Source organism: Octopus sinensis, linkage group LG1 (assembly GCF_006345805.1).
Source record: "Octopus sinensis linkage group LG1, ASM634580v1, whole genome shotgun sequence".
Classification (NCBI taxonomy): domain Eukaryota; kingdom Metazoa; phylum Mollusca; class Cephalopoda; order Octopoda; family Octopodidae; genus Octopus; species Octopus sinensis.
In genome coordinates this window covers 97,316,454-97,460,632 of record NC_042997.1, presented here as the reverse complement: position 1 = coordinate 97,460,632, position 144,179 = coordinate 97,316,454, and the positions used below count along the sequence as shown (strand labels likewise).

At 36.2% G+C, this 144,179-nt stretch overlaps 4 protein-coding genes across 6 annotated transcripts in view; 2 read left to right on the top strand and 2 right to left on the bottom strand.

Annotated features, from left to right (window-relative positions):
* Positions 1 to 26,215, top strand: part of LOC118763560 — a 42,138-nt gene extending 15,923 nt beyond the window's left edge. Inside the window, exons 8-19 of the mRNA XM_036503133.1 lie at positions 887 to 1,058; positions 5,099 to 5,171; positions 7,655 to 7,804; positions 10,201 to 10,450; positions 11,696 to 11,823; positions 13,975 to 14,059; positions 16,761 to 16,902; positions 19,588 to 19,745; positions 21,069 to 21,159; positions 23,234 to 23,333; positions 24,342 to 24,422; positions 25,974 to 26,215. Of these exons, the coding sequence (XP_036359026.1) occupies positions 887 to 1,058; positions 5,099 to 5,171; positions 7,655 to 7,804; positions 10,201 to 10,450; positions 11,696 to 11,823; positions 13,975 to 14,059; positions 16,761 to 16,902; positions 19,588 to 19,745; positions 21,069 to 21,159; positions 23,234 to 23,333; positions 24,342 to 24,422; positions 25,974 to 26,038 (1,495 nt within the window). The 3' untranslated portion in view covers positions 26,039 to 26,215. The remainder of the gene's footprint in view (positions 1 to 886; positions 1,059 to 5,098; positions 5,172 to 7,654; positions 7,805 to 10,200; positions 10,451 to 11,695; positions 11,824 to 13,974; positions 14,060 to 16,760; positions 16,903 to 19,587; positions 19,746 to 21,068; positions 21,160 to 23,233; positions 23,334 to 24,341; positions 24,423 to 25,973) is intronic.
* Positions 26,216 to 31,611: 5,396 nt separating this feature from the next.
* Positions 31,612 to 73,025, bottom strand: LOC115210265 (F-box only protein 38). 2 transcript variants are annotated; one of them, XM_029778756.2, is made up of 15 exons: positions 72,715 to 73,025; positions 62,680 to 62,993; positions 53,771 to 54,410; positions 53,024 to 53,159; positions 51,472 to 51,602; positions 51,142 to 51,315; positions 48,901 to 49,054; positions 47,454 to 48,349; positions 43,868 to 45,528; positions 41,862 to 41,964; positions 40,124 to 40,290; positions 38,312 to 38,463; positions 37,269 to 37,354; positions 36,099 to 36,191; positions 31,612 to 32,333 (listed from the first exon to the last, which is right to left on the bottom strand). In XM_029778756.2, exons 2-15 carry the CDS (start codon positions 62,959 to 62,961, stop codon positions 32,158 to 32,160), a joined length of 4,851 nt encoding a protein of 1,616 aa, XP_029634616.1. In that variant the 5' UTR covers positions 62,962 to 62,993; positions 72,715 to 73,025; the 3' UTR covers positions 31,612 to 32,157. The 2 variants fall into 2 exon arrangements, with proteins under 2 accessions (XP_029634616.1, XP_036359025.1); XM_036503132.1 differs by lacking the exon at positions 72,715 to 73,025 and adding an exon at positions 67,083 to 67,216.
* Positions 67,293 to 67,640, top strand: LOC115218327 (CENPB DNA-binding domain-containing protein 1-like). Its single transcript, XM_029788118.1, has one exon. The coding sequence runs from the start codon at positions 67,293 to 67,295 to the stop codon at positions 67,638 to 67,640; it is 348 nt and encodes a 115-aa protein (XP_029643978.1).
* Positions 73,026 to 79,235: 6,210 nt separating the features above from the next.
* On the bottom strand, positions 79,236 to 100,194 carry LOC115217049 (iron-sulfur protein NUBPL-like). 2 transcript variants are annotated; one of them, XM_029786640.2, is made up of 10 exons: positions 100,043 to 100,194; positions 97,554 to 97,704; positions 96,119 to 96,153; positions 94,093 to 94,183; positions 92,757 to 92,796; positions 91,973 to 92,063; positions 90,452 to 90,545; positions 89,181 to 89,387; positions 82,434 to 82,516; positions 79,236 to 79,629 (listed from the first exon to the last, which is right to left on the bottom strand). In XM_029786640.2, the coding sequence occupies exons 1-10, from the start codon at positions 100,145 to 100,147 to the stop codon at positions 79,570 to 79,572; spliced, it is 957 nt and encodes a 318-aa protein (XP_029642500.2). In that variant the 5' UTR covers positions 100,148 to 100,194; the 3' UTR covers positions 79,236 to 79,569. The 2 variants fall into 2 exon arrangements, with proteins under 2 accessions (XP_029642500.2, XP_036359023.1); XM_036503130.1 differs by lacking the exon at positions 100,043 to 100,194 and adding an exon at positions 98,610 to 98,630.
* Between the last annotated feature and the right edge of the window lie 43,985 nt (positions 100,195 to 144,179).

Sequence of the window (144,179 nt, the reverse complement as noted above, 5' to 3'; positions counted from 1 at the left end):
TTTGATGGGTAGTCTATTATATCAACACTGACCTACACACAGGGTTACTGCAATACCCTGCCACACACATATACATATATATATATATATATATATATATATATATATATATATATATATATATATAGATATATATATATATATATGATGATGATATGATGATATATATATATTATAATATATTAGGGAGTATATCCAAACTTACAGGGAAAAATTAGATTTAGGATTAAATCAAATTTCACAAATAAATATAAATTAATATAAATATATATATATATAAATTTAAAAATATCAATTTAAAAATTTTAAATTTTAATAATTTAAATTTTAAATTTTAATAATTTAAATTTTTAATTTTATATATATATATATTTTATATATTATATATTATATCAATCATATTTATTTTTTGTTTTTTATGTTTTGGTTCATGTCTATCACTGTTTGAGTTGCCTAATAGTGGTTTATCTCTAATTAATTTATATGTATATATATGTGTATATATATATATATATATATACATATATATATATATATATATATATATATATAAATTAATTAGAGATAAAACCACAATATATATAAAGAACTAATATATATATGTATATATATATATATATATATAATGTATATATATATATGTATTATATATGTATATATATATATATATGTATATATATATATATATATATATATATAGATATATATATATATATATATATAGTATATATATATATAATATATATATATATATATATATATATATCAAACAGTGATAGACATAAAATTCAATGAAATAAAATTGCATAAAATTCATTTTTTATTTCTATATTATCTATTTATTTGGGGTTCTTTTGTTGTTTTTTGTTTTTTGTATTTTTTCCAGGGAGTCATCTACTCAAAATAAAAGAAGACTTGTTTGGCTACTTCATTGTAAATCTTACAACTTGTGGTCAGGATTGAAAATCAAAGGAGATTGCTATGATGAAATATTTCAACAAAATATTGAAGTTCCTTCCATCTTAAAAGCAATCCAAAAGATGGACATTGATGATAATGTAATAACATTTAGTTTCTTATAAGATTGTTTATACCATGTGTATGTATTTGTGAGTGTGTATATGTGTGTGTTATTGAATAACACACGAAAAAGCAATTCCATTAGTTTTCCCACAAAACTCATAGTGTACAGGACCCTGATGACTTTGATCCTTCTGTATGAGTATGAGGGCTGGACTCTTACAGCTGACAGGGAGCAAAAAATCCAGACATTTGAGCACGTGTATCAGAAGGCTGCTACACATTTTGTACATAGAGCAGAAAATGAACAAATTTGTCAGGCACAAAGTCAACAAATGTGCTGGCAGACAGGGACCACTCCTTGCATATGTAAAAAGATGAAAGCTTACCTCATTCAGTCAGGTATCCTGCCACAATTTCTATCCAAAGCTATTCTTCAGGACACAACTGAGGGAGGGAGAAAGAGAGGCAGACAGAGAAAATCCTGGTTTGGCAATATCAATGAGTGGATAGAACACAACATAGTGAACTTGCTACACATGACAGAAAATAGAGACCAGTAGGGACAGCTGACTGTGTGTTTATTGAAAATCTTATGCTATGAGCTAGATTTAACCCTTTTGTTACTGTATTTATTTTGAGATGTTCTGTGTTTCTTTCAATTACTTTAAATATAACAAAATATTTAGTAAAATAACTTAGTTATCATTCAGCAAGTGTTAGGAACATAAATTGTGACTAAGGTTTGGTGGCAGATTTTAATTCAAAACTTATGCAAACAAGACATTTGTACTCAGAGCTAGAGCCGGTTTCAGTCGGGTTGGTAACGGAAGGGTTAAGGAAATGTTTATCTATAGCTTGGAATAACTTTTTTGCTGCACTGGAAGCAACATTTAGACTGAAAGGTGGGGTTAAACCACAAAATAATCTTATATAAATTATTTTTTCTTCCATTCTTAATATTATTTGGATTACCTATAATTGTAGTCATTCATATTATCTGATTTAAAATATTTTACCATTATTCTCATTACTTATATTTCTATTTTCTGCATTTGGATATATATATTGTGCTAATGAATCACAGCAAACATAATATTCTTTGGTCTGATAAGCAAGCTTTTTTTACCTGTGTTAATTTATAAATTATACAACTGTACTATATAATTTATATTATATACATTAATATCACGTGATCACGTGACTGACCAGGCCATCAGAGGTTGCTACACATCGCTGGTCACAATGCGCTTCACATTGTTTTAACCTTCAATGATGCCACCCCGCTGGCTAAGCGAGCAGGCCAACAGAAGAAAGAGAGAGAGAAAGTTGTGGTGAAAGAATACAGCAGGGATCGCCACCACCCCCTGCCAGAGCCTCGTGGAACTTTAGGTATTTTCATTCAATAAACACTCACAGCGCCCGGTCTGGGAATCGAAACCGCGATCCTACGACCACAAGTCCGCTGCCCTAACCACTGAGCCATTGTGCCTCCACATATATACATTGATATAGGCATGTAAAATAATTTATTATTTATTATTCACTAAAATAAATTGTTTTCCTATGATAAAGGCTGCAAAATGATTGTTGCGATATGGATGTCAACTAGTGAAATATATTCATTTTAAGCCTCTTGTCTTTCTTTATATATTATATACTTCAAATGTAATAATCATTACCAATTGGATTTATTGGATTTGGACTGTATCAGACACTACATTACATTCCCTTGCTTTGTCTAGGTTTACTATGTGGTTTGTAACCAAATTTATTAAAGGAGCTTTTTTATGAGCTTTTTAGGTGTGTATGTGTCATTAAATCCATATCTTGTGCATTAAATTTACACACACACACACAAAATTATGCATATGTGGACATGTATTTCATATTGACTATCATCATCATCATTGTTTAATCTCTTCCTTCCATGCTGGTATGGGTTGGCTGGTTTGACAGGAGCTGCACTATGATTCTGAGTCTGTTTTGGCAACATTTTATAACTGAATGCCCTTCCTAGCACCAACCACTCCACAGAATATATATATACCGTAAATCCGCAAGTATAGTCCGCCCTTGAGTATAATATGCAAGGGATTTTCAGGGGGCTGTACCTCTGAAAAACCTAAATCTTGTGTATAGTACGCATCCCTTCTCTAACTTGAGTCAAGGAGGTCTATATAACATCCTTAGTTTGTAAAAATGTATACGGTAATGTACTTTATTATCATTGTATACATAACATAATGCAAACGTGTAGCTTTTTTGTGCATTTTGTTTGCAGAAAATAAAGAAATAACAGTAATAACATTTAATAAATGTTGCTTACTGCAAGTTATGGATGATTCTTTTATGATTTCATTACTTTCAGGCTTAGCTTAAGGTATTTTCACGCCCAACATCACAAAATGCATCTGAATAAACATTGCCGGACAGCAAATAGAGACACGAACATTGCTTAGAAAATAATTTTCATTTTTAACCTCGTATATAGTACGCACTAGGGATTTTGACCTTTAAATTTTGGGAAAAAAATGCAGATTATACTCGATGATTTACGGTATATACTAGCAGTATCGCCCGGCGTTGCTCGGATTTGTAAGGGAAATAACTATATAAGCATTTTTAGAGAGTTATTTCCCTTATATAATAGCAAAAATGCATTAAAAATGGAAAAAAATTATGGTAAATTTTTTTTTAAATCGTAGACTCATCGTAGACGCGTGCTAATACCCAGAAGGGCTCGATATGAATCACGAATATAAGATACCCGCTTTTGGTTAAACTGCACTGCAAAATGTGGGAGTAGTTAGGAATCTAAATCGTAGGAGACAGACACTCACACAACTTCAGTTTTATATATATAGATATATATATATATATGTGTGTGTGTGTGTGTGTGTGTGTGTGTGTGTGTGTGTAGATTAAAGTGTTCAGCTCACAATCATTAGGTAGTGAGTTCATTTCCCAGACTGGGCTGTGTGCTGTATTCTTAAGTAAGATACTTTATTTTATGGTATTCCAGTTCACTCAGCTGTAAGAACGAGTTGTGACATCAATGGTGCCAAGCTGTATTGGCCTTTGCCTTTCTCTTGGATAACATCAAAAGCATGGAGAGGGGAGGCTGGTATGCATTGGTGACTGCTGGTCTTCCATAAACAACCTTGCCCAGACTGGTTCCTCAGAGGGTAACTTTCTAGGTGCAATACCATGGTACCATGGTCATTCATGACTGAAGCTGGTCTTTAGCCTAATATATATATATATATATATATATATATATATATATATATATATATATAAAATATTAGAAAAAAGTCACCTTTTATCAATTCAAAATGAATAATTAAATTACACCATCTAGAAAATTACATATAATAGAAAAGTTAAAATTAAAATTACAATTAAAAAGTAAAGATTAAGTAAATTACAAAAATAATATAATGTATATATTATTTTTGTAATTTATTTAATCTTTACTTTTTAATTGTTATTTTAATTTTAACTTTTCTATTATATGTAATTTTGTAGATGGTGTAATTTAATTATTCATTTTGAATTGATAAAAGGTGGTTTTTTCTAATATTTTATATATATATTATATTGTGTGGAATTTGATTTAGTATTTCTAAATTGAATTCTTTTTCCTTTTCCCTCAAATAATAATAATAATTATATATATATATATATATATATATAAATCCCAATTGATAGAGATGTCATATAAATTGGTTTGCAGCATTTATTCTGATTCTTTGTGCTTTAAGTTTAAATCTTGCTGAGGCCAACCTTGCCTTTAATTCTTTTGGTGTCAATGAATAAAATACTAGCCCTGTACTGAGGTCAATGCTGTTCTTTCTTGAACTCTTTCTGTCTATCTCTCCTTCTAGAATAAATCAATTGTGGTCAGTCCTGGAGAGGGATGGGCTCTGACATCCCAAGACAAGCTGTATGTTATGATGACACTCACTACAATGCCATTAAGGAGTTGTGGTATGGCATACATATGTATGTGTGTCGTTATTTTTTATAATTTTGTTTTTGTATAAATGTTTATTTTCTTTACAAATACTTTCAGGCAATTGAGACTAAGTTAGCAGAACAAAAGGATTCTTCTGAAAGAGTAATATCCTCACATTTTGATCGAAAATGTATGTAGTTCATTTATTTATTTTCAAATGTGTTTTTGATACTAATGTGCTCAGAATAGTTTTCCACTTCAAGAACTCTCTTATCATTATTGTAAGAATCTCTATGTAACCACATGATCTATTAACAGCTTCAAATATCATATCACAGCCTACCAGCTTTAAAAACGAAGGACATGTTAGATACTATAGCCCTACATACATCAAAGAGATAGACAGTCCCTGGTTTGAATGTCTTTATCATAAGCCTGCTTGATCAGGGTTGGCCTCAGTTTTAACATCAACAATAACAAATGTGCTGAGAATTAGAATGACACAAACATGATCTTTGAGTGTGACATTGTTTTAAATGATAGTATATTTATGTGATTGTTACTGGTTTTATGTTGAAGCTAGCCAGATCCGACTTCTCACACCTACCTTACAATGTCATTTTAGAAATAAACGGTCATGTCATCACTGTCTCAAAGCAAAGAGATAATGCATGATTAAATCAAAACAATGTCAACAACTAAGCATAACATTTCACAGAATAAGTTGAATGCTAATGGGCAATTCCTAGGCCATCTCTTATTGAGCAGATCTATAATCAAAGACATTCCAGTTATGACCATCCAACCTTTCTTCAGATATAGTGCATTTAGTATGACTGCAGCCAACATATACATTCCTGGTGAATAGGGTTGGATATGAGGGAAATGATGCTGCTCTTTCTAGCAGAAAATGTAAAAATCAATATAAATATAATGGATTTCATCTTGCCCACATTCGTCATGGTTCTCATCAAAGACTACAGGCATACCAAAATGAACTGGTTAAGAGAGGAAAATGCAATATTCCCATAATGTCACACCGCACTTTACACAATAACCTATTGTAAATTAGAGTGCAATGTACAGTTCCACTATGCAAAAACATACTGTATACCCACATAGTACTTATGGGTCACACTTAACCCTTTAGTGTTCACATTATTCTGCCAAAATTAATACTTCTTTATCCACGTTGCTTTGAACTAATCATGCATTATCTTGTAGTTTTGAGATTTTGATGTGGTAGCTGTTAATTTTTAAAACGATATTGTAGGGTTGGTGTGAGAAACCAGATCTGGCCAGTTTGAACATAAAACAGGCAGAATACTTTTGGCCCGATATGGCCAGTTTAAATGCTAAAGGGTTAAATGAAGTTGTACATTACCCAGATAAAAATGTACAATTTTTAGTTACACAGAATCATAGTGCTTAGCTGCCACTGGCAATATTTTAATTTAGATTACTTTAAAGCAGTAAATTTGTGTCAGAGAACCAGTCTCAGGTAGGTTGGTATCAAAAGGCTTAACCTGCCATCTCCATCGAATAGTAAAAGAATAAAATAAGTTGCAGTAGTGAAACCAACAGCAATAAAAGTTTTTATAATTCCTTAGACTAAACACGGGGCTCCAGCATGGCCACAGTCAAATGACTGAAACAAGTAAAAGAGGGTATACAAAAGAAAGGAGTATTTTTCAAGCAGGAATATGATATAACACTGGTGATATGATATAAACCATGAATAATCCCATCTTATGGTTAATGAGAGGTAACGTATCTAATTTATGAGCAGGAAAATCCTGGAGGGTCTTGTCCCGAATTTTGGCATTCAAAGTTAACCTAACAGCAGAATGGAGTGCCACTGCATGGTGCCAAAAATCCAAACATCACCATCAAAATACAGGACCAGATACTGCAACAGCTTGGGTTTCAGGGGACTACAGCTCTTCAATATCCTTCCTAAATGCCTGAGAGATCTGCATGGTGTTGATGTGGGTTTCTTTAAAACTAAACTGGATCTCTTCTTGTCAGGGGTTCCAGATGAACCTACCTCTCGGCAGGAAACACAGATGCAGGTAGTGGCGTCAAACTCCCTTGTTGACCAAGTGCCATGTATCAGAGGTGGTTTCACATACTAGTTTAGCTCATTCAATAGTGGTTCCCCAGCATGACTGCAGCTTTCAGGCTGAAACATTTTTTTTAAGGATTTATATAAAATATTAAATCTAGTGAACACAGTTGATAACAGTATTAAATAAAGATAGCCATCTATATACACTGTTGATAGTCAGTTACTACAGTATTCATCCTCTCTCTTTCTCTCTCTCTCTGCATGCATGTTGTGTGCATGTACGCATGTATGACTGTGTTTGTGCTTGTCCCCCATAATTGCTTGACAACTGGTGCTATTTTGTCTGTTTTCATGACTTAGCAGTTTCACCTCAGAGACCAACAGAATAAGTACCAGGCTTAAAAAATTTATTACTTGGACCAATTAATTTCTCTGAAACCCTTCAAGGCAGTGCTCCAGCATGGCTGCAGTCTAATGACTGAAACAATCAAAATAAAAAAAAAATAAAGGATGTGTAATTATTAGTGTGATCCATTAACTCTTTTAATCAACACAATAGCTTCGATTATTGTCATATCATTCTTTTATTTCTTCTTTTCTTTCAGATTCTGTTGATCATGATGAAGTAACGGAAGTTGTATTTGGCTCCAAATATTATCTCAGTAAACCATTTAAGATTACTTCACTCACTGAAGAAACCCTGCCTGATATTGAAAATTCTTCAACGTATACATTGATCGTTTTTCTCTCCAAATGTAAATATACATATATGTCATCATCATCCTCCTCCTCATCATCATCATCATCATCACCATCCTCATCCTCCTCATCATCATCGTCCTCTTCACCCCCACCCCTTCATCATCACCGCCACCATCATCATTGTCATTGCTGCTGTTGCCATCATCCTTGTTGTCGTGACGATCATCATCGTAGCCACCATCACTGCTGCTGCCATTGCCACCACCACCATCATCGTCGTCATCATTGTCGTCGTCGTTGTTGCCCTCCTCCTCCTCATCATCATCACCACCACCATCATCATCATCATCATCATCATCATCATCATCATCATCATCATCATCATCATCATCATCATCATCATCATTTAATGTCTTTTTTCCATGCTGGCATGGGTTGAATGATTTAACACATTCAAACAACCTGGAATGTTGAAAATTCATCACTCATCACAACATTTAGATTAAGAAAGATATTAATAAATTTATATGTAAACATACACACACACACACACTCACACACTCTCTCTCTCTCTCTCTCATATATATATATATATATATATATATTGGTCTGCTCGCTTAGCCAGCGGGGTGGCATCATTTGAAGGCTAAAACAATGCAAAGCGCATTGTGACCAGCGATGTGTAGCAACATTTGATAGCCTGGTCAGTCACGGTGATCACGGTGATATATATATATATATATATATATATATGTATATAATAGATAAATTAAGAAAGGAGTCAAACGCAGATGTTATTCAAATCTTTATACACACATTTTAAAATTTATCTATGTTATACTAAAACATATCACTTAACTCTGGAATTTCTGTAAAATCCTTGGCACTTATGGGAATTTTTGCTACTCTGGTAACTATATATTTATTTTTTCTGTGTTATTTGTACACATTGAAAAAATACATACATACATACATACATACATACATACATACATACATACATACATACATACATAAATGCATGCATACATACATACATACATACATACATACATTACATACATACATACATGCATGCATGCATACATACATACATACATACCATACATACATACATACATACATACATACATACATACATACAACATACATACATACATACATACATACATAAATGCATGCATACATACATACATACATACATACTACATACATACATACATACATCATACATACATACATACATACATACATGCATGCATACATACATACATACATCATACATACATACATGCATGCATGCATACATACATACATACATACATACATACATACATACATACATACATACATACATACATACATACATACTACATACATACATACATACTTACTTACTTACTTACTTTGTTTATAGCCAAGCTATAACTAGAGATTACCCAGTGATGTTCATTGCTGCAGTCAGATAGCAGACCTTTTGTTACTAGCATAAACAAGTATATTATCCACCAACAAACATTCATAACTAGAATACTGTTTTAGTTACACAAGAGTAAAATCTTTACTCAACATTGCTTGTCATAATAATAATAATAATAATAATAATAATAATGAAATTATTGTATACAGTGCTCAGGTGCACCACAACTTGTCAAAAAGTGCATATAAAGTATATGCAGTAATGTAAAAATGTCTGGAAAGCGAACAGTGTATGAATCAGATACATGCTTACATGTGTAGGGTGGGGATCAGGTGTAGTGTTGGAGAATCTCAGGAAGCATGGAAGTTTTGAAGGATGCAGTGCTCCGACAACTAACAACTGATGCTGGTAGTCTGTTCCATGCTTCAGCAACACTTAATGGAAAAAAATGTTTCCGAAAGTCATGGGAGCTGTGCTGTTTTCTGACTTTGTAAACATGTCCACGTGTGTTAGACAGGTGGGGTTTGAAAAGGTACTCAGAGTTATTGTTTGTAAGATGGTTAATAATTTTATGGGTGTCTGCTAAGTCAGCTGCCAGACATCAGAGTTTCAATGTGTCCATGCCCAGGGAAGTAAGGCGTTCAGAATATGGCAAATGCCATGTAAGAAATAAATAGATATTTATAAATGCTTTGGGAAAATATTGATTTGAATTAGAAAGCTACAATCAGTCAGTAAATTGGCAATCAATAAATTAGCATTTCATAACTGATAACCTGTACTTTATTGTATCCATGGCTAAGACATGGACAAAACCTTGTTCACCTGTGAGTGTAGTTGTCACATACAGAAGTAGTTTGCCATTTTAACCAGAAATGCTGAGTGCAACTTCAACTGTATATGTAATACATAACTGAAAAATGGATGTACAGGTTTGCTCAAGATATGTTTCATCTTCTATGTATGCATGCTGTAATTCAATATATGTGGAACTCATCAATCATATAAATCTTATGTATATTTTGACAGATGACCCAGTTGGTATAGCATTTGTACGTCTTCTGGAACAATGGCAGTCTCAGTTTGGTGAAAACTACCCCAATCTTTCTAGTGCCATGGTCGACTGCTTACACCTGGATGAGGAGTGCAATCGATACAACTTTACGCACAGTCCAACAATCAAACTGCTTGGAAAACCACCTGGCAAAGATGGTCAAGACTTGATAATTGATTATACTGGAGTTCTAAATGCCAAAAGTGCCATGAAATTTTTATACCTGTAATTTTGTTGTTTTATATCTATTTTTTTTCCATGTTAAACAATGTATTTATATTTCTCAAAATGTAAACATTTTTCATGGAGCTAGATCAAATGATTGTATAAATGGATGCAATTTCTAATCCCATGCACTCGGTTGTGCAGTAGGGATGAAACACATCAGACAGCTAGATAAGAAGAGTTGTGTACCTTGCCCAAGAAGAGTTATGTACCTTGATACCGCCAACGGTTGAATCTAACTTTATCAAAATATTGTCTTTGTGATTAATTAGCTTTAGTATTTTAGTGTCATGTATTTAAGTTTATAATCATTGTACTTTGTTTTAATAAATATGATATCCCTCCGCAAACAACATTTGTTTGCTTCCAGGACAGGAGACCTTCATCATCATCATCATCGTTTAACGTCCGTTTTCCATGCTAGCATGGGTTGGACGGTTCAACTGGGGTCTGGGAAGCCAGAAAGCTGCTCCAGGCCAAGTCTGATCTGGCAGTGTTTCTACAGCTGGATGCCCTTCCTAACGCCAACCACTCCGAGAGTGTAGTACCTTATTTATACTATTTATTTCCTCTTCCCAACAATTATTTTCTCTTCACAATTGCAAATTACTGTCTGCACCATTTATTTCTTTCTTTTTAGACTTATTCAAACTTCTAATCACATCACTTCAGCTTCCAGTGAAAGACAAATATCATTTAGTTAACCAATATTTTGTTGCAGGATTCACTTACTTTGCCAGGATTGGCAACAAGCAAGCCATTTCCTTTAAACAAATTGCCCTATTTTGTAATGCAGTGAAATTGTTTCTTTTGTTTAAATTTTTTTTTTTGGGGGGGGAGGTCATAAATCATGGTTAGGAGATAATAACGATAAAGGCAATAGCACTCCATTTATAGTGATAGAGGAAAAGAAAAGAGAATATAATGGATGAACTGTTAAGTTTCTGTCAAGCCGTCCAACCCATGCCAGCATGGAAAACAGACATTAAATGTTGATGATGATGATGATTGATGATGATATATATATGAGCATGGACATATTTGCCTTCTTTTGTGTATTGAAATTTCACATGCTTTCAACTATTCATGAAACTTGCTACTTCTAAAAAAGCTTTGGGAAGATAACTGAAGCTGAGAAGTCCAAAAAAGTCTTGTACACATATACATATAAATACGCACACATATACACACACTGCTGAAATTCAATTTTTAAAATATATATATATCCACTTATTTAAATTTCAGTCATTCTCTGGAAGATGTAATCCAAGCAACTAAAGAAGACATCAATAATATTCTAGATGGATCATTTCAAAGTGCAATCAACCTAACATCCATCTGTATCCTTGGATTGTTTCCTGAACAAAGCACTGGTAAGATGTTATAAAATATTTCTTTTTCATAATTACGTATTATACAAAATAGAATATGAATTTTATAAAACAACATGAATTCTATGAATGGATACCATATTTTCCAACATACAAGTTGAATTCATCAGACTAGAATTTACAGCTAAAAAAGTAAGGTAGTCATACACATCAAATTCTATATGAAATACAGCAGAAATTGGAAAGATAATGACAATGTTTGAATGTTTACACTACATGTTTACACTATATACTACACTGTCTTGTATACCAGAAAATACAATGTAAATTTATCATAGTCCCAAAATAATTTTGAAGTTATAACTCTTGATAACCAAAAGATTTTCCATCCAACTTAATTGGGTTTCATTTGGCTTAAAATGTTTTAGTAGAAACATACAACATGAAATTGAGAACCTACTAAAGTCAATGGGAGACAGGGATTCCTGATGCAGTATTATAAAATGCATCTTGGTTGTAATCACTTGAGGAAGAAGAAGAAATAACCACACAGTCTACAATTTATTACTAATAAAGATAGCAACTCACTAGACTTCTTATATGGTTTCCTTATTCTATCTTCTAAACAGTTATTGCAGCCAACCCCATCACTGCTTAGGTCACTTTGATAACATAATGTTTACCTAACAAGCCACCTGAACAATAGATTCATTATATGAATACCCTTGATGCTAATTACTTTGGTACAGTTAGCAAATTTTGAAGTTCTTGTTCTCAGTCTTCTATTGCTTATGGCTGAATATAAGTCCTGTATTGACTTGTTACTTCATGGCAAATAGATTTTGTGATCTCTGTTAGTACTTTCACATTTATTTTATTAACCATTAGGTATTTGAGTTTTGACCATTTTTTAACATGTGGATGTTCTTCACATCTTTGCCAGGTTCTGCAAATAGAGCCGAGTTTACAGCATACAAAGTCATTTATTCCTGGAATCAATAAACTTACATGTTATAAACTTCTCTTAAATCATCATCATTATCAATATTGTTTTAATGTCTAATATTCCATGATTGCATGGGTCAGACAGAATTTATTTAGGCAGTTTTTCTATGGCTGGATGCATATGAATGTGTGTATTGTGTGCAATTGTGTGTATGTGTGTGCATGCATGCGTGTGTTTATATATATATACATACATACACACACACACACACACATATGTGTGTGTGTGTGTGTGTGTGTGTATAGGCGCAGGCATGGCTGTGTGGTAAGCAGCTTGCTTCCCAACCACATGGTTCCAGATTCAGACCCACTGCTTGGCACCTTCGCCAAGTGTCTTCTACTATAGCCTCAGGCTAACCAAAGCCTTGTGAGTGGATTTGGTAGATGGAAACTGAAGAGGCATTTGATGTGGTGTACAAGAGAGATGACTGCATTGGTATGGTCGTGTGATGCGTATAGACAAGGACAGCTGTGTGAAGAAGTGCTGAACAATGGACAGAACCTGTGAAAGCAGTAGACTCAGAAAGACATGGGACAAGGTGTTAAAGTATGATCTTTCAATGTTGGGCCTCATGTAGGTAATGACAAGTGACTGAGACCATTGGCAATATGCCGTGCTTGAGAAGACCCATCAAGCCGAGTGTGTTCATAGTCATGGCCGATGCCAGTGTCTAGTAACTGGCATGTAAAAAGCACCCTTTTTACATATTGGGAGATATGCTGTGCTTGAGAAGACCTGTCAAGCCAAGTGAGATCGTAATCATGGCCGGTGCTAGTGTTATGTAACTGGCACCTGTGCCTGTAGCACATAAAATGCACCCACTAAACTCTTGGAGTGGTTGGCATTTGGAAGAGTATCTAGCTGTAGAAACCTTGCCAAATCAGACTGGAACCTGGTGCAGCTCCCCTACTTGGCAGTTTTCATTCAAACCGTCCAGCCCATGCTATCATGGAAAACAGACGTTAAATGACGATGGTGATGATGATGATGATGATGAATGTGTGTATTCAAAGAGATATTGTTATATTTCAGGACATTCGTTTTTTAAAAATAAATTAGTGAAGAATGAATAGTTAGTGCATGTGTTTATTTGGCAAAAAAAAAAAAAATGACCATCCCAAAATATATCAATATTTAAGTGATATTTCTCTATATTTTAATTTCTCATGTTTATATTCTATTAACAGAAATCAAGGAATTCTATAAAGTTGCCAAAGCAGAAAAAGGGACAGCATTGTTTATTCTACTCACTGGTTCTGATGCAGCTTATTTGTAAGATAAGCTACATTTTCTTTCTATGAATTAAGTCATTGAATGGTAGAATTATCAGGCCTTGGTCTCATCACTTTTATTTCTTTACTGCTGAAAGTTATTAAAACCTGTTCATTTGGAAACTCAAGAAATCTTATCATATCATTCTCTCTTCCCATGTTTATGAATTTGTTTTGTAAGATTCTTGAAGTGAAATGGTTTGTTGAAACAGATATTTTTATACATGGGGATGGTATCATTTGTCAATTTCCATTTTGTCTTTCTGTCAAAAAGACAAAATGGATATACAGGACAAAAGAAGATGTATGGGACAGAAAGTTTTTGAAGAGGTCACAGAATGTGCAACAAAAGAACTTAGACAAATAAACTAAAAACAGAAATAACAAGAGCACTCAGAGAGCGCAAACCTCCACCAACGCAACACCAATGTCCTCTCAACGAATAGCCGGAGATGATTTTTAAAATGAGAAAATCTGAAATAAACTCAACTGCTCTCACAAATGAGAATGCTAAAAATGAACCTGGCTGCTCTCAAAAATTAAGTAAAAAAACGGAAAAATAATCCAGAATCCTTGCCAAGAATCCTGGATCGATCCCAAAATCTAATCAGTTTATGCCATGCATAAGGCCAAACATCCCTGAAAGTTTCATCCTAGTCCATCCAGTGGTTATTGAGATATCTTGTCCAAGGACAAACAAACAAACAAACACAAGTGAAAACAATACCTTCAATTTGCTAAGGCAGAGGTAGTAAAGCTAAAGTGAAGACCAAATAAATAGTGTGTATGCTTAATTAAGCAAAAGATGACCATCCCCAAGCATAGCATTCTCTTTTCATCTTCCAACATATCTCTGGTTTTTGTAACAACCTCCATTTACATCATAGTTAAGTCATCCTTTGTTTTCTTAACTTAACTTGTTGCTGTGAAAAACATTGAAAACCAGCTAATGTACTCAGCCTAGCTGATATACCATTTCTTTATATTTCTTATTGTTTTAGAACTCTTTTGATACGTATTTGCCCGAGACTGCCCTTGGTTCTATGATAAAAAATACTTTTTGCTTAGAGTGATCTAAATTGATTTGTGTTCCAAACACCAGTTTAATAACAATGAAATTATTTTACTAAATCCTTCATTAATTTTCAAAATTGATTACAACAAAGGCAGCATACTTCAACAGGAATATAATAACAAAAGGGATGATACCTTAATCAGTGGTAGAAATGCAGTGTCCACACCACTTCCCAAGGCCCCTGTCATTGGCAGGAAATGAGAAAGTTATTATTGGATCAAAGACCTGTACTGAAAATTAGAAAGACTATTATTGTTATTGTTGTTATTGTTGCTGTCATTATCGTTGTCATGCCACCACCACTACCACCATCATTATCACCACCAGCACCACCACCACCACCACCACCACCACCACCACCACCATCATCACCATCATCATCATCATCATATTAAGGTGGCAAGGTGGCAGAATCATTAGCATACTGGGTAAAATGCTTTGTAGCATTTCTTTCATCGTTATGTTCTAAGTTCAAATTTTACCAAGGTTGACTTTGCCCTTCATTTTGTTGGGGGTTGGTAAAATAAGTATCCACTGAGCATTGGGGTTGATGTAATTAACTATCCCCCTCCTTCAAATTTCAGGCCTTGTGACTATAGTAGAAAGGATTATTATTATTATTATTATTATTATTATTATTAAGGTAGTGAACCAGCAGAATTTTTAGAACAGATAAAATGCTTAACAATATTTCTTCCAGCTCTTTACGTTCTGAGTTCAAATCCTACAGGTTGACTTTTCATCATTTTGGGGTCAATAAAATAAAGTACTAGTCAACTACTCAGGTCAATGTAATTCATTTTCTCCCCATCCCAGCCAAAATTACAGACCTTGTACTAAAACCTAGAAAGTATTATTGGTGGCATGTAAAAAGTACCAACCAATCGTGGCTGTTGCCAGTGGCACGTGTTGTCAGTGGAACGTAAAAAGCACCCACTACACTCACAGAGTGGTTGGTGTTAGGAAGGGCATCCAGCTGTAGAAACACTGCCAGATCAGACTAGAACCTGGTGCAGCCTCCTGGCTTCCCAGACCCCAGTCAAACTGTCAAACCCATGCTAGCATGGAAAACGGACATTAAACAATGATGATGATGATGATAATGATGAATGTTGTATAAAATATATTTTAAGCTAGCATATGATTTTTAAGTCATTGACCCAGAATGGGAAGGTCCGTAAACAGACCTCCGACTTGTTTTGGAGAATCTGTTGCAATTGCTTCCTCCAGAGTCATATCCCAATGATGACTCCCAATATTCATCACAAAAGATCGTGTAAAAAAATCCCCCAAAATAATCACTGGATTTTGCAATTAATTTTGATTATTCCCCAAATTTATTTCCAAGTTATAAAAACTGTTATCATACGAAAAAAATTTGTTGCAAAAAATTTCCAAAAACAATTGCAGTAATGAAAATTTGGGAATCCAAAATTTCAGGATTGCGAGTCTGGATTCAAATCAAAATGTTTTAGATTTATTCAAGGAGTCAGCTTGATTCCAAAATGGTATGATATGTTGGGCTATGGTCTCTAGGAGTAAAGTTGAAAAAGTGTGGACACACTGATATTTGCGCTTATTATATTAAAAGATGAAATATTTATTCCATTTACTTATATATTGGCAGTGGCCATCTACAACAAGTAGCTGTACCTTCTGTGTTGACTCTCAAGTGGACAAACCAAGATCTGTTAATCAACAAAATGGTTGACCAGTTTTCTGTACCAGCAATGACAACATTTGTGAAAAATTCTTATAAATCTCATTTTGTAAGTATTCTTTTTATTTCAGCTTCATTCTTTAACAATCGCAGTAGAATTCTACACATTATCATCTAATGATGATCATTATCCATTTATTCCAAAGATTCTTAGTGTGGGTGGTACCACCCCCAAGGGAGCACTGGATATGTCGAAGGGGGCATATTAGGCTTTAGGATGGGGTGAGGTAACATAATTAACATACTAAATTTTACCTGTCGTAGTAATTATTTTATGCATAATAAAACTAGTGATGTTATATTTTGGGAGGGTCATTTTGTTTTTCTTGCCAAATAAACACATGCACTATATATTTGTTCTTCACTCTATTATTATTCTTATCTTATCGTATGTCCAATGTCTGGAAATCTTTCATCACACATCTGTGACCTCTTCAGCAACTCTTCTATCCCACGAAACAAAATTAGTAATGGTTATAAAAATAAAAGGGTTATGAAATAAAAATATAGCCCTGGGCTAACCTGTGTGGATTTGGTTGATGGAAATTGAAAGAAGCCCATTTTGTTTTTGTGTGTGTGTATGTATAATTACATAAAAATAAAATGGTTATAAAAATAAAATTCTCACATCAGGCACAGTAAAGTTATTAACTTACAATGTATAAAGTAAATTTAAGTGGATGCTAGGCAGAATGACTACTTAAAAGGTTGGTGAAGGAGGGAAGGGCTACAAAATAAAAAAAAAAGATTAAGAACCATTGATCTATCTAAATCTTACAGTGGATCACCAGTAAGTCATGTGACCAATTACCTATTTGTTAGAGACCAGTCCAAACGGACATAATCTATGTATTATTCATCTTCTCAAGACTGACTAGAGTTTACATAACACCACACCCACCACCTATCATTCTCTCTCACTCCACCAACTTTTCTACCTTCTCTGACTATTGTTGAATTGGTTTCAGTCAGTTTCATTCTGGCTAATGTATGGCATACAGGTAGTGTAGCTGATCGAAGGCATGGATAAAATTTCAGATTCAGAGCTAGGCCTTCATATACTTTTACTATACAGGGGAGATTACTGTGTTAAGTATTTTTCAATTAAGGTTAAGTCTTATACCTTACCAAGTAATTTAGTAGCACTGCTAACACAGTAGAACATAGTATTGACTTATAAAGTGTTTAATATGTTTGCATAATGATGTCCTTACAAATCATTATCCGTTAGCTATATCTTACAATTGTATGGTTTAAATGACAACACTGCTTATCTCCACTCTCTCTTATTAACATAGGTAGCAATTCCTGTAATACAGTGTGCATGTGTGTGTGTGTGTATGCATGTATGTGTGTGTGCATTTGTGTGTGGTGTGTGTGTGTGCATGCATGTGTGTGTGCATGCATGTGTGTGTGTATTTGTGTGTGTGTGTGTGGTGTGTGTGTGGTGTGAGTGAGTGTGTGTGTATGTGTGCATGCATGTGTGTGTGTATTTGTTGTGTGTGTGTGTGTGTGTGGTGTGGTGTGTGTGTGTGTGTGAGTGAGTGTGTGTGTGTGTGCATGCATGTGTGTGTGTATTTGTGTGTGGTGTGTGTGGAGCAAGTGTGTGTATGTGTCTGTATGTGTATATGACACCTTAAGAGGTGTCTTCTACCTATAACCCTGGGCTAACCTGTGTGGATTTGGGTGATGGAAAGTAAAAGAAGTCCATTTTGTGTGTGTGTGTGTGTGGAGCAAGTGTGTGTATGTGTCTGTATGTGTATATGACACCTTAAGAGGTGTCTTCTACCTATAACCCTGGGCTAACCTGTGTGGATTTGGGTGATGGAAAGTAAAAGAAGTCCATTTTGTGTGTGTGTGTGTGTGTGTGTGTGTGTGTGTGAGTATAATTATATCCCTTTGTCTTAACATCATGTGATATTTCTAAAATAATAGTCAGAGTCATGCAAGCAGTGTCATTCATTTCCAAGTCTGGCCATGGGGAAATATTGCCTTGTTTGGAAATAGGTGAGAGTTGGTGACAGGAAGAGCATCTGGTCACAGAAAATCTGCCTCAATAAACTCCATTTGAACTCATGCATGCATGGAAAAGTGGATTATTATTATCATTATTATTATTATTATTATTATTATTGTTATTATTATTAGCTGGCCCCGTGCCATCAAAAATGACGGCTAATTGTAGTATCTTATATATAAATATGGATGGTAAATCAAATTAATACACTTGTCAATGTTATCTAGCAGTTGTCTTTTGAGATGTGACAACAATCATTATTTGTTACTGAAAGAATGCTGGTTCACTCATACAAACATTCACAAAGCATACACACACACACACACACACAGAGTTGGAACACTGATTTTTCTTTTTGGAGTTGAATGTTCACCATCCCACTTCCATTGCACACACACACACACACACACACCTCCCTTTTACATACACACTCATATACTCACACAGAGTTGAAATGCTCCCACTACCAGTTTACTATTATTATTATTATTATTATTATGACTATTATCATAATTATTATTATGAACATTAAGAAAAACTAAGTCAGTGAATTATATTAAAAAAATATGTTTCTGATGAATTTTCCAAATGTGAATTTCATAGTCTAATTCCACATTTGTCTTGCACCAAAAAATGTCTAATATATATTCAAAGCCTATTTTATATTTTGCAATTACTTTTTTGTGAATAATCATTTTTTTATCTCTTAACTTTCAGATGGAACTTTTTCCAGACATTTTGCCCAAGATCCTACAATCTGGGCAGCCACTTGTAATTCTGTTTATAAAATCTATGGAGGAAGAATCCTATTCAAATATTCAGCAGTTGTCTATGTCTAAGCTTGGTCAAGATATGATTTTCACTTGGATAAATGTGTAAGTATGCTATATTTCATCTTTTAATAACAACCACAAAACAGGCTTCATTATTGGCAGAGTGGACTTTTTAAATATATAACATTAGAAAGGGCATCCAGCTGTAGAAACCATGCCAAAACACACATGGATAATGGACGTTAAATGATGATGATGATGATCATCATCATCATCATCGTCGTCGTTGTTGTTTAACGTTCACTTTCCATGCTAGCATGGGTTGGACGATTTGACTGAGGTCTTGTGAACCAGATGGCTGCACCTGACTCCAATCTGACCTGGCATAGTTTCTACAGCTGGATGCCTTTCCTAACACCAATCACCCCGAGAGTGTAGTGGGTGCTTTTATGTGCTACCGGCACAAGAGCCAATCAAGCGGTACTGGCAATGGCCATGCTCAAATGGTGCTTTTTATGTGCCACCTGCACAGGAGCCAGTCCAGTGGTACTGGCAACGACTTCGCTTGAATGTTTTTTCATGTGCCACCAGCTAAGGCAATGCAGGTAACAATCACGCTTGAAGTAACGATCACACTTGCGGTAGAACAACATTGTAGGGTAGGTATGAGAGGCCAGTCAGAATATAAAACAGGTAGAATATTTGGGCTGGATATGGTTGGTCAGAACACAAAACAGATAGAATATTTGATTTGGATATAGCCAGTTTGAACATAAAACATGTAGAATATTGGAGCCAGATATAGCCAGTTTGAAGAGAAAATAGATACTCTATTACTTGTTTCAGTCATTTTGACTGTGGCCATGCAGGAGCACCGCCTTTAGTCGAGCAAATCGACCCCAGGACTTATTCTTAGTAAGCCTAGTACTTATTCTATCGGTCTCTTTTGCTGAACCGCTAAGTTACAGGGACGTAAACACACCAGCATCGGTTGTCAAGCGATGTTGGTGGGACAAAGACAGACACACAAACATATACACACGTATATATATATATATATATATATATTATATATATATATATATATATATATATTATATATATATATATATATATATATACATACATATACATATATACGACGGGCTTCTTTCAGTTTCCGTCTACCAAATCCACTCACAAGGCTTTGGTCGGCCCAAGGCTATAGTAGAAGAAACTTGGCCAAGGTGCCACGCAGTGGGACTGAACGCAGAACCATGTGATTGGTAAGCAAGCTATTTACCACACAGCCACTCCTACGCCTATGATAGGATATTTGGGCTGGATATACCCAGTTTAGATATTAAAGGGTTACTTCAGAATTCAGATAAAAATCCAAATCCTTGTATTTTCATCAGCCTCATTAAATTTCTCTTCTCTAATTAGAACTGCTCTCAACAATTTTGGAACTGAATTACTGGAAACATATTTTGAAAATCCATCTACACCAGCATTATCTGTTGTGTATTTTTCAGAGGTATGTAGAAATTGTTGTTTTCTTTCTGGTTTACACTCGTTTCTTCATACTACTACAGTGTTTGTATGTATTTTTAAATTCAAATTTCTATTTAAATCTGTAATGATGTAATGATGATTATGATTTGTTCCAGTCATGGGACTGTAGTCATGCTGGGACACTACCTTGAAGGCTTTTGGCCAAACAAATCACTCTAGTACTTAATTTTTAAGTTTGGTGCTTATTCTATTGGTCTGTTTTGTTAAACTAAGTTACAAGGATGAAAATGAACCAACACTAGTTGTCAAGCAGTAGGTGAGGCAGCAAACACAAACACACACACACACACACAGAGGACTGCCACACTTTCTGTCTACCAAATTCACTCACAAGGCATTGGTCAACCCAGGTCTATGTAAGAAGACATTTACTTGAGGTACCATGCAGTAGGACTGAACCTGCAACCATGTTGTTTTAAAGCAAGCTTCTTAACCACACATCTATGCCGGCACCTGTATGTTAGTATAAGTAAAATAAAAGACTCCCTTCTGTCGTGAATGACCATGGGATTGCACCTTGAAAGTTACCCTCTGAGACACAAGTCTGGGCAAGGTTGTTTTAATGGAAGACCAGTAGTCGCCCATGCATAACAGCCTCCATGCCACCAAGGTTATCTAAGGGAAAGGCAAAGGCCGATACAGCTGGGCACCAGTGATGATGCAGCTCATTTCTTCAGCTGAGTGAACTGGAGTAACACAAAATAAAGTGTCTCGCTCATAAACACAGCACACAGCCTGGTCTGGGAATTGAACTTACTGCCTCATGATTGTGAACCTGATACTGTAACCACTGAGCCATGTATCTTCACAACATTAGTATAGGTAGAATGCTTTTTATTTTTTTTTAAATTACATAAATTTGTTTGAGTTAATAATAAACACTAATCAAAAAGTAGGCACAATATGTGGATTTTTCATTTGATTACCTCAGTCCAATGAGGTAAAGAAGTCAATGATGTTTCTTCTACTTTGCGTATGTGGCTAATAACCAAATCACTCACTCTGGAGATGATCCACTATTCCATAGTCTGTTGAAGTACCACTGAAACATCATAGTAAACTGAACTGAATCTACAACAAGCTATTTTATCAGAGTCCTTATAATCTTTCCATACTGAACCTACAGGAGTTGACTGCAGAAGAGAAAACCAGAGAAACAGAATGGTTTTTTTTTTCTAACATAGCTCCTTTTCAAGTCTGAATTGTTATTAAATAACACAGATATGGTTGTGTAGTTAGGAGATTAAGTTCTTGATTACATGGTTTCAAGTTCAGTCCCACAGCATGACACTTTATGCCAAATAAAGTCTTGTGAGCAAATTTAGAAGGAAACTAAAAGAAGCTTTGCAGCATATATTTGTGCATGTGCATGTGTGTGTTTGTTCCCTTGTCTTGACACTGCTCAATAGTTGTAAATAAGTGTCACTATCATACAAGCAGTTTCCTTTATTTTTATAATCTTTTGTGGAAACATGCTTGGCCTTGGAGATATATTACCTTGCTTGGAAATGAGAGGGTGTTGATGGCAAGAAGGGTATCAATTTATAGAAAATCTGCCTCAAAGAATTTCACTTGATTCATGTAAGCATTGAAAAATGGACATTAAAATGACAGGACAGGACAGGTGGAGGGAATCATTGAGAAATTAGATGTCTTAACTATTCTCAAAGGAATGATAGTGATAGACAAAGAGCAATGAAACATTTGGCTCCACTTACAATATTAGCCCAGCTACCCATATTATCTACCTATTCTATGCCAAATCAATGAGAAAGGCTATACATCATGGCTTGATCTACTAGAAACAGCAGCAAAACGCTATCAAATAACTTTTTGCCATCTTAAAAATAAATGGTCATATTAATTTGAATGCATAGTTTTGAATACATTGTCTGGAAAAAACGATGGAATGGTCATGGCTAAAATGCCTATAACTATAGACCTGTTTGATTAGATCTGACCTGGGGTTATAAATAACTGATATATGAATGTAATCAACTGATATATGCAAATTTTAAAGAAAAATAATTTTATAGAATATGGTTTATAATTATGAAGACCGTTACATAACAGTGGATTCTGTAAGAAAATGGTTTGATGAACTGAGAAACCAAAGACATTCCATGCAACCTTCTTGTAAGTATGAACAAGTAAATGTTTATTTTTTTACTTAGATACAAGACTATAAAACATATAGAGATGTATGAAGTTAAGTTACATTCATGTCTTTCTCAAGAGCATTTATGACGTAACTGCTTTGTCCTCTATCAGAAATCAGAACTGCGTTGGGACTTCCACAAGCTATCTTATTCTATTGTACTTGTTAGTGAGACAAATAATTAAATATTGGTCCAATCCATTGTAAAGGGTAATGACCCCCTTTGGTTATGAATGACCATGGGATTGCACCAAGAAAGTTCCCCTCTGAGGCACAAGTCTGGACAAGATTGTTTATGGAAGACAAGCAGTCGCCCACGCATACCAGCCTCCCCTCTCTATGCTACCAATGTCATCCAAGGGAAAAGCTGATACAGCTTGACACCAGTGACATTGCAACTCATTTCAAACAGCTCGGTAAACTGGAGCAACATGGAATAAAGTATCTTGCTTAAGAATTAGTTTAAACTCTCCGTGTGAATGGTTTTTTTCACTCAGCGTAAATTTGTTTTTCCTCATCACCACTATTATAAAGCAGTATTTTGCTACAGTTGTATCTGTCTTTTGACAGATATTGTTATCTTCTGAAGTCATCAACAGGATGTTAGTATCTGGCACTGCACAACCCCCAGTCACACAGTGTTATTATCCTGAAAAGGTTGGATCATTATATCCATTTAGTATCACAGTATAATTACTATATCAGAAACCGAGACAACTATCAACAATCTATATGTACCCTCAGCCTTCTTCTGATCTTTTTCTGTTGACCGGCCATTGGTTTATTTATAATGGCTGGCTACTACCACATTTTACTGGGAGGGCTGTTCAGTTTCACTATACAACAATGCTCAAACAACTCTTGTCTCTAGTCTCTATTCTTGCAATTAGAACTTAGGCGATGTAGTTTCACACTCATTGAATGCATGTGTCTGTCTTATAGATTTTTCATTTATTAGAAAAGATTTTAATTGCTTTCTTAATCAGATAAAATGCAACATGCTGAAATGGGATTACCAAGAAGAGAAAATATTAAATTTTTGAAGAACAACCAATTTCAATTCACAGGTGAGTTAATCATTTATGAAATAAGTGGCTTATTAGAGGAACATTAAAGAAGAAGGAGTTTTAGTTTTTTGATGTAGCTGTATGCATTATGCCTCATGAGTCATTGCCCAAGACCTTCCTGACAAGAAGTGTTGAGAGGAAGAGAGCAAGAAGCTATCAAAAATATTTGTGGATTGACATCAAAGAATGGGTTGGTTGATTGTCAGAATGCAACACAATACAGAGGTTAACTGGAGAAGCTTGGCAAGCTGACCTCTAGTCACAGGGAAGGGACCTGGCTGGTTGATGCATCATGCAAAAATAGCTGAAAACCTGTACTGATGTATTTATTTAGTGAATGATTCATCCAGCCCATGTCAGCATCAAAAAGGAAATACTAAGTAAAAACAATAGTTATGAAAACACATGCATACTTGTATATTCTTGCTGTCCTGAAATCATTTACAACTTTATCCCTTTAGAACTTAAACTAGCCATATCAGGCTCAAACATTCTACTTCGTTTTATGTTCAAACTTGCCAGATTCAGCCTTTCATATCTACCCTACAATGTCATTCTAAAAATAAGCACACAATCAAAATCTTGAAGTTGCAAGATCATACATGGTTAATTAAAAAGAATGTGAATCAGTAAGCATTACATTTGATAGAGTAATCTGGATGTTACAGAGCTTAATGTACTGATAAAGCAAGCAGCCTCTGAATAAAGGACAGAATGTTGTTGATCAGAAGTCTACTTGATCAGATCAGGCCCGGGGCTAAACAAATTACAAAGGAGAGATACAGTATACTATTCTGTGAGAGCACTCCATCACAAATAAGTATTTAATTTCTTAGATTCCACTGAGGAAGGGAATCCTCTCAAGGGAAAAACCTGCAACTGATTGTTGATTTACCAATAGTGGCAGTAGTGATATGGTGGAGGTGAATTATCTAATGAGCTTTAAGTATTTAACTGTTAACTTCCTCTAAGACAGCATCATAGAAGACTGCATAGATCAGTCAGTCGTAAAACAAGCAATATCACAAAAATCATACTAACTTTATTTACATTCATTTTGAAAGAAGGATCTCTATAAAGTAAAGAAGAAAACTCTAATAGCTTCTATTATTCATTTCTGTTCTATAACAGAATCGTTACTGGAGTGGGCCTTTGATTAAGAAAATATTTAACAGTGTTAAGAGTTAAGCTGCAATGTAAAGGTAATAAAACCAAAACACTAAAAAAAAAAAAAGGAATAAGTTAAAAAATCATGAAGTCTGCCTCACAACACAAATTTAATTCATCTTGTGAACTTCATTCAACTAATTTTTGCCAACAAGTTTTCATTGTTTATCATTGCTATGGAAGTACTGAAAAGACCTGGTTGGAGGCCCAATATTCTGATTTCTCTTACAAGGCTTAGAAAAACTAAAGGACTATCGCAATAAGTGTGTGAATCTGAGAGGGAAATATGTTCGATGAAATTATAATTAACTGATCCTCCTGTATTTTCTTTTACCCAAAGCCAAGAACTTTTCAGTAGCCTGTTGTATTTTTTTCTTTTCCTAGAATTCAAGTCAAAGGAATCAATATCACCCTCATCAATGGGTTCCATTTCAAAGGAAGAACTCTGACCACACCAAGATAAGTTTGAAGAATGGAATATTCAACTTAGGAATAGAATTAAACAAATATTCTCATAGTATGAGAAAAAAAGTTGTTATTTTTACATCTTAATAAACTAAATGAAAATCTTAGTTTTACTGTTAAGCAATAAAAAAAATTATTAAAATTCTTATATAAATCTCTCAGTATAGTTCATTTTTCCTTTTTGTGGTTCAGGACATCTCTGTCTGTTCAGATGTTGCTTTGCATTGACACAGAATGCAATAAACCTGCATCTTTATCACTTACATAGTTTCATCTTCACAGTATGGCAGTTTAGCAATTATCTTCTGCCTTAGTCTTGTTCATAAAATTGCATACATGACTGTCCATCAGACAGCATTGTTGTTGTTTAATCTTAGATCAAGTAAACCCATTATTAAAGGCATTCCAGCTATGACCATTTTGTCTTTCTTCTATATGGCTGACATTGCAGAAAGGAGGAAGTAGGGCTGAAGAGTTGCAGAATAGTAATAAGGGTTTCAAATTTTGGCACAAGGTCAATAAGTTCAGGGATGGGAGAAGTCGATTACATCAGTCCCAGTGCTCAATTAGTACTTATTGACCCCAAAGGTAAAGTTGGTCCTGGTGGAATTTGAACTCAGAAAATAAGGATGGACGAAATGCTGTTAAGCATTTTACCAGGTGTGTTAACAATTCTGCCTTAGTAATAATACTTTCTACTAAAGGCACAAGGCCTGAAATTTGGAGGGAGAGGACTGGTTGATTACATCGACCCCAGTGTTTCACTGGTACTTAATTTATTGACCCCTGAAGAGAAGAAAGGTAAAGCTAACCTCAGTGGAATGTGAACTCAGAATGTGAAAACAGACAAAATGCCGCTAAGCATTGTGCCTGGCACACAATTCTGCCAGCTCAAGATCTTAGTAATAGTAATAATAATGGTTTCAAAGTTTGGCACAAGGCCACCAATTTCGGGGGAGGGGCTAAGTTGATTAGATCAACCCCAACGCTCAACTGATACTTATTTTATCAATCCTGAAAGGTAAAGTTGGCTCCAGCAGCATTTGAACTCAGAATCTAAAGACAAACAAAATGCTGTTAAGCATTTTGTATGGCATGTTAACGATTCTGCCAGCTTGCCTTATAATAATAATCCTTTCTACTTAAGGCGCAAGGCCTGAAATATGGGGGGAGGGTGGGCCAGTCAATTAGATCAACCCCAGTACACAACTGGTACTTAATATATTGACCCCGAAAGGATGAAAGGCAAAGTCAACCCCCATGGAATTGGAACTCAGAATGTAGACATGAAATGCTGCTAAATATTTTGCCCAGCATGCTAGTGATTCTGACAGATCACTGCCTTTATATAATAAAAATAATTCTTTATAATTTTGGCACAAGGGATAGGGGTAAGCGATTACATTAACCCTCAGTGCTCAACTGTAACTTATTTTAATGACCTTGAAAGTTTGAGAAGCAAAGTTGACCTTGGCAGCATGTGAACCCAGAACAAGCCACAAGAAATGCCACAAGGCATTTTGCTTGACATGCTAACGATTGTACCAGCAGCAATGGTTTGAAATTCTGAAACAAGGTCAGAGGTGTTTTAGGGACGGAGTTAAGCTGATTACATTGATCACAGCATTTGAACTCAGAATGAGGGATGAAATGCTGCTATGCATTTTGTCCAGTGTGCTAATGATTCTGCCAGCTCACCACCTTAATAATAACAACACAGTAGACAAGGAAGAATAGGAAAGAGAGGAGAGATGATGTGTAGTTGGGTAGGTTGTAAAGTGAGTGGCAGGCATGGTGAATGGAGATGGGAAGAGTTGTGCGGTAGTTCAAGAGGTGATCAATGTAAAACGAGGGTGGAGAGGACAGAATTAAGAATGAAGGGTGGTTATCAAATGAAATGGTTCTAGGTGGTGAGATAGTGGTATCAAGTAAGTTCAAGTGAAGTATGCAGTTTTGCTCTCATTTAATTACAACAGATGACTGCAGTTAGAGAGAGATGATGAGTGATCGGACATCTTGGAGAGGAAATTGAGCATGGGGTGTCACATACAAACACCCATGCAGTACTACGTAAAAGCATCTGTGCAGTATCACATAAAAGTCCTCAAGCAGAGCTATATAAAAGCATCCAGCAAACTCTGTGAAGTGGTTGGTATTATAGAAAGGGCATCCAGTCATAGAAACCATACCAAATCAGATGGGAGACTGGTGCAGCCCTTCAGCTTGTCAGCTCTGGTCACACCAGCCAACCCATGCCAGCATAGATGACGGACGTACGATGATGATGTTGATGATATATAGTGCTTTCAGAATCTCAATTTCACCAAGGGCAGGTCTTTTCAAGAAACACCTATTGTCAGTCACCCCAGTCCTTTGTCATCTCTTTGATGAGGTTCAGAGGTCAGCCTTCACCACTTTGTCCCATGTCTTCCTGCAAGCTCCCATCCACATTAAGTGATTAGCTCTTCTTTATACAGCTGTCCACAAGTCCATATCAACACAGTCTTTTCTCTTGCACACTACAAATGATTCCAGTTATGTCCAGTTTTTCTCTCAGTACACTTCTACTATGTTATTCATGCACATTTACATTTGGAGTTCAAATTCTGCTCAAAACAGATTTGCTCTTTCATCTTCTTTGAATTAGTAGTAAAAAGAAAGTACAAGATTAATTGATAAAAGGACATATGTTAGATCATTAGCTCAACAAATACTGCAACAAAATTGATCTAACTTTTGCAATTTAGCCACTTCATAACACTTTGAAAAGAATGTTAAAAAATAAAAAAATTTCGAGCTTAATAAATGAAAGAATTCTTTCTACATCTCATCTGTCATGACTGCTTTATTTCTTCACCAAGATATATTTTTTTATATTTTAGTGGATATATATAAATAAAATTTATAGATGTAATTTTTTTATCCATTTTTAAAGGTCTCTTTTTGTCACAAATTTGGGCACTCATACATTGGAAGAGGTCTATTTTTAATCTTTTTCTTTTTTCCATTTTTACTTGTTACAATTGAATGTTCTTCCTGTTGCTAATTTCTCAAGAGTGAAGTAAGAATAGTGTTGTCTATCTTTTCCACTAAGAAGAAGGAGACAAGTTATATAATTAGAGCTTGCCTTGGGACCCAAAAAAAATAATTCTAAAATTACGAGCTCACAACCCTTTCCCTAGCAACCCTCTTTATTGCCTGTCATTGTAAAATACCAACTTTCTTGAAAGCATCATCATTAACCTATTCAGGTTCAAATCAAAATATCAATGAAAATTTCATTAATGTTTTAGTAACAGGTCATTTCACTAGACAAACACCTGCTGTACACCAACTGACATTTTTATGACATGAATTTTGTATTTTTTGCACTTTGGAGACATTTTTGCCAAATCAGTCTTTTTCTTCTTTATCATTATAATGTTCTAGTCTTTTAAAATCATATTTGCTTCAGATTTGGTAATAGCAATTTTCAAATGCAACAAATATATATTAAGCATATTATGTGGTAGACTTTGAACAAATACTCTGAGAAAGTTAATGTTGGACAGCAGCAGTAAAAGCAATGACTTTCAGAAAGAAATGGAATGGAATCTCTTCCAAAAGGTTTAGGAGAAACCAAATTCAGTCAGTCATCCCCATGATGCAGAACCCACTGACTATTTACATTTGTTTATTCCAATTCAAATGTTCCATATAATAATGGCAGACACTGATCACTATACAAAACAAACAAGGGAAAAAATAAGAAACTAGACATCTTTGCTATAAATATAATAAGCATCTAGTATGCTATAATAAACATATATTGCCAGCTGTAGTTGGCCAACATCTCTGGTTGTGGGCAGAAATTGTCTGTCTTTTGGAAATATGACTGCTTTGAAGCTATGGATCAATTTGTGTTGACATACAAGGGGTCAGCATGGTACAGTAGAACCTAAACTCCTCAAATGATTCCTAAACCATAATTTTCATTGGCTGTTCCTGTTGGATCAGTAAAATTAAGCCAAGATACAATTGCAGTACCCAGAGGAATGTATGTGTATATATTACATACAAAACTATGTATATTTACACTTATAAAAGTCAAAACATAAACTCACACATGCAGTAACATCCATACTAGCACACGTGTGGTAAGAAGCTTGCTTCCCACCTACATGGTTCCAGGTTCAGTCCCACTGTGTGGCACCTTGAGCAAGTATCTTCTACTGTAGCCTAGGACTGACCAAAGCCAGACAAACTGAGAGAAGGCCATTGTGTGTATATGCGTGAATGTGTTTATATGTATGTATGTATATATATATATATGTATACACACACAATGTTTAATATATTGGTGTGTTTGTTCTCCTCCTCCATTGTTTTACAACTGATGTTGGAGTGTTTATGTCTGTAACTTAGTGGTTCAGCAAAAAGACCAATAGAATAAGTACTAGGCTTACAGAGAATAAGACCTGGGGTCAATTTCTTCGATTAAAACTCCTTAAGGTGGTGCTCCAGCATGGTTGCAGTCAAATGACTGAAACAAGTAAAAGAATAAGTGTGTGTGCATATATATATATATATATATATATATGTATTGGCACCTGTGTCGGTGGCACATAAAAACACCATCCGAGCGTGGCCGTCTGCCAGCCTCGTCTGGCACCTGTGTCGGTGGCACATAAAAAACACCATCCGAGCGTGGCCGTCTGCCAGCCTCGTCTGGCACCTGTGTCGGTGGCACATAAAAAACACCATCCGAGCGTGGCCGTCTGCCAGCCTCGTCTGGCACCTGTGTCGGTGGCACATAAAAAACACCATCCGAGCGTGGCCGTTTGTCAGCCTCGTCTGGCACCTGTGTCGGTGGCACATAAAATCACCCACTACACTCTCGGAGTGGTTGGCGTTAGGAAGGGCATCCAGCTGTAGAAACACTGCCAGATCTGACTGGACTGGTGCAGCTTTCGGGCTCCCCAGACCCCAGTTGAACCGTCCAACCCATGCTAGCATGGAAAGCGGACGTTAAATGATGATGATGATGATGATGATGATGTATCCGTGAAAGTGCATGGCTCAATGGTTAAAGTGTCAAGCTCACAATCATGAGGTAGCAGGTTCGATTCCAGGACTGCGTTGTGTGTTGTTTTCTTCAGCAAGACACTATTTCACATTACTTCAGTTCATTCAGCTGTAGAAATGAGTTGCGATATCACTGGTGCCAAGCTGTATCAATCCTTGCCTTTCCCTTGGATAACATCGGTGGCATGGAGAGGAGAGGCTGGTAGGCATGGACGACTGCTGGTGTTCAATAAACAACCTTGCTCAGATTTGTGCTTTGGAGGGTAACTTCTCAGGTGCAACCCCATGGTCATTAATGACCAAAGGGGTCTTTACCCATATATATATATATTTATTTATTTGCTGAGGCCTACTGGTCACCAAGACCAAGTGGGCACCCAAAGCTGAAAGGGAAGAGCAACATCTAACTGTTTGTTAACATAATTTTGGTTAATAACTCAATTAATATGGTACACAAAATTCTGTAACAAATATACATAAAAACTTTCAGTTGAGTTGTGTTCGAAATAGCATTTTAATATTTTAATAAATATAAAAGTTATAGTTCTTTTACGAAAGCCATCTAAACTCACGATTACTGTAGAATTTAATAGAAACACATAGTGGGGTATTTTAGTTAGAAATATAGAAATGAAAGGGTTAAGTTACTTTTTTTTTTTTTTTTGGTAAGAGTTTAGGTTTGGGAAGAGGAAAAAAAACAAAAATCTAAAACTGAAATCTATATTGTCAATAAGTAACAGGTAATTTTTCAATAGATAATTTCACTAAAATGTTAATTGTAGATAAAACATTTCAAGTGATACAAAATATACTGAGGAAGTGTCTTTACAGATCAACTATTTTGTCTTACATTTTTTTTTCTGATGTTATTTTTTTCATACATATACAATTATTTTAATAACATATATACACCAGTGTGTGTATGTGTTTGTGTAAGAAAGAGAGAGAGAGAGAGAGAGAGAGAGAGAGAGAGAGAGAGAGAGAGGAAGAGAAAAATATTTCTATATCCCTCGTACAAGCCCACACTGGCAAAATTAGTTCATACATAAAGGTCTGGAGTTGGAAGGCCAGAGATGTCACACATGTTAATATACACGAGAAATACACTGTCAGACCAATAATCGCCCTGGATGCCTTCTTTGATAAAATTTTCTCCCAACTGTCGTAAACGCTCTGATGCAAGTTCTCGACCAACAGGAGTATTTGGCAGCATGTCTGTGAATAGAAATAAACAAATAGGCATATATTACACACACATACACAAACAGATGCAAAAAACACAGAAGTGGAATAGTCATGGAAATATAGTCTTGAAATTTCAGCTTTACAAACAGCTGGTAGTTGTTTGTCCTGCAATACTTTCAAGTAATTGCAGACTAAGGCTTTAGGTTCACAGGAGGCTTTAAGCCTAGCACTACATATTATGAGACAATTTTTCAGGACTGCCATAGCTGCTAACTGTAGTGAGATGTTCTTCCTACTCTACAGTACTCAGAACAGCAGCACAAAAACTACATTTGGATAAGGATAAAGGTCCTTCTAAAGTCATACAGATGCATAGGGCTGGTTTCCCAATTTCTCTGATATATATATATTCTTCCTCTAGATGGGACGCTGGCCTGTTGCAGGATTACTCACTTTTGCCGGCTGAGTGGAATGAAGCAACGTGAAATGGAGTGTTTTACTCAGGAACATGTCACCCAGTCCAGGAATGGAAAGCACAATCTTATGATCATATGTCCAACATCCCTAACCACTAAGCCACATGGCTCCACAATACCACATTTGGCCAACACAAAGAAACAACACTAGTGTATAAATACAATGCCACACTTGAATAGGCCCACAATCACTACACAAGGACTATAAATTATAAAGAACACAAATCAGTATAATTTGCACCAACACAGGCTGTACATATACCATGTCCTCAGTTCATCTTCAACACAACAACAAAAAAGACCACCTGGACACCGAAGGGCACTATTTAATGTTGCAGCACTCTCCAAGCTTACAGTCCTTGCCACTACACACACACACAAGCGTATTAGTTTGACACTCAGGAGAGTGAGAAAGTCTTCTACATTTTGAGCCTATACTCTTCAACAGAATGGAATAAGAGAAAATAAACAGAGAGAGAAAACAAACTTGGTCAAGCATGGTAACAGGTAAGAAAAAAAAATGGTTTGACAGAAGAGGATGAAAGCAGGGGAGATAATAAAGTATTGGTGATCCCAAAACGAAGGTGTGTGTGTATGTGAGAATGTGTGTGTGGATGTATATGTAAGTGTGAGCATCTGTAACGCATGGGTGCATTGATGATGATGTGTGGGTGTTTGGATGATGGTGTGGGAGCTGGGAAGTGGTCAGTGTTAGTGTGTGTGGAGTGGCATGGGGTGGTGTTATGTGATGTGGTATGGGGGGGTTGGATGTGGAGTGTGTGGGGCGGTATCAATGACAAGAGTGCGTGGGTAGGAGTGGAGAGAGGAAGTAGGTGTCAGATGTAGAGAAAAGAGGTGAGTAGGAGCAAAGTGAGGTAAGAGGTGTCAGGTCAAGAGGAGAGGAGGGGAATTGAACCCAGGTAGCGCAACAGAGCAAAGAGAGAAGATTAATTCCTGTTCACAGTGAAGGCAGGAGTCAGGATGGTCCCTGTGCAAAGACAATCCAAACACAGACAGGAGTTGTAGTGAATGACTGGTAGAGTGGAAATGGCATGAGACTGGGGAGTCATTGCTGAGTCTGATGTCTCGGAGGTGCACTGCAAATCAGTCAACCAAGAGGTATCCTGTTTGACCGATGTACAAAGAAGGGCAGAAAGAGCAGGAGATGCAGTAAATGATGTTGCTAGAAGTTCAGGTAAAAGAATCGGTGATATGATAGGGATGATTGATGGGTATGTGTGAGGATAGTGGTGTTGGAGAGGTAGGGGCAAGTGTGGAAGCATGGGGGGGAGCAGGGGAACCAGCCAGGCTGAGAGGTTGGGTTGGAGAAGAAACTGTGGACCAGGAGGAGCGGGGTATGGGTAGGATAGGAGGATGAGAAGTTAAAGTAGGAGTGTGAGTCGGTGTGTTTGTAATGGATGGAGGTAGTGAGAACAGAGTAGTGTATGTTGGCAGAAATGTTATGGAAGTGTTGGAAATAGTGCAGGATGAAAGGATTGGACAAAAGAGAGGAAAGAATCTATTTGTTTATGGGAGAGTGAGGTCACACCAATACAGTCATCAGTATAACAATCGTATAGTTCAGAAGTGAGACCAGTGAATTGTGAGAATAGTTGGGCCTCAACATAGCCAACATACAGGTTCACATAGTTGGGCCCCACTCTTGTTCCCATGGCTGCTCCTAAGACCTGTTAGTAAAAATCCCCTGCGAATGAGAAGCAGTTGAGGGAGAGAACAAGTTCGGCCAGACAAAGAAGTGTGGAGGTGTCAGGTTAGGAGTTGGGTCAAAGGTCCAGAAAGTGTTTAAGTGCAAGAAGTCCTTTGATGTGTGGGATCACCATATATAGACTCAAAAGTGAAGAGAAGTTTAGAGGGGCCAGAAGGGAAGGAGAAGAGTTAAAGAGACAGACAGCACATACATAAACACATGCATACATACATACATACACACAAATCCAGAATCCTATTACATCAGTATTCTAGGAATACTATCTCTTCCACTCCAACCAAGCAGACAAACACATCCAGACATAAACAACAGCATCATTAATCTCAAACATTGTACTGCAATGCACAACACCAACAAATTCAGAGAAACAACTTCAGATATGTTTGCAGTGAGTTTATCTTGTCCAGCTCCATTATGGCTATGATCAGGATCTCAAGACACACAGAAATAGACTGGACAATGGAGAGAGTGTAACATGCCTAGAGAGGAACACTTTGCCAGATAAAATTAATTGTAGCAAGCACAAGATCCTTTATATAGTCACTTGATCTGCTAGAAATAGTAACCAAATTTTTTTCAATCACACTCTACTGTTTAAAAAAAAAAAGAAAGTTACACTGGATAATGTAGTCCTAGAGGCATTGTGTCTCAATAAAAGACAGGATAACTGTGGCTGGAACACTTTAGATCAATGAGCTGACCAGAAGCTAAATAAAAGCAACAACAATCAGTGCAGTTTGTGCAAACCTAATAGAGAATAGGTTTATTTGCAGCTATAGATTTGTGGATCATATCCAAGTTTGGTCAACAATTTTTACAATAATCTTCTATGTAATTAACACTGCACTAGGGCAATGCAAACAACTTGAGCAAACATAACTACAGCAATTAGAGCCACCACAAGAACAAACATGAACATTGTTTGGTAGCTCAACACCATGAACTTATAATCATATAGTCAGTTGCCCAGTACTTTAAACTTATAGCCATTGTGCTTAATGATAAATTCATTTCTAACTTCAGTTTGTTCAAGTATTTTGTGTTTGATAATGAGATATTTCACCACATTTCTATAACACAATCAAGTAGTTCAGTTTTTTTCTTCATTCAAAAAATTAAACAATAAATATGTCTAATGCTGTACAAAATTAAGAAGACTAAAACATACTTGTTATAAAAAAGCTGTGTAAAGTTAGATATATAGTTCATAATAATAATCCTTTTTACAATAGGCACAAGGCCTGAAATTTTCAGGGAGAAGGTAAGCCAATTACATCGACCCCAGTACTCAACTGGCACTTAATTTATCCACCTTGGAAAGATGAAAGGCAAAGTTGATCCCGGCAGAATTTGAACTCAGAATGTAAAGACGGATGAAATGCTGTTAAGCACTTTGCTTAATAGCAAAGTGTGCTAACGATTCTGCCAGCTTGCTGGATCTCAAGAATCCATCCAGTGGTTCTTGAGATATCTTATCCACAGACAAACAGACATGACTGAAAACAATACCTCTGCCTTTGCTAAGGCGGAGGTAATAAATGAACAAAACACATTAGATGAAGCATGATGAAATAGAAATTAGATATGTACCCTTTTCCTTTTGGTCAGAATAATTTTGCAAAAAGAACTTCAACCATGGAATGTCTGTTTTTACTTCTAATACACTTCCATCTTCATTGATTTCTGTAAAATATGTAAATTTAATGAGTAAATTAATAATTTCCTAAATTTAGATATCAAGTATTGTTATGATGTAGAAGCTATAAAACAGATGTTAAAGAGATAAATATATATTAGCATAAAAATGCTACTCTATTGATATCTTATAAGGCTAACACACATATAGAAATACCCCACAAAATCAACTTGCATCTTATAAACACAAAGTTATTGTTTGGGTGCTGCACAGCAATGCAAAATGAATTACAAACATTGGTTTTTACAAAACTGCTCTCCAGAGTTATTATTATTTTTAAAGGAACAATGCATACTAATTATTTAACCCCTTAGCATTTAAACTGGCCATGTCCAGCTCAAATTATCTCCTTGTTTTATGTTCAAACTTATCAAATCCATCTTCTCACACCTGCCTTACAATGTCATCCTAAAAATAAACAACCACATCATCAAAAGTTCAAAGCTAAAAGATAATGCATGATTAACTCAAAACAACATGAATAAATAAGCATTACATTTAACATGAAAATATGAATGCTAAAGTGTTAATATAATACCATTCAAAAAGAAAATTAAAGCAAAACACATAAACAAACAAGTGGTCAGTTATATATCATACTTTACATCCTATGATAATCCCACTGCATCTCATTAGTTTGAAGCCAGCAACAATTGAGATAAGATAAAAGTTTCAATGTTTAATTGATACAAACAGAATGATTTATTTTCGGCTGAATAGCAGTAAGCAAAATTTTTATAAAACAATTTAAATGGCAGTGAAATATTTAACATAAAACCTATATTTGTCGAAAAGATATGGTTCCTATAGCTGGATGCCCTTCCTAACGCCAACAGTGTGCAGAGTGCTTTTTATGTGCCACTAGCATGGGTGCATTTATGCAGCACCAGCACGGGGCATTTTTAAGTGGCACCGGCACCTGAAAGGACAAGCCTGTATGTGTGGAAGACAGCAATTTTACTTAGTTTGTCTTGGCAAATCACCACATGGAAAATGCTTTCTATTAGGAAGTGTTTTCTTTAATTTTTTATAACAGTGTAACAAACAGTAAAAAGTTTTCTTACCCTCAAAATTGTGAATAGATCTTGGACATTTTTCTTCCAATGGAACCACTACATTTTCATGAGTTTTTAAAATCTCTCTCAGGCAGCTAAGAAAAAACAGAAAATTATATAAAGCATGACATATTTCACTAATAATAATTCTTTTTTAACTATAGGTATAATCATATCAGATCATCATTTAATGTCCGTTGCCCATGCTGGCATCGGTTGGATGGTTTGACCAGAGCTGGCAAGGTGGGGAGCTACACCAGACTCTAGTCTGATTTGGCAGGGTTTCTATAGCTAGATGCCCTTCCAAACACCAACTACTTTAGGGAGTGTGTTGGGTGCTTTTATGTGGCACCACGAGTACTTTTACATAGCACTGCCATGTGTGCTTTAAATCAGTCTTTAGATTAGGTGAGTGGGGCTGTCGATTACATAGTGTTCAAATAGCATGTGTTTTAATGACCCTAAGAAGATGAAAAGCAAAGTCGACCTAGGCAGAATTTGAACTCGGAACATAAAGCCAGATGAAATGCTGTTAAGCATTTTGTCCAGTGTGCTCATGATTCTGACAGGACTGACATTTAGGACTACCAGTCTGTTTCGATCATTACCCTTGAAAAATGCTAGCATGGAAAACGGACGTTAAACGAGGATGATGATGATGATGATGATGATGATAGAGAATATACTGTAACAAAATCTGAGGTAAAATTCCTAAGGTGACTGAACTGACTATTTATTGTCATTCATTCCAGCAGCTTATGTAGTCAAACACTATACTCTACACTAGTTTAAACTACCCCAGAAAATAGTGAAATGGAAATCTTGATGTCAAGACACCACTGTATATCCATAAGCAGCATGTTCATCTTGTACACTCAAAATCATGGAAGTGACACAATTTATAGTTAAAGGAAATTAAAGAAGGTTTTTCATTGCTTTTACTAGTCAAATGATAAACGAATGGGAATATGTATGTATCTTGATATCAAAGTCAAATGAAATTTGTGCAAAAGGGAACAAAAAAACAAACAAGTAAACAGCTGTTCAATTACCTGTTAATATTAGGAAGTAAATCTACCAAAATCTCTGCACGTTTTCTATTCAGCACCATCATAGAAGGCTGCTTGCAATGGTCTTTAACCAGACAGTGGTAGCCACTAGAATGATCTTCTTGACCAAACAACGATGTCATGGGAATCTGTAGCTGATAATGCAAAAAAAACTGCTTTATAGTCTTTAAAGATAAAAAGTGTTTGGAAAGGCAAGCACCATTTTCCCATACAATACAGTGTACATATATAAATCAACAGCTAAAGTATTTTATATGCATGAAGTAAGACAGTAGGAATGCCAAGGAAAACACTATCTTTTCATGTAATATAGTGTGCATATTATATAAATTAACAACTAAAATGTTTTTATATGACATAGCACTAATTTGAAGTAGAATCCCAGCATCCACTGAATATAGGCCACTACAGGACTTAACCCTTTCGTTATCATATTTATTTTGAGATGCTCTGTTTCTTTCTATTTTTTAAAAATATAACAAGGAATTTAGTAAAATAACTTAGTTATCATTAAGCTAGTGTTAAGAGCATAAACAGTGACTAAGGTTTGGTGGAAACCAAAATTCCATCTCTTGCAGAGAGACAGCACTACTGATGACAATTACATTACATAACATCAAACAATCTGCTTAGTCAAAACAAATACTATGAATGTTACTGGTATAAACTAATACCTCAATCTCTTTAACTCCAACATATAAAATTAATGATTTCTAATTTTAGCACAAGACCACAAGTGTTAGTAGATGTGTGGATTTGATTAAATTAACCCAATATATTACAATCATTCAATTTTATCAACCCCAAAGGATGTATGGCAAAGTTGACTATGGCAAGTTTTGAACTTGGAATGTAACTAAATATTACTCCATTTGCCTGATCTGGTTAGGTATTGAGCAACCATTCATTAAGAACAGGGTCATAAATCCAGGCTTTCATACTGTTAGTGAATCATCATTTAACATCCACTTTTCCTTGCTACATAAACCAACTGGACTTAATGACAGAGTTAGTACACAAAAAAGAAAATTAACTTCAAAAGTTTTCATAAGCAAAAAACCAATTTACATAATTTCCTATATTTGATTAGCACCAAATGAAAGAAAAACACCATTAAGATTACACCCATATTGCCCTTTTTTTATTATAAAAACTTATACAGTTTTGACTCATATATAACCCTTTAGCATTCAGATTTTTATGGCAAATGTAATAGCTATTCACTCATAGGGTTTTAAATTTATTATGCACAATCTTGTAACTTAAAGATTTTGATGATGTGATTGTTTATTTTTAGAATGACATAGCAGGATAGGTGTGAGAATCCAGATCCAGCTGGTTTGAGCATAAAACAAGAAGAATATTTGGGCCTGATATTGGCTGGCTTAAATGCTAAAGGGTTAAACTGGCAAAAGACCAAAAAGTGGACACAACACACCTTTACTACCATACTGCATGCAATACAGCTACTGCACATTATGAAATATAGTACAGAATCACACAAGATAGTGACAAATATCACTCATCTATCTTTGAGGGATCTGTGGGTGTTACTTGAGCATTTGACAGGAATTGATAGGGCCAAAGGCTGCCTTGTGCTCCAGTGCCTTCTTTGGTGTAGTTCCTATAGCTGGATGCCCTCCATAATACTAACCACTTTACAGTGTGTACTGGATACTTAATTCATACCACCAATATTAGTGAGGCAGTCATGTAATAGTTTGTAAGACTACTATAATATAAATAAAACAAAAATGATAAAATACCTGCTGATAACCAATATATTAATCTTACCTGATGCATTGGTCTGAGAAACAAAACTCGTGATATATCAGAAGGCAATGGAGAAAGCTCTTTGATAACCTGGTCTTCCAACAGTTTTTTGCACTGTGCAAAAGATATCCTGGACAACTTGGGACACTTCCCAATGGAGATCTTCTTCAACACACGACATGCACTACCTAAAAGATAAACAGAAAAATTATATTAATAAGTATGGAATCTGGTGCAGCTCTCTAGCTTACCAGTTTCAGTGAAGCTGTCTAATCCATGCTAGCATGGAAAGCAGATGCTAAATGATGATGACAAATAAGTAGAAAAGATATCTATACACAAATATATATTAAAAAGGCAGCGAGCTGGCAGAAACATTAGCATGCCGGGCGAAATACTTAGTCTGTCTTAATGTTCTGAGTTCAAATTCTGCCATGGTCAACTTTGCCTTTCATCCCTTCAGGGTCAATAAATTAAGTACCAGTTGTGTACTGGGGATGATCTAATGAACTGGCCTCCCAGCTTGTCAGTTCTCAGTCAAACTATCCAACCCATACCAGCATGGAAAGTGGATGTTAAACAATGACGACAACAACAACGATGATGATAATATTGATATATATAAATCATCATCATCATCATCATTGTTTAACGTCCACTTTCCATGCTAGCTTTCCTTCCTAATGCCAACTATATATATATATATATATATATATATATTTACCTAGCCACACAGGATATTTGTATTTGTCACATTAAGTCATTGTAGAGAAATAAACTGTAATTATAAACTATCAGCAACATCATTTTCAACAGTTTCTTTTCCTTGTTGGCATAGGTTGGCAGGGTTTATTGTTTAGCATTTTACTTGTCTTTTTGGTTCTGCATCATCTCATCTGTGAGGCTTCATCACTATATCCCATGTTTTCCTTTGCTGAAAGTAATCCCACTGTTAACAGGTATTATTAATTTGAATCGCGTTTGTAGCAGGGTAGCTACTTTTCCTTTACAAAATAACCACTGAGTATGATTTTGTAAGTGTGCAACAACAGATGGCCATTAAAGACAACACTGTTTGTGTGATGGAAAGACCACTGTGTTGGTAAACACAGTTAGTGTAAATAGATAACATCTACTGGGTAAAATCTTCCATATGTTCAGGGAATTTCTAAAACAGCATTTAAGTTTGCTATATTATAATGCTGAGGAAGGTGTCGAGTTGGTGGTAGAATCATTAGCATGTCGGACAAAACAGCAACATTTTGTCCATCTTTACATCCTAAGATCAAATTCCACTGAGGTCGACTTTGCCTTTCAACTTTTCAGGGTCGATAAAATAAGCACCAATTGAGCATTGGAGTTGATCTAATTGACTTAATTGCTGGCCTTGTGCCAAAATTTGAAACACCAATATGCTGAGGACACAATTTTAAAACATTAACTCTTTAGTATTCAGATTACTGTCACATGTAATGCCTATATATTCACATTTCATATAACTGATCATGTATTATCTCATAGCTTTGAGATTTCAATGATGTAATTGTATATTTTTAAATTGACATTGTAGGGTAGGTGTGAGATGCTGAATCTGGCCAGTTTGACCATAAAACAAGTAGAATATTAGGGATGGATATGGCCAGTTTAAATGCTAAAGAGTTAAGACAATAACAAGGTGAGAACACCATTCAAACACCATTCTTTTATATACACCAGTATTAATGTATACAAGATAAGTGTAATTTAGCTCTAAACTTACATGAGACGGTAGCCAGATTTGGACAGTCAAGAAGGCAGAGATTTGTTATTCCAACCATATGCAATGTCAGGGTTGTCAGAGTCTTGGACTGAACTCCAAGTACCTATGGAAAAATATCAGAAAATAAAAGCAATTATATCATGTATTTTAGAGCAGTATTTTATATTTTACAAGCTATGAAAAAGAGACTAATTATAATGGCAAAGATATATTATATGATTTTCTTTCTCAGACACAAGTCCTTTTTTGTGTGAAATGTGAAGGATATGGTTAATAAACTCTTTCCCCAATAAATTATTTTTATTCTTTTTTTTTTATTTTACTTGTTTCAGTCATTTACCATATTTTATCAATAACCTATTACTACCCTTTCACAAACAAACTGCAAACTCTGCCAGTGAGAACTGAAATTAGAACTCTCCCAGTTTTCACCTTGCAGGGTATGTATCAACAATATAGACAATGCTTTGTTGAAATGGTCAGAATGATTGGTACTATCGAAGGTAAAGGTAAAACACTAATATAGTGGTAGACTCTCAGTTTGTAAGTGGTAAGTTCTTATCAAATGTATCAATATTGTTTTACTTGTTTGGTTGTAGTGATCATAACTTCTGGATGAAAGTCTGTCTCTGACAGGGTACTGAATTATCTTAGGAAGAGATTTCTTTTGCATTTACTTAAGGTTAAAGTTGAGCAGTAGACTAATGTTTCCTTATGCTAAGTAAATAACTAGGTCCAAAAAAAACTGAATATTCTACTGAGAAGTTGGTAAATCATATCCTGTTTTTAGCACTGGTTTGTATCCAACACAGTTGAAGTTTAAAAGTTCCAGTCTTCCCAACTTTAAATAGGTACTACACAATAAGAATATCTTGTAGCTATCAGTTGTATCAATACAACAAAACTGACAAGTGCTTCGTTAACTAATAACACTGAATTCAGTATATCCTTAGAAAAAGCAGGGCTACACCATGTTGCCTTGTTTTAAATATCTCTCTATATATAAATGGCAAAATGTCTGCATGTGTGTCCTTTATACAAATCCACAATTTTTCAGTTAGAGAGCTCGCACTTTCTTTGGTCATTCAAAGTCGTGCACATCTTTACATTTCCCCAGTCACCCCCACAAAGCCATTAAAAAAATCAATAGAAGTGATTTATTTGTGAATTTTCTATCCAAAACCCAATCAAAATTACGCCAATTGAATACCAGCTAGCTGTATGTGATTGGTCGGAGATTTGGACAGTACTCGCGTATATGTGTGCACGCACGCAGCTGTATATGCATGCACTAGCACTATGACCCGGCATTGCAGGGTCATAGTGCTAGTATTATATAAAGACCTAGACTTAAGTAATGCATCCTTCGACAGATCAAATGGCTTATGAAATTCCCCATGTTTTCTTCTCTACCATGTTACTAGGCACAAATGGGTCATGTCTAATGATCATGTCAATGTGAGGTGGTCATTCCTCCAATCAGAACTAGCAACCAAATCACATTTTAAATGGTGGTCCGTTTGTGGCCGTTTGCCAGCTCTGTCTGGCCCTGTGTCAGTGGCACGTAAAAGCACCATCCGTTCGCGTCCGTTGCCAGCATCGCCTGGCCCCGTGCCGGTGACACGTAAAAGCACCATCTGTTCGTGGCCGTTCGCCAGCTCTGTCTGGCACCTGTGCAGGTGGCACGTAAAAAACACCCACTACACTCGCGGAGTGGTTGGCGTTAGGAAGGGCATCCAGCCGTAGAAACACTGCCAGATCTGACTGGGCCTGACGAAGCCTTCCAGCTTCACAGACCCCAGTTGACCCGTCCAACCCATGCTAGCATGGAAAGCGGACGCTAAATGATGATGATGATGATGGAGACATCAAATGAAGTGGGCTGGGATGTACTATGTCAGAATAAAAGATGGAAGGGTCGTGACTAGAATATCTAGTCATATACCTGCTCAACCAGGAAACACACGGAGCTAAACAACAACCATTTGTATTTAGTGATGGCTCACCTGAATATGATCTTCTTCCTGTACAGGATCACTGGTGCTGGTAGCTTGGTCACAGGTGTTCATTTTACGTTTGACTGACTTACGCGTATAGCTGTACTTCGGACCTGATCTAGCAGTCCATCCCGACTGCACTGAATTTGAAGTGGATGACGATGACGACGATGATGATGCAGCACGAACAGAACTACTGCTTCTGCTGCTACTACCGGTATTTTGAGAATTGTTGCTATTAGTTGCTGCTGCTGATGATGATGATGATCTCTCACTTCCACTGGCATTCTCAGCTGAATGTGAGGCTGACTTAGTGGCATCCTCATTTTCTTTTGCTTTCTTTGTAGTCTCTCGAATTTCTTCACTGACAGCTTGGCAAGACTGGTTCATTTTGACAGGACCACTGCCAGAAAATGATGACGACGATGATGATGACGATGATGGTGATGATGATGAGGAAGAAGTAGAGGAGGAAGAGGAAGGTAATGAAGATGAAAGCAATGGTAAGGGTGAACTATCACAGCCTTTTTTGGACTTAGTTGTTGTCTTGGCACTGCTCTTCAGGACTGTTCTGAAACCACTCCGAAGGCACTTCCCTTTCGGTGACATTGTTGACACGGTCGGAATTCTATTTCCCTCACATTTTACTTCCAAGTGTGCTTCAGCAGAGTGAGAGATGCAAGAACTTGAAGGCAGGTTGTTTTCATTGAATGTACAGCACTTACTACTGTCGCTATGGTTTCCGCTGACTAAGGCATCGGTATCAGCAGAAGATTGCATATTATCCCCTATTGCTGGCGGGACATCAGCTGATTTATCACAGGTTGGTGGCGCCACATCGAACACCGTGTCTGAAGATGTCGATGATGATGTAGAAGGCTGAGGTTCAGAGACAGGAGAACAACTTTCAGAGGATTTTGCATTTGCAGAATGTTTGTCCTTTTTGTAAAGGAACTTGTGAAGATATTTCTTACCGGATGAGGATTCGTTACACCTGTGCATGTGGCTGGTGGTAGTGCTTGAGCTGCACTCCCCTCCAGAAATTGCAGAGGAGGCTGACAATTTTTCTGAAAAGGCTTTGTTAGATGAACGCGACTTGGCACATTCTCCTTCCGTTTCTCCTCCTGCTGATGAAGGACAGCAATCGTCCAGCTCCCTCATCCTTTTCCTCTGAGCCATATTCATTAAGTTTTTCTTGTGTTTCTCTTGTAACCACTGATTGGCACTGTTGTGACTCCTAACATCACTTACATTATTACAACAATTTCGAACATTACTACGACTAGTACTACAACAATCATCACTAATACTATTGTTTTCATTACTACTACTACTACTACTACTACTACTACAATGACCACCTATTCCATCTTTCCCCTTGCTACTACTACTACTATTACTACTGCTGCTGCTGCTGCCACTACTGTGGGTGCATTGTTTTGAGGCTGAGGATCCACTTGCAACAGATGGAATGCTAGCGTTGTTTACAAAATCAGACTTGCAAATATTCAAGCCACTTGTTGAGGGCTGAGCAGATGATGTATCTGTGGAGATAACACGAACTGAAGGATTGTAGCAGGTGTATGCTCCTTTGGAGTGCAGGTCAGATTTCGTGGTATGCTTACTAGTCTTCTCTGCAGAACACTTTGTCACTTTGGTGTTTTTATGACCTGAAATGAGGTTCAAAAATTCTAATTAAATAATCGTTTGACTAGTGGAATTTACCAACAAAACTGTTTCAATAATATCCTTTTTTTTTTTTATGAAGAAAATAAATACATCAGTGTTATATATACAGAGAAATGTGATGTCAGAGACAGGGGCAGGGATTTGCAAGAGAGAAAGTAGTGTCATGTCAGAGATAGAGGCAACAGTTTGTGAGAAAGAGAGGCAGTATTATACTAGAGAAAGAGGCAGTGTTATGCAAGAGAGAGAGAGAGAGAGAGAGAGAAAAAGTTTTATGGTAGAGACAAAAGTATCTTATGTGAGAGACATCGGTATCTTATGCATGCATGAAAGAGAGAGAGGTAGTGTTATGCTAGAGAATGAGGATGAATTACACCAAAGAAAGAGGCAACAGTATTTACCTAGCCTCTATTCTTTTAGGAGTACCTGTTTTTTAAATAATCATTTTTTTTTTCATTTTAAATATGTCAATATACAAAATATTCTCAGATAAAATTTATATTGCATAATAAAATACATACAAAACATATTTTAAAGCAGTTAATAAAATTTAGTATTTAGACAACATTGCAAATACCAAAATGCAAGAAGCAGTGAAGTACCAAATTAGAAGTTTTGTTGTATTTAGAGCTCTGTCTGTTTAGTCTGAGTTCATATCTCATTGCCTTTCACCCAAACAAATTGATAAAATACACACAAGTGCAAGAAATAAATAAAATTCTCTTCACACTTTGTGGTCTTGAACTGTTGTTGAAAACCACTATTCAGACAACATAGAAAAAAACAGTTTTGTATGGGTAGAGATCATGGATTCAATAAAAGCTTTAACCTGTTTTTGCTCTAATGCTTTCATAAAAAGTTTTAAGAGGATTTGGTTTTTCTTCAGTATAAATTTACACACTATTATGTCTTCCTACTGCTAACCACTCAACCATCGAATAAACTGTATATGAGATGATTTGAGATAAGCAGGATAATGTAAGTTTTCTGTTCATTAATACAATGAAATGACTTTAGTAAAGATTGAATGCATGACCACAAAGTGAATAGTACAGCATATTTACCACAATTAAGCTACACTAAAACAATTGTGTGATGAGAAATGTTAAAGAATAAAGGAAAAGAACAGGTAATCTAAAATCATAATGATCTATTATGTTAGTGCTCAGCTCTAGTATCTATAACATTAAACAAATGAAAGATTTTTTTTCTCCAGATAGGAGGTTGATCTGTCTTAGAGTTGTTGTTGCTTATGGTGAATTTTATCATTCACAGCAGACTCAGCAGCAAATAGCCCAAAGCTATAATGCAAGTTACTTGCTCAAGGTGCCAAACAATGAATGGAATCTAAAAGCACATGGTTTTGAATCAAGCTTCTTAATGGTACAGTCATGTCTGCATCTAATATCATCATCATTTAGCATCCATTTCCTATGGTGGCATAGGTTAGATCATTTGACTAGAACTGGTAAGCAAGAGAGCTCTCCAGCTTACCAGTTATAGAAACCATGGTTTGGTTTCTATGGTTGGACGTCCTTCATTAAGCCAACTTCTCCACAGTGTACTGGATGCCTTTAATGTGTCAGCAGTACAGGTACTGTTTACATGTCATAAGTGCCATTTACATGCCACCAGCACTAGCCATGAATACGATTTCACTTAGCTCAAAATGTCTTCTCAAGCATAGCAAACCACCAAAAGTCTTAGTCACCACCTATCGTCTCTGTGAGACTATCATATCTGTGAGACTCAATAAATAAATAAAGTTAGTAATGTTCTAAATTCTTGAATTAAAAAAATTCTAGAAATGCAAAAGCAGGAGATATTCAAGTAAGAAATATGGTTTCAGAAAGGGCTTTCTTAAACAAAAAGAAGAAAAAAAACCAAAAAACAAAAACTAAATGCTTACCAAAATGATGGTTGACCCGTTTGTTTGCAATGACAGAAGTACAACAACAAGTATGATTAAGTCCTGAGGGACCAGCCTTAACAGCTGAGTACAAGTTGTTCTGCTCTGTCAGATAACTGTGATTATTACCTATAGCCAGTTGGTTAGGCACATGTCTGTTTGAACTGCTGTCCCCAGGTTCAATTCTCTGCCCATCTTCAGAAGATGACTCACCGTCTTGACTTTTCTTATCATTGATTTCACATGATTTCTGACTGCTGCTAGAATTTTCTTTACTACGTAGAAGACTATTTTTCTTCCCACTCTGTCTTGGAACTGAACCAGAACTGCTACCCGCAACATTGGTGGCGCAATCCTGCTGAGATGGGGCTACACAGTTGTGACTGGTTGAAGGTGTAGAACACTGAGAAGTGGAGATGGGATGTGACGAACAATGTACAGGTGATTGATGGGGGGAAGAATCTCGAGAGAGCGGGAGTGGTGACTGTGAAGTTGAGTGTTCAGGCAATAGCGGTGGTGACAATGGTTGTGCTGATGTTGCCAATGGTGCAAGTTGGTCAGGAGGTGGTGGTAGGGGTGGTGGAGGTTGTTCCGGTGAAGGTGGCAACGGTGGGGGTGAAGGTGGCAATGGAGGAGGTGACATTGGAGGAGGAGGGGGAGGGTATGCTGCTGCTGCTTCAGCCTCTGCATTGTTGTGTTGAGGTTCTGCTTCCGCAGGTGCTGCTGCGGCCGCTGCTGCTGCTGGAGGCACAGGAGCAGCTTGAGCTGGAGGTTGGTCCCCTTGATTATTTGCAGCCCCAGCACCTGCAGCATTTGGTTGGTTATGGGCATCGGCTCCATTATTCTGTACAAGAGCAGATGAAACTCCAAGCCCAGTCCCAGCACTAAGGCCAACTCTGTTAAAAGACACAAACAAAAAAACACCTTAACCTTTTAGCATTTAAACTGCCCATATCAGACTGAAATACCCTACTTGTTTTATGTTCAGACTAGCCAGATCTGACCTCTCACATCTAAAAATAAGCAACCACATCATAGAAATCTCAAAGCTACAAGTTAATATGCATGATTAGTTCAAAACGAAGTGAATGAATAAGTATTACATTTGGCAGAGTAATTTGAATACTAAAGGGTTAAGTGACATAACTAAATGTTACTTTAGTAGTTATTTAATTTATGCACATTTATTGCTAATATGATGACACTCTTCCTTCAGATTTGAATGAGATCCTGTCAATGTTATAATTATACATTGACACTAAAAAAAAAATTAATTCTAGACCTGTTCAAATTTATACACGAAGCATTTTTTGGCCAACTAAATTATGTTTTATTTTATAACAATCCTTTAAACCATTCTGCTGTAGTGAAGAGCAAAAAGTGAAACATACTTCAGGGAAATTCAGTGAGATAAAAATGAGTACAAAAAAAAAAAAAACCCACTCACCTTGCACAGCCTTTCGGTGGTTCTCTCAGCATAAATTCTAAATGTAGGGACAACAAAGATGGAAGCATTGGTATAAATGCATTTAAATCTTCAAGCCGTATTGCATGGCATCTTCTGAGATGTAAATTCTTCAAGTTTGACCAGCAATTGGTATCTGATAAAAGTAAAAGGAGGGGAAAAAAAATTGCATTTTTACACAAATTCAAAAGACATCAACTAATATATGCAAAAGTACATCTAATTAAAAGCTATCTATAACAAAGTTTATGGGAAGCACTTGAGTTTTTATAATCAATAATCATCTTCATATGTTATGCCAACTGGCATGGATGATCATGGACTTCCACGCCCTCCTGTCCCACACTCAATTTAGTATATTATTGGGTTGGTCCTCTTTGAAACCAGATGGTAAAACCATTAATTATCAAGTCATAAAGTATTTCTTTCTCTGTCTTCTCTGATTTCTTCTTCCTTCCAGTTTCTTGGTTGTCACCGAGTCCTCAAGGTTTTTTCGTTCTTTTCATATGGTGTCCAGTGAACTGAGCTTGTTGTTTCTTTATGTTGTCATGAAGCTTTCAGTTGGTCTTTGCTCATTAGCATAGAACACTTTTAGGTTTTTACTTAAGAGACACATCTATGCAGTACTGACAAGCTTTTGTACTTAGTTTGATAATTCAGGTTATACAACCATATGTTAGGATGGGTTTTATATATACTAAGATGCATAAATATTCAGACTTTGTATAATACAGGTAACCAATGACAGAAAAATCAGCTGAACATTGCTTTGCACTATTAATAAGTATACATATGAATATGTTGAGCAACTATGAATATTACAATTCAGTTCATATGCTTCAATTGTTGTTTTTGATATTTGTTATTCAACTGTAGTAAGATTTGAAACCGAGTCGACAAACTGCCAAGTTAAAATCACGGCTTAGTAACAGCCTTTCATGTGATCAGCTCTGAGTTATAAACCAGCCAGCACCCAGACATCATGTGAAGCATCTTTCTAGAGGTCTATAAAATGTTCCTTAACAAGGCCTATAAACAGCACATCTGGGCGATAATGCACCTCCACTCTTATCAGGTATATCCACGCAGAGACCTGCCAATTCACTTTCACACATCTCACCTCTTCAGTTTGTGGTCAGTCACAGCTAAGCTAATCACACTGCTTTAGCTGCTTTTAACAGTCCTTATCATGGCTCTTACTCAACCTAGACATGCTGCAATGGTTCAATGACATGAAACCAGCATGGTATATTTTCTCCTGTCTTGGCAGCTTAACTACAAAGCCTTATTCATCAACTGTTTGTAAGAGCTAAATAATATTCTTTCCAGTGTGTAAACTTTGTTGTTGCAATTTCTAACTCATGATCAACATGAAAATTATTTGTGCAGTGAAATAAAGTTCTGCTAATCATTCACAGATGTATATTCATTATACACAGCCTGAATCCAACACAACTACATCATCTCACATCTTACATCATTTGTCTATCTTGGCAACCATCTATTACGCCACATGACACAACTTTGAATCTTTTCCACTTCCTTTCATAATATTTGCATAACATGACAATAAAACCAAATTTCACTAAAGATCTTAGATTACATATTAAAAAAATTGAAAATGAAATTGTGTTGATTTTCATAGTCTTTTAAAGGACATTGGTCATTTAAATGAAATGAACCTGGAAATCTGAAAAGCAGCCAACTACTTTAGAACACAAAAGTTTGACATGGACCCAAGTTTGTACAGTATCATGTTAAGGTGAGCTTTATGATAACTCAGAACACTAATTTCAAATATGCTTATCTCACATTATACCTGAATGCAAATGTCAGATTTACTGTGCTTTAAAATATCTTTGAAACTGAATGTGAAAAATTGTGACACTAGAATAATATGAAATCTTTTTTGTTAAATTATGAGAAATAAAAATCATTGAATAAAAAAAGAAATTCAATTTTAATTCTACATTATTGTTGAACTGAAAAACAAAATGATTCACTAAATTAAATTCTAAGATAATTTTAGTTGGTTTCAAAACAATTACAATTTTTGTGAAGATAGATAAGATGATTTAGTAAGGTTAAAAGCCTTTTCTACTCAACTTCACTCAGTAGCCATAGGGTTCAATAAATTCAAAATATATTCTAATTAATAACCTAACACTTTTAAACTTATAGCCACTGTACCTCTTAACTAAATTAAAAAAAATATATTATCACCTGGATGAAACCAAGAAGTTGGGTAATGAAGGTGAGGACAATTATAGATTTCCATATGGCTAACAGATGGAAAACAACGTCCCACTGCCTTCATCCCAATATCTGTGATCATAGCTGGATTCTCTTGTACTTCAACCAGACCTTCTGTCAGAAGTTCTTCAGCAGTCCATTTACCTAAAAAATAAAAAGTAAATATAGTTTACATCTAAAATTAAAATTACAAAGAAATAGAAATGAAGGCATTCTAAAGAGTATACATATGTCATATTTTTTCTGTTATTTCTATTTCTAGCCTCATAGAATGGTTGAATAATAGTATTGTCGGCTTACCTGGTTCAGGGAAAGAGTCTACAAAACCTAAAGTTAAAGACTTGAAATTTGGGAATGTAACTTCAGCCATAGTGAGAGCAGAGAAGAGGTTGTCCTTTGTTAGAGATGGCTGCACACATAGATCGGTTAGTCTAGAAAGAAGGAGAAAAAGTTATTAAAACATTGAAGAAAATATGTAGGGAAAAAAAATGTAAGAAATAAAATATCTTAACAGTATATTGCATAATTAATAATGTTCCGACACTTTGTGATCTGGTCCTTAAAGTTCAATGAATCAATTCCAATAGTTGTGGCTTTTTAGCTCTCCATGTCAGCCCTAGCTGAGCAGGCCTATGATAAAAAGCTATCCTTTAACAACTATCCAATTTTATCTAGGATTATATTATAGAAGGTGTCCTGTTCTTAAGCTGAAGGGTGTGATTTAAAGATTTGGCTGCTACTTCTAGCAGGTCAAGTCATTATGCAATGTCCCCCTCATTGGCTCATCAGTCTCAGTGGTAGAGGACATAGATGTGACTACTGAGCACAAGGGCTGGTTTCCTAGGGGTCTGAAACAAATGATCATCTGTGCCTAAGTAAACAACAGCTTTCATTTCCTTCAAATTTCTGAAAGTAAACCTTGATCATATTCACCAGTATGTTCTTTATGGTAGAACATGATTTGCAGAGCTTTAGCTACTATTTTTAGCAGGTTAAGTGAAACACAGAGCCAGTCCTTTCTATCATCAGTAGATATAACATTTCAAAAGTCCATCCTATAGCTGTTGCAAATGAGTATCTGTGATGAATTACAAGATGTTATATATCTTTATGTAACACTAGTAATTTCATTTGTGTACAGGAGGTTAAGATACTAGACTACTGACTACATGGTTAAGAGTTCAAACCCTACCATCAAGAATCATTAAATTAAGCTAATGAGGAAGGTACATAACTTAAAATGTTATGTCTGATAAAAAGAAATTTTAATTCTACTTCACTGTTGGCTAACAAAAAGAAAGCACCAAGTTGTAAAACACATTTCTCCAACATTTAAAAATAACCCATCCCATTAAACATTAATTAGTTCTATTACAGTAAACCTATGGCATGGAGGTTAAAGTAGCAAGGATTCAATGAGCCATATGATTGGCATTCTTACTGAGGCCATTTTGTCTTTGTTGTTGAAGATACTGTCCTAAGACTAGAATTACATAATTCATTAAAGAATTTCTGTCTATAATGTGGTCCATGTACACTAAAGAAAATAATAAGTTTGAGCAAGATTTAGCTGTTATATTTTGAGTGACAGAGTGCCTATGTAGATGTTCCACTATCAACTTACGACAAGTTGATCAAATGTGGATGGAAGTTTCTAGGGCTGCTCTAGTGACACTCAGAGAACTGAGGCTGCTAAACACAACAGCTAGAAAAATTTATAGTTCATGGCATACAAAATCAGGTAAACCTGTACATAATCTCAAGAGGTAAAAAGTAGTCAGTTCATTTAATCAATAAGTTAATAGAAAATTAAGAAAAGTGAATGAAAAAAAAGTAAAGAAAGGTTTCGTACTTTGCTTCACAGGTAATAATTAGAAAACCAAGATCCACTTCCAAAGCATGTTTACAGGCACCAAATGTAATAGCCTGCAGGTTTCGAAAGCCCTGTACACGCCAACTGTCATCCACAATATGCTGAATTAGTCCACCTAGGATAAAAATTACATAAAAATGTATTAGATGATACATTTATAAAAGTACAGGTGAGTAGAATATCAAAATTCTCTAACAAATTCAATTTTGGTCCTTTACTAAATAATTACCAGTTATTGGTGTTGCAGACAAAACATCTTGAATGGTATTCATATCTTTTCAAGTGATATTCCTGTGCTATATGCATACACACATAAATATATACATACATACATGTATACACACACCAACACAAATATACATATAATAAATAATGACACCACCACTTTGTGATCTGGTCCTTAAAGTTCAATGAATCAATTGAATATGCATATGTATATGCATATATGCCCATATATACATACATACATACACATATATATAGGAGATAGCCTCAGAGAAATGCAAATTTTGATAGAAAGGATTGGGAAAATTGAGTTCTGGTATGTGAAATATGGAGGTGATGAAAGAAAGACAGATAGATATATCGAATATGTTTGGGTGACAAACAGAATCCAGCTGACAAAATCAGAAGAGCAGAGACATCTGTCTAGTGATTGCCAGCAACACACACTTCCATTATTCGCAGAGAAAAAATTTTTGAAAAACATGAAATAAAAATACTCACCTAGAAATGGCACCCTGAGTAGCTCCAAACGTTGAAGTGACTTTGCCATAGCCAAAGATGTGATCAACGGGACATGCCTTAGAGGGTTGATAGGTCCGGCACAATGGGCCATAACAAAAGTCCGCAGGGAAGGAGCAGCAAAGTCACGAAATGGTTGGTGTTGAGTGAGCCGTACAAAGCGTAGATACAAGTGCTTCAAAGTTTGCATACGAGGTAATTCAGGTATGACAACTCCAGTGAGGTGCAAGGATGTAATCAAAGGATTTGAAAGCAGGGACAGTTTGTTGTTGCAGAAAATTGGGAAGAAACAGTCACGGTTCTTAAATGTGCCCAAAATTTCAAGCTTGGGGAGATATTTCAAAATAGCTTCCAACAAGAAAATATCTGAAATTTCGATCCCTTTCAGTTTTGGAGCTGATGACATGGCATGAACGACACCAGGTATACTTAACATATTAACTCCTCGCTGCCTCCGCTGGCCAATGTAATGAGGGTGGAAGCCATAAATGTATTCCAGTTCTGTACACCGCCCGATTAAGTGAGCAAGGGTTGAGTCATGTATTTTATCTGACATCCAGCCATATATACTACCTTCTGTGAAGTCAACCACTCGTCGCAGGCGGAGATGAAGATCAACGGCCTAAAAAAGAAAATGTTTAAAACAATAAAAAAAAACAAGTGAAGCATAAAAGGATTTTGTATCACATCACCCACCACTGATTCTACCTGTTTTGTGTTCAAACTGACCATATTCTGTCAAATGTAATGTTTATTTATTCAAATTGCCTTGAATTGATCATGTATTATCTTGTAGATTTGAGATTTTGATGGTGTATTTGTTTACTTTTAGAATAAGAACAACATTGCAGGGTAGTTGTGAAAGGCCTGATATTGTCAGTCTGAACACAAAACAGGTAGAATATTTGGGTCCACTATGGCTGGCTTGAATATTAAAGTGTTAATAACAACTATCATTTCTAATATAGGTATACAAGGCTAGAAATATGGGAGGAGAGATTAGTCATTTAAATGGACCATAATACTGACCTGGTAGTTTATATTTAATGACCCTGAAAGGATGAAAAGCAAAGTTGACCTTGGCAGGATTTGAACTCACAATATAAAGAGCTAGAACAAATACACTTTGTCTAATACTCTAATAATTCTGCCAGTCCCACATCCTCTCTCTAAACTAACAAAGGCAGAAAGATATAATTAGATTATCTTCAATACTTAACCAGTAGGGTATTGACACAGAAAGATAAATATCAACTTTGGCAGGAATTGAATAAAGGGATGTAACTAAATTCCACAAAACTATTTTTTCTACTTCTTTGCTAATCCAATGCTTTTTTGTTGTTGCTGATGCTGAAGCTGATGATGATGAAGTATAAATAAAACATAATATCAATGAAATTTTTAACTAAATGCTCTCAAAAGATTATTTACCTTATTACTATTTTGCCTTTAATAATAAAGATCTCTATCTTTCTATATTTGAAATAATGCCTGGTGTTACCTAGAGGTATCACTGCATGATAGTTTTCTATACACAAAACAGTATTTAAAAGATTATCACTCTTTTTGGATATATATTTTCAGTAGAAAAATTAAGAAATATAGGTGCAGGAGTGGCTGTATATAGGTGCAGGAGTGGTTTGCTTACAAACCACATGGTTCCAGGTTCAGTCCCACCGCGTGGCACGTTGGGTAAGTGTCTTCTACTATAACCTTGGTCTGACCAAAGCCTTGTGAGTGGATTTGGTAGATGGAAACTGAAAGCCTGTTGTATATATATGTGTGTGTGTATGTATTTGTATGTCTGTGTTTGTCCCCACCACCATCGTTTGACAACTGATGTTGGTGTGTTTATGTCCCAGTAACTTAATGGTTCAGCAAAAGAGACTGATAGGATAAGTACTAGGCTTACAAAGAATACGTCTTGGGTCGATTTGTTCGACTAAAGGCAGTGCTCCAGCATGGCAACAGTTAAACAAATAAAATAAAAATAAAATATTCAATAATTATGTGTCCTTCTGTGTGTGTATATATATATATATATACATATAATTATTCATTTGTAAATTCCAGTCTTGACGTAAGTTTTAAATCTCATAACCAGGAACACAGCACACTAACATGGTCAGATATAAATCAGTAACCCTTTCAATAACTGGTACCTTTAACAGAACAGTCAGCTTTTACTTAACAAATTTTCAAATTATTGGACTAATGAATGATTAATTTAAAACAATATGAATAAAAAGGCATTACATTTGACAGAGTAATCTGAATGCTAAAAGCATTGAATTAATTCTCACTGAACATCATTCTATGCCTTCAGATAGCTTTCTCTGCTACCATACTTCAGCTTATCACCTCCTGCACCTATCATCCTCAACACCCTCTCATATTTCCCATCAGGTCTACCCATGAAACACACCTCTGTCTACATCACTCCTACACTTTGTACATTACCTCCCTATCTTATAATCTATCCTCATTCCTGAGCTACTGCAATCTCTCTTACCTTACTCCCTCTCCACACTGATACAGGATGACCCAAAAGTTACAAGGTCTGACTGTTTAATATATTTTTGTTTATTAACTTTTTTCCTTTTCTTTCAGGAATTTTATGAAAGAGGCTTTGGAAATTAATTGTGGAAAAATACACAACTAAACAATGAACACAAATGAAATTTTTTTACCCAAACCAAGGATTGATGATTCAAACTCAACAAGCATATCATCACCATTACATTAGGAGATTCTCCAAGTGATTCCATGATTAGGAATTTGATTCACCATTGTGAGAGTAAAGGTTCAGTAATTGACCATCCACAAAGTGGTACACCATGTTCAGTGAGGAACAAAGGAGTAGTTGAGTGAATAAGAGAGAGAGTCAAAGAAGATTAAAGCACATCAACTTGAGGAGGCTATAAGTTGAGATCTTTTTGATGTCATTCTAACAAATTCTTAAGAGAATCAACCTGTCTTCATACAAAATACAGTTAGTGCTATACTTGAAACCATGAGATGATCAGAGACTGCAATATGCAGTTAGAATTCAAGAATTAGCAAGAGAAGATCCTGAATTAATCCACAAACTGATAATGTCAGACAAAGCACATTTTCATTTAAATGGCTTTAACATATAAAATTTCAGGATTTGGGGTTTGGAAAATCTTACAGTGATTGTCCAAAAAGAATTGCACCCCATTAAGTATATGGTATGGAGTGAGTTAACATGAGGTGATCAAACCTCACTTTTTGGAAGACAATACTGCAATCATGTTACTGTGATAGGAGACCAATATCAGCCATCACTTCAAAATAAATCTGACATATGGTTCCAACAAGATGGAGTAACAGCTCATTTGGCAAGGGCCACCCCAATCCAGCTTGTTGGGCAAATTTCTAGAGACAGAATAATTTCTTGTGGTTGTGATATAAACTGGCCACTGCATTCCCTGGATTTGACAAGCCCGGATTTTTTCCTCTGGGGCTATCTTGAAGAAAAGGTTTATGTCAACAACCCTCTGACTCTCCAACAGCTGAAGGTCAATGTTCAAACAGAAATCAGTGCACCTGAGGGCTGTGATGAAAAATACCTTCAAAAGAGCAAGTTTGTGCAAAACTGAACAAGGATGCCACTTGAAACATTAATCTTTCACAAGTACTTTTTTTCCCCTATTTACTCTATAAAATATAATGGTATTGTTAATTTAAACTGAAAAATACAGTTTTTAAATTTTGAAATCGCTTAGTGACTTTTGGGCCACTCTGTATTTCCTAAAAACCTCACCTCTTGTACATCATTCAATATATTCACCTCTGCCCACCATTTGTTACTCTCTCCCCTTACATTCTCATTAAATTATCCCCATCTGAGCCCCTTTGATCCACTGTCAGTATCCACTCATATGCTTACCTACCTTGAGAGTTTGTTCTGGCACATCACTACCACCTTTCTTCTTTATATTTTCCCTAATTACTACTAATCACCTTTATAAAATGTAAGGCAGCCATGTGTTTCCTCTGTAGCAAGATACCTGTTCTTGTCCCTCTACCATACTCTAGCTGTCAGTACCAGGCATAAAGCCACCTCCTACTTCATAAAACCTTCAACTTCCCACATAGCCATGGGGACTTTTCGCTTTTCTGTCCTTTTCTATCTTGTAGCTTATCCAACAACCTCACTGGTGTTATTGGCATGAAGAAAAGCACCCAGTATGCATTGTAAGGTGGTTTGCATTAGAAAGGGCACCCAATCATAGAAAACATGCCAAAGCTGACACTGGAGCTCAGCGCAGCCCTATGGCTTGCCAGATCCTGTCACTCAAACCATTCAATCCAAACCAGCATGGAAAATGGGCGTTAAATTTTATATATCTATAATAATAAAAGTGAAGTTCTGTCTGTCCATCTGGTACCCCTGTATCTCAGTCTACATTTGCTGTACATAGACATAGTATACTTTTTAGAATCAAGATGATTCTGGGATTCATTTGGTTCTTGAACATACAGCATTGGGATCTGATTTAAAAGTATTTGGGTTGCTATTTCTAGCAGGTAAAGCTTGGTTGAGTCATGCCATCTTGGTTGGAATGTGTCAGATGATGTCAGAAATCAAGGGAGAGATAAACGACATTTAATTCATTAATTTTATATTGAGATAAGAACTTTGGGACAAACTGGCCAACAGTTGGAATTCAACTTGGGATTGGAACAACAGAATGATTGCATTACAGAATTAATTCTCATCCATCCTTAACCTCTGACCAAACACCATATAGTCATTATAGATGTATTATAGTCATGTTATTTAGCTCTCTTTAGTTTTGGGCAACAGGCCCAATTAGCCCTCTGCAGGAGCTAACTTTAAAATCTGCAAGGAGTGCAGCTTTTAAGTTAGTATATATATATAAAATTTTAACATTCAATTTTCCATGCTCACATGGATCAGCCAGAATTCAATAAGGCAGATTTTCTACAGCCAGATGCATGTCCCATCATTAATCCTCACGTTTCCAAGAAAAGCAATATTTCCCCATGGCTGGACATGTGTTCATGGAAGATTGAAAATAAAGGACACCAGCTATGTGACAGTGATGCTCATTTACAACTATCAAGAAAGGAGACACAAACACACACACAAGAATCAAACAGAGGTCACAGTAAGCTCTGCTTGGTTCATGGTAATCAAGGAAGACTGGTTAAGGCTAGGATGTAACCTCAGTGTTGTTCTCAAGATCCAAGAATTGCAATGGAAGAGTGTATGTATAAAAACTAACAGGATATGAGCAGTAAAGTGAGAGAATAGATGTTTATTCCATTAGTTAACAGCTGTTTTGTAATACACACACAACAAGCTTCTTTCAGTTTCCATCTCAAAATCAACTCATATAGCTTTGGTCAGCCCAGGGCTATAGTAGAAGACAGTTACTCATGATGTCATGCAGTGAAACTGAACCTAAAACCATGTGGTTGGGAGGCAAATTTTTTAACCAAACAAACATGCTCACCTGCCAGCATACACACATATTTGTTCAGGGTTCATTCCTATTATGTGGGACTACAAGCTGGTGTTTCCTACTATGGCCATGAACTGACCAATACCTTGAGTGACTTGGTAGATGAAAACTCTAAGACAAGCCCTGTGTCTAAGTGTGCATGTGTGGGTATGTGTGTACACACGCATGAGTGAGAGAGTATTTGTGTCTTCTTGTTTTAACATTTGCATGTTGATTAAAGACAAAATCATTTTCCACACAAAGGCATTGTTTACAATCTTCTGTGAAAATATATCAGGCCATTGAGCTATTCCCCCTCTGAATTGATGGAGCAAGGCAATTTATTTCACGTTGCTCCAGTCCACTCAGCTGTAGAAATGAGTTGCGACGTCACAGGTGCCAAGCTGTATCAGGCATTGCCTTTCCCTTGGATAACACTGGTGGTGTGGAGAGGGGAGGCTGGTATGCATGGGCAACTGCTGGTCTTCCATAAACAACCTTGCCTGGACTTGTGCCTGGAAGGGTAACTTTCTCGGTGCATTCCCATGGTCTGTGTCGTGACCGAAGGGGGTCTCAGAATTGATGGAATAGGAGTTAGAAAACACTGATTTAGAGAGTCAAAATAACACAAAAACAAGAAAGAAACAGAACTCATTACCAAGAATGAAAGCACTTTTTAGTAAATCTACCAAATTACTTATGATACAAATGATTGTTTTTGTAAAAACAGTCAAATCTTTGAAGCTTACTAGACATTTAGCTTATTTACCTTACAAAGATAAATAATTAAGTCATCACTGAAGAATTCTGGATTCTAACTTGTCAAGCAGAAATCTGTATAAATATAGACACAGGCGTAGCTATGAGCATGGCTATAAGTTGCAAGTGTAGCTATGACACACAGGCATGGCTATGTGGTAAGAAGCTTTTTGGTTCTTAACCACAAGGTTTCAGCTTCAGTCCCATTGCATGGCACCTTGGGCAAGTGTCTTCTACTACCAAAGCCATTTTTCTCTCATTCTTCAAAGAGAAAGTGGTACTGCAGAGTCAATTAACTACTCTGTATATAACTAGCATAGTTTCAATTCAAAACAATACAGTTATGATACTTGATTACAATAAATTATCAAGACTGGAATCTACAGGATTACTATTTTATACACATTCTCTATACCAGCTATGAATTTTTTATATTGATACAAGACCACAGCTTAGCAGTATGAGGGTACATCAAATTAAGTGACCAATACATGACTGGTAGTTGTGCTATTGACACTTGAAGGAAGATGACAATGATATTTTAACTCAGCCTAAAAGAGGATGGAAGTAAATACCAAAAGGTATTAAGTCCAGTGGTTTACTATTTTCACCACTCCATAGCTATTTTCTAGAAATAAAAAGAAAAGATTATTAAATATCATTCATAAAATAATAAAATGTACAACGCATAACAAAAAGTAAATTCCAGAAAGTACAACACAATGTTGGAACTTTCAAAATGAATTCAATAAATGGAAAAATATTTAAGTTTTACAAGAGAAAAATTGCTGAGTAATCGGCCACGAAGATCAGAACTTATCTGTGGCTCTGGGTGGTCCAGACCAGATATGCAATCTATGTGGATGTCTTTTCAATACATTGTCTGGTTTAAAGGGCCACATCAGATACTATGATGGTTCTAAGGTGTAGGTACAGGAGGTGGTCAAACTCTGCATAAGGAGTAGATAACCACTATATATATATATATATATGTGTATATATATATATATATATACACACACACACACACCACACACACACACACACACACACAAGGTATCGCAAAATTCACTGATGGTTTCAATTTTTAATAACTTCCTTAACTTTACAAATAAATGCATGAAATTTTTGATACAATATAAAGGACATTATGGAAATTAATTATTTCACCTGGAATTTGGTGATGACTGATAAAGCCTACTTTCATTTGAATGGGTTCATTAACAAACAAAATTAACATTTTTGGGGTCTCTGAGAACCCAAGAATAGTACACCAACAAGAACTGCATCCTGTAAGGTGCAGGGTATGGTGCGGATTGACAGCAGATGAAATTATCGGTCCTTCTTTCTTTGAGGATGATGACAGAAATGCCGTCACAGTGACTGGAGAACAGAACAGAACCATGATTGAGACCTTTTTGCACCCGGTCATTCAAAGTAGGCCTCACACAAGGCCCCAGCAAGATGGAGCAACTTCCCATACCACAAGAGAAACAATGCAGTTGATATGGCAGTGCTTTGAAGAGAGAATAATCTCCTGCTTAGGCAATGTCAACCGGCCTTCACGTTCCCCAGACTTGACTAGTCTGGATTTTTTCTAGTGGGGATACTTGAAAGAGAGGGTTTACGTAACAAACAAGAGTCCCAGGTGCAACTGAAAGAGAACCTCAATAGAGAAATCAGGGAAGTGGGGTCTGAAACTCTTGAGGGTGTTGTGGCGCAAGTTTTGGAAAGAGCACAGGCATGTGAAGCCAAAAATGGCAGCCATTTAAGTGATGACATTTTTCATATGTCATGTAGTGGTGTTGCAAAATTCGACATGTGCATATTAATTTCCATTATGTCCTTTATATTTTATCAAAATTTCATGCATTTCTTTGTAAAGTTAAGGAAGTTATTAAAAGTTGAAACTCATCAGTGACTTTTGGACACCCTGTGTGTGTGTGTGTGTGTGTGTGTATGTGTGTGTGCGTGTGTATATATATATATATGTATGTATGTATGAACATATATACAAATATATACCTACACACACATACAAGACTTTCTCTTGACACACTGTTCTTACCTCCTCCTCCTGTATTTCCTTTTCTCTGAACTTTCTTCTACATAGGCAACGAAGACCTCACACATAGGCATGTGTGAGGTCTACTCTGTCTGAAACATCATATCTTTATTTATAAACTTTGCATCTAAAACTTTCTCAAGTGTCAAACTAATGATATTTATAGTGAACATGCCTTTCACTTGTTTTTTTTTTTTGTTTTTTAATTCATTTTCGTGATCAATTTGCCTATATATATATATATATATATATATATATATTATACCGGAGTAAACACATTCTAACAAAAACTGTCTGATGAACAGCAACGAGAAACTCAGAGTAACAGATTTTGTTGAATTTTCTGCTGCTTTAAATAAAGTATATATATATATATATATATATATATATATATATACACACACACAATTTGTCAAATTTATGTAAACAAGGAAAAAAGGGACATGAAAGGAATCAACAAACAAATAACACACACGTTACACACATTTAGACACTATATATTACATATATGTACAAGTTTATACATGCATACACACAAACGTGTGTGTTCTTGGCATTTGGTTTTTCTTTACCTGCTTGATTTTCTTGCTAAGGCATTCCATTTTAAGAACATCACGGAGTGGTAAATAATCCAAAATACGGCAGATAATCTCCAAAGATAATTCTGCAAGGTAGTCATCAGGTAAGGGCAGTTGCATTTCATACAAGCTCCGAGATTTGGCTAACAGCTGTAAACGTGCACTGCGACGGCGCTGAGGACATTCTGGCATTGGCTGGTCTTCGGCCAAACCTTGACTGGGAGGTGGGGAAGTAGTAATATCATCATCAATCTTTAATTTTTTGCATGGAGCCATTTTCACATTAACACTCTTTCCTTCCAGCTAGCCTAATGTGAAATTGAACATAAAAGAAAAAATTATTAAAAATTTTTATAAATTGAATTCATACACAATTAGCATTTCATACTGTAACTAAAAGTAATCATAAATAAATAAATAAATTATATCTGACATGAAGGTGCAATATCATATCTAAGAAACTTTTCCTAATCCCATTAAATAATTAACTCTGTGAGGGTGCATGAGCTAGTGAGATTGTGGTTTTGATTCTCGGACTGTGTGGTGCATTGTGTTCTTGAGTAAAACACTTCATCCCTGCAATCACTTCAAAATTTTATGTGTGGCATACCATGCACCTGTAAAGGTAATCTCACTTTGATGTAGGGAGTGGGTTAATATGTAGTACAAACATTTGATCATTATAAACAAATCATTTGTGCAGGTTGTCAACAAGTAATTGCAAAACCTTTATCTGTTGTTTACACTGAGAGTTCATAATAGCACGGGAGAAGAAAAACGGGAAAATATAAAACAATAATACTAGTAATTTCTAGCATAAACATAAGGTCACATATTTTAGACACAGGGATTAGTCACTACTTCAGTATTTGATTACAGCAGAATTTGAACTCAGAACAAATACTGCAAAGTATTTTGTCTGACAAAGGGCAATTTGAGGAAGGTGTTAGTTGATATATATATATATTATATATATATATATATCAACTTAGGGACTAGTAACCACTATAAGTTGTGATTCAGAATAGTTCACACGTATGCTGAGGCTGGCTAAAAGATTTTACATTTAGATATAACTGGGGTACTTATGTGTACTCATGACTCTTGCTTGTGCTTTTTTTCCATGGGTGCATATAAGTATTTCATTTATTTCTTATTGCATTTTCTACTGAAAAGGGAATAATCTGTTGGATTAATCCCAAAATTGATTCAATATAGAAATAAAGAACTTTAAAAAAAAATTCTGTTGGCTAGCTTTCCTCGATTTCAGCATGTGAATTTATAGTGAATGTATAATGAAATGTGGAAATTGATTTAAAGTCTGTTAGCATATTGGCATAGAAATAATTTTTTTTTGCCCAAGTTTATAAGTTATATATATATATATATATATATATATATATATATATATGTATATACTACTAATATAAGGATAAAATTTTAATAAAAATTTTTGCCAGTGGCCAGCATATGATAAATTCATTTTAAGGTGAAAATTATAAGTACAATTATAAATAAGGGCTAAAGAAAAATTTTCTTTGCCAATATGCTGAAAAATAGATGCTAAATAGTCTAACCACATATGATATATTCACTCATATTATTACACCAAGTGTTGAGTGAATATTTTATGTAGTTAGATGATTTAGCATCTATTTTTCAGAATATTGGACAAGAAAATTTTTCTGTTGCCTTTATTTATAATATATATATGAACCCCAGTACTTGACTGGTAAGACATCAGCATGATTTGAATGTTGAACAAAAAGAAATGATTGTAATTTAGGCATAAGACCAGCAATTCTGAGGGTAATGGTAAGTTGATAGTATCACCTCCAGTACCTATTGATATTATTTCATTACCATGAAATCACACACCAACAAACCTCAATCTCAGACTCACAGATGTGCTTTCTCCTCTCTCTGACATTTCTACTGCTACTACAACTACACTGACTTCTCTTCCTAAATGATTATGTTCACCTCTCCTCAAGTACTCCTGAATCTCTCTCTCTCTACTCACACCTCTCTCCTTTTCTTTATCATCCATATTGCATCCATCTCACTACATCCATTCTTACAACTCGCCCCTGCTGTACAATCATAAGAAGAAAAAGTCAAAGAAGTTTTCAGAAGAAGAGCAGCTGAAAGTTGATCTCAAAACACTGAGCCACACAAAAAAGATAACAAGAGACCACAGTACATGAGGAAACGTTGTACTAGAAAAGACACATCCAAACTATGTAAGCATGGAAAAATAGGCACAAAGCATGGATTTAACATCACCATGGAAATGAAAATCTGAACCCATTGAACATTTCTTTAATTTCCACCAAAAAAATATATTCAAACTGTAACTGCCCTTGCATCAGTTCTACATTTTCCTTTAAGTTCAAAACATCATCATCAATGTCACATAATGTCTGTTTTCCATGCCAGCATGGACTGGCCAGTTTGACATTAAATATTATAGATCAATAGCTTAAAAGCTACTGACACAATGTTTCTCTAGGCACATAGAGACCAAAAGAGAAAAAATGTTTTAATGCTAACACGTTAAATGGGCTGGGACTCAGAACTCACTTAACACCAAATTTCATCATTGAGAATATATTGTGTAAATCATTAGATTTATGTGTTCTGTTTTCAGTGAACATTATCATCTTCAGCAGTCTGCAAAATAACCACTTGTATTTTTATACACTTATATCCAGATCATGTAATTTACTATTAACTTAAAAAGGAAAATTTTTTTTAAAATAAGCATGTCAATGTCTCCTTGAACATGTCTATTGAAACCAACAACCTGCACATTGCCTAAATGCTTAGGCTATTGGTTTCAGTATCATAAAGGCAGTTTACCGTGTCCTTCAGCAAAACATTAGTTTACTAACCTAACAAAGGCCCAGCTAAGTGCTGACAAGAGCTGATGCAGTCCTCACACCCTCCAGCTTTCAAATCTTGGAAATTTCTCTTGGTAAAGATTGAGGGGAGCTAAGAGAGTCTCTGTGTTTGTTCACAATGACATAAGACCCTAAAACAATTAGCAAAAGCATAATACATGTTACCAGATCATGCTTGCTTGAGAGTGATGACTTTAGGTAATTATAATTGCCCCAAATTTTAATATTACAGATAAGGTTTTGTTGTATCTTTTTACCTTTTACTTGTTTCAGTCATTAGACTGCAGCCATGCTGGGGCACAGCCTTGAGGAGTTTTTAGTCGAATGAACCAACCCCAGGACTTACTTTTTTAAAGCCTGGTACTTATTCTATTGGTCTCTTTTGCCAAACTGCTAAGTCACATGGATGTAAACACACCAACACCAGTTGTCAAGCAGTGTGGGGGACGAATACAGACAAACACACACATATACAAGACGGGCTTCTTTCAGTTTCTGTCTACCAAATCCACTGACAAGGCTTTGGTTGGCTCAAGGTTATAGTGGCACACACTTGCCCAAGGTGTCATGCAGTGGAACTGAACCAGGAAACATTGTTGGGAAGCAAACTTCTTGCCACATAGCCACCATTGATTTCATATCAACTCATCGAATTACATAAGCACAAGCATGGCTGTACAGCTGAAGTTCGCTTTGCAAGTAAGTGCCTTCTGCTAATGCCTTACAGGAAGATTTGGTAGATGGAAACTGCAGAAACTAGTCATACATGTGCGTGCACATGCATCTTTCCGTTTGTCTCTCCACCACTTGAACATCCTGCTGTCAATTTGTTTATAATCAAGTAAGTTAGTGGTTCACCAAAAAGAAACCAATAAAAAAAAAAACCCAAAAAAACTACCAGACTTATAATTAGTTCTGAATAGGGACTGGAGTGTGATCTGAACCTTTTAAATGAGTCTGCAGTCAAGTAATGCCTGAAAGAAGTACAATACATAGCTATGTCCTGTTCCTAATGTTACTACTGTTCAACCTCATTCTTTTGTTTGGATTATAATTTTAAAGGACAGTTGACCATATCACCTATTTGATTTTAAAGTTTATTAAAACAGTAGAAGCAGACAATATTAAGTTATAATTATTTTTGTTTGATATCTGTTACAATATGTTTAACTCATGCTGCATACTTCCTGGTCTCACTTAGCTTCATGGTAATATTTGCATGAAAACAACCAACTACAGGCATACCTCAGCTTAAGTCATTTGGATTTAAGTTGCTCTTAATTATATGTTGGTTTTCAAAAGTAATATATGGAAAACTAAAAATCAGGTTAAGTCATTTTACTTGACTTTACGTCTGTCTGCCACATATATTGGAATCGTAAAATCACTAGAAAACTATTAAAAGCACATAAAATCATGTTACTGTACAATAAATAAGAATAAAAGCATATAAAATCACATTAAAATATGTACAGTAAATGTTAAGATACACACCATAAAATAGTGTAGCTTAGTGAAAGAAATCATAAAATCAGTTGTGTAGTCTTATCTATTGGTCTTTCGGAGCTCATATTGCACTGTAGTTCCAATATCTACCATTAGGTATTACTGTCACTTGCGATTGTTTTGAATTCAGATTTGTTGATGTCTGTTTATTGCTACTTTCTCATTCTCATTCATTTGTGACTTTACTTTTTGCCCCCCATGGCTCCTAAGAAAATTCATAGTGAAAGTGCTAGGCGTTATGCTATAACACTGGAAGATAAACTGGTTATGATAAAACGCCATGAAAAAGACGAAAAAGTGGTAGCAATTGCACAATCTTTTGGGATGAGTCAGACAACTGTATCAACAATTGTACATATTAAAGACAAGATTTCAGCACATATCAAATTTGAAGTCCCAGGGATGAAGAACACTGTCATCAATAAGAAGAGAGGCAAAATCTTTGAAGAAACAGGAAATCTTTCTCTTTGGATTGTTGGGTTGAATCGTCAGCGTGCTGCTATTAGTCAAGAAATCATTCAAGAGAAAGCATTGTCTTTGTTTTAGGACCTGAAGAAAAATATCCTGATGAGAAAGATGTAGAGCTTAAGGCAAGACAAGGATGGTTTATGAGATTTCAGGAGTGAAGAAGTTATCACTTCATTAAGAAGCAAGGTGAAAAGTACATCAGCTATCGAACAAGCAGCAGTGGAATTTCTTCATGCATTAAAAAAAAAATTGAAGAAAACAGATTTTTAACATTGACAAAACTAGATTGTATTGAAAAAAATTGCCAGACTGTGCATTCATTTCCAAGGAGGAGAAAACTATTCCAGGCTACAAGGTCTCAAAAGAACATGTGACCATTATGTTGGGAGGTAATTGTGCAAGAAATTTTAAGTTAAAGCCATTGCTTGTGTATGATACCTGAAATCCTTGTGCCCTAAAGAACATACCAAAGGCATCCCTCCCTGTTATATGGATGGCTAACTCAAAAGCATGGACTTCTGTTTTTGTTTTCAAAGATTGGTTCTTCAATCATTTTATCTCAGCAGCAGAGAAGTACTGTAAAGAGAAGGGGACTCCTTTTAAGGTTTTACTTATCTTAGATAATGCTGCTGCCGACCCGCAAAACATCATAGATTTTGATCCCAAACGTTACTGTCGTATACCTCCCTCCAAACACCACATCTCTTCTGCAGTCAATGGATCGGGGAATAATTGGTATCGTCAAGTGTTACTCTATGAAGCGTATGCTGCGGAAAGCAATAAGCTGCAAATGATCTTGATGAGTCCATCACACTTTGTGACTTTCAGAAGGATACGATATCTACAAGGCTGTACAGAACATAGCAGTGGCATGGAATTACATACAAAGTACGGCTATGAATGGTGTATGGAAGAAGCTATGCCTGCTATTCATGAATGATTTTAAGGGGTTTGATAATGTTGCCATCAGCAAAACGTTGGTGACTATGAGCAAAGAACTGAAATGGATTTGGAGGAGGAGGATTTCACAGATTTATTTGAAAAAGACAAAGCAATCCCTGACGAACGAGGATCTGATAGAGCTTCACGAGCAGCAAAATAAAGAGGAAGTTGAACCTGAACCACGTCATTTTACCATTAAGAAAATGCAGCAAGCATTTGCATATATCGAAAAAGATCTATGTTCGAGGATATGGATCCTAATGCTCAACGCTTTTCCAAAATTGTGGGGGCTTGTCACGAAGCTTTTGTTCCTTATAATGTAATCCTTGAAGAAAAGAAGACAGTTCAAAGAACTCTCAACCGGTTTTTTAAGCGCATCTAACAAGATCAGCCAGAGTCAGCTGTTGATGTTGACAATCCACAGCCATCTCCATCCGCGATGTAAACCACCAAATTGCATGCACGTATTGGTATTTTATTTTACCATGTCTTATTGCAAACTGCATTCATAAATAAAGTGTCTGCGATGTACGGTATACACCGCCAAATTGTATTCGTAAATTTAGATTACTATTTTTACTATACTGTATTAGAAAATAAAAATTATTTGTTTGTAAGCTTAAAATAGGTTTTTATTAATCATGTATTATTGAAAATGCATTCATAAATAAAGTACAGAACAGAGAATGGTTATTATCGGTTTAGCCTAGAGACAAGTAAATTCGGCCTAGCCTAGCCCAGAGACAAATTAATTCGACTTAAGTCGTGTCTCCTGGGACCAGTTAACGATGTAGGGTGAGGTATGCTTGTTTTTACTTCATTGAGTATCGTTCAAACTGGTAATGTTTCAGTGTCACAATATCCTTTTATTTTATTTGTGCCGGGAGAGTAAGGAAGGGCACACACACAAGTACAAACGTTCAGTCGAATACTTGAATAAATAAATAAGTAAACTCCATCAATTGAATTTTTTAGTTAATTTCACGATGTCGTTATCACTATCTTGGGGAAAAAAATGCATTTATGAAAGGGTTCATACAATAAAATAATATAACAAGGATGGCATCGTACCAAAATAAATAGATAAGTTGATGTAAATAAGGCTTATAATATTATGCATCAATATCTGAAGCGTGGACGTCAGCTATTCAGCATTTCCCTGTTGGGAAAGGAGAGACCAAAATAAATATTGCTGAAGAAATCATAAGCTTAAAAAGCAACAATTTTTACCCAACTCTATCAAAGATAATCGATTTTTTTTTTCCTTTACAGAATCACATGACAAAGTAAATTAACAGATTAAGTAGAAATTTCGCTAATAGTACATTCAGAGTAGTGTTGTTAATTGTGGTTTATGGGTGTTTTGATTTTGAAATATATGTCAAACACATAATTTCTTTTCGCAGGATATTTTTCTAAATAAAAAATGAAATTAAACAAAGAATACAATGAGTGTGTGTAATAGATATACGAATAGGGCCTATAAAATCGTGAAAACACACCAGACAAGGATGTAAGTGAACGAAGGGAGTAGGAAGGTCCAAGGAGAACTTTAATAAGCGTTCGAACTGTAATTCGTTGCGGTTAGGATCAAAGGAATCCTATCGAGCAGATTTATGATCAAAGGCATTGCATCGATAACCACTTTATATTTTCGGTAACCGTGTATCCAAAATTACGTTATCTAACGTCCTTCCGGTTTTAAAAAAAGGTCCAGTGTGATTTAGCTGCTATTTCTAACAGATCGAACGATCACGCAGTGGTTCATTCGTTGGGTCAGTCCATTAGTTTGTCTCAATAAAACACACAATACTCTCTCTCTCTCTCTCTCTATATATATATATATATATATATCTTTATATATAAAAGTGAAGTTGTGTGTCTGTCTCCTACGATTTAGATTCCTAACTACTCCCACATTTTGCGGTGCAGTTTAACCAAAAGCGGGTATCTTATAGTCGTGATTCATATCGAGCCCTTCTGGGTATTAGCGCGCGTCTACGATGAGTCTACGATTTTAAAAATAATTTACCATAATTTTATTCTATTTTAATGCATTTTTTCGCTATTATATAAGGGAAGTAACTTTCTAAAAATGTCTACGATGAGTCAACGATTTAAAAAAAAATTACCATCATTTTTTTTCCATTTTTAATGCATTTTTTGGCTATAACTCTCTAAAAATGCTTATATAGTTATTTCCCTTACAAACCCGAGCAACGCCGAGCGATACTGCTAGTGTGTATATATATATATATATATATATATATATATATATATATATATATATATATCTGAGTATCAGGTCATAAACTATCCTGAAGCCGATCATGCAGACTTCTGTGCGGTCGTTGAACCTACTAGAAACAACAACCAAACATGGAAGGACTACAGTGCCTAATATAGTTCTACTAGTAACATACAAAACTCAAACATACACAATTGTGAACAACAAAACACTAACGTAATTAATTCTTTAAAGGCGAAATAAAACAAAAAACAAAGACTTATTTAAACGAGTTTATAAAATAAGAAATCTTTGTGGATTCATTTTTTAAAAATTTTTGTCATCATAAACTTTTGGCGAAACATATTCTCCGTCCTACCTTTAAAAACATCCAAAGTAGATCTCATTATTTTTTTTAAAAAAGGTCACTATGATAATATAATGATAATATATTCGTCGACGGAATAAATTTGCACATAGGTTTGACTGATCAAGGCCTAGAGCTCCACAACAACCAACTTATTACAAAAATATACAAATAAACTTCTACGACACTTTTTTTTTCTTTAAACATATTTTCTCAGCCTAAATTCGGTGACTGTCGTTTACAAAAATTACATAACATTGGTAAGTCAGAGAGAAAAAGAAATTAAGAGCGACTTTGCCTTTCATCTTTTGAGAGTCAATACAATACAAAATACCAGTAAATGCGTGTCACCACTGTTTACAGAATCCATCTAAATTATAACTGTAAACAAATGACGAGCTCTCAGTTTCAATCTTCGGCTATATACATTAAAACATTTCCACCTCAGAATAGATCTTTCCACGAGAGTTGAACTGCGAACTACGTATTTATTGCAGTCAACCCTGCATTTAACAGATATATGGTTCGACTTCTGCGGCATGATCAGTGATTTTTTTTTTTTAATTCTATTTCTTTCCTTTCTGATTAAGACCGCGTCGTAAATGGTCTATGCAATTTCAAGTTTTAATTGTCCACGATATATATGTGTGCTTTATGAGAGAGAGAGAGAGAGAAAGATACTTTACATCACTTTATGTTCATGAGAAAAGCAAGAACGTTATACGATGAATTCTTCAGTATCAAAATATACTAGGAACATTTTTTGTGATTATAACCATCTAATAAATGTCTTACAAAACTGATAGAAATAGGCGAAACCCATATTATTTACATTCATTTTAACCTATCTTAACAATAAACAGAACTTCAGTCCACCTTCTGTCATGCATAAAAGATTGGAAACAAAAGAAAATTTAATTTTTAGGAACGAGACCTTTCAGTGAAGAGAGAGAGAGAGATTGGTTACAAAAGAAAAAAATTAAGTTGCCCCTCATCAATTTTGGCACAATTATACAAATGCACATCATTTGAAGAAATTGAGTAAGGACAATAGGTCATTGCTCAACCCTAACAACTCTTCAGTTGCAAAATTAGAACTCTCTTTAATCCCTATGATCTTCCCATGCTATTTTTGCTTGAGACAACAAACAATAAAGAGTATATAGGATAAGACAGACGACTTCAAGTGACCTTGCTAATTCTATTACGAACGATATGTTTTTAGGGTGGACGGATGTAAAATATATATATATATATATAATGCCAATAATTCAACCGCAGATTTCCCACTTCTCTTATATTCTTGTGCAAAGCAAACTAAGTTATTCACACACTTATGTTAACTGTAACAGTTCCCATTTTCAACTGAAGCATTTTCCGATCTATTTATACTTTTAAAGTCCTCTAGTCGGAAAAAAACAAACAAACAAACAAAAAAGAGAGTAAGAAAACGGATATTCCTGCAGCATATGTCCACCGTCCCCGTATATTGGAAACTTTGCATCCTGATCAAAAGTCAACAAATACATGCATATATATTATATACATAAGCAAAGTATGACAATATATTAGTGTTGTGTGTATATTGAACGATTTAAAAATCATATCGGGCTTACTTGGAGTCCTCTCTAATTTGCAAGTTCTTCAAATGTTCATTTTCGCGTACACTCATACGGTATTTCTTAAATGCCGGCAAATAAAACAGTACTACACATATAACAGTGCTGCTAATAACTGCAATTTGATTAGATCGAGGGTTTTTGAATTTCATACTTTAAGTGCATAAGTTACACGTCTTGATTGCTAAATGTAAACTAATTGGAAAAATACTTGGTAGAGAGCGAGAGATAAAGTCTCAGTTAACTGCATTGAGAACCAAGCCTTTTCGGGAGGACGACTACAACAAACCGCTTACGTATTGCAAAAGATAATTACACTGTATCCATAGCATTACAAGTGGTAACAGGTTCTATTGAACCACTACAGTAATTTTAAAATATTATCTTTTACATCAGTTTTATCTTTAGAAATATCATATGAAATTTCGCAATTATTTTTTTAGATATTATTAATTTTTCTTGTGTTCTCTTTTTTTTTTTAATTCATAATTTCGTAAGGGATTTTACTTGCGAATCAGTGTCGTGCCGAAAAGAAGTTCCTTATGAAAATAATACCAGCTTTCAGGACGACACACCGGCATAAAATATTATAAATCATTCATTCGTATGAAAATGTGTAACTCAATTTAGTTACATATTGGTTGTAATTAGTGATATAAATCAACAAAATTGCATACATTTTACAAAAAATAGTAAGAGATAAATATTTGTAATTTTTTGTTTATATAAACAGAAACAAAGCACTAAAACTAATTAAAACAGAATAATGATTGAACAATAAAAAAAAACAAGATGAACTTGTATACATACAAATATAAATTTAATAATTATAGAAAAATTATTAAGTCGCATGAAGAAATTTTGCTTGATTAGATAAATGACACAAAGGAAAAAGTTCACATATTTGGAGCTGTAAAATACTTGAAAAGATTTGTCATGGTACATTTAAGAATTCTTGTCTAAAAACTTCAAGCAAACGTGGTTGCATGACAGATCTTTATACGAACAGAATACCAATATATCGTATGGCTTTCTCAGCATAGGAATATATTTAACTTCCTTTTGTTTACTAGATTTGTACCAAAAAATCAAAATAACTTGTTCAAAACTGGAGCATTCAATAACATTTGAAGTCTCATTTCTGAAAATTATTTCAGCAACTGGAAAACAAAGTTATAACTAGTTTTAATTCTCATTTTTTTTTTTGCACAGATTAGTAGAGTAACTAATTCTCTATAGTTTTTACTTCTTCTTGTAGGCAATTAGTGAATTCCATGTAGGAGTAATGTGCTGTCATTGAGTTTTTGAGAAAGAATGGGAACAGGATGTTTGATATCCACAGAAGGTTTACATATTGTTGACGAGAGTAATGTGCACAAATGAATGAAGTTCTAGGAAGGCGGTCACCAAGTAATTTGCAAGACAATTTGAGGGTGGAGAGTAGTATTGAGGGAGGTGGTTTTGTGTCAGGTGATTAGAAGTTAGAATGTGAATAGAGAGAGAGAAATAGGTGTCTTGCAATTCAAGAGATACATGGTTACCTCAGTTGGAAAGAGAATAGAGCAAGGATATAGAGAAAGAGAGGGAAATGGTAAAAATGTGATGGGGTGTACACCCAAGTTACAGGGAGGTCTACAAGGTGATACCAAAAAGTTCCTAGACTAGTTATGTTTAATAAAAAATAAGTTATTTTTCTAAGTTTTAACATAATCTCCTTTGAAATAGTCACCTTGCACAGCAATACATCAGTCCCAGCGTGCTTGTCACTTTTGGAATCCTGCCTGGCAGTCATTTTCCATAAGTAAGTCGAGGACCTTCCGTGATTCACTCAGGATCTTGATAGCAGTGGTGACCTTTGAGCTGGATTTTTATCTTAGGGAAGAGATGGAAGTCTGCAGGTGCAAAATCTGGCAAGTAGGGTGGGTGTGGAAGCAATACCTTGTTGCTTTTGGTGAGAAACTCTTAAGTGCGGAGAGCTCTGTGACAGGATGCATTGTCATCGTGGAGAATCCAATTCTTCGCTCTCCAGAGATCCAGTTGCTTTCACAAAATGTCTTCCCTCAAACACTTCAAAAGGTCACAGTAGGACTCTTGATTGACGGTCTGGTCCTGGGAGATGAACTCTCAGTACACAATACCATGGATGTCGAAAAAAAATGATATGCATGCTGTTGTACCTTCTTTGATTGTGGAGGTGAAGTGCTCTTCAATTGTAACAACTGCTGCTTCGTCTCAGGATCGCATGCTCAACATCTCTGTAGAAGATTTCTTAAGTTTAATGCAAAATTTCACATTGGCTCTTTGCTAAAACTTCCTGTCCATGAAAAAAATCAGACTACAGCATAGACATGATCACCTCAAAATCCCAAATTTCACAACTTGCAAACTAATCACAGCAATGTCAGTCAGCACACTGCCTCATGAAGGTCACTGCCAGCTCTCACTGCACACACAGCTGTGTGCTGCAATCTGTTAACAGCACTACAGAAATAGTCTGTGAACTTTTTGATGCCACCTCATATATAAGGAAGTGGATCAATCATTGGATACGGTGACTGGGTAGATAAGGTTGTGAGGTTGTAAAAGGAGAGTGGGAGATGGAGGGGAGGGGGAATATAGTGAGTGGGAACAGGTAGGAGGATAAGAGATTTGACAGGGATATGTGTTCAAGTAGGTTTATGAATGGAGAGAGGGAGATAGAGGGGTGTGGTAAATACAGTAAGTGGTGAACATGGGTGGGAAAGGTTTAGGGAGATGGAATGTTGGGGAGAAATTTGTCAGAGACAGATTGTGTGGTGGGGCATGGGCACAAAGGACATGCCTTCAAGGCCTTGATTTTACTTAGCTGGGTGGGTCTTCTCAAGCACAGCAAATCTCCAATAGTCTTGGTTCTTTGTCATATCATCTGAAGGTCATTCTTCTCCACGTCATCTCATATTTTCGAAGGTGTTCCTTTCCTGCAGGTTCCCCCCACATTTAGCGATTGGCATTTCTTTATGCAAATGTCTTCACTCATGTGCATTACATGGCCATATCAATGCAATCTTCTCTCTTGCACACTATAGCTGATGCTTCTTATACCCAGTTATTCTTTGAACACACTTATACATTGTTGACAACCAGCCTACCTACCTGTAAATCCAGGATAGTTGTTGGGCCCTACAAGCTGTCGGGCACATGCGCTCCCCGTCAAAAAATTATTATAAAAATTTTTAATTTCCAAACTTTATTTGGAATTTTTAAAAATGTCCAAACTTACAAAAACTCTTCTATGTATTTGTATTGTCCTGTAATGTGTGATTTTTATGATCATAATAAAGAATATCACTTATACATTGTTGTACATGCACTCTGACATTGCTCATTAAGCCTGAAGGAGAGGTCCTTCTTTTGATTATCTTTTAAGGGACCTCCTGGGCATTCGAGGAAATCTGTTTCCTGTGTTCTTAGTGTTTATTGTTCCTGCACATCTACAACACATAAACACTACTTTCTCTGTTAACCTTGTATAATTTCACTGAATCTCTTATCTGTACTTAGCACACCATTAGGAATTTGTACCTACACTTTTTCTACATATCAAGCAGGGCTGTTTTCCTGAAGGGATTAGTAATTTATCTGCTTTCCTGCTTACTAGTACTTTTGTCTTCACTAAATTAACTCTAAGGCTATTTGATTCCAGTCCTTGCTTCCACACCTGAAATTTCTTTTCCAGTTCTATTAAAGATTCAGTTATAAGAACAAGGTCATCAGCATGGAGGGGTTACCATGGCCAACCAGTTTTAAATTCCCCCGTTATGGCCTGGGAGACTCAGATCCTTGGTGAACTCTTACCTGCACACTAAAGTCATTGCTGTACTCATTGTTGACATTCAGATTACTGACAGTATCCCTGTACATGGGCCTCAACAACCACTCATCTACCTCTAGGTTTCACAGCAACCACCAGATGAAGAAGTGAAGGACTCTGTTGAAGACTTTCTATATGTTGACAAATACCATGTACAGCAGTTTATTTTCAACTAAATGCTTCTCCTGCAGATGCCTTACTTGGAAGATGGCATCGATAGTGCTTCTCTCTGGCACAAAACCAAACTGTATCTTATCAAGGTTAATTTTAGTATATATACGTGTGTGTATGATTGTATGCATGTATGTATGTACACACACACATATATTGCATGTACTGAGTTGACCAAAAAGTTTGTTCAATTTTTGTCAACACTAAACTTCAAGCACTCTAATAAGTAGCTAACTTCAGTCTGTCCCTTGCACATGTGCACTCATTAGATCTTGACACTTCAACACAGTTTGATACGAACTTGTATTTTGTGTGCTTGGGACCACCCTGAAAATGGAGAACCAAAATGAACATTATTGACACCTCATGTTTTACCTATTTTAAAAGAGGCAAGAAAGTCATGGAAACCTGCAGGAAGATATGCACAGTGTGCAGAGAGGACATTGTTACAAAATGTGTGTGTCAGAAGTGGTTTTGAAAATTTTTGTTCTCATTCATATAAAAAAAAATAGTTTTAAAGGAGAGAAAATAGAATTGGTGATATTCATGCTTTTCTAAGGGATATTAATAATATAAATGAAGTACAATATTTCCAGCTCGGAATCAAAGAAACATGTAACAGACTTGGCTTATAAGAATCTACCTATTCTCTGACACACATTTGCTGGCACTTAAAACAAAAAATAATGAAAAACAATAAAAAGTAAATAAATATAATTTTTATTATAAATAGTCATGATTTTTACAAGTATTTTAAGATTCAGTAGCTTCTCATATTTTCTCAAAGTTTTGAACAATTAATCTCAACTTTTATATTCCTATCAGGCTACTATTTTGTCATCTTTTAGTGTTTTATTTCTACACATACACATTTACCTTACGCTGGTTTTGAACTCAAAATGATTCATTCTTAATGTGGGTTTACAATGTTCTTAGCTTTTCTGCCACAGTTTTATAAAGAAACTAGCACTATGACCCGGCGTTGCTGAGTCATAGTGATAGTGCATGCATATACAGCTGCGTGCGTGCACACATACACACGAGTACAGTCCAAATCTCTAACCGATCACATACAGCTAGCTGGCATTCAATTGACGTATCAAGTTTCGGGCATTTTGATTGGGTTTTGGATAGAAAATTCACAAAAAAGTCACTTCTATTGATTTTTTAATCGCTTTGCGGGGTGACTGGAGAAATGTGCACGACCATCCATGGACGGCTTTAAATGACCATAGAAAGTGCGAGCCCTCTAACTGTAAAAATTGTGGATTTGTATAAAGGACACACACACAGACATTTTGCCGTTTATATATATAGAGATTACTTGACAATTTTTTTTAATATATGAATGTTTTCCAGTAATCGAAACCATATGTAATTATTGTTAGCCATTTAACCCTGAGTCAATAATCACTAAGCAAATTATGATTAAAGCACTACAGACATGATCATCTAACCTTCTCAAGAGTACGTAGGAATACATTATTTAATACGACCTTTTGTTATTTAAAATGGCAGTATGTGATTTGAGGAAGATATCACTGTTATTTCTAGCAGGTCAGATGATCATGTAGAGCAAGCATGCGAAACCTTTTATGAGAAGTAGGCTAACCGCTAAGTCATGTGCCTTCACATAATGGCTGCAACAAGATTAGCTGGCCAACAGACAGAAATTTTAACTTTACATCCACAATACTTTATTAAAGATTGTTTAAATCATTATATAGAACACAATATGTGGTATTAAGTGTTTGATAACATAGAAGAGTTTACTTGCTTACTAGAATTTGCAATTAAATCACTTATCATTAATAGCAATTCAAAGGTGGTGAGTTGGCAGAACTGTTAGTATGCTGGGCAAAATTCTTAGCAATATTTCATTCACCTTTAAGTTCTGAATTCAAATTTCGCCGAGGTTGACTTTGTCTTTCATACTTTTGAGATCAATAAACTACTGTATTTTAACATGTATAAGGAAAACCGTTTTTGTCAAAAATTAGGATAAAAAAAATATGGTAGTTTCTTATACATGGACAGTAATATAATCCCTTACAAAACCTTTTTTCCAAATTTTAAGCCCCCAAAACTGGGGGGTTCCTTATACACACTAAAATATGGTAAGTACCAGTTGAGCACTAGGGTCAATGCAATCAATTTACGCCTCCCCCAGATTTGCTGGCCTTGTGCTAAAATTTGAAACCATTAATTGCAATTCAAAATACTCTTAGCAATTGTGGTGTTGATAATGGTAACCTAATACTAATATTAAGTTACCGTTTCAACTACTGGACTGTGGCCGTACAGGAGCACTACCTTGAAAGGTTTAGTCAAACAAATTGACCTCAGTACTTACTTTCTAAGGTTAGTACTTATTCTGTTGGTCACTTTTATCGAATTGCTAAGTTACAGGGGTGTAAATGAAGCAATGCCAATTGTCAAGTGGTGAAGTGTGGGGACACACACACACAAATGATGGGTTTCCATAGTCAAGCAAATTCACTCACAAGGCTTATTTTGGCCTGGGGTTATAGTAGAAAACACTTGCCCAAGGTACTACACAATGGGACTGAACCTGAAACCATGTGGTTGCAAAGCAAGCTTCTTAACCACACAGCTATGCCTGCTATTTACAAATATAGTGGGTAGTTACAATGCTTGAAATTGTTAAATAAGTTTTCCATTCAGTATTGAAACATATAGCACCACAATGGTTCTAAGAAGGTTCTTACTATGTGAAAATAAATGTTTCAAAATGAAACAGAAACACAAACCATGCAACAGATTGCATTAATATTGTTATACCTAAGTATAATGACAAATACAATTTAATATCAATTTGCTTCTGAAACTTTCTGAGCTAATTTTGCAGCTATATCTTTGTAAATGTTAGCCTGCAATGAAAAGAAGAGAAAAAATGGTTAGAATAAAAACAACATGAAGAGGTTGCTACTATAATATACAAGCAGTACTGCCCAGCGTTGCTCGGGTTTGTTTCAACCCTTTAGAATTGGATTTTTTTAAAAGTAAAAATTTTGCATTATGTAGCTTGTTATTCTCTTTAAAGAACATTTTTCTGGTTGAAATACACCGAAAAATGGCGACACAGCAGTAAAAAAATTGTAAAAAATAGGGATTTTCATAGAAAAAAAAGCACCTGTTTGATGTAAATAATTTTTGGTGTTAACATGGTCCAATTTGAATTTTTTCTTCAACGGAAGGAAGAGCAAGCCTTCTATCATACTCTCAATTTTGGTCAACTTGCACCACAGGGTCTTGGAGGAGATAGTGTTAGTTGAAGGCTGCCAAACCTGCCACACATAGACAACTTCAGCTTTATATATATAGAGATTATCATTTAAGCTTGAGCAGGTTTTTGGCTATTTACTCCATAGTATGTAGCCAATCTAATGTTCAACATCTAATGTCTTACTTTTATGCTATACTCTGTGAGGATGCATGGCCTAATGGTTAGAGTGTTGCATTTATGATTGTGAGATTGTAGGTTCAGTTCCTGTATTGGGTGTTGTGTTGCAATTTTGAGCAAAACACTTAATTTCACGTTGTTTTGTGATCACTTCAACATCTGACATGTGGAATGTTGTGCACCTGTACAGGCAATGCCAATTTGATAGAGGGAATTTATGTGCAGCACAAACATTTAATCATTATAAGCAAATCACCTGTGCAAGTTATTTAGCAAGAAATTGCAGAACCATCCTTGGATTGAGAGACTACCATTAATGTTATACTCTAATCAGGTAACAACAGTTAGCATCATAAAGAGAATTTTATTTCTTTAACAAAAGAAATCATGCATGTCTTTTTAGTTAATGTCTATAATATACATTTTGTAAAAAAAATAGTGACTGAAACCTTTGGAAATATGCTGTGCTTGAGAAGACCTGGCAAGCCTAGTGAGACCATAACCATGTGGCCTTTGCCAGGGGTTTAACCAGTCCACTTATGCATACCTTTCCTTCATTGGACACTAAACTCAGCTTGTGAAGACCTGTTGAGGCAAGTGAAATTGAAATCAAATTCGATGACTGGCATCAGTGCTAGTGGAGCACTAAGAGCATCATCCGAGCGTGATCATTGCCAGAGCAGCTAACTGGCTTCAGTGCTGGTGGCATGTAAAAAACACCATTCGAGCGTGACCATTACCAGTGTTCCCTTACTGACACTTGTGCTGGTGGTATGTGAAAAACAACATTCAAGCGAGGACATTGCCAGTGCCACTGGACTGGCTCCTGTGCAGGTGACACATAAAAACACCGTTTGAGCGTGGCTGTTGCCAGTACCGCCTGACTGGCCCTTGTGCCGGTGGCACATAAAAGCACCCACTACACTCTGGAGTGGTTGGCGTTTGGAAGGGTATCCAGCTTTAGAAACCTGCCAGATCAGATTGGAGCCTGGTGCAGCCATCTGGTTTGTCAGTCCTCAGTCAAATCGTCCAACCCATGCCAGCATGGAAAGCGGACATTAAACGATGATGATGATGATGATGATGATAAAGTGTCTTATGCAAATATGTAAAATTAAGGCATGTGGCTTAGTGGTTAGGGTATTCTGCTCATGGTCATAAGGTCGTGAGGTCAACTCCCAGCAGCACATTGTGTCTTTGAGCAAGACACTTTATTTCACTCAGCTGGCAAAAATGAGTAGTACCAGTATTTCAAAGAACCAACCTTGTTACATTCTATGTCATGCTGAATCTCACTGAGAAATATGTTAAGAGTATGTATATCTGTGGAGAGCTCAGCCACTTGCATGTTAATTTCATGAGCAGGCTGTTCCGTTGATCGAATCAACTGGAACCTTTGTCATTGTAACTGATGGAATGCCAGTTTGTTAGTTATAAAGCATCTTCATATATTGTGTCAATATTTATTATAAATGCATAAAGTATCTCTATATGTAGTGTAAATAGGCTATTGCTAACTTTATGCTGTTAAGATAAGTCTCTCTCTCTCTCTCTATATATATATATATATATATATATCATCATCATCATCATCATTTAACGTCCGTTCTCCATGCTAGCATGGGTTGGACGGTTCGACCGGGGATCTGGGAAGCCAGAAGGCTGCACCAGGCTCCAGTCTTATCTGGCAATGTTTCTACAGCTGGATGCTCTTCATAAAAAATACCTGTACATCATCTCTAAACCTTCTAATATACATATATATATATATATATATATATATATATATATATATATATATATACATACACATACACACACTCATATATACACACATATATATGGCGTTAGGAAGGGCATCCAGCTGTAGAAACACTGCCAGGTCAGACTGGAGCCTGGTGCAGCTTCCTGGCTTCCCAGACCCCGGTCAAACCATCCAACCCATGCTAGCATGGAAAATGGATATTAAACGATGATGATGATGATGATATATATATCATCACATATATAAAGTAAATATGTATCATGTGTCAATATGTATAATAAATGTATAAAGTATCTCTGAACATAATGTAAATAGGCTAGCTATTAAAATAACCACCTTATTTTGCTCAAGAACACAATACATCATCACCCAGTCCAGGACTGAAACCACAATCACATGATCATGAATCCAGCACCCCAACCACTAAGCCACGTGCCTCTCCTCGTGGACATGGTGGTGTAAAATATTTATTTTAGCATTCTATAACAAGATCAGAGTTTACTCACCTGAGGGCTGTCTGGTTTAGATACAACTATAGGGGAACCACTGTCACTTTTTTCTCGAATATCAATATGAAGAGGAACATCTCCTAGAAAAGTAATAATAAATAAAAAAAATTATCACTATGCACAATTTCATTTGATAACATAGCTGACTGAATTGATAGTGTATCAGACAACCAGCTTGATGTACTAGACTGCCTGACCCAGTAAATGTTAAGAATATTTCCCACAGATGCAGTGCCAGTGCTAATGAACTAACAATGCTTCACCTGATAAGCCAGTACTACAGTGGTTCTTAACCGGGGTCCATATAAAATTTTGTGGGGCCCATGCAACAAAATAGTAAATTGGTGATCCACAATAATATTTTAAGGACCCCTGAAAAATTTTTACTTTAGATGTATGTATTGGTTTGTATAGCAAAAAAACAGCTGGGTTTCTTTCTCTAATGTTTTACACAGTTTAAACCTACATAAAGTTAATATATAAAAAACAAAATATGAATTTTAAAAGAAGTATTTATAAAACTAATTTTCAACCCTTTTGTTACCGTATATATTTTGTGATACTCTGTGTTTCTTTCAATTAATTCTAAATATAACAAAGAATTTAATATAATAACTTAGTTACCATTCAGCTAGTGTTAGGAACATAAATTGTGACTAAGCTTCGGTGGAAGATTTTAATTCAAAACTTATGGAAACAAGACATTTGTACTATAGAGCCAGAGGTGGTTTCAGCTGGGTTGGTATCAAAAGGGTTAAAAATCAAATGGTGATGGGGGTCCACCAGAATAAAATAATAATCAAAGGGGTTCATAGATAAAAAAAGGCTGAGAACCCCTGTAATACTCTATCAACTTGGCCATTTATGACTGGACATCCATGGAATGGCATATCAGTGCTACAGGGAAGTACATTTTGTTGCCCAAGTGAATAAAGTGACACCTACACTGTCTCTCAACCGATTGGAAATAATAGTTAAATTTCTCTCAAATCACACCCTATTATGTTAAAAATGGTAGACACTTTGGACTATATAGTCCTAGATACATTTAAAAAGATGTAATAATCAAAGCTGGAATGATTTTAAACATAAATTTACTCAACCAGAGCTGACATCAGACTGAACAACAACACCTGTTAATTGTAACAAGTCACTGAAGAACTGTACAATTTTCCAAGTGTTTTTAGCTGATTAAAGAGATGGATTGATATCCTCTTATCAGTACAACTTGGTTTTTAAGTGGTTGCTAAATCTGATAGAAACAACAGTCAAATCTCCCTTAAATCCTATCCTATCATTTTAAATAAAGAAGGTCAGAGTGGATAATTTAGTTCTAGATATACTATGCCTGAAGTTAAGGAGTTGTTATGGTCAGACCACTGTTGACCATAGGGCAGGCCTAGAGCTAAACAACATCAACAACAAACTAGAAATGGAGAGTTTCTGCTGAGAAGACTAATTCTGGTCATACTACATGACTATTATTACTTTGTTATTACTTAATTCTTTAGCATTTAAACTGACCATATCTGGCCCAAATATTCTACCTATTTTATGCTAAATTTAGTTACATCCTGCCTCTTACACCTACCCTACAATCCCATTCTAAAAATAAACAATCACATCATTGAAATATCTTGGAGTAATAATATAATGCATGATTAATTCAAAACAACGTTAATAAATAACAATTACAGTTATCGTCATTGCTATTGCTACTTCATGGGTTGTTACTGGTGCTGTTTCATACAACATTGTTTAAACTGGTGTATATTTTCTTAATTTTATTGTGCTACAAAATTCTTACATTCTCCAATTTTTTTTATTTTCTCTGTTGTTTGTACTCTGTGTAAGTTTGATCTATTAATATAAATATCTATGAGAGGAAGCCAAAAATTATCTGCACTTTCGCCATAACATATCCTTACTATTATCACACTGCCTTCTGCACATGGGTACTTATAGATGGTACTATTGTGGTCACATGATCGAAGTCTGAGTCTGATTGCGCCCTTTTTCTTTCTGACTTTACAGTGTAATCACAGCTGCTCCACTAGTAATGTGCACCAAAGAAGAACAAAGAGCAATGATCTGAGAGATGGTAACGGTGAACTGGTTCACCGTTACCATCTCTCAAGCTTGCTGAATCTTCTCATCAGTGGTGGAGGTTTACAGGCGTCCTACTCCCTCTTTGTGCATCATGCTTGTCCAGCGACTTTTAAACTTCTTGATCCACTCATACACACTTCTATGTGGTAGTGCATTATCCCTATATTATGCTAAAAGCCTCTGATGAATTTCAGCACCTGACACACTTTCTGACCAGAGAAATCAGATCACTGCTTCTTTTAATTCTTTGGTGCACGTTGCTAGTGGAGTAGTCATGTTTACACTGTAAAGCCAGAAAGAAAAATGGCACAACCAGGCTCACACTTCAATCACATGACCACAATAGTACCAACTATAAGCAGACATGCGCAGAAGGCAATGTGACAATAATAAAGATATGTTATGGTGAAAGTGTAGATAATTTTTTACTTCTCTTCGTATATATTCACACTTAAATATTAATTGTCTGAAAGTCTTTGGTCTTTGCTTTCTTTCTGTTTGCATGTATACATATATTCTGGTGCACTTTTCAGTCATTTGACTGCAGCCATGCTGGAGCACCACTTTAAAGGGTCTTTTAACCAAAGAAATCAACCCAGGACTTATTCTTTGTAAGCCTAGTACTTATTCTACAGGTCTCTTTTGCCGAATCCCTAAGTTACAAGAACATAAACACACCAATATTATTCGTCAAGTGATGGTGGTGGTGGTGGAGTGGGGGACAAATACAGACACAAACACATATACATGTAATCATCATCATCATCATCATCATCATTTAACGTCCGTTTTCCGCGCTAGCACGGGTTGGACGGTTTCGACCGGGGTCTGGGGAGCCAGGGTCTGCCCCAGCATATATACACACATACAAATGGTGTAACTAGGAACTTTCTCTTAAATTCCCTGATGAAGCTGTTTTACTAAATAGATTGTATTGATTAATTATTTAATTATATATAATTATAAATGGATATGCTCTCAGCTGAAACATGTGTGGGATATTTTATTTATTTATTAATGTCTATAACTTATGGATTTTATAGATATAAATATAAATAAATAAATAATTAATATACTATTTTTCTATTGCTAACTTTGTTTTATATTCTCTGGACCTATGTACTATTTGTTGGAAATACTATATGTTCTTAGGTCCTCTTTTGAGGCTTATTATATATCTACATGGACTTAGGGTGCTGTAAATAAACTGTCGTCTAAATTATGCAAAGAGTGAAAATAACACTGACATCTCATTTTAACAGATATATTTATCAAAATAACATAAAAATATCTTGAAATACTAAAGAGTAAATTTATTCAATAAAATTGTTATTGGCTTCAACCATGGCCTCCAGGCGACTCTTCTGCAACTTTTCTGGATGATCTCCTTGTTTAAGTTGGTGAATGCTGCCATAATCCTTGTCTTCTGTTCATCTTTGGTGCTACAAGGAGTTTTGTTGGTCTCATGCTCAACTGTACCCCACATGAGGGTTGCAGTCTGGAGAGTTAGGTAGCCAGATGTTATAGGTGATGTGGTTGCAGATATTGTCTGACAGCCATGACTGGGTTCTTCTGCTTGTGTGGCATGGTGCAGAGCCCTGTTATCAGACATAGGGTCTTTCAGCAGCCACTTTCATGATCCAAGGCAGCACTACCTCTTCCAGGCACTTGATACAGGCCTCCGTGTGAGTCTGATGCTGTCTGAGATGAATGGAAGCATAATGTCACCATCACTAGTGATCACTCCAAACACCATGGTGCTGACTGATGTTGACAGGATATTTTGATTTTTATCACTCTTGGTACATGCACTGTTCTCAGATTGACACCCAATCACTCTGAATGTTCATATTGGAGCTTCCAGCATGAATGCCAAGTAGTACAGCATATCGTTTCCATATTTCTAGCAGAGAGAATTGCATCATGGTACTGTTTTTCTCAAAGACAGGAGCCATTCAGGTAGAAAACTACACGAGGCTACTGTGTCTGTTTTGGTAGGGTTTTTACGGTTGAATGCCCTTTCTAACATTAACCACTGTGTAGTAGACAAAATCGGAAACAAACAATGCACATGGCGCATGTGTGAAATTAAAAGTATAAAATGGCAATAATAATTTACTCATCACACCCTGTATATATATATATATATATATATATATATATATATATATATATATATATATAATATATATATATATATCAAATGGGCTTCTTTCAGTTTCCGTCTACCAAATTCACTTACAAGGCTTTTAGCTCAAGGTACGCAGTGGGACTGAATCCGGAAGTCAAGCTGTTATATTTAATTTGTTTACCTGCATAATTACATTCTCTAATCTGAATGCTGAAGGGTTAAACTTTTTGCTCCCTATGAAAAATAGACCATAAATGACTTGTCTCTTCTCTTCTTGACTCTGGGCTGTCTTTCTGCTTTCCTCTCCAAAGTCGTGTTGGTTTCGAATTGTCATCAGTGTTCCTATAATTGTGTTTGTTTTTTTTCTAGGTATGAGTGTTGGTCCAATGCAAACCCATTTTTTACCCCTGGGAAGTGGTGGTTCATATTAATCAGGTCTTTAAACTCTCTAGCATGGAGAGCAAGGCGGGGGTGGGGTGGGTGGGCTATCAGGAGCTTGCACTCCACTGGCAAAGCTGTCAGGATCACTGAAGCATACAAGCCACTAATGAAGCTTTTGAGTAGTGTATCTATTCTGAATAGTAACTTTATTTACATCTAGGCTAACTAGTCTAGTAAGAATTAAGAATCTTATTCATGATCAAGGAGTGGTGATAGTGGTAGGATTTGAACCAATAGCTCTTCAAAGGGAGTTTCTATAGATATGGAATCATAGCTATTGCTACCCTAGATTAGCTCTGAGTAGATCTATTGTGAAAGGAATTCCATTCATGACCTCTTTTTTTTCAGAGATAATATACCTAAGATTACATTCATCTAATGTATAATACAATTATTTTTTGAAATAGTGAGGTGTAATATGAGAAATTTTGTTAAAGTTTTTTAAGAGGCTGAGTCACCAAGTAGAGTAGATTAGCCTTGAGCTAATGCATGTATGTATGTAGGACAGTTGACAGGAGCCAGCCAGGTAGAAAACTACCTGAGGCTACTGTGTCTGTTTTGGCAGGGTTTTTATGGTTGGATGACCTTTCTACCATCAACCACTCTGCAGAATGGACTCAGTGCTTTTTATGTGGTATTAGCACAAGCAAGGTTAGTTTTGGCATGATTTTTACAGCTGGATGTCCTTCCAGATGCCAACCATTCTACAATGTGGACTGAAAACTTTTTATGTGGCACTGCACTGGCAGGGTCACCAAGTAACTTGCAAGACAAGGAATTATGAGAGGGGCAGGGGCATTTGAGGAGGGGAACTTGTGTCAGAGGATGAAAGGTTAGTGTGACAGAGAGAGAGAGAAGCAGAAACAGGTGTCTTGCTATAACAGAGGGGGCGTTTGAAGGGTGAAAGGTATTCCAGTCATGACCTTCTCTTCTTTTTTCAGACACAATATATCTACGATTACATTCATCTAATGTCTCTTTCAATGTTTTTCTTAGTTGTAAGGTGTAATTTGAGGGAAATTTTGCTAATGTTTCTAAGAGGCTGAGTTATCAAATAGAGGTTCTCTATTTGGCTCATGGAATTGTGGTATTAATATATATTTGTAACACAGGCATGGGACAACAAAATACTTAAGGGTGTAAAAGTTAGCAGATCAAAAATTGATCCCAGTACTTGACAGGTATTTATTTTATCAATCTCATAAAGATGGAAAGCAAACTGGACCTTTGAACTCAAATATAGGCACAAGCATGGCTTGTGGTTAAGAAGCTTGTTTCCCAATCGTGTAGTCTCAGGTTCAGTTCCACAGTGCAGCACTTGGGGCAAGAGTCTTCAACTATAGCTCTAAACCAACCAAAGCCTTTTGAGAGGATTTGGTAGATGGAAACTGAAAGTATGTGCATGTGTGTGTGTTCGTGTGTACTCTTATTTTATTAACTCTGAAAGGATAAAAGGTAAAGTTGGCCTTGAAGGCATTTGAACTCAAGATGTAAAGCTAGAAAAAAAAATCGCTGCTAAACATTTTGTCTGGCATGCTAACCATTCTGCCAACTCACTGACTTACTATTCTTAATAATGATATCAAATTAAGGCAGTGAGCTGGATGAAACATTAGCATGCCGGGCGAAATGCTTAGCAGTATTTCGTCTGTCTTTATGTTTTCAGTTCAAATTCCGCTGAGGTCAACTTTGCCTTTCATCCTTTGGGAGTCGATAAATTAAGTACCAGTAGTATACTGGGGTCAATCTAATTGACTGGCCCCCCTCCCCAAAATTTTTGGGCCCTATGCCTAGAGAAGAAAAGAATAATGATATCAAATTTTGGCTCAATGCCAGCAATTTCAAGTGAAAAGGTAAGCTGATTACATTGACACCACTGCTCCACTGGTACTTATTTTATCAACCCCTGAAAGGATGAAAGGCAAAGTTGACCTTGGCAGAACTTGAACTCAGAATGTATAGATGGACGAAATGTGGCTAAGCTCTCTGCCCAGGGTGGTAACAATTCTGCCAGTTTGCCACCCTAGTTACTGTTCTTAATAATATAATCAATAACTACTTACCCAAAATTTCAATGCCAAGCTCTGTGGCCATTCTCTGGGCACCATCCTTGCCAAAGATATGCTCTGCATGTCCACATTTGGAACAAATATGTATGCTCATGTTCTGTACGATTCCAAGAATGGGAACACTCACTTTAGCAAACATCTCTACTCCACGCCTAGCATCCATTAAAGCAATATCTTGAGGAGTGGTCACAATTACAGCTCCTGATTGCAGAATAAAATATATTTTTGATGATAATGGTGATGGTTTTTGCATTAGCTCAAAGCTATGGATGAAATGAAATAGAGTTAATTGAATGAGTAACATTTTATGACTGACTGAAATTCCATTTTACAAACCCAGAGGACTGAATGTGGCTGTGCTTAAAAAATTACATTTCACAAGCACAAGATTTGGACTCTGGCCACTCTGTGTGGCACTTTGGACAAGTGTCTTTTACTATAGCTCCAAACTGTCCAATGTCATGTGAGTGAAATTTGGTAGTTGAAAACTGTACAGAAGCCTATTTTAGATAGATAGATAGATAGATGGATAGCTAGCTAGCTAGAGAAATGGAAAGAAGGGTGGGTTGATGGATGGCTGGATAGACAGACAGATAATTTTCATTTAAAGTTCACTTTTCTATGCTTGCATGGGTCAGGTAGAAGTTACTGAGGCTGATTTTCTATAGCTGGATGTGCTTCCTGTCACCAACTCTCATCAGTTTTCAAGCAGGGCAACATTTCCCCCCATGACCAGACACGTTTTCAGTGTGATGGTGAGGCTCATTTACAATATCAAGTGATGCCACATGGACGGACACCCCTGCCCACACACAAAGCCTTTATTGGTCAGATACCACACCAACAGCAGTTTCTTATTTCTTTATTGCCCACAAGGGGCTAAACATAGAGGGAACAAACAAGGACAGACAAAGGGATTAAGTCGATTACATCGACCCCAGTGCATAACTGGTACTTAATTTATCGACCCCAAAAGGATGACAGGCAAAGTTGACTGCAGCAGAATTTGAACTGAGAGTGTAACGGCAGACGAAATACAGCTAAGCATTTTGCCCAGCGTGCTAACGATTCTGCCAACTCGCCGCCTTTGCTAATGTTTCTGCCAGCTTGCCACCTTACACTAACAGCATTTTCTGATAGACACAGAGATATATTTATATAGCAACTAGCAGCTGGTTCTGAAACCAGATATATCAGGTGTGGTTTATCTACTGCACACCAATCCCTTAAAATGTCTAAGTGTAAGCATATCAGTTTTTATTTACCTGCAATTGGTATATTTTGAGTCAAAGAAAGCTGTATATCTCCTGTTCCTGGAGGCATGTCCACAATGAGGTAGTCAGTATTAGACCATGAAACCTGACAAAATATAAATTATTTTGCATTACAAATTAGAAAGCACTATTCAATGTATAGAAATTATTTTTTGAAATGGTGAATCTTGAAGCAGATAAAGCTATAAATAATAGCATATAAATAAAATCTGTTTAAGAAAAACTCTTTGGATTGAAAAAGTTAAAGGCTGTCCATAGGACTTGAACCTACATCTCCTGTAGACATGACAAGTATTCTACTACTGGACCAAAGCAAACCAACGAATTTCTCCTCTGTACAAAGTTTTAAAATCCAATATTTACAATCTATTATTTATGGCTGGCCTGAATAAATTTGATTTAGTTAGTGATGTGACTTTTTGATAATCATATTGATTGGAGCTTATTAAATACTCTTAACACTTTTAGCTATCCTTAGTTTTACGTCAGTTTCAGTATTGCCATCTGCTGTCCGAGCACAACACATGACCAGTACATATTTAATTAATCTCGAAAAGATAAAAGCGAAGTTAACCTCAACAGGATTTAAACTAAAACGTAAAGGAACGTAAATAAATATTGCAAAGCATTGTTCATTTCGCTCCACTACCATTTCAGCGGCGACTCCTCGTTCTCTCAGCCTAGTAATAATGATATCTGATTTTGGTCAGCAATTTTAAAGGGAGTGGGTTAGTCAATACCATCAATCCCCATACTTAACTTACTTATTTTATCGAACCCCGGAGAGATGAAAGGCAAAGTTGAGCACGGCGGGATTTGAGCTCGAAACATAACGAGCGGGAAGAAATGTCACTAAGCATTTTGTTCGACATTCTAATGATTCTGCAAGCTCACCAAGATTCCCGCCAGCGGGCTTTGAACCCGGAACGTAAAGAGTCAAAAGGCAAAACAATTACATCACCTAACAATATATATTTAAGAAGTAGAGATTGCCAGGGGAGGCAACTCCCTCAAAATGTAGACACATTACTAGTTGTACAAACGATGTTAACTCCCTTGTTGTGTGTGTGTGTGTGTGTGTGTGTGTGTTAACACATATTTGATAGTGGCGTGCTTTGTGGAATTCTCCCTATCTCATTTGATGTAGAACACATTTTATTTTTATTGGCCAATAGAAAGAGATTTTGTGAACTGATTTGCATGTAATTAACATGTTACATCACCAGCAAAAATTTCATCAGAGCAGTGAAGGTTAAACTCTGACTGAAAATGTTGAAATGAGAAAGAAGTAAACTGTAATTATAGTTAACAACAAAACCATTATAAAATATGTGCTGAGTTACCATTAGAAGGAATGAAAAACAAAGATCTTAGTTAATGAGAGTTAATCAAATATCACTTGAAAAATAACACACAATAGGCTTCCATACAATTTCCATTCATTAGCTTCCATTAGGCAACCTGAAACTACAGAAGATGATATTTGCCCGAAGGTGTTGACCTGATATTTACCTGTCTGAGCAATTTATCAATGGCAGAAATGACCATTGGACCTCGCCATACAATTGGAGACTTTTCATCAACTAAAAATCCCATTGACATGCTAAAAGACAAAAATATAAAATAAAAATAATGATAATGTTGCCATGAAGAGAGGACCTTCTCTCAGAAAAACAAATAAATAAGCATAGACAGTTTCCATTCATCAACTTTCATCCACAAGTATTAAGCAACCTGAGAATACCTTAGATGATATTTACCCAAAGGTATTGACCTGCAGCAGTTTAACCCTTTAGCATTTAAACCAACCAGATCCAGCCAAAATATTCTGACTGTTTTATGTTCAAACTGGGCATATCTGGCCTCTCACACCTACCCGGCAATGTCATTCTAAGAATAAAGCAATTTCATGCATCACAGAAATCTCAGAGCTACAAAATAATGCATGATTAATTTAAAACAATGTGGATAAATATTAAATTTGACAGAGTAACCTGAATGCTAAAAGGTTAAATGAAACATTACCAGCATTAATCCCATCAATTTCAGAGGGCCAGTTTCATGAGGGACTGCCTCTTTCTCTAGACACAGCATGCACAAAAAATAAATGACAGCCTGTCACTTGTGGGATCAAATTTGGGCTACATTTGGTTGGTGGTGAAGCCTGCACCCATGATAATAGAATATCGCTAAACAGATCAAAGATTTTCCAAACACAAATTTTAAATAATGTTAATAAAATCAAATTTCTTTTAATCAACCAATCATTTTTGAAGAAAAAAATCTCCATAATTACCATTTTATGCCAAAATTTTTCAGAGGTATCATCATGTTAGCTGGAAAATAATTTTAAAATGTAGTTTTTTAAACAATTTTATACAAAATTAAATTTTAAAATCCTACTATATATACATGCACACACACCACCACCACTATCACCATCACCATCATCGTCATCATTCTACACCCTTGAACCTGCTGACATAGTTTGACAGGAACCAATGGAACCTGCATTGAGCTCCAATGTCTGATTTATGCACACACAAACATGCATGTATGTATGTATGTATTATGTATGTATGTATGTATCATGTATGTATTATGTATGTATGTACACATAAGCTGTAAAGTGTCACCTAAGTTTGGGACCAATGGTAGGTTTCACACTCCACTTCTATATCCAGTGAGATATGAAGCAAAGTATCAAACCATGGAACAGTGTTAATAAAATACAGTAAACAGCCAGGATTACATAATTGCTCTTGAAACATTATATAATCTTGGTAATTCATGTCATCAGTGTTCAGCAAATGTGTTTCATGTATATGCATGCATGCATACATGTGTGCATACATACGCACATACATACTGTTATTCTTACTCTCTGTTTCTTGTTTGATAGCCTCCTGCTTTTACATTATCTTTTTACAATGATAGTGAATAAATATACATAGCTGATAAATTATTTTATGCGTATTATTATTATTATTATTGAGTGAGAGAGCTGTGCATGCCATCAAAGTGACACTGGGGTAAAATATACAAAGCCCAGTATACTATTCATGCCTACCCATCTGATAAGGGTACACCATGAACATGCATAACAACCATGTGTGCATGACACCTTGATCTCATATCAAGATAAACAGTACATGACTTTGCAGGTGGGGCCCAGTTAGAATTTACTTCAGGTTGAGTAACCCATCCTACTCAAAAGGTACCTGAATAAGGGTTGTTTAAGGATGTTGAACAAAACACCCATGTTTCCAAAGGTGAATTATCCAAACCCCAAAGAATTTCAACACATGGCTATGATGCTCCCCCACTACTTCTGCTCATGATCAGAGATGCACATATTGTCAGTCACTAAGGGACATGCTCAACTGGTTAAGATCAAGCAACTGACAAGCAAACCTGTGGTACTGAGCAGAATATTTGCTGTAGCTCATCATTTATACCAAGGCAAAACAATGTACATGATAACACTTCCAATCAATTAAGATCAGAAGCCAGGAGAGCCACTGCCTGGTACTGCATCAGCGCATTTATTGTTGTTGTTGTTGTTGTTATTATTATTATTATTATCGTAATCATTATTATTATTATCATTAAAGCAAGTACAGTAATTTTACCATGATTAAGTTCTGGTTCTTCTTGTAGATTCATCATCTTAGGAATTGATGGACCAAAAATATCAGCATCAAGGATGCCTACTGTTTTGTCCTGTAAAGAGAAATGATTTCCTATGTTGACAGATGGCTACAGTTTATATCAAGAATGAATAATGATCATTTACTCAACCCCTGTATATGCCTGATACCAGATTACATTTTGTTGTTCTTACTGTGTAGCCATTCATTGACCCTAATTGAGTTGATCTATGACCCAACCCTTGGATGGCCCAAGTATTTGCACTAGGTCTCTGATTTAAGAATAATACAATATTTTGGTGTGCTGCCTCTTACAGCAGCAATCCATGAGTTAGGATTCCTTTCCTTCCTTTTTCTTATGCATCTCCAAAGCCTTGAAGAAGGTTATGAGCATGGACATAGCCTGTTGCTCCTCAGACAGTAGAAGACTGCTGTAGATCAGAATTGTGCCTGTATTCATATACCCAGTCAAGGTTTATTTTATATCATAGTGGCATGAGTTGGGTGGTCTGGCAAGATCCAGTGAATCCAAAGACTGTCATGCTCCATTTTCCACATTGGCATGGTTTCCACAACTGGATGCCCTTCCTAATGTCAACCACTTTGTAACAGTCTCACAAGACCATTACAACAAATTCTTACAGCAAAGACATGGACATACCAATACTTAGACTTTAAATCTGGTTAACCATTCCATATTAAAAGGAATACCTCATTTAATATAGTAAGATGTATATGTTCAAAAGTTAGGCACAAACAGAATGAGAGATAACTGGTAGAACTAAAAATATTCCTTCAAGAATAAAAATGCCTAAACAACTTAGTAAATCAAGCCATAATCAAGGTAAAAGAGCCTAATCTGTTCCTACAGAGAAACTCTCACAATAAGGGTTAACACAAAACCAAAACATAAATATTCCATTTGTAGGCACCTGTAGTCTAAAAAACCATAACATATGGCGTGTGAAGCTGCAAAAACAACACAAAAAAACTGTTACTCAGAGTTTCAGTCTAGATCAAGACTGATTCCAGTCTTGATCACAACTGTCCAACGAACGGAAACGTGAAACTCTGAGTAACAGTTTTTTTGTGATATTTCTGCAGCTTTAATAAAAAAGCATATTACTCTACCTTTGGTATTTGCATATGACCTTGATTTGCATTTATGCGCTTACTTGTGTGTGTGTGTGTATATATATATATATATACTGGTTGGCAGAATTCTCATTGCAGTAAAGACAAATGAAATCCAAGTAGGATGAAAGCAGAGATATGTACATACTCTCTAAGAGTTAGATATGTTGTGCATTAAGTATAGGTGTGGTTGTGTGGTAGACAGTTTGCTTCCCAACTATATGGTCTTGGATTCAGTTTTACTGTGTGACACCTTGAGCAAGTGCCTTCTTCTATAACCCTAGCCTGACCAAAGTCTTGCGAGTGGGTATGGTAGATGGAAGCTGAAAGAAGCCAATCGTATAAATACATGTACATGTATCTATGAGTGTGTATCTTTGTTTTTGTGTTTGTCCCTCACCTCCACTTGATACTGATGTTGGTTTGTTTATGTCCCTGTAACTTAGCAGTTTGGCAAAAGTGACCTATAGGATAAGTCCCAAGTTTAAAAAATAAATACTGGGGTTGATATGTTCAATTAAACCCTTCAAGGTTGTGCCTCAACATAGCTGTAGTCGAATCATCATCATCATCTTTTAATGTCCATTTTCCATGTGGCATGGGTTGGATGGTTTGACCAGAGCTGCAGCAGGCAGCTTCACTGACTGTTCTGGTTTCTACGACTGGATGTCCTTCCTAACGTCAATGACAGAAACAAATAGAAAATACACACACACACATACATATACTGAAAGTCAAGCCAAGAGATGACATAACCAGGCACCACTATTCTCTTGTTGACAAATGTTAGAAATATAGGGTTTAATCAGTGTTCTATTTCCTTGCATATCATTTATCATCCTTTTAAAAGGTATTAAATAATAATTAAACTTACCTTGTCTAATGCAGCTAAACCCAATGCCAGATTGACTTGAAAGAGATAAAAAAAAAACCATTTAAATATGTGATTCTGAAGACAGTATAATATAACATAATATAATACAATATAATATGGTATATTATATCATATTTATATACATATGTTTATGTACCTTGTAAATGTCCTTCATAATTAACTTATATATGTTTATGAACTTATATATATATACATAGATATAGTAATGATTAAAACAATATTTGCTATAGGACTTAAAATGAAATGTTGAGCCAAATATATATATGTATATATATATATTATATATATATATATATATATATATATATACACATATACAGAGTGCAAAAGGTATTTGAGGACATACCTTTTTTGGGTCATTGTTGCATTTTTCACTAACTCTGTATAATCTTTGTTTCAGAAAATAACAATGGCAGACTCTCAGCTTACTCAAGAAATGAAGAGGCATGCTATTATTGTGGTTATAAAGGCTGAGCATAGCGATTTAGAAATACCTCGATTTTTAAAAGTTGCCAGATCTTTCGTCTACAAAGTTTGTAAGGAGCTAGAGACTAAAGATGGAAATGTATTACCAGTATCAAAGGATAAAAAGCATTCTAAATGCTCTGAAAACATCAGAACACCTGAATTTATCCAGCAAGTTCAACAGACCATTGATTACAATCCCAGAAAGTCCATGAGGTCAATTGCAAAAAGATGTCCATGTGTCAGAAGGAACAGTCAGAACTGTTGCCCACGAAGACAACAGATATAAGTCTTATATGATGAGGAAAAGTCAATTTGTCAGGAAAAAAAAAAGTCACTACATCAGATCTAAAAGGCTTTTAAACAAACTGAAAAATCCAGCAGAAGAAGATTTGATTAAGTTTTTCTCAAATGAGAAAAACTTTGATCAAAAAGTTAAAAGAAATGACAGATGGTTATGAGCAGGCCTTCTGAAGTTCCAAGGGTTTTGCATACAAAATTTCCTGCAACTGTCATGGTTTTAGGGGTTGTCAGCAATGAAGGACATGTGATGCCTCCTTACTTCTTTCCACAAGGCTTTAGAGTTAACTCTGCCCTTCATTGAGGTCCTGAAAATAATTGTTAGACAGTGTATGCAATGGAAAGTGATATGAGTTTCAGTAAGACTCTGCACTATCATACATGGCTCTAGTAACACAAGAATGGATGGCTGAAAATTTTCATGATCACACAACCCCTAACATTTGGCATATATACATAACAGGCTTCTTTCAGTTTCTGTCTACCAAATCCACTCACAAGGCTTTGGTCAACCTGAGGCTATAGTAGAGAAGACACTTGCTCAAGGTGCCACACAACGGGACTAAACATGGAACCATATGGTTGGGAAGAAAGCTTCTTACCACACAGCCATCACTATAAGTTTCCCTGAAAGATATTGAAATCTTACCTGCAGTTGTTGACTTGCCAACACCACCTTTTGCAGAAGATACAACAATAACATGTTTAATTCCATCGATTGGCTTCTTTTTAGGAAGACCTCGAGCCATTCTTTGACGACGAAGTTCTTCAAATTCTTCAGCTGACATCTTGTTAGCATTCTGTAAATGGGAAAATATTAGAAATACTGATTTAACCAAATAATTTGATACAAATTTGAGACGTGAGTTGAGTTCCAATTTGAAAACAGAAAGATTTTATGAAGCATTTTCATTATGCTTTCATGACAGATTAACTAATTCTTAAATTAATATACGCAATTACATCCATATGAGCTTTGTCTCACTGTGAAATTAGGCACAATGAAGGCTTTTTCATCAGCTTAGGATGAGAAACAAACTGAGTGATTTCCTTGCCATTTATTAATTCATCTTGATCCAGTCATCTTTGCTTTCACACACACACACACACATATCTTTTAACTTATACTTGTTTCGATCATTGAACTGTGGCCATGCTGAGGCACTGCCTTGAAGAGTTTTTGTTGAACCCTCAATACTTTTTTTGGCTTGGTACTTATTCTATCAGTCTCTGTATGCCAAACCTCTAAGTTATGCACACATACACACCTACCAACCTATCTATCTATCTATCTATTTATCTCTTTATGTATCATCACCTCCTCACTTTTGACCCTTGGCACAGTATCTAGGTTACCCTTCTTCTTTTCTTTTTAAGACGATGGAGTATGATTTCAGGGAGATTTGGTTGCTATTTTTAGGTAGTCGAATGACTGAGTATTGTACAGGTTGAGTTTGAATTTCTCTTTTATCTCTTTTATATGCTTGTCATTACACTGTGGCCATGCTGGGGCACCACCTTGAATTTTTAGCCAAATGAATTGATCCCAGTACTTATTTTTTTAAAAAAGACTGGTACTTATTGTACTGGTCGCTTTTGCCAAATTGCTAAGTTACAAGGATATAAACACACTAACACCGGTTGCCAAACGTTGATGGCGGTTAAAAACAGAGACAAAGACACACACACACCAACACACACATACGTTGAGCTTCTTTCAGTTTCCGTCTACCAAATCCTCTCACAAGGCTTTGTTCGGCCTGAGGCAAAAGTAGAAGACGCTTGCCCAAGGTGCCAAGCAGTGGAAGTAAACCGGGAACCATGTGGTTGAGAACGAAGCTTCTTACCACACAGCCAAATCTGTCACTTCTATTTTTACAGCTGATGAACAAAAGCTGTACAGACCCACTATATAGTTACGGTCCGTTGTGTTTAGAGTTCAAATCCCAGTCAAATACTTAGATCGATACTAAATTCCTTAAAAGCAATCTAAATGAATGGATTAAAAAAAAAAAGAGGATTTTTCAAATACGTATCTCTGACATGTCAACTTTGCTTAGAAACCGATTCCTGTTACTACTTCGTAAACTTGCTATAGCTTCGTATGTGATTGATCTCTTTGATCATCAAACGAATTCTAAAACTGCAAGTTCTTTGAGAAATAATATATATATATATATATATATATATATACATACATATCCATTCCGGTATCACTCTTGATGGTGTCAAGCCAGCGGGTTCTTGGTCGGCCTCTTCCTCTCTTGCCACTGACCATTCCGAGCATGATGTCCTTCAACAGGAATTTTCTCCGCATAATATGACCGAAATGTACCAATCTATGCTTGGTGATCCTAGCTTCTAGCGACATTTTCGGACTGATCTGCGTAAGAACTTTTTTATTGATACCGGAATGGACATAGCCAATCTGAAAGAAGCGGCCCAGGATAGAACTGACTGGAGGACACTGATCCATGGAGTAACCGAGAGTCGACTTCAACTGAGCGGATAGATAGATAGATAGATACATACATACATACCTCGGTAAAAACTTACACACACACACGCATAAATTTATATATATATATATATATATATATATACATACATATCCATTCCGGTATCACTCTTGATGGTGTCAAGCCAGCGGGTTCTTGGTCGGCCTCTTCCTCTCTTGCCACTGACCATTCCGAGCATGATGTCCTTCAACAGGAATTTTCTCCGCATAATATGACCGAAATGTACCAATCTATACTTGGTGATCCTAGCTTCTAGCGACATTTTCGGACTGATCTGCGTAAGAACTTTTTTATTGATACCGGAATGGACATAGCCAATCTGAAAGAAGCGGCCCAGGATAGAACTGACTGGAGGACACTGATCCATGGAGTAACCGAGAGTCGACTTCAACTGAGCGGATAGATAGATAGATAGATACATACATACATACCTCGGTAAAAACTTACACACACACACGCATAAATTTATATATATATATATATATATATATCGTATCAATTCTTTCGCCTGTGGTGCTATCGATATAGATGATAGTTCATGACGGTAGAATGATTAATATAAAACAGAGACCAATACACAAACAGACTCAATTAATTTTAATGAATATTTCAAGCTTACATGACTGCTACAAAGTGAAAACGTTCGAAAAGCTGCACGGACGGCTCTGAGTCGATGTTTGTTTATATGACGCGATAAAACACATGGTAGTGCGTAAGTAGCCATGTTGGAATTTAAAAGGTCTTGTGCGTTATCTCCCTTGCTCCATAAAACATCTTATCTTTTTAATTTTGAAGGACATTCTTATTAGAGACTAGCAGTATAACCCGGCCTTGCCCAGGATTAAGTTATGATTATTAAGCTAATCAAGTTCTTTATTTCAAACCAAACTAAGTAATATGGACGTCAAATTTGGGCGAAATCCGTTGAAATTAGCTATATGTATATATGTATATATATTATATATATATATTATATATATATAATATAATTTAAATATATATGGGCAACAGACACGAACACACATACACACACGTACGTACACCTATTGCACGTTTCGTGCACACATACATGTTCATAAACAGAAATGAATGGAAAAAATGTTGTTAAATTTGTAGATTAACACTTGCACAATTTTCAGTAAGAAAAAAAAAATCAGTTTTTTTGCATGGAATCAACTACTCTGGCCTCAAAACCCTTTTCGTGGTCTCTGAAACGGAGTGGGGTGTGGTGGAGGCTTCGCAAATTGTACCCATTTATATTGTGTAATTCACTGACAAATTGTTACTCACCTCTGTTTCTTTGTTGTTAAATAAATGGATTGTCAGCAAAGCACTTTTTTACTCAGCGTAAAATAAAAACAAAACTCTTTCGCACCCAAAGTAATGTGAGAGAGAGAGAGAGAGTGGGGAGAAAGATGAACGATTTAAAATAAATAAATGATTTAAAATAAATATATTGTAATTGTTGCGTGAGAAAGTATATATACTATGATTATAAAGTATAGTGTCTTTCAAAAACAAAAAACAAAACATTTTACATTCTATTTTTTATGAACGTAGTCACTTACTCTCTCTCTCTCTCTCTCTCTCTCTCTCTCTCTCTCTCTCTCTCCTTCTCTCACTTTGTCTTTCCCGTGAAACTCTCTGCCTCCTTCTTCCACTTTTCTTTATCTTATTTTTTTTGTTAGACGTTCGCAAAAAAGCTAAGGCTGTTTATTAACGTCATTTAATCTCTGTCTCTTCATCTCTCAATTTGTCTTTCCCATGAAACTCTCTGCCTCCTTCTTCCTCTTTTCTTTATCTTATTTTTTTTTTGTTAGACACTGGCAAAAAAGCTAAGGCTAATATTTTTTGTGGCCAAAAGCTATGTCTGAAAATAGATATTTACACTACCCACGGGTGCCTTGGGGTAAAAATAAGTTGACAAAACCCAGATAGGATGTTGACAAATGTCCTCCTAAAATTTGAGCGACATGTGTGCTAATTTGTGGACATGCATAAATTATAATCATATACACACACGCATGCACACACATTCTCCCTTTTATAGATATGATAATATTCCGGCTTGCAAAACTAGATATGATCGTTAGAATGTCAGAAAGACCCTGCGATATTTCTTCCAGTTCTTTACATTCTGTTTTAAATCTCTAGGAAAACAACTGGCGAAGGTAAAGTATATGTTGAAAACGTGTGATGTGCGCATTCTTTACCTCCACCAGTTCAATGATTGAAACAAGTAAAAGATAAAAGATATGTGTGTGTGTGTGAAAGTAAAGATGACTGAATCAAGATGAATTGATAAATGGCAAGGAAATCTCTCGGTTTGTTTCTCATCCTAAGCTGATGAAAAAGCCTTCATTGGGCCTAATTTCACAGTGAGACAAAACTCATATGGATGTAATTGCATATATTAATTTAAGAATTAGTTAATCTGTCATGAAAGCTTGTATCAAATTATTTGAATAGTTAAATCAGTATTTCTAATATTTTCCCATTTACAGAATGCTAACAAGATGTCAGCTGAAGAATTTGAAGAACTTCGTCGTCAAAGAATGTGCAATTTGTGCTCAAAGGACTAGGAGAGATAATAACAGATTATCTTGTTTGGAAACACATGAAGACTGGAGACAGGATGAACATACAGCTGTAGAAAAATCTACCTCAATGAATTTTGCTTAATCCAGGTAAGCATAGAAAAATATGTTATAGCAATGATGATGATGATGCCGCTGCCGCCGCCGATGACGCCGACAATGATGATGATATCTGTGATCCACTAACATGCTATCCAAAATTTTGTTTCACATATTCTTAATGCTATAAAAGCTACAATTAGGATTGACTGAGACTAATTAACTGAAAACACAGCACTTTATTTATGTGACTGATAGTATATTGGAAAGTGTTCCATTTACCTCCAACCCACTGTAGATCTTAGGCTTCGTTCCTACTTAAAAAAAAAAGAAATAATAACAAATTCAGAAAACCTTTATCTAGTCTAGTATATATAAATCACAGTATGTGTGTATATTGGCTAACGCATACATTTCCACAATTCTCAACCGATTTTCACCAAACTTTACACACATTACTTATGTGCCAAGGATGGTCATGCACTATAACATTTTGCTCAGAGCTCCTGCTTAAATGGACAAACCAGGAAAAATGGTGGTTTACACAGGTTTTTCTCTAATTTTTTGTATGTACATCGTTTAATTGCATGTAGGGTCTTCCATGCTTTTTAAATCCATATAGTTGTATATTGGCATTAGAGAATAACTTTTAGTTAGTGATTTTCACAGTTTTTTGATTTATTATTTATATGTTGCAAGTGTGTATCATTACTTTCTATATTTTTTCTTATATGTGTATTGGTGTATATTGTTTGAAGGTTTTGGTTAGGGAATATTATAAAAGAGAAAGGATTTTGTCTATTTATTTATTTCAACATTTTCCATACTTTTTTAATCTACAGCCCCACCTGGCCCCCGTGCCGGTGGCACATAAAAAGCACCATCCGATTGTGGCCATTTGCCAGCCTCGTCTGGCACCGGTGCCGGTGGCATGTAAAAAGCACCCACTACACTCACGGAGTGGTTGGCATTAGGAAGAGCATCCAGCCGTAGAAACATTGCCAGATCAGACTGGGCCTGGTGCAGCCTTCTGGCTTCCCAGACCCCAGTTGAACTGTCCAACCCATGCTAGCATGGAAAGCAGATGCTAAACGAAAATGAGATGAGATGAGGGTGGTCCAAAAGTCTTGTTACCCCCTACATATTGTTTATTATTGTCATTATTATCATTATTTTTTGCTTTAGCCCCCCCCCCATGTAATGATTTGGGCTGCTATATCGAGTAAGCACCTGGACCCTATTTCTTTGAGGGCACTGTTAACCAGCAATCTTACTTGGCCATGTTAAGGGAATGGTTTGTTCCACAGCTCCAGAGGTTGAATGCTGACCTGAATGATTGTTGGTCTCAACAAGATGGTGCCCCACCCCACTATGTTATCACTGTCTGGGAATACCTAAATGAAGTTTTTTGGGGGATAGATGGATAGGACAAGGATCGCAACAACTTCCAGCACCTATTGATTGGCCTCCCAGTAGTCCAGACCTCATGTCTTGCGATAATGCTCTGTGGGGTATTATCAAGGAGAGAGTTTCACATGAGCGATACCAGAATACCCATCAGTTGAAGGACGCCATTCAGAAAGCCTTTGCAACAATCATCAAAGCACCACATAATTTTGTTCATACAGACCTTCTCAATGTGTGACAGTATCAATGAAAGTGAATAAACTAAATCCAGTTCGTGCTTTGGATTACTGCATTACTTGTTCTGCTATTGTTCTCATTACTTTTTGGTAGGGGGTAACAAGAATTTCAGACCACCCTGTATATGGTCGTATATATGCATTACAGAATATTTTTTAGCTGTTTTAACATTTTTTTGATTTATTATTTATATGTTAAATTGTCTAAAGGATGGTTGCATTTACTAGTTTTATATATAATTTCTTAAATAAATACAAGGCCAGAAATTTTGAGGGAAGGAACAATCAGTTGTATCAGCCCCAGTACATGACTAATACTTATTTTTTTACTCTGGAAGAATGAAATGCAAAGATGATTCTGGTAGTTTTTCAACTCATACTGTAAACGGTCGATATCATTATACAATAAAACATTAGTATTTGAGAAAACTTACCATGTTCTGTTTCAGTAAAATATATTACAAGCAGTTCAAACAGTGGAATAAATCTTATGCTGTAAGGAAGAAGAGAAGTTTAGTTATGTAGATTTCCTGACTTTCTATAACAGATTTAGTGTAAGTTTGGAAATTCATATGCTTTAATTAAAGAAAAAAAAAACATTCAATATTTTATAGATCACACATTCATTGGTTACAAATTGTCCAAAATGCACTGAGAAATGCATTTAGGACAAAATGAGAAATACATTTAGGACAAAATGCATTTCTTTGGAAAGAATCATTACAAATTTCAGTGTGATTAGCTTATAACAGCCACCCCACTTCCAGATAACTTTGCTCTTCAGTAGGCAGTAAAACAGCCATAAAATAACCATAAAATAACTGTAATAGTACTTGTGCCACATGCTTTATGGAAATTCTCATAACAATCCAATTTATGTTAATACAAAAATTATTTGTATATTAATGAAAGACTTCTGGAGTTGAAGTGAAAATTTAAACTCACTGTTTTTGACCTGAATACTACTTGGTTGTAACTAGGATATGAATGACTGAGCTTATACAATAGATTCCCGCCTAAACAAACAACCCAGCAAAAACTCGTGATTTGTATCCTGCTAGCATTGCATTAGATCTATAGACAATAAATTAAACTCATAACCACTGAATCTAAATATCTCTATTTAGTTACTGATCATCATTGTCATCATCATCATCATTTTAATGTCCATTTTTCCACACTTACACAAGTCATAGAATTTGTTGAGGTAAACTTTCTATGGTTGGATGTCCTTTGCATCACCATCCCTCACCTGTTTCCAAGTAAGGTAATATTTCCCCATGGTCAAGACAGCAAGCAGGTAGTATTTTTCAAAAATTTAGTAAAATGCATTGGACCAGCTTTTTATTGCTTGTTTATAAAATGCAATATCTTAATTAGGTATTTACAGACCAATTCACAAATAGATCTGATGCAATCTCTTTTCACAGAGGTATCATGATGGGAAAGAGATAAGACATAGTATCACATTTCTTCATAAATTGCATGTAACTAATTTCTCTAAATTGCTTCAGATTTACTCATTATTAAGCTGGTGTTTAGAATATATCCTAACAAAAGGTAAAGGTGTGTAATGTTAAGGTGTGAGGATATCAGAGCCTAAATGAGCTTACAATAAAACTGGATATAAAAGGTATCAGAAGTAATGTGCAAAACAGATTATACTGGTATAGTCATAAGGCGGTGAGCTGGCAGAAACAGCATGCCGGACGAAATGCTTAGCGGTATTTTGTCTGCCATTACATTCTGAGTTCAAATTTTGTCGAGGTTGACTTTGCCTTTCATCCTTTCGGGGTCGATAAATTAAGTACCAGCTATGCACTGGGGTCGATGTAATCGACTTAATCCCTTTGTTTGTTCTTGTTTGTCCCCTCTATGTTTAGCCCCTTGTGGGCAATAAAGAAATAGGTATTTCGTCTGCCGTTACATTCTGAGTTCAAATTCCGCTAAGGTCGACTTTGCCTTTCATCCTTTCGGGGTCGATAAATTAAGTACCAGCTACGCACTGGGGTCGGTGTAATCAACTTAATCCTTTTGTCTGTCCTTGTTTGTCCCCTCTATGTTTAGCCCCTTGTGGGCAATAAAGAAATAGGTATTTCGTCTGCCGTTACATTCTGAGTTAAAATTCCGCCAAGGTCGACTTTGCCTTTCAACCTTTCGGGGTTGATAAATTAAGTACCAGCTACACACTGGGGTCGATGTAATCAACTTAATCCCTTTGTCTGTCCTTGTTTGTCCCCTCTATGTTTAGCCCCTTGTGGGCAATAAAGAAATAAGAAGATTATACTGGTATGGGTATGTGGTTGGTGCATATAGGTAATGATAGCTGTATATATATATGTCAAGTACTTGAAGTGGATGGAAACTGACAAAGACATGGAACAAAGTAATGGAAACTAATCTCAAGAAGAAGATCCTCCAAATGGAAATGGTGAAGGATTGTTATGATTTGTAGCATGCAGCAATGAGGAAGACTACTTGGAAGCAAGGATGTATAATATATCAATATTTGGATTTCTCACTCATTATGTTCTTGTAAAGTCTTTTTTTTCATGGCTGTTGCCAGTACCGCCTGACTGGACCTCATGCTGGTGGCACGTAGAAGCACTCACTACACTCTTTGAGTGGTTGGCATTAGGAAGGGCATCCAGCTGTAGAAACTCTGCCAGATTAAGATTGGAGCCTGGTGCAGCCATCTGGTTCGCTAGTCCTCAGTCAAATCGTCCAACCCATGCCAGCATGGAAAGCGGACGTTAAACGATGATGATGAGGATGATGTTTTTGTAAAGCCTCTTTCCATTGACCTCATGCTGTTTTGTTACGCTCTCTTTGCTTAACCATTCATCCTCTCTCCTATTTATTGTACAATGCTGACTGTGTTATGAGAAATGGCATTAGATTTATCCTTATTTAATTCTCCTCTGTCATCATTGTTATCTCTCCAGCTCCCACATGTTGCCTATGTAATAAAAGTTGCATCAGATCTACTTGTACCTGATATACCCTACCAGCAAGCTTTTCTAATGCTGGCCATCACCCAGGTCACTTGTTGTTCATATCCATAATTTATTCTTGTTCTTTCTATAAATATGCAGTTGTCATCATTGTCACTCTTCATTTAGTTCCTCCTCTACCACCCTCTCAGCCATGCTGCTTTGTATAGAGAAAACAGAGTTGTGAGACTTGTAGAATATAAAGCAGTCTCACTACTACTGATGCTACAATAAACACATGCTGTACATTATGTGAGAAATGGTTGCTGAACGAATGGAGAGAAAGTAGGATTGAGAAGACCATTTAGTCTTGATGAGGAATTGACAACCTCTCTAGAGCTGGTGCAAGGATAAAATACTCCCATTATACTTTGCAAAGTGATTGATAATAAAAAGGATATCCAGCCATAGAAACTACATCAAAAATTGGATGTAAGGTGAAATGTGGTTCTCCAAGCAATAAGAAATCATTTAGATTATGATATATCCAATCCACTCAAACCATGAATGCAGATGTAAAAGGATGACAACAATGATGATGATGAGGACAATGATGATGATGAACACTTAAAACGAGTGGTTTTGTATCACCAAACCAGAGAGGGTGTCACACAAGTTGTTATCAATGGGTTATTTTTAAATACTTCAATATGGTAGGCTGTTTGAAATTTAGTGCAATTTTATCTATAAAACAACAAAAAACTGTAATTAGTGGAAAATTTACTTCTTCTATTCACTGCAATACAACCAGAATTAAATTTCCTATGATGTGTCTTGTCACACATTCATGCCAGAACCCAATCACACAGCCATATCTAAGCTGAACCATACAGCCAAGCCTGAGACCAAACTTGAGGAATATTGCTAACACAATAAACCCTGAATCAGCATGAGGAAGAAGGGAAGTAACAAAAATCTTTCCATTTGGAAATTAGGATATTTGAAAGAGATCAGTGTAGGTAAGGCTCCTAGTTAATTTTTGAAAGCATTGTTAAGTCAGAGTTCCAGATCCAGAGGGATGCAGTCTTAAATAATTAAGACAGAATACAATGTTTAGTGTTTTTTATGGATTCAGTGTGTGCCACCCAGAACAACTTATGTGTTTGTTTCCCACCTTTGTGGTACATAAGTTGGTACTACTAAAGAAGAGTGGTCCCAGTGTGCGCACTCGCGTACTCGTGCATCCGCGCTAGCTAGTCATGACTAGTCGATCCTACAATGACTACCTAGCAAAGTAAATAAAACATAAAATAAATAAAACACAAAAACAAAGTAAGGATTGACTAGTCACGACTAGCTAGCATGGATGCGCGAGTGCGCGCACCGGGACCACTCTTCTTAAGTAGTACCCATAAGTCTATATGGATTTATATAGAGTATAGGAGACCCGAAAATGCGACCCCCATAAAAATGTCACCCAAGGTAAATGGTCCCTGACATACACCTAGCTATGCTACTGCTTTCAGTGAGCAGGAAAGGACTGATAACTTGGCTTTTGTAGACCCTCTAAAGCTGATAAGATTCATACAGCTTAGGTACCAGTTGAACATTTGTAAGTTAACATATTGGTGGAGAAACATGAACAGTAAGGGAATTTGAGTGGGTGCTTGGATGCTGATGATCTGGGATGGCTGACTCGACATTCAACCTGTTTTGGCCACAGTATGTTTTGGCATTGGAAACAAACACTCATATGCATACACATACAGAAATATACCATAAATCCTCGAGTATAATCCACATTTTTCCCCCCAAAATTTAAAGGTCAAAATCCCTAGTGTGTATTATATACGAGGTTAAAAATGAAAAATATTTTCTAAGCAATGTTCAAGTCTCTATTTGCTGTCCGGCAATGTTTATTCAGACGCATTTTGTGATGTCGGGCATGAAAATACCGTAAGCTAAGCCTGAAAGCAATGAAGTCATAAAAGAATCATCCATAACTTGCAGTAAGCAACATTTATTAAAATAAAAGTATTCAGAACACAGAATAACATGTAACAAAAACAATTTGCAAACATATTTACATTCCCACATAACAGTTAAGAACATCACCATTATTGTATTACGCATGCACGGAAGTGTTTGTTCGACTAGGTGCTGCTGGCTTAATTACGCACGACTCAAGTTAGAGAAGGGGTGCATATTATATACAAGGTTTAGGTTTTTCAGAAGTACAGCCCCCTAAAAATCTCCTGCGTATTATACTCAAGGGTGGACTATACTCAAGGATTTACGGTACATAGGTAGAGAAAGAGAGAGAGAGGGGCTCATTACACATACATACAAACAACAAGAATCTCACACACATAAACAGAGAGAGAAGGAGAGGGAGAGAGAAGAGGAGAGGGGGAAGAGAGAGGAAAATGAAAGAAACATTAAAATGTCTAACATGAAATAAGTCGGCATGAAATCAGTGATACCAAATTGGTGGCACTAAAATGGTTGCATTAAAATATTTCGTACCTGATTTATTGGACATGAAGGAATGGGAATAGCAGCTAGTAAGAAGCTTATGGGGATTGAAGGGAATGATATGAGTGATGATGAAATCAGTAGAGACAGATGTGTTGGGGAGCAATCAAGGTGGAGGTGTTGTGTTGCTGACAAGATCTGAGAAGCAGAGGCATTGGAGTGGCTGTGTGGTAAGTAGCTTGCTTACCAACCACATGGTTCCAGGTTCAGTTCCACTACGTGGCACCTCGGGCAAGTGTCTTCTACTATAGCCTCGAGCCGACCAAAGCCTTGTGAGTGGATTTGGTAGACAGAAACTGAAAGAAGCCGGTCGTATATATGTATATGTAAATATATGTGTGTGTGTGTGTTTGTCCTCCCAACATCACTTGACAACCGATGCTGGTGTGTTTACGTCCCTGTAACTTAGTGGTTCGGCAAAAGAGACCAATAGAATAAGTACTAGGCTTACAAAGAATAAGTCCTGGTGTTGATTTGCTCAACTAAAGGCGGTGCTCCAGCATGGCCACAGTCAAATGACTGAAACAAGTAAAAGAGTAAAAGAGTTGTTGCAGTATTTCTGAATAGGCCATGCAGAAGACTGAAGTACTTTTATTGGAGATTTAAATGTGTTAGAGAGTGTGAGGTCAAGTGAGGTGAGAAGAGCAAGATCAGAAGACAGAGAGGTTGATACAATAATAGGTTTAGGTTAGAGCTGTTATATGGTCAGAAAGTCAAGCAAGTTCAGATGGGCAGAGATTGTACTGACAATAGAAGCAGAAGAAAGAGAGGTAGGTGGAAGGGGTAAGATACAGTCTGACAGTGGACAAATAATTGGTTGGAAAGTATTGGTGCTGGTGAGTTGCTTAACCCCCAACTCAACCGTAACTGAGTAGACAGACCTATGATAAAAGACAGTCCAGATATGAAGAAGCTTGTTTCCCAGTCACATGGTTATGGGTTCTGTCCCACTTTGTGGCTCCTTAGGCAAGTGTCTTCTTCTATAGCCTCAGGTTGACCAAAGCCTTGTGAGTGGATTTGGAAAACAAAAACTGAAAGAAACCTGATGTGTATATATATATATATAAAATGATTGACTTCCTGGCTTCCAAAATAACTTTAATTTCTCTTAGACTTAGGTTAGAATTTTTCCTAGCAAAAATAAGTGCACTATATAGCACAGTGGGATTAATTGAATAATAATAATAATTAATATCTAATTGAATAAATTTACTTCTACTTATATTATCTAATTTATCAAACCAATAAATGGCTTCCTGGATATTGGACCATAGATCTAATTTTAATATTTCTTTAAGTTTGGGTATATACTGATCTAGAATAATGTTATTTAATTTACCCAGGTCAGAACTGCCTGGCCAAATTAATCTAACTTTAGGGTTGGAGAAGAAGTTTACTTTATGATCTTTCAAAACAATTCTGGGCCTTCTAGGCACAAAAGGCTTAGTTCTGTCATTAAGATTAAAATCACACATAATTTTTTTAGCTTCTAAGTTAATAGATCTTAATACATTCTTACTTACAACTTTATAGTTATTAGTGATTTCATTTTCTATTCATTCATGATATTTATAAATGTCCAAATGATACAGATTACCAATTTTGTCTCAAGGCAAAATAATTCCCTTGTTGCTCTTATTTTTTAGATCACATATTAAAGCCTTCATTTTCAACATGTGTTCATTCCCTCTAAGGAGATATTTGACAAACTTTGTGTTCTTAGCAATGTTCCATAAAACTTTCTCAAAAGCCTGCAAATAGCAGTTAGGAGGAGGAAATTTTCTGGTTTTGAAGTTCTTAAAAATTTCAAAATCTTCATTAAGGGTAGGGAATAAATGCCTGTTGAAAATGAAGGCTTTTGTACTCTTTTACTTGTTTCAATCATTTGACTGTGGCCATGCTGGCCATGCTGCTGCATGGCAACGCCTGCCCTCACATCGCCAATATGACCAAGAAAGCCATTCAAATGCATGGCTGAGAAGTGCTGCCACACCTGCCGTACTCTCTTGATTTGGCACCAATGGATTTCCACCTCTTTTGATCTCTTTCAAATGCTATGCGTGGAGTTTCATTCAATACTGATGCAGAATTGAGAGCTTGGTTGGATAATTTTTCGAGTCAAAATTGGGTGATTTCTACCAACAAGGTATTGAAAATCTTGTTGAACTTTGGGAAGAAGTTGTAAACAACAAAGGTGAATACATAATTGATTAATTAGTTGCTATTTTTTATTGACAACCCAATATAATGATTTCTTAAACATTGAATAACTGTGTGGGTCCACTCAAGTAAAATAGGAATGAAAAGGGTCCATAGGTAAAAAATATGGTTGAAAACTGCTGATGTAAAGGCTCCACTGTGTACAGTGCAGGTTAGTGGGTACAGATTTTGGTAAAGAGATCATCATAAAATTGCAGTTTAAAATGTGTGTGTGTGTTGTGTGTGTGTGTGTGTGTGTGTGTGTTGTGTGTGGCGTGATGTTAGTGTACAAATTTTGCTGCTATTTCTTGAAGGACTAGCAACCATGTGGAGGCTCCATTGCATATAGTACAAGTTAGTGAGTTCAGGTTTACTAATTAGATCATCTCTAATTTGCAGCTTAAAATGTGTATGTATGTGTGTGTGTGTGTGTGTGTGTGTGTGTGTGTATGTGTGTGTGTTGTGTATGTGGCATGATGTTAGTGTACAAATTTAGCTGCTATTTCTTTAAGGTCTAGCAACCATGTGGAGGCTCCATTGCGTATAGTACAAGTTAGTGAGTTCAGGTTTACTAATTAGATCATCTCTAAGTTGCAGCTTAAAATGTGTGTGTGTGTGTGGAGTGATGTAATGTAAGGGTACTGTTCCAACAGTGTGGTTACTGAAAATAAACAAGTGTATGACCTCACTTTGACCTCCTAACGGTAAATGTTAATTCTATACTAATACTAAAACCACAACAGTGATTGATACTTAGTCTGTAATTTATTTTTACGGTAATAACAGCTTCATGTTAAAAATGGTTATTTAAAGGATCAAAGCAATATTAAGTAAACTTGACTGCCTTTTTCTTCCTTTCCTTTGCTTTTGGTTTGAGGTTTCTAACACACACATGCACACACACACACACACACACACACACACACATACACGTATGTATGTATATGTGCGTGTGTGTATGTATATCTTTTTTTACTCCTTTACTCTTTTACTTGTTTCAGTCATTTGACTGTGGCCATGGTAGAGAACCATCCGTTAGTCGAGCAGGACTTATTCTATCAGTCTCTTTTGCCGAACCTCTAAGTTACGGGGACATAAACACACCAACATCAGTTGTCAAGTGATATTGGGAGGACAAACACAGACACACAAACATATACATACATACATACATACATACATACATACATACATACATACATACATACATACATACATACATACATACATACATACATACATATATATATATATATATATTATATATATATATATATATTTATATGATGGGCTTGTTTCAGTTTCCGTCTACCGAATCCAGTCTCAAGACTCTAGTTGGTCTGCGGCTACAGTGGAAGATACTTGCCCAAGGTGCCACATAGTGGGACTGAACCCAGAATCATGTGGTTGGTAAGCATGCTGCTTAGTACACAGACATTCCTGCTCCTATAGCCACTCCTGCGCATACTTTTATATATCATCATCATCATCATCGTTTAACGTCTGCTTTCCATGCTGGCATGGGTTGGACGGTTTGACTGAGGACTGGCAAACCAGAAGGCTGCATCAAGCTCCAATTTGACCTGGAAAGGTTCCTACAGCTGGATACCCTTCCTAATGCCAACCATTCCGAGAGTGCAGTGGGTGCTTTTTATATACCACTGGCACAGAGGCCAGTCAGGCAGTACTGGCATTGACCATGCTCAAATGGTGCTTTTTATGTGGCACTGGCAAGGACCACACTCGAATGATAATGATTTCACTTGATTCAGTAGGTCTTCTCAAGCATAGTACGTTGCCCAATGATTGACGGGTACTCTTATATGAGCCAGTTATGTGACACTGGTATAGGCCATGGCTACAATCTCATTTGGCTTGCTGGGTCTCAAGCACAGCATATCTCCATAGGTCTCACTCACTTGTCATTGCTCCGTGAGGCCCACCATTCGAAAGTCATGCTTCATCATCTCCTCCCAGGTCTTCCTGGGTTTACCTCTTCCACAAGTTCCCTCCACTGTTAGGGTGTGACACTTTTTCACACAGCTGTCTTAATCCATACACAACACATGACCATATCAACACAGTTGTCTCTCTTGCACACCACAGCTGATGCTTCTTATGTCCAACATTTTTCTCAGGGCACTTACACTCTGTTGTGTATGCACACTGACATTACACATCCAGCAGAGCAAACTAGCTTCATTTCTTGCAAGCTTATGCATGTCCTCAGCAGTCAGAGCCCATGTTTCACTGCTGTGTAGCATGGCTGTTCGCATACATGCATCATATGGTCTACCTTTCATTCTGAATGAGATATCCTTTGTTACCAGCAGAGGTAGGAGCTTTATCCACCCCTGCTACTGACTTGGTCACCTAGGCAACAAAAGCTATCAACTACTTCTAGTTTTTTCCCCTGGCATGTGACAGAAGCTGTTTTCTGCACATTTTCAGTGTTCATTGCCCCTGTGCATCTGCCACACACAAAAACAATCACCTCCCAGTTAGCCTCCCTTTGATATTGCTGCACCTTTTATGTGTCCATAGATTACATTGGGCACATCTTATGGAGTTTCTACCTACACCTTTTCTACAGATTGAGCAGGGCCATCTACCTGAAGGGATTTGTGATTTGTGTGCCTTACTACTTACTGAGACTTTGGTTTTTGCTAGATTGACTAAGTCCCTTCGATTCTAGACCTTGCTTCCACACCTGAAGCTTCTCCTCTAGTTCTGATAGTGACTCAGCTATTAGAGCAAAGTCATCAGCATAGAGGAGCTCCCAGGGGCATCCTGTCTTGAATTACTCTTTTATTGCCTGGCGAACTATGATGAATAAGAGGAGGCTGAGGGCTGATCCTTGGCATACCTCTACTCCTACCCAAAATTCTTTACTATACTTGTTGTCAACCCTCACTTTACTGACAGCATCCCTGTACATGGCTTGTATCACTCTCGCTATCCACTCATCCATCCCTAGTTTCTATATTGACCACCAGATAAAGGATTGGAAAACCCTGTCAAAGGGTTTCTCCATGTCAACAAAATCCAAGTACAGAGATTTATCTTTGGCTAGGTATTTCTCCTGCAGCTGTCTTACCAGAAATATAGCATCAGTGGTGCTTTTCCCTGGCACAAACCCAAACTGCATCTCATCTAAACTAACTCTCTCTCTAATTAGTTGGGCTATGACCCTCTCTGTGACTTTCATTACCTGATCCAACAACTTGATACCTCTGTAATTATTTGTATCTAATGTGTCACCTTTACCTTTGTAGCAGTTGATTATGGTGTTACTACACCAGTCATTGGGTATGACTCTTTCATGTATCACCTGATTGACTATAAGGGTGACTAGACTATAGCCTACTCCACCAGATATTTTGAGCATCTCTGCGATGATTCCTGATGGGCTGGATGCTTTCTCTGTCTTCATACTCTTAATTGCTTTATCTACCAAGGTAATGTCAATTCGGATAGCTGATCCCCCTGTTGGGTCGACTTTTGGCAGACTCTCTTTCCCCCATTCATTCTCTTCATTTAGCAACCTTCCATAGTGGTGTCTCCAAGTCTCTCTGCAACCTCATTGTGAGTCATCATCCATGTGGACACATTTCTCTCCTATGACATCACGATTCTTTCTCACACAGTCTTGCAACACGAAACACTAAGTCTTTGGTCCTCTCAACACAGAACACTTGCAAATTTTTCCTATCTGCTTCCCCTCTGTCTAAGTAAGCCTGTCTCCTAGCTTCCCTTCTTGTGATCTGATGCAGTTCCCTGCTACCGCCATTCTTCCAGTCCTTCTATGCCTGTTTCTTTTCCCTAATGGTCCTGTCAACTACATTGTTCCAGCACTACATTAACTTAGGTCGAGAGGGGACTTTGCACCATCCACAGATCTGGTCAGTAGCCTTCAACACTGTTTGCATGTCCTTATTGTGTTATATTAGATGAGCTCTTATCTTATCAGATCTCTGATGAAAGGTTTTCTTACCCCATCCTTCTCATCTCTAACTCAAGGATTGTGTGTCTCAGATCACATTATCCAATGTGTCTCATTCTCCCTTGGAAAATGGTGGAGAGTAATTTAAGAGAGATTTTGACTGCTATTTCTAAGGGAATGACCCAAGTCATAGAGACCCTCGCATTGAAAGTTAGTATTAACCTTGCTATTATTATATTGTTAGATTTAACGTATATTTGTGTGTATTGTGTATGTGGTAAATGGGGTGAGTGTTTATGTGGGTGTATGCATGAGTGATTTTCTGTGTCTTATTCACATGGATAAGCACAAATTTGTAAAGAATCAAACAAGATATATATTGCTTATTCTCTTATTAACACTCCCAAATTTTGATTCACCAATTGAATGTGAATGTGGATATACTATGCATTGTTTATGCATGCATGCATGCATGCATGTATGTATGTATGTATGTATGTATGTATGTATGTATGTATGTATGTATGTATGTATGTATGTATGTATGTATGTATGTATGTATGTATGTATGTATGCATGTGTGTATGCATGTGTGTATGCATGTGTGTATGCATGTGTATATATATATATATATATATAAATGGATGAGTAAATGTTTTTTGAGTGCATGTCTATGCATGTGTGTGTATGTTCCTACATACACAGACACACACAGATGCATACATATAATATAAATAAATTTCTTTATACACACATATATGCATTTATATGTATATATACATAAACACATATATATGAGTGTGTGTGTAAGTATACACATGGTGTAAAATTCCATATACTGAAAATAGTAAAAACAAACAAACATATATACATACATGCATACATATATATATATATATATATATATATATATGTACAAGCATTAAAGACCTGTCGTTGCCGGGTCATAGTGCTAGTGCATGTATATATGTGTATATATATGTGTACATATTACATGTACATCTATATATATATACATCTACACATAAAATACAAAATACAAAGTTATATCTTGATATCGCTAGTGATAACAATACTCAAAATATATAACAGACTGGAATTGTTAGCCCGTCTCTTGTAATTTCGATCAATTGTATCTTGTCCTCCCTCTTGTATAGAAGTGTGGCTACAATCCGATGGCTGCAGCGAAATTCGTTTTTGGACTTTCTTCTATTGAAGACATTTTAACAAAAATACTTCCGTGTAAACAGTGAAAATATTGTCAATTTCCCCAAACAGGGACACAATTCAATTTTTAAACAATAACCAAAGCTCCTTCTCCCAAAGGGGGAGGGTTACGGTTTACAATTATATAACAAACGCAACACAACAATGCTTCCCTTACAAGGAACCAACAAACGTGATAACAATGGTTAAACAGAAATAATAATAACAACAAACCTTACGGTAAACCAAAAAGCAGTACTCTGTTGAAGCTATAGGCCTTTATGGATCAGAAATAAACTAACAGTGGCACTCAGTAGAATGCTTAATGCTAGCTAATTAGCAAATAATCTAATGTAAAAGCCGTGCACACCTCCATCTGGACTATTCCATTTCTGCACTTAAATTTTATTTTTTATTTATTCCCATTCATGTGAAACCACTGATTCAAGTTCAAGTCATTGATGCAATTTTATACCAATTGCTATTTTTACTTTTGTTATGTTACGATAATATTATACTTAAGTTTGATTTTAATTATTACTTACTACATATAATTCAATTGTTATTATTATTTTTATTGTTAAACTGAAAGTATCTGACATAAAATAGAGAAATGTTTTTGTTTCACTTTTAACACGTAATACTGAAATAGTGGAGAAGATATGATATTGCTATGGGCTCGCTCTAGGCAAGAAGTTGAACATTTTTTTTGCCCATGAAATTACATGGACCCTAAGTAAGGCATGTGTAAAATTTGAATGAAATTGGTTGTGTAGTTCTCAAGTTTTAGGGAAACACACAGACAGACAGACACACACACACACACACATTCTCAGTTTTATATATATATATATATCTTTGAGTGGCTGTGTGGTAAGTAGCTTGCTTACCAACCACATGGTTCCAGGTCCAGTCCCGCTGCATGGCACCATGAGCAAGTGTCTTCTACTATAGCCTCGGGCTGACCAAAGACTTTTGAGTAGATTAGATGGAAACTGAAAGAAGATCGTCGTATGTGTGTGTGTGTATGTATGTGTGTGTTTGTGTTTCTATGTTTGTACCCCACCATCGCTTGACAACTGATGTTGGTGTGTTTACATCCCCCATAACTTAGCAGTTCAACAAAAGAGACCGATAGAATAAGTACTAGGCTTACAAAGAATAAGTCCTGTTCAACTGAAATGACTGAAACAAATAAAAGAATAAAAGAATATATGTATATCATTATCATCATCATCATTTAATGTCCATCATCCATGCTGACATAGGTCGGATGGCTTGACCAGAGCTGGCAAGCTGAGAAGCTGCACTACAATCCAGTCTGATTTTGCATGAGTGTGTGTACATGTATATATGTATTCAAATATAAATTAGAAGCTGTGCTAGTGCTGTAAACATTATTGAACACACATACTCAATAGATGTGCTTTGCTTGTTTGCTGGTGGGCTCATGCCAAATTTCAGCCTACTGGCAAATAGGCAAAACATACATGTATTGAGTATGCATATTTGATAATATGTGTATGTGTGAATTTGTATTGCAAGTTCCTGATGTGAAATCAAGTGTTGAAACAGATATTACTATATTTCTGGATGGTCTTTTGTTTTCTTTCTTTTTGCTGAATAAACACACGCATTATATATTCATTCTTCACTCATTTATTACTGTTCTTATTTTAACTGATGTCCATTGTCTGTGTGAATGGATTAAGTGGAGCAGGAACATACATGAAGATGGAAAGTGTCACTGAAGAGGTCACTGTGATGTGTGTCAAAAGACAATAGACATCAGTTAAAATAAGAGCAATAATAAATGAGTGAAGAAAGAATATAGACTATCCCAAAATATATATCTTAGAAGCTAGAAAATGGCAAAGGTTGCTAAATCATGAGTTGTATACTGATTGGCAGCTTATTGAAAATTCCTTTGATTTCTATATAGGACAAAGTGTGTAACTTATGATGGTTAATAAACTTATTTTATCATATACTGTCCATCTTTTGTCATCTATACTAGCTGTATACATGCTTGAAGCTTAACTTCCTAAACCAGGGCCTTTGATTATTATGTGTGGGGTGCAGTTGAGTGAGAGACCAACAAAACTCCTTGTAACACCAAAGATGAACTGAAGGCAAGGATAATGGTAGCATTTGTCAATTTAAATAAGGAGACAATCCGGAATAGTTGCAGGAGATTCTGAAGTCGTCTGGAGGGTGTGGTTGAAGCCAATGACAATATTATTGAAATACTCTTTAGTATTTCAAAATATTTTTATGTAATTTTAGGTGCAGGAGCGGCTGTGTGGTAAGAAATTTGTTTCTCAACCACATGGTTCTGGGTTCAGTCCCATTGTGTGGCACCTTAGGGAAGTGTCTTCTACTATTGCCTCGGGCTGACCAAAACCTTGTGAGTGGGTTTGGTAGACAGAAACTGAAAGATGCCCATCGTATATATATATATATATATATATATATATATATATATATATGTATACATACATATATATATATATATATATATATATATATAGGCACAGGAGTAGTTGTGCGATAAGTAGCTTGCTTACCAACCACGTGGTTCCTGTTCAGTCTCACTGTGTGACACTTTGGTCAAGTGTCTTCTACCATAGCCTCGGGCCGACCAAAGCCTTGTGAATGGATTTGGTCGATGGAAACTGAACGAAGCCCATTGTATATATATATATGTGTGTGTGTGTCTGTGTGTGTGTGTGTGTGTGTGTGTCTCAGTGTTTGTCCCCCCCAACCTCAAATCACTTGACAACTGATGCTGGTGTTTACGTACCCATAATTTAGCAGTTCACCAAAAGACACTGATAGAATAAGTCCTGAGGTTGATTTGCTTGACTAAAGGTGGTGCTTCAGCATGGCAGTAGTCAAATGACTGAAACAAGTAAAAGAATAAAAGACTATATATATATTTACTAGATATGTTGAGAAAAAACAAGAATAGCGTGTGTTTGGGGTCTGCACCTGTTAAGGTTAATGATATTAGTCTTTCTTGGGAAATTGTTATTAATCCTAAAACAGTTAATAGTGGCAATGTTATAGGCTAGATTAGGTGTAATAGAAAAAGAGGACTTAATCTTGTGTTTGTTAAGGATTCTGTTAAACTAACCAGAACAAAGTGTTTCTCCAGAATAAACTTCCTAGCAAGATGTACATTGTATTCATCCCGAGGTAACATCTGTCATAGATGTGCCCTGGATATAGGTGGAAGATGAAAAATCATCCCAAGTAATGAATTCTCATCCAGGTGTGTGACTAGTGATGAGTACATGTCATTGAAAAGGCCCAAAATGTCTGAAATGTATCTGGCATTCTTGTTGGCCACTGCTGGAGTGATGATTTTGTTTACCTTGCAATGCAAATTCATAAAAGTAATTTTCCCTTAAAAAAAAATCAAGTACCTGTGATTCAAAAATATCTTATAGAAATATAGGGAGAATTTCTATCTTTCAAGTTCATGCCACTCCAAAGGTTGTATAAATGATTAAAGGAAGAAAAAAGATAGTAAAAAAAAAGGACAGATGATGGAAGCTTCAATGACTCTTTGAAGTGTTGACATTTTGAACTTGATTTTTTTTTCCTTAAAGGAGAAAATGACTATTTTATTTGTAATTTTTATCATCTTAAATTTCAGGAAAACAGACAAACTTTGAGTTTTAGTATAATATAGATATATACACACACACACACACACACACACGTGCAGGTTGTTTGAACTAAATTCGACTATTTGTATAAATGGAAAAGAAAACACATCCCATTCAAAAGTAAAAATATTAAAAAAAATTTTAAATGTCATCTAGATTAACGCTGGTAGATAACAGTTTACTCAAATTACTCAGCCTCAGCTTCCACCATGGCCTCAAGATAACTCTGGAACCTGGTGCCTGTGTTCCTCACTTTATCTCTGGGAAGATCTTTAAAACACATTCTTGATCTTGGCCATCAGCTCAGCCTTGATGTTGCAAGCAAAGCAGTTGGTGTCTTTCTCAGCAGAGTTCCACACAGTAATCTATGAGATTATAATCAGGGGAATCAGGAGGTCAGAAATTAGGGCTGGTGAAGTTGTAGAAATTCTCCAACAAGCACTTCTGACTCTTTCCAGATGCATGGCAAGAAGGTGAATCCTGCTGCTATACATATGGCTTTCCTGCAGCATCCCTCTCCAGCCAGGGTTTGACAACAGTCTCCAGCAACTTCACATAACCATCTAAATTTAGCCTAAAGCCCTGTTCTAAGGTGTGGGGTGGCATGATGTCATCCTCATTGGAGGCACACTAAAAAACCACCACAGTTTGGGAAACTTGGTTTTCCTGAAGTCCATGTCACATCTTAGAGCCTGGAATTGCATGGCTTAGTGGTTAGGGTGTTGGAGTCATGATTGTAAGATTGTGGTTTTGGTTCCTGGACTGGGAGACATGTATTTTTGAGCAAAAGGCTTCATTTCACATTGCTCTAGTCCACTCAGCTGGCAAAAATGAGTGATTCTGATATGGACTGGCATCCTGTCCAGGTGGGGAATTTATGTACCATAGAAACCGGGAAACCAGCCCTTAGGAGTTGGCATGATTCGAGAAGGTAACTTTACCTTTTTACTTACAGCCTTTACAGTGTTCAGAGAACATTGAACAGCAGTCATGATGTCAGCATTTTGATAGCCAGTATGAATCATCATAATACAGGTAACTATTTTTCAATATTTAGATAGCTTCCTCTCTTCCATGTCAGCTAACTTTTCCTTGACAACAACTTTAATATTTATGCTCTCCAGTGCCATTGCCTATTCACCAATACATCAAACTGTTCCTAAAATAAAGGGAGACATAAAAAAAGAAATTATCAAATTTAGCTTGAATATCCTGTATGTATGCAGTTTTTAATAAGGCAAAACACCAGTCTAAGACATTAAATATAAAAAAAAAAAATAATAATTCAGATTCGTTTAGAAAAATTATAATATTTTATTATTTTGAAAAGAGTGAATAATGATTTTGTATGGAATAAATTTTAATTGAACTTTATTTAGAGATGCCTTAACTTACGAAATACCAGTTTTTTTCCCCCACAGAACTCATTCTGCGAATCACTGAGGTTGTGTATAATTATATTTACTTGGCCTTTACTTTACATCCTCGTTTACAATTCCACAAATGCTTGATTCACTAAGTTGAAAAATTATAATAAAAATATTCTAATTTAATATGGTATCCGGGTTAAGCTGTTTCAGTAGATAACATGTGAGTCACATGCAAAGAGTTGTTTCACTACCAAAGATTTCAGGAAAATAATCAGAAGCTATATTCTTCATAAAAGGAAATAATTGCACATCACTTAACAATGGTTTCAAATTTTGGCACAAGGCCAACAGGTTCAGAGGCAGGGGTAAATCAATTACAGCACTCAACTGGTACTTATTATATTGACCCTGAAAGGATGAAAAGCAAAGTGGACCCTGGGAAGATTTTGAACTCAGAATGTAAAGATAGACGAAATACCATGAAGCGGTTTGGACATCACTTAACATTGAGCCAGTAAAAATAGTTGAACGAAAACCCTGTTTAAAATATATCAACAGAGCAAATTTTTCCTGTGGTGTTCATGACCGAGATACATGCACCACGGTTCAGAGATATAAAATCACCTGATGGTTCCTAGTTCAATCCCCATTAAAGGTGGTATTTCAAAAAAGTAGGACACCCAGGAGTCATGACCTAGGTAGGCCTGGCTCCTTAGAATATTAGGAACTGATGGACCAAACGCTTGATGGGAGTTCTTTCTCTGAAAATTTCTCCTGCTGCCCACTTGCTCCATAGTGAGTTTCTACTAGTCGCCTTAATAATAACAATAATAATAACTAGCAGGAACTGTGAATATTTCATAGAATTAATGGTAAACTTATTGGGTTATTTCTGAAAACTTTATTTTAAAAATCTGAAAGTGTGGTCTGTGTTGTGTCTGGAAAGGATGAAAAGTAAAGTCGATCTCAGTGGAATTTGAACTCAGAATGTAGCAATGGGTGAAATACCACTAAGCATTTTGTCCAGCTAATGATTCTGCCAGCTTGCTGCCTTAATAATAATAATAATGATCCTTTCTACTATAGGCACAAGGCCTGAAATTTTGTGGAAGGGGGCCAATCCATTAGATCAGTCTATTACACAAATAGCACTTGATTTATCGACTTTGGTGGAATTTGAACTCAGAAGACAAGGACGGATGAAATGCCAGCTTGCTGCCTTAATAACAACAACAACAATAATAATAATATTTCTTTGTACTATAGGTACAAGGCCTGAAATTTTGGGAAGGGGCTAAATCGATTACGTCAACCCCAGTACTCAACTGGTACCTATTCTATCAAGTCTGAAGGATGAAAGGCAAAGTCAACCTTGGTGGAATTTGAACTCAAATAATAATAATAATAATGATAATAATAATAACAATAATAATAATAATAATAATCTTTTCTGCTATAGGCACAAGGCCTGAAATTTGGGTGGAGATGGGGTAAGTCGATTACATTGACTACAGTACTCAGCTGGTACTTAAATTATTGACCCTGAAAGGATGAAAGGCAAAGTTGACCTCGGCAGAATTTGAACTCAGAACGTAAGGAAGGATGAAATGCTACTAAGCATTTTGTCCAGTGTATTAATGATTCTGCCAGCTTGCTGCCTTACATTCTGTGTTCAAATTTCACTGAGATTGACTTTACCTTTCATCCTTTCAGGGTTGATGAATCAAGTACCAGTGAAATACTGAGGTTGATGTAATCAACTAGTCACCTTCCTCCCAAATTTCAGCAAACCACAGCACATACCCAAGGCACACAGAGCTGCACTAGGTAGTGAAGTGAAAGCGCATTATAAATATAAAACTACTGAATAATAATAATAATAATAATAATAATAATAATAATAATAATAATAACAACAATAATAATAATCCTTTCTACTATAGACACAAGGCCTAAATTTTTGTGGGGAGTGGCGCAATCAATCACATCAACCCCAGTACTTGACTGATATTTAATTTATCGACCCCGAAAGGATGAAAGGCAAAGTTGACCATGGCAAAATTTGAACTCAGAATGTAGCAATAAATGAAATACTGCTAAGCTTTCCACCTGGCATGCTAACAATTCTTCCAGTTTGCCACCTTAATAATGATAATAATAATTGTTTCAAATTTTCTCACAAGGGCAGCCATTTTGGGGGAGGGGATGAGTTGATTACATCGACCCCCAGTGTTTCACTGGTACTTAATTTATCGACCCCGAAATGATGAAAGGCAAAGTTGACCTTGGTGGAATTGAGCTCAGAACATAGCAATGAGCAAAACACTGCTAAGCATTTTGTCCAGTGTGCTAATGATTCTGCCAGCTCACCACCTTATACTTAATAATAATAATAATAATAATAATAATAATAATAAAATAATAATAATAATAATAATAATAATAATAATAACAACAATAATAATAATCCTTTCTACTATAGACACAAGGGCTAAATTTTTGTGGGGAGTGGCGCAATCAATCACATCAACCCCAGTACTTGACTGATATTTAATTTATCGACCCCGAAAGGATGAAAGGCAAAGTTGACCTTGGCAAAATTTGAACTCAGAATGTAGCAATAAATGAAATACTGCTAAGCTTTCCACCTGGCATGCTAACAATTCTTCCAGTTTGCCACCTTAATAATGATAATAATAATTGTTTCAAATTTTCTCACAAGGGCAGCCATTTTGGAGGAGGGGATGAGTTGATTACATCGACCCCCAGTGTTTCACTGGTACTTAATTTATCGACCCCGAAATGATGAAAGGCAAAGTTGACCTTGGTGGAATTTGAGCTCAGAACATAGCAATGAGCAAAACACTGCTAAGCATTTTGTCCAGTGTGCTAATGATTCTGCCAGCTCACCACCTTATACTTAATAATAATAATAATAATAATAATAATAATAATAATCTTTCTTACTAAAAGCACAAGGCCTGAAATTTTGGGGAAGAGAACAAGTCAATTACTAGGGGGCCAATCTATTATATCAGTCTATTACACAAATAGTACTTGATTTATTGACTTTGGCGGAATTTGAACTCAGATGATAAGGATGGATGAAATGCCAACACTGGTAGTCAAGCAATGGTGGGGGATAAATACACATATGCACGAACACACACACACACACACACACACACACACACACACATATCATAAGCTTGGCATGGCATACCAACATTACTGGTACTCAATTTATCAACCTCAAAAGGATGAAAGGTGAAGTTGAGCTTGGAGGTGTTTGAACTCAGAAAATAGCAACAGGCGAAATACTGCTAATAATTCTGCCAGTTCACTGCTTTCTCAATAATAATAATAATAATAGGCTTTGTACTTAGTGAAAAGAAATCAGCAAAATATTTTTGCTGCTGAGAAAAAGAAAATATGACTGCTAAAATAACTATTTTATGATTTATGAGAATAAGTTCACACAATTTCTTTTATGCTAGTTGTAATTTTCTGTTCTTTATTTGAAAAAGAAAAAGAAAAAAAAATGATAAAAACATAGGAAAATATTGCTTAGTTTTTATATCACATAAACCAATTTCTCAGCTGGTTGTGTGATATTTTATTGACTTGGTCTTCTCACAATATTAAGATAGCAGAAATAAAGTGTGAGTTTTTTATAGCCTGAACTGTGCTTTCAGCTTAATCATTTAACTTCAGTTATTTGTGATGATATTTCCAATAAAATACACGGTGTTTCAAAGAGTTTCAAAAATGATAATGAATATTGTGGGCTTTAAGTAAAATAATAAACTCCATGATTAAGCTGGTGTTTGAAACATAACAAAAGATTCTAATAAATAATTTTTATGACATTTATATCTTCTTTTCTTTCACTTATTTCTGTCATTGAACTGTGGCCATGCTGAGGTACTGTCTCAAAGAACTTTAGGTGAACTAAGCAATGTCAGTACTTATTTTTTAAAGCCTGGCTATTCTATCAGAGTATTTTGCTGTAGTCCCAAGTTACAGAGATATTAACAAACCAATGCTGGTGGTCAAGCAATGGTGGGGGATAAACATACATATGCACACACGTTCACACGTACACACACGTTCACATGTACACACACACACACACACACACACACACACACACACACACACATGTCAAAAGCTTGGCATGGCATACTGACATCCCACTTCAAAGGCTACCCCCATGCTATGAAAGAACAATAGATCCCTGCCAAGTACCTACAGCATAAAAGGCAGAAATCATTGACAGACAACAAATGTAGGCTGTACAAGACCAAGATTGAAAACATCAACAGCATTATTGCCAACTGTGAGAAAATGCTTTCCAGATGTTATCTTCTTCCCATGAAGCATGATGCTGTGGTCAGAAAAGCCTGGAACAGGACAACAAAAAAGAAAATACCTACAGACGAAGCTGACTATATTAAGACTGATAGGTAAAAATAATATTGGTGGAACTTAAAAATCAAAACAACCACCAAGTTAAAGCACAGCCAGCCAGATATTGTTGTGTGGGGCCACAAGATAAAGATATGTTCTATTGTGGAAATCAGCTGCCCTCTAGGCACTAGCGTGGTAAGGAAAATACAAGAGAAAGAAGACATCTACGGACCATTAATAAGGTGTTTGCTAATTCTGTATCTAAGATACACTTGCTGTTTCCTCCCTATTATCGTTAGAGCAACCTGTCTTGAACAAGGTATGGCTGAAGTTGGATTCTTGGTATGAGAATGCAAATCCTTAATTCATACACTACAAATGATCACAATATCTGGGACTATAAAAACTGTGAGACCTTCTTAAGATTTAAAGGATGATGACCAAAACAAGATGCTTTCATTCACAACCTTGCTACCATGTAGGTGGCTGGTCAAAATCCCTTCTAAATTAAAAAGAGAAAGAGAATATACATACATACATTTACCTCTCTCTCTCTCTCCACACACACACACATAAATGAGTAACAAAGATGTACAGGTGTCAATTTATTACATCTGTTTTAAGCAACCTCTTTAATTGATTAATGAAAACATTACATCATTTGATAGAAACCGTTCTCGTCAGATGACTGCATAGACTTCAAACATAAAGCATACGACCATTTCCTTAACGTATCCACATCAATCAATAACAAAACTCAAAATATTTCTGTCTGATATGACAAAAGAAACAATGTAAATATCTTGAGTTCCATTATTGATGCAAATATGTTAAGGAAATGGTTGTATGCTTTATGTTTGAAGTTTATGCAGTCATCTGACGAGAACGGTTTATTTCAAATGATGTAATGTTTACATTAATCAATTAAAGTAGTCACTTGAAACAGCCGTAATGAATTATCACCTGGACATCCTTGTTATTTATATTTCATTCACCTAACTTGGAATCTGCACTTTGAAAATATTGTAGAAAGTACATGTCTGAATTACCAAGAGTGGATATCTTCTCTTAGCTAAGTTGCATTGTCTGCATGCACAGCAGGAATATTAGGTACAAACACCCCAGCATGGAGTCTTGATGTTCAACATTCAATTAATATTGCTTGGGTATATGAATTATACTGACCTAGCAAGGTGCCTCAATTTCAGTACCTAATTTAATGGAATCTTAATTATATATATATATATATACACACACACACACATATATGACAGGCTTCTTTCAGTTTCTGTCTATGAGATTCACTCACAAGGCTTTGGGTGGCCAAGAGCTTTAATAGAAGACACTCACCTAAGATGCCACACAGTTGGATTGAACCCAGAACCATGTGGTTGGGAAACACACTTCTTACTACATAGCCAAGCCTATGTCATCCATATTTTGGTAATTTTAGTATAAGCATTATGAAATGTAATTTTTTTTATATTACTTTATAAATAATATTTAGTTAATCCAGAGGGATAGCAGGTGATTCAAGAGGGATCTGATTATCATTAGGAATTAGGGAAGCTGAACAGCAGAAAGTCTTCAGAGAAGAAGGCTCCTACTACCCATGTCATACAAGTGTTTTGGTCCTTGGCCCCTTTACACTCTAAGGTGGGGCCAAGCTACATCCAGGCCATGACTCCTGGATACTCCTCTACTGACTTATATTGTATTACTGTCTGCATTGTAACTCTCCCTTTCCTGGATGACTAAGGTGCCCCAGAGTCTAGATACCCTGAGTGTTGAGACCTGTTCAGTCTGAGACAACAGTTGACTATAGGGTAAATGGAAGGACACATTAAATAATGTAGTCTGAAAGTACACTATATCTAGAAAAAACTGAAAATAGAAATGACGGGTTGGTCATAGCTGGACTCAGATTTAAACAATAACAACAATAATACCATCATACTTCAAAATAAGATCAAGTGATTTATTACTATTTGTGTTACATTTTGATATTTTTAAAGTTGCTAATAATGAGAAATAGGTGTAACTACTTTGACCTAATTTGTCACTCGTTTTATGGAAGTGATAATGGGCAATTAAATGTGCCTATTCTGCATTTCTGTTTTGCCCACACCTCTACCTCTGCCACTGCCAGTTTTATCCATTTTCTTTTAGGAACATAAATGTTTTAGAAACATTAAGAAAACCATAAATGCCACACATTAATGTCTCATGTTATATTCATTCCTCCACAAAAATATCCAATAATGTTATGCTTATCTTGACAAGAAAATGCGGAAGACAATCAAGTGTATTTTCTATAGTATACTAATAGCAAGATCAGTTGCTGTGCAAGGGAAGCATTTATAGAATTGATTTTCTTCTGGCTGATCTGAAAATGGCAAATGAAGAGACACAGAGAAAACTTTGCACTGCATAGATCTATGAATGTGGTTAGTTGAATGTGACTTTTGGAGTAACAGCAGAGTGAAATGTCATCTTTCAGTAAGAAAATCAACATCCCAGTATTGTAGTATGTATTATGTAATTACTATGTTTCATTTATTTGACACAGCCTAATGCATGAAAATAAATAAATTATATATGATGAATGATGTACCAGAAGTAATGTAACCCAGAAATAATACATTATATATTTGCTTAATTACTCACTTAAGTGTGTTGGGCCCATAACTCAGAAGTCTATAGATCAAAAGTAAGCTCTGTGAAGAAACAGATGCTATTTTTGATATTTATCCATTGCAACTAAGTTATCTACAAAACATACCAGCTATATACTTGTGCATATTTCTATAAGAGTAAGTAAAAATTATATTATGCTATAGAAATTTAGCCAAGGTCCAGGGGTCACCAGCTAACCAGAGTACACCAAAACCCAAGTAACACTTTGGGCAGAGACAGCAACAACAACAGGACTTTTCACTTAGTATTACAAGGTGACAACAAACTACTAGAAACAATAAACTAGTAAGACACGTTTGCCCAAAGTGTTATGCAATGAGATTGAACCCAGAGCCACATAGATGGCTTCTATCTAACTGAAAATTAATTCCTTATCTACTTATCACTATGAAAATAGAGTTAAGCACCTGCCCTGATGCATTTCTTAGAGTTATTCTAAGTATAGCTTTCATCTATCAAATTTCACTCATTACGGTATCAATTAGACCAAAGGCTCTCAACCATTTTTTTTATCTATGGACCCCTATTTTATTCTGGGAGACCCCATAGCCATTTGATGTTTAAAAACTAGTTTTATAGAAACTTCTTTCAAAATCCTTATTTTGCTTTCTACACATTATCTTGTGTAGGTTGGACTATGTAAAATGTTAGAGAAAGAAACCTTGTTTTTTCTTGCAATACACACCAATACATACATGTGAAGCAGAATTTTTTCAGGGGCCCTTAAAATACTATTGTGGATCCCCAATTTACTATTTTGTCACGTGGACCCCCAAAAGTCTTATATGGACCTTCAAGGTCTATATGGACCCTGGGTGAGAACCACTGGACAAGACTATCAGATGTTGTTATGAATTGCTGGTGCTGGTCACAATGCCCTTCGTACTGTTTTAGCTTTCAAATGATGTCACTCTGCAATCTAGGTAAGCAGGCCAATGTTGTCTTTGATCATAAGGTTCTTCTGTCATGGGGTTACCCACCTGCAGCTGAGTGGAGTGGAGCAATGTGAAATGAAGTGTTTTGCTCAAGAACACATTGTGTCAGCTGGTCTGAGAATCAAACCTATGGTGATCTAGTGATTGTGAGTGAGTGCAATACCTTAACCCCTAGGTCATGCACCTTCACACACACACACACCACACACACACGTAAGCACACACACATATACACATATATATACAGGAATATATATATATATATATAATATATATATATATATTTATTATATAGAAGGAGCTTCTACAGGACTAGAACTGTTTCATTCAAGAGAAATCTTCAAGATTTCTCTTGAATGAAACAGTTCTAGTCCTGTAGAAGCTCCTTCTATATAATAAATTAATTTTACTCTGCTATGTATTGAGTACCTTATTTACTGTGGTTAACCCCGAATCAACCCGGGACCTACATATATATATATATATATATATATATATATATATATATTTCTTTACTGCCCATAAGGGGCTAAACATAGAGGGGACAAACAGGGACAGACAAACGGATTAAGTCAATTACAACGACCCCAGTGCGAAACTGGCACTTTATTTATCGACCCCGAAAGGATGAAAGGCAAAGTCGACCTCGGTGGAATTTGAACTCAGAACGTAACGACAGACGAAACACTGCTAAGCATTTCACCTGGTGCACTAACGTTTCTGCCAGCTCGCCGCCTTATATATATATACAGGAATATATATACACACACACACATCCACAAGCACACACACACACACACACATATACACATATATATATATACACACACACACATCCACAAGCACACACACACACACACATATACACATACATGTATACAGGAATATATATACAACACATGCACACACACACACATGCACACACACATACACACACACACACACACACACACACATACACATGCTCATACACACATGTAAACTCAAAAGAGTTCTGTGTTTTCTTAATAATCCATTATTACTAAATTTGAATTTAGATGAAATTTTAGAAGGTTGTTGATATTATATTGTTGATATCAGAAATTTCTGTACAGAATTTGAAGTCAGAAGTTAGGGACTTAGGTGAATCAGTTGTCAAACGATTGTTAATTGTTTAAAATTTTGGTAGTATACCATTCATTGATCACAGGGGAAAGTTGTGGCTACAGGTCTTTCTCAAAGTCAATTAATGCCATAGAAGAAACTCTTCCAATTGGTAATTTCAACTAAACTTCAAAGAACAAACACAGCTCTATGGTTAATGAGCTTGCTTTGTAACCATGTGGTTTCAAGTTTAGTCTCAATACATGACACCTTGAGCAAGTGTTTTTGATTTTAGCTCTGGGCCAACCAATATCTAGTGATAGAATGTAGTAGATGGAAACTGTGAGGAAGCCCATCATGTGTGTGTGTGTGCATTTATGTGTGTATGTATGTATACATACACACACACACACACATATATATATGTGTGTGTGTGTGTATATATATGTATGTATGTATGTATATATATATATATATATATCGGTGCCCCAGCATGGCCACAGCTCGTGAGCTGAAACTAGAATCAATCAATCATATATATATACATACTCTTTTACTTGTTTCAGTCATTTGACTGTAGCCATGCTGGAGCACTACCTTTAGTCGAGCAAATCGACCCCAGGACTTATCTTTGTAAGCCCAGTACTTATTCTATCGACCTCTTTTGCTGAACCGCTAAGTTACGGGGATGTAAACACACCAGCATTAGTTGTCAAGCGATGTTGGGGGGACAAACACAGACACAGACACACACACACACACACATACATATACATATATATGATGGGCTTCTTTCAGTTTCCATCTACCAAATCCACTCACAAAGCTCTGGTCGACCCGAGGCTATAGTAGAAGACACTTGCCCAAAGTGCCACGCAGTGGGACTGAACCCTGGAACCATGTGGTTGGTATATATATATATATAATATATATATATATATATATATATATATATTTGTGTGTGTGTATGTATGTATTCATATATATGTGTGTGTATGTATGTATATATATATATATATATATATATATATATATATATATACATATACATGCATGTATGTGTGTGTATATGTGTCTGTATCTTTGAGTTTGCGCTGTGTTGGTCATCTGCAACTCCTTGACAACCAGTGTTGGTTTGTACAACTGAGCATTAATATATTATACACCAGACTTAAAAATAAGTACTGGGGTAAATATGCTCAACTAAATCCTTCATGTTGGTGCTCCAGCATGGCCACAGTCCATTGACTAAAAAAAAAAGTAATAAGATATTCATAGCTATAGGTGCTGGCATGGCTGTGTGGTAAGAAGCTTGCTTCCTAACCACATGGTTACGAGTTCAGTCTCAATTTGTGGCACCTTGGACAAATGTCTTCTTCTATAGCCTCAGGCCAACCAAAGCCTTTTGAGTGGATTTAGTTGATGGAAACTGAAAGAAGCCCGTCGTATATATATATGTGTATGTATGTATGTATGTATGTATGTATGTATGTATGTATGTATGTATGTATGTATATATATACATATATATATATATATATATACATATATATATATATATAATATATATATATATATATATATATATGTGTATATATATGTATATATATATATATATATATATATGTATATATATTTGTGTGTGTCTATATATCTATGTGTGTGTGTTTTCATGTCTGTGTTTGTCCCCTACCATCACTTGACAACTGATGCTGGTGTGTGTATGTGCTGTAACTTAGTGGTTTGGCAAAAGTGACTGATAGAATAAGCACTAGGCTTACAAAGAATAAGTCCTGGGGTCCGATTTCTTTGACTAAAAAAAGAACCCTTTAAGGCGGTGCTCCAGCATGGCCGCATTCAAATGACTGAAATGTGTAAAAGAAAAAAAGAATAAAGAACATGTATGCATGCACATCTCCCCCATTCACACATAAACATGCATATAGATGCATGCACTTCATATGTATAAAATATAGCCGTTTGTGTAGAGGTTGAACTCATAGCTCTCTGGCAAATAGGTCAGCCTTTTGACTTCACAGCTATTTTGTTTCATTAATAAGAGAAAAAAAAATGATAAAATAAGCTAAAAATATAAATATATAAAAAAAATTAAGCAAAAAATAACCATTGACTAATCATAAAATAGATAATATAAGAAAAGGTTTAGTGGCGTCAGCTATCTGTGGTATGAAAAGTCAGTGTGATCTGAGACTAGCTTGGTTGATGTTTAACCACCCACCTGTGCTATGGGCCCTGATTTTGTACAAGTGGTTTATCACATTATGTATTTCATTGTGTCACATTTTAGGAGTTGACTGAATGTAACCAGGATAAGGTGTAAAAATACTTGCAAGCCAACTTGTTAACTTGTAGTTGTCAATCAACCAAGAAGTGCATGTATTTGTGACAGGTAGGTTGTGTGTGTGTGTGTGTGTGTGTGTGAGTATGTATCGGTGTGCCATGTGTGTGTTTGTACACAAATACACTCATACACACTCAGGCACATACACACATCTAAATACACACACACACTCACACACATACACACAAGTATGTTTAAGTGTGTGTGTGCATGCAAACACTTTTGATGTTGTTATTCCCAGGCCTTAAGTTCCATTTACAACACAATTCACAAATAAGAAGTACCTGAATAACTTCTGAAGCATTTTCAGATACACACACAAAGACTTGAGTATTTAGTGCTGCGAGACAGTGTGTGAGAGAGAATTGTGATGTCATGGGAGAGAAATGTGTTCGCATAGATGATGGTTCACTTGCATTAAATGAGGTTGCAGAGAGACTTGGAGACACCACTATGGAAGGTTGCTAAATGAAGAGAATGAATGGGAGAAAGAGAGTCTGCCAAAAGTCGACCCAAGAGAGGGACCAGTTATCCGAATTGACAGTACCTTGGTAGATAAAACAATTAAGGGCATGAAGACAGAGAAAGCATCCGGCCCATCAGGAATCATCGCAGAGATGCTTGAAATATCTGGTGGAGTAGGCTATAGTCTAGTCACCCTTATAGTCAATCAGGTGATACATGAAGGAGTCATACCCAATGACTGGTGTAGCAGCACCATAGTCAACTGCTACAAAGGTAAAGGTGACGCATTAGATACAAATAATTACAGAGGTATCAAATTGTTGGATCAGGTAATGAAAGTCACGGAGAGGGTTATAACCCAACTAATTAGAGAGAGGGTCAGTCTGGATGAGATGCAGTTTGGGTTTGTGCCAGGGAAAAGCACCACTGATGCTATATTTCTGGTAAGACAACTGCAGTAGAAATACCTGGCTTTCATTGACATGGAGAAAGCCTTCGACAGGGTCCTCTGACCCCTTATCTGGTGGTCAATGAGGGAACTAGGGATAGATGAATGGTTAGTGAGAGCTGTGCAAGCCATGTACAGGGACGCTGCCAGTAAGGTGAGGGTTGGCAACGAGTAAAGAATTCCAGGTAGAGGTAAGGGTCCACCAAGGTTCAGTCCTCAGCCCTTACCTATTTATTATAGTCCTCTAGACAATAACAGAGGAATTTAAGACAGGATGCCCCTGGGAGCTCCTCTATGCTGATGGCCTTGGTCTTATTGCTGAGTCACTATCAGAACTAGAGGAGAAGTTTCAGGTGTGGAAGCAAGGATTAGAATCAAAGAGCCTTAGAGTCAACCTAGGTAAAACCAAAGTCTTAATCAGTAGGAAGGCAGACAAACCACAAATCCCTTCAGGTAGATAGCCCTGCTCGATCTGTAGAAAAGGTGTAGGTAGAAAATATTTAAGATGTACCCAGTGTAAGCTATGAACACGTAAGAGGTGCAGAAATATCAAAGGAAGGCTAACTCAGGAGCAATAAACACTGGAAATGTGCAGAGAACAACTTCTGTCACATTCCAAGGTGAAAAACTAGAAGTAGTTGACAGCTTCCATTACCTAGGTGACCAAGTCAATAGCTGGGGTGGATGCTCTGAAAGTGTAGCTGCTAGAATAAGAATAGCCTGGGCAAAGTGCAGAGAGCTCCTACCTCTGCTGGTGACAAAGGGCCTCTTGCTCAGAGTAAAAGATAGACTGTATGACGCATGTGTACGAACAGCCATGCTACATGGCAGGGAAACATGGGCCATGACTGCTGAGGACATGCGTAAGCTTGCAAGGAATGGAGCCAGTATGCTCTGATGGATGTGTAATGTCAGTGTGCATACTAGACAGAGTGTAAGTACCTTGAGAGAAAAGTTGGACCTAAGAAGCATCAGATGTGGTGTGCAAGAGAGACAACTGCACTGGTATGGTCATGTGGTGAGAATGGATGAAGATAGCTGTGTGAAAAAGTGCCAAACCCTAGTGGTTGAGGGAACCTGTGGAAGAAGTAGACCCAGGAAGACTTGGGATGAAGTGGTGAAGCATGACCTTCAAACATTAGGCCTCACTGAGGCAATGACTAGTGACTGAGACCTTTGGAAATATGCTGTGCTTGAGAAGACTTGGCAAGCCAAATGAGACCATAACCTCGTGGCCTATGACAGGTGTGTAACCAGCCCACTTATGCGTACCTTTCCTTCATTGGATACTAAATTCTGCTTGTGAAGACCTGTTGATGCAAGTGAAATCAAAATCAAATTCAATGACTGGCATCAGTGCTAGTGGAGCGCTAAGAGCACCATCCGAGCATGATCGTTGCCAGAGCAGCTAACTGACTTCCATGCCGGTGGCATGTAGAAAGCACTATTTGAGCATGATTATTACCAGCATCACCTTACTGGCACTTGTGCCGGTGGCATGTGAAAAAACATTCGAGCAAGGTGGTTACCAGTGCCACTTGACTGGCTCCTGTGCAGGTGGCACGTAAAAAACACCATTTGAGCATGGCCGTTGCCAGTACCACCTGACTGGCCCTCATGCCGGTGGCATGTAAAAGCACCCAGTACACTCTCAGAGTGGTTGGCATTAGGAAGGGCATCCAGCTGTAGAAACTCTGTCAGATCAGATTGGAGCCTGGTACAGCCATCTAGTTTGCCAGTCATCAGTCGAACCGTCCAACCCATGCTAGCATGGAAAGCGGACGTTAAACGATGATGATGATGATGATGATGATGATGATGATATATAGCTAAATAGACAGATAAATATAGTATATATAAATGTGTGTATATATATATATGTGTGTGTGTGGTGTGTGTTTTGATATACATATATATATATATTATATATATATAATATATATATATAATATATTATATATATATATATATATATATATATATATATATATATATATATTATATATATATATATATATATATATTTATATATATATATAATATTTATATCTATCTATCTACACACACACACCAATCTATATATCTTACTTAATGTGGATATGCTACCAGAAAGCCTCAGTACTGTGGTACTGGTATTCATCACAAAACAACCTCTTATATTGCTAAGAGACAAAAAAATATCAATAGCAGACAAAAAGAAATGTCCAGCAATGGTGGTGGAACCACTTAGATCCTATGATTTCTGTGCATTTATATACTCTTTGCAGCAAGTATCCAGTATCAATCACATCTTAGGATAGTCCATAAAAATTCTCAAAAGAGAAAGAATTGCAAAAAAACAAACAAAATGGGTCTGAACAGAAAATGACTTTGGATTCAAATGATAAGAGATAGCTCACTAATTAATCTCTATTGATAGGAACCAAATCATGACTAATCACTAAATAATTTTACTTCGAGCTATGGAAGAAATGTTTTCATATCAGAGGTAGGATAGGATGGGTAGGGACATGCAGTGGGTATAGCATAGATTTACTTCCCAGTTCCCTGGGATTTAGTATGTTCAAAGCTTCTAATGGAGATATTTATTACATTTATTATTAGCTACCTTTTGTTAGGTTTCTATCTATAAAAATTCACTTCTTTATTTAGTTTACTTATGCATGCATATTTTATTCATTTCTCATAATAAAACACATAATATATATTAATTTATAGTGTATAAGATAGTAAGAGTGGTTCAGTAATCTGATTGGATAGTTATAAACTAGGGAGTGGCTGACCACTGAATTGCTTTGAGTCAGATTGTGTGCATGAGCCTTGGCTCCTAAGGCTCTATGCATTGGGGAAGTGGGAGACTGAACTTACCATTTCTGTTTTATTATTCATTGTTATCATGTAATTGTATAATCCCTTTGCTTTGCAAGTTATCTGTATAATTTGTTATTTTAGGCAATCAAGAACAAAGTGTAACCATTAGTTTAGTTTGTGACATATTTCAATTTTGAAAGGCAATTTCACTGCTGTTTACCGTGGAGAAAAATTCTAGCTTTTGGTAGAAAAATAGATACACCATTATCAGCTCAGTGGTACTGTCTCTTGAAGGTGGCGAACTGGCAGAAATGTTAGCACGCCAGCCGAAATGCTTAGCAGTATTTCGTCTGCCGTTATGTGCTGAGTTAAAATTCCGCCGAGGTCAACTTTGCCTTTCATTCTTTCGGGGTTGATAAATTAAGTACCAGTTATGCACTGGGGTCGATATAATTGACTTAATCCGTTTGTCTGTCCTTGTTTATCCCTTCTGTGTTTAACCCCTTGTGGGTAGTAAAGAAATAGGTACTGTCTCTTGCATTTCTGGCTTATCATACCTTTCTCAGTAGGGAATACTAAAGAGAGATAACCCTGATCTGACAGATATTTGATTGAGGGCAATGCAGAAAAAACATAAAATATTAAAGAATTAATTGTAGTGATACATGAACCATGACATCCCGCCAAAATGTGACACTGCACAGATTAAACTCACACTGACTACTATTATTTTTATGTCATGTGCTTTCAATTGCCTGGCTTGTTGATTTTCTCAGCACAGCTTTGGTTGTACAAGCATGACAAATTCACATAATCAATATTTTAACCCACTTGTGCTAAGTGTCTTTCTGTGTGAGGACATTATTATGTAACATAATACTTGTTAAAGCATAAGTAATGTGGTTCAATGGCCTTTATCTATTTAAAATTTATGTTACAGTGGCTTAGTATTTCAGACCAGCTTTTAGAAATAGAAATTGCCATGAAAGATCAGAATTATGCTGAATAATGTGTAATTCAATAGATTTTTTATTGTCATCTCCAATAATAAAATACAGTTCAGAGGTGGTCACTGAGTCTGGGACAGAGAGAAAGGTAATTAGAAACTTCTATAATTTCTTTCAGCCTAAATTGTGAGTAGTGAATATTTTTATACTAAGAAGTTTCATTCAGCAAAAGTGCAAGTACTAAAAATAATGTTGCACATATTATATATCTTTAGTATCAAATATCTAAACAATTAATACTGTACTCATGTGAAAATGATCATAACAAAATATTTTAAAAGATAGCTTGATGAAGAAGTAAACAATACAAAAAAAATACACAACCAATAAAGATAGTAAAAATTTCCTTAAAAGATAATCTCCCAAAGGTTATCATTTCATATTAGGCTATATGGAGCACTCTGTCGGTTGCGACGATGAGGGTCCCAGCTGGTACGATCAACGGAAGAGCTTGCTTATGAAATTAATGTGCAAGTGGCTGAGCACTCCACAAACACATGTACCCTTAATGTAGTTCTTGGGGAAATTCAGTGTGACACAGTGTGTGACAAAGCTGGCCCTTTGAAATACAGGTACTACTCATTTTTGCCAGTTGAGTGGACTGGGGCAATGTGAAATAAAGTGTCTTGCTCAAGGACACAACGCGTCGTAGGGAATTGAACTCATGACCTTATAATCGTGAGCCGAATGCCCCTAACCACTAAGCCATGCGCCTTCATGTACCTATTATGCTATAGGTACATGTGAGGAAATCCTTGGCTAATTAATAAGCACAGGGAATTCATTTGTCACCCGAGTGGTTTTGTGTTAATCTAATAGGTATATCTGTGAGTGGCTGCAGGATAAAACAAATGAGTTTAAGAACTAAAATTAAGTGCAAAAAACAGCAAGATGGCTAGGAAGACAAAAAGGGTGGGAATACAAGACGGGTGGTAAGGGAGAAGGTGGTGAAACAAACAAAGTACTGTGAAAGGTGAAATGACATTTGATAATCCTCCTACTTATGCCAACATGGAACATCAGACATTACATGATAATGGTAATAGAATATGTATATATGAAAAAAGCAGAAAGCCTTTTATGTCTATCTCTTTACCTCCCTTTGTACTATAGATGTACATAATTTCTATAGCTGTTATATTTATTTATTTATTTTCACTTTATCTTTAGTGTGTGATAGATTAATGGTATGCTCTGTATTAAGGTGGCGAGCTGGCAGAATTGTTAGCACGCTGGATGAAATGCTTAGCAGTATTTCGTCTACCACTACTACGTTCTGAGTTCAAATTCTGCCGAGGTTGACTTTGCCTTTCATCCTTTTGGGGTCGATAAATTAAGTACCAGTTACACACTGGGGTCGATATAATTGACTTAATCCATTTGTCGGTGCTTGTTTGTCCCCTCTGTGTTTAGCCCCTTGTGGGTAGTAAAGAAATAGGTATTTCGTCTGCCGCTACGTTCTGAGTTCAAATTCCGCCGAGGTTGACTTTGCCTTTCATCCTTTCGGGGTCGATAAATTAAGTACCAGTTACACACTGGGGTCGATATAATTGACTTAATCCATTTGTCGGTGCTTGTTTGTCCCCTCTGTGTTTAGCCCCTTGTGGGTAGTAAAGAAATAGGTATTTCGTCTGCCGCTACGTTCTGAGTTCAAATTCTGCCGAGGTTGACTTTGCCTTTCATCATTTCGGGGTCGATAAATTAAGTTCCAGTTATGCATTGGGTTCGATATAATTGACTTAATCCATTTGTCTGTCCTTGTTTGTCCCCTCTGTGTTTAGCCCCTTGTGGGTAGTAAAGAAATAGGTATGCTCTGTATGTGTGGGCCTCCAAACTGGTTTCAATATCAGGTTGAAACAAGTTCAGGTCTCTTGTATTGGGTTGCTATTTCTAGCAGGTTAAATGTAACTGTATAGAGGCTCTGTTGATTATATCTCTATGCATGGCCATGGTATATAATACTATATTACATCAGTGTACCAAACAATTATAAATAGATGGTAGGTGTTAAGGAAAATGCCACCTGTAACAGACTGGCAGGTATCTTATTTCAAGGAAGATTCCTCTTTCAATTGCTTAACATTGTGGAGCTTAAAGCATTACATTTTGTTGGAGCTCAGTTATTTCACATAATTTTTGTTGGTAATAAATATTATTGAGGAACATTACAGAATTTCGTTCTTCTTTTCTTAAAAATGCGTGGCTTTGTGCCTAATTCTGAAATCACTTTTTTTAATGTTTTAGTGAGGAGTGAAGACTGTACTTATGACCATTTAAAAGGCTTCTGAGACTTGTGGGAAGAAAAGAGAAAAATGCGTGGCTTTGTGCCTAATTCTGAAATCACTTTTTTTAATGTTTTAGTGAGGAGTGAAGACTGTACTTATGACCATTTAAAAGGCTTCTGAGACTTGTGGGAAGAAAAGAGAAAAATGCGTGGCTTTGTGCCTAATTCTGAAATCACTTTTTTTAATGTTTTAGTGAGGAGTGAAGACTGTACTTATGACCATTTAAAAGGCTTCTGAGACTTGTGGGAAGAAAAGAGAAAAATGTTCTCAAACCAGAAACCTGGCTTAAATGCTTGCCAAAAAGTAGATCCCACTAGCATTGCATTGGAAGGGATGGTCCACTCTGGACAGCACGTTTAAAGGGGCAGCACTTTTGGGTCTCCTGTATGCAGTATGTGTATTTTTGTGGGGTCCAGGGGTGGCAAACAGAAGAGCCACCCTGGGCGGCACGTACTCTAGCTACACTAGTGGTAGACCCTGCTAAAGTTATCCAAGGATCAGGAAGTGGTAGTGGCAGTGTTAAACTGGGTGATGGATTCAGTTCAGCATCCAAGTAAGCCTTGACAAGATTTGAACACAGTATGCAAAGAGCAAGAAGAAATATGGCAAGGCACCAAGTCCAATGTTTAACCCTTTGGGGTTATGCTTTCATATCGTTTTAAATTAATCATGCATTATTTCATAGCTTTGAAGTTTTGACAATGTGAGTGTTTATTTTTAAAATGATACTGTGGGGTAGGTGTGAGAGGCCAGATCTGACCAGTCTGAAGATAAAACAGGTAGAATATTTTGGCCAGATATGGTTGATTTTAATGTTAAAGGGTTAAAAAGGAAAGGCGAGCTGGCAGAAACATTAACACGCCGGGCGAAATGCTTAGCGGTATATCGTCTGCCGTTATGTTCTGAGTTCAAATTCCACCAAGGTTGACTTAGTCTTTCATCCTTTCGGGGTCGATTAAATAAGTACCAGTTACATACTGAGTTCGATATAATCGACTTAATCCGTTTGTCTGTCCTTGTTTGTCCCCTCTGTGTTTAGCCCCTTGTGGGTAGTAAAGAAATAGGTATTTCGTCTGTTGTTACATTCTGAGTTCAAATTCCGCCGAGGTTGACTTAGCCTTTCATCCTTTTGGGGTCGATTAAATAAGTACCAGTTACCCACTGGGGGGGGGGGGGGTCGATGTAATCGACTTAATCCCTTTGTCTGTCTTTGTTTGTACCCTCTATGTTTAGCCCTTTGTGGGCAATAAAGAAATAAAGGTTAAAAAGGAGATAGATACTGAGGTCAATTTGTTCAACTAAAATTCTTCAAGGCAGTGCTCCAGCATGGGCATAGTCCAATGAGTGAAACAACTAAAAGATAAATGGATTTTGTATATGAAGACCACTGTTAGTTACCTCTGAATATGAGAGAAGGCCTCCATGTGGTCAATTGTCAGTTTGCTTGCTAGAGATAGCAGCTAAATCTTTCTCATATCTTAAAACAGGACATGTTCAATAATGTGGCCTTGGGTTCCCTATGCTTTTGATCATGACTGCTTGATCAAAGCTAAACAACAGTAGCAAGCAAGCAACAACAACAACAACCATATGTTTCCAGTGAATCTGAAGAAGGATTTTACACAGGGATGCCACTGATGGGGTTTTCCACCCAGATCTAGGGATTCTGGAGCAATGGTAGGTTTATGGGTTTCAATTTCCAAATTTACATTAAATCTGGGTTTTTAAGTTAATTTTGGCTGCAAACTTATCTTTTAAAGAGAATTCGGTGTCATACTCTTTGTATGCAATATGTACCAAAGCTGCACCTCTACTAATACTTTGTAAACTTTCTGTATATTATCCATAATCATCTCACGTAAGTAATTTATCGATACAAATATTGTACGTGACGTAATTACCGATCGTACGCGTTCGTTATTTGTTTATACCTATTTCTTTACTACCCACGAGGGGCTAAACACAGAGGGGACAAACAAGGAAAGACATAGGTATTAAGTCGATTACATCGACCCAGTGCGTAACTGGTACTTAATTTATCGACCCCGAAAGGATGAAAGGCAAAGTCGACCTCGGCGGAATTTGAACTCACAACGTAACGCAGACGAAATACCGCCTAGCATTTCGCCCGGCGTGCTAACGTTTCTGCCAGCTCGCCGCCTTTGTTATTTGTTTATACCGGACAACAAGTTACAACGCGTCGGTGGCTGCTTGTATACTTGTCTGAAACTCTTGACACCGTCAGTTGACAGCATGACTGTGTTGATGGTGTACGCTTCAATTGATACTCGCGATTTAAAATTTGTTTAACAACATTTTAAGTGTGTGTTTTTGTTTTGTAACCCTTTGTAAAGTAATGGCAGACAATAGTGTGTCCCAAAAGAGGAAGTGGTACCCCCAACATTTTAAGAAGTCGTGGTCGGAGAATACTGATTAAGGCAAGATGATAAAAATCCGGACACCTGCTACTGCTTTTGTTGCAACGCTGTGTTGAAAAATGCTAACAAATCAATGCTGTTAGCTCATAAAAACACTGCCAAACAAAAGAAAGCTTTTGATTGTGCGGAATCTGCTATTAAATTAGATTCATTTATTTAAAAAAAAACAAAAAAAACCAGATGATACATTAAATGAAAAAGTAACTAAGGCAGACTTGCTACTAACAGGTTATTTTGCTGAACATCACATGCCTTTCACCCATATAAATCACTTGGCTGAAATTTCTAAAAAGGCCTTTCCCGATAGTGAAATAGCTAAAAATCTGCAAACGAAAAAAAAAAAAAAAATTAACGTACGTTATGCTAGACGGAATTGCACATTATGAACAAAATGAAATCTTGGAAATTCTCAAGAAACAAAAGTTTTCATTATTGAGAGATGAGAGTACGGACATCTCAGTGATACAAATCTTAGCAATAGTTGTTCGCTTTTTTTTATGAACAATCGCTTAATGTCAAGGATGCTCTCTAGATGCAATTGTAGAAGAAAATGGTTCATCTCAGGGTTTGTACGATGCTGTCAAGACTACGCTTACAAAAGATGTATCTATGAGCAACATACTTGGATTCGTCAGCGATGATTGCTTAACAATGATGGGTAACAAGAGCGGGTTTCAAAAGTTATTGAGAAACGATATTCCGACTGTTTACGATAGGCTGTGCTTGCCATTCGTTTGCACTTTGTTCAAGTCATGCAGTGAATGTGTTACCGTAATCCGGGGTGAATAGGGACAATTTTGAGGTTCAAATGCATATCACTAAGCAACTGCAATAGCATTTACCGATTAATTTAGTGGGATTTATGTCCCTACTGGTAACCTACCGACGCGCATGGAAACTTTATCCTAATTCGTTGGCACACCCATTTAAAAAAAAAACAAAACACTGTCCCTATTCATCTCGTCGATTGAGGTGAATAGGGAGAGTTAAAAAAACTACAGGTAAACAAAGTGATACGAAGTGAACAGATTATTGGCAGAATTAAAAAGACTACATGTATTACAAGTAAAATATGAATGATATATCGTTCTCCTCACAGGCTTTTATCACTTCTAAGGACAAATGTGAACTTAGATTGTCGCCAATCAAAACTTTTTTCCTGCCAGTTTTTTTCAGATAAGTTAAAGCTATGGGTTGTAAACCAGTCGCTGAAACTTTAGAGATCAAACCATCCCGACTTACTTTTGTTGTATCGGGCACCTTTTGGCTCACCGAGTGTCCATGTGTCGTACAGGTTAACAGCCTTGTGCACAATGTAAGGAGAAAGAAGAGTAACATCAGCCGCGGCGGCGTACATCAAAGAAGTAGATGCTTTAGAGGTGTTCATAATTCTTTTTGGTGATGACTTTTTTTCCGTCCCGGTTCGTCCGTTAGGTTTGTTTCATCGTAGTTCGCAATATTTGTTGCAGGTATACCATCTAAGCTCTCGGCTAAATCGTTGAAATACGAGTTTATTGCAGGTCGAGAGACGGTGGCTCGTGCTCTTTGATATTTTTGCATATTTGTTCTCTTAAACTGTCTTTATGTCTCATGAGAAATGACTACACCAGACATATTCCCTTTGAATCTTTTCACATCGACACCTCGACGATCCAGGTATCGTTTCACGATCAGTC

Coding starts and splice junctions, on each gene's coding strand:
- LOC115217049 (XM_029786640.2), bottom strand. CDS start 100,147: ATGGCTACTTACGCACTACCATGTGTTTTATCGCGTCATATAAACAAA. Junction 92,797..94,092: donor AGAACCAGAACTTAATCATG/GTAAAATTACTG, acceptor ATTATTTTCCAG/CTAACATGATGATACCTCTG. Junction 79,630..82,433: donor CTAAACCAGACAGCCCTCAG/GTGAGTAAACTC, acceptor TTTTCATTGCAG/GCTAACATTTACAAAGATAT.
- LOC115210265 (XM_029778756.2), bottom strand. CDS start 62,961: ATGGCTCCATGCAAAAAATTAAAGATTGATGATGATATTACTACTTCC. Junction 49,055..51,141: donor AACTTCTTGGTTTCATCCAG/GTGATAATATAT, acceptor TACTTTTATCAG/ATACCAATTGCTGGTCAAAC. Junction 38,464..40,123: donor TTCTCAGACCAATGCATCAG/GTAAGATTAATA, acceptor TTGCATTATCAG/CTACAGATTCCCATGACATC.
- LOC115218327 (XM_029788118.1), top strand. CDS start 67,293: ATGGCTCCTAAGAAAATTCATAGTGAAAGTGCTAGGCGTTATGCTATA.